We start from the raw sequence: 144,179 nt of genomic DNA, 5'->3' as shown, positions 1-144,179 counted from the left end.
ATCAGCCATGTTCCTATTGATTGGCAGAGCAGGCTCAAGGGACCGAACAGCCTGATTTGATTAGATTTGATTTGATTTCATTTGATTTGATTTATTGTCATGTGTACCTAAGTACAGTGGAAAGCTTTGTTTGTGAGCATTACAGGCAGATCATAGTAAGTCAGGACATACAGATCACAGGTGAAGAATCTTGGACAGAGTGAGGCAAACAGGTTACACCAGACAGGATGTATGCAACGCAAGAATAACATTAACAAGATCAGCATTATTTGAAGCTAGAGAGGTTCATTCATCTGTCTAAGAATGGCAGGGAAGAAGCTGTTTTTGAACCTGCTGGCACATGTGTTCAAGCTTCTGTATCTTCTGCCTGACAGAAAGGATTTGGGAGAGCATTACTGGGGTGGTGTGGGTCTTTGATGATGTTGGCAGCCTTTCCACGGCATAGAGATTTGCAGATGGAGTCCATGGATGGAAGGTTGGCTTCCGTGGTGGTCTGTGCTGTGCACATTACCTTCTGTGGTTTATTACGGTCATGGGCAGAGCAGTTGCTGTACCAGGCCATTACACGCCCATACTTCCAATGCTGCATCTGTAAAAGTTGGTGAGGGTCTTTATGGACATGCTCAATTTCCTGAGCCACCTGAGGAAGAAGAGGTGTTGTTTGCCTTCTTGACCATCGCATTCTACATGGCAAGTCCAGGACAGATTGTTGGTTATCGTCACTCCTAGCTACTTGATGCTGTCAACCCTCTCAACGGCACAGTGGCTCAGTGGTTAGCACTACTACCTCACAGCACCAGGGTCCCAAGTTCAGTTCCAGCCTCGGTTAACTGTCTGTGGAGTTTGCACATTCTCCCTGTGTCTGCATGGGTTTCCTCCCACAGTCCAAAGATGTGCAGGTCAGGTAAATTGGCCATGCTAAATTGCCCATAGTGTTAGGTGCAGTAGTCAGAGGGAAATGAGTCTGGGTGGGTTACTCTTCAGAGGGTCGGTGTGGACTGGTTGGGCCGAAGGGCCTGATTCCACACTGTAGGGAATCTAAAAAGAAGCCTCCACTCCGTCGATGTGAATGGAGGCACATTCTCCTCCTTTCCTTATGAAGTCAACGATCAGTTCTTTAGTTTTCAGCTATTGAGAGAAAGGTTGTTAACACTGCACCATGTCACCAAGCCCTCTATCTCCTTTCGGTATTCTGGCTCACAGTCCTATCACAATGGTGTCATCAGCAAACATGTCCTGTTTCCATTTCTTATTGTCTTACCATCAATATGGATGTGTAAAACCAGCTCTTAAGGTAAATTAAAAAATTGGAGAGGAATCCCTAAATTTCTTAAGCTAGATTGATATCAAAAAGCAAGCAGTGATCAAATCTGAGGATATCACGCATTAACGTCCATGTCAGACTGTTAAAAAAGAGAACTAGCAGCTTTTGCACTAGTTGTATTCATGGAGAGATAATGCAAAGTGTGATTCAGCTGTTGTTTGGACCTTGGAAAACTGTGTGAAATTGATATAAGCATCATCAAATAGTTTTGCAAACAAAAACATGAATACACAAACAAACCTTTGAAAGTGATTTACAGGAGAAAAGCCAGAAGCAATTCAACAATGTTAATGTAGAATTAACTCCCCTATCTTCTGAAGCAGAAGACTTGATCATTTTAAGTATCAGTTTCTACTGCTGGCTATGGTGGTTAAACATCTTCATTTATGTCTTAATGTAATAAAAGCAATTATTTCAAAAATATTGTTTCTCACCTGTCATATGCTAAATAGTGAAAGTTAAATGCTCTTATAAAAGGTATTATTTCTTAGCAATAAAAACGCAGCAGGCTACCAATAATAGCTTCTAAATGGAACACATTTCATTCATCAAGCCAGTGTTCTCTCAAAAGTTTAAAAAACATCACATTTCAGATATTTAAAAAATGGTAGCTGTGGGAGTCAGTGGATTTGTAGTAGATGTCCGTGGTCAGTTGGTCGCCATAGATGGAGGTGGAGAGGTCCAGGAAGGGGAGGGAGGTGCCTGAGATGGTCCAGGTGAATTTGAGGTTGGGGTAAAAGGTGTTAGTGAAGTTGATGAACTGTTCAACCTCCTCATGGAAGCACGAGGTAGCGCCAACACAGTCATTGATGTAGCGGAGGAAAAGGTAGGGGATAATGCCGGCATAGCTGTGGACATCTCCCTCCGCTTCCTGGACCTCTCCATCTCCATCTCCGGTGACCAACTACAGACATCTACTACAAACCCATCAACTCCCACCACTACCTGGTCTAAACCTCCTCCCAACCTGCCTCCTGTAAAAACGCCATCCCTCATTCCCAATTCCTCAGTCTCTGCCGCATTTATTCCCAGAATGAATAATTTCGCCATAGATCATCCAAGATGACCTCCTTCTTCAAAGACCGCAATTTCACATCCCACATAATCAATGATGCCCTCCAACGCATTTCCTCTACTTCCCACACCTCTGCCCTTGAACCCCACTCCTTCCAATGCAATAAGGACAGAAACTCCCTGGTCCTCATCTTCCACCCCATCAACCTTGGGACACATCTCATCATCCTCCATCCCTTTCCACCACCTACAAACAGATCCAACCACTAGGGATATATTTTCCTCCCAGCCCCTATCAGCATTTCGGAGAGACCATTCCCTTGCGAATCTTTTGTCAGATTCATGCCTCCCACCCCCCCACCAGCCCACACCCCACTTCTGGCACTTTCCCCAGCCACAGCAGGAAGTGGAAAACCTGCACCCACAACCCCCCCACCTCCATCCAAGGCCCCAAAGGATCCTTCCACATCTGACAGAAATTTATAAGTACTTGCACAAATGTCATCTACTGTATCCGTTGCACCCAATGTAGTCTCCTCTACATCGGGGAGATAGACACAGACTTGCAGCTCATTTCAGAGAACATCTCTGGGACACTCACACCAATCAACCCCACTGCCCATGGTTGAACACTTCAACTCCCCCCCCCAATCCTCCAAGGACATGTAAGTCCTGGAACTCCTCCATTGCCAAATTCTAACCACCTGACTCCTGGAAGGAGAATACCTCATCTTCTGCCTTGGGACACTGCAACCACATGGGATTAATGTGGATTTCACCATTTCCCTTCCCCCCACCTTATCCCAGTTCCAACCTTCTAACGCGGCACCGTCCTTCTGACCTGTCCATTGTCTTTCCCATCTATCTGCTCCACCCTCTTCTCCAACCTATCACCTTCCCCCCCACCTTCATCTCCCTATCACACTCTCAACTACCTTCCCCCAGCTTCACCCCCCTTCCATTTATCTCTCAGGCCCCCAGCCCACAAGCCTCATTCCTGATGAAGGGCTTATGCCCAAAACGTTGATTCTCCTGCTCTTCGGATGCTGCCTGAACTCTGTGCTTTTCCAGCACCACACTCACGACTCTGACCTCCAGCATTTGCAGTCCTTATTTTCTCCTGGCTGTGGTCGTGTCTGATCATGGAACTGCTAGCAGTTACCATGATACAATAATGAAGAGAGAGAAGATTTAGACAGAACAAAAATTGATTCAGTACAATTATAGACTGCCAGTAAGCCATAGTGACATACAACTAATAACAGACAGAAACAGAATTTCTCAAGGGCCATTGACAACTAATGTTGCTGGAAATGGGCTAGTTGGTAGCAGCAAATAAATATTGAGAAAGATAATGCTAGTATCTGCTGCTGATTCCTGACTCTCTAGATACACATTCAGAGGACCTTTCTTATTAACAAAGCACTATACATCATGGCAACCATTATTTTTCAACTTGTTAGTTTCATTGACTGGCAATCCTCCTGTACTGTCTAGTTATATTGATGGATGTACCTATCAAATCAGGAACATTAGAAGTGAATTGCTATCCTGGGTCCACTGAATGTTAATAATTTTCATTTAAGCTACATTGAATGGTTACAGCAGTTGCTTCAGAAAAGCGACATTATGAAAATCTGAACAAGGTAATCACATTGCAGTGGCATTCGGAAGGATAGTGTTTTCTCTTTGGGGAAGTTATACTGAATAAATCCAATCTGGGAATCACAAAAATAGAAAGAGTAACTTGGCCGCATATGTGGACAGAGAAACAAAGTTAACATTTTAAGTCCATTTTGCCACTTCTTTGGAACTGAAAAGAGGTGCAAAAGTGATGAATTTTTGAAAAACGTGGAAAAGACCAACTGCTGCAGAAGGGAAGTTAAGAGATGAGTGTTACAGCATAAAATTCAAAGTAAGTGATACTGCTTGCACACAAGAAACATAGATCTATACTTGATGTGAAGATGATGTGTTGAAAGTGAGAATATGAGAAGTGAGATTAAACTCATTTAATTTGTTTACAATATAAGTTTATATTAAAAAATTACGGATGGTACAGTCACCATTGGTAGTAAGCAAGGAACGTGGATGCATAAAATAATAAGGTTGAAGAAATTTTTTGCAGAGAAATGTAGGAATAATAGAGTTTTTACAGTTGGGGAAGGATGCAATCATCAAGTAATTTAAACACAAAGGGTCATCATAGGTAGATAACTTCAAAGATAGACATCAGAAATGTGGGAACAGGATAGGGTATTTAGCCCTTTGAAATGGATGTCCATGCAATATTATCAAGGATTTTCTAGGTCAGTTACACCTAAACACACAATACAGTATCTCTTGATTCATACCGAATGCAAAAATATTATTAATCTTGGGCATAAATATATTAATTGACTGAGTATGTATTAGATCTCTCAAGTCGAGAATTCCTACGGTTCATAACACTTTGAGTGAAGAATTTCCTCCTTATCTCAAATGGTCAATTCCTTATTCTGAGGTTGTGACATTGTGCACTAGATTTCCAGGGGAAGCAATCTCTCAACTTCAACATCATCAAGGTCTTTAATAATAGGTTTCATTGAGATCACCAAGCATTCTGCTAAGCTATAGGGAGTATAGAATCTAATTAATCTCTCTTCATAGAACAAACCTCAATTCAAGAATCAGTCTGGTAAAGTTAAACTGTACGCTATCTAAAGCAAATATATTCTCCCTTAGGTACACAAACCAGATCTGAACAGAATACTTCAAGTTTTGACTGAACAATGTCTTACATAAATGCAGTGAGATTTCTTAATTCTTAAACTTAAATGCTTTTGTAATAAAAGTTAATGTAACATTTGTTATTTGATTGCTGTATCTGGAAGTTAACTTCCTGTGATTATGTCCAAAGCCACTTAGATTTCTCTGTTAAAAATCACACAACACCAGGTTATAGTCCAACAGGTTTAATTGGAAGCACACTAGCTTTCGGAGTGACGCTCGTTCATCAGGTGATCAGATGACAATCACCTGATGAAGGAGCGTCGCTCCGAAAGCTAGTGTGCTTCCAATTAAACCTGTTGGACTATAACCTGGTGTTGTGTGATTTTTAACTTTGTACACCCCAGTCCAACACCGGCATCTCCGAATCTAGATTTCTCTGAATAGCAACATTTTCCTTATTTGAAAAAGTGTTCTTTTCCAACTTTTTGTTACAAAATTAATGGTAAGAAATGTGGCAGAATCACATGAGAAGTCTCGCAAGGCCTGTTCTGGTGTCAGGAACGACTCACTGCATCTTTTCACCAACCCTCAGCTATCGCGACAAGATTTTCACTAGGCAGCAGTATGTTGCCAGTAAAGTGGGACTATTGCTTGACAATGTCCTTATTTAACTGCACATCCTGCTTCATGAAAAAACATGCAACTTTCTGTCCTACCACTGGTCACAATTCTCAATGTTAAAGTTCAAATAGGTACCTGACAAGTTCAGCTGTCCACTTGCTTTCCCAAATGACCTCTATGTTGGACACCAGATACAAATAACTTGGGACAAATGCAATGGGCATTGGTCACATGTACCTCATTCCATAGTCATTGGTATCTGACATGTGCCAGACTCTAATAAACCTAATGTCACATCTCTGATCCAAAACGTTGCCAGTGCACCCCAAGCTGCAGCATTAAAATGTAGAAATGTGCTATTATTGGAATGCAACAACAAGTACACTTTGCATACAGGGATAGGCACTCAGCTCATGGACTGGACTAGGCTGCATCTCTGGTCTAATCATTAGTTTTTATGCTCACAACATTCCTGTCTTGCATTTCTTTCTTGTGCTCTGTCCATCAGCCAGAGATTAAAAGCCCACATTGAATTGCTTTGCAATTTCGTACAGACTCAAAGGCAGGAAGCTCATCATTATTGTGAGCAGTCCTCAGTCAGGGCAAGGGTGATAGCCTTTTCTCGGGGAACTCAGCACAGTAAGTCAAGAGCAATCTCTGATACCAATGCATGGGCTTGGAAATTTTCAGTCAGCCACTTGGCCTGGTCAGGATGAGAACCCTCTCCTCATTCACAGTGAGGAGAAAAGGTCAAGCAGCCCTCCACTCGTCCTCATTCTTTCTGCCTTATTATGAGCTTTTCTTCATCTGGAGTGAGAGAGGCAGTGAATGGGCAGTGCAGAGGGTTCATGGTATCAGAGGTTGGGGTGGGTAAGGGCAGGGGAGGGAAGATATTACATGCAATGGTATAAGTGATAAAGCACAAGCCTTGGTGAGATGTGGGCACTTTAGCAAAGATCGAGTGAGTGTGAGATAAAAGAAAGAAGATGTCAGTATTTTTGTTGGAGGAGTGGAGAAGATCATTGATTTTCTTTGTGCATTGCTGCTTGCACTCACCCAAGTGATCTGATTCCATGGCCTCCCCTTCTGACCCTGGTCCTGGGGGAAGAACCAGTTGAATCTCTGCACTATCCGTCCACTATGACCTCAAGCACACTGACCTCAAAGTGGGGCACCTAATTTCCCTTGTCTAAATGTGCCATGAGCTTCAACGTTTAGGAAAAGGAATTTCAGGGAGGTAAATGTGTGGGTTAGTTATGGTGTAGAAGGGAGGGGTTTAGGTTTGTCAGATATTGAGATTGTTTTTGGGAAAGGAGGAAGCTGTTCAAAAGAAGTGAACTTGAACAGTAAAGGAACTAATCTCCCAGTTGAAAGAGTGAATTGTGTAGTAGGAGTGACTTTAAACTTGTAAAGAAGGGGTATGGGCTGACTAATGGGCCTAGTTTTGGAAGTAGCAGAGAGTGCAAAAGAGAAAAGATGAGGAACAGAAAAAATGCAGTGAAGGAAGGTTGAGTGTTGACAATTAATAAAATCATTTGGATTGGTCATTCTTATATCCAAATGATCCCTTTATAAATGATGCAACTTAAACGTATTTCTTTTCAAATAATCATTCCTAAAATCACAATTAACAATTCCACAGACCTTGTGATATTGCATTTTCTCACTCAGTCCACTAAGCTTCTTTTTACTTCCTAATTTATTGTACATACATGGATCACACACAATGCCAGGCACTAAACTCTAAAAAAAGTCTCATTTTGGATGATACAATAACACTTATTTTTTGAAAGCACTTAGCCAAACAACAGGACCCAGTCTGCATGTGCATTCAGCTTGCATTACATTGCACTGGCCAATCTTCTGAGTAAGTTACCTTTATTGTTATATAGGGGAAAAATGAGTAAAATAATTTAAAAACAAAACAGTATTATTGCCTCGACAATTGCTTAAGAAATGTGCAATGTTCTGAACTTTTGACAACTAATGCTAAAAAATTAGAAACAGATTTTAGGAGTCAGATGAAAACAGGCTATGATTCAAAAATTATGAAGTTACTTTCCATAAATAATACATGTAAAATACTTAGTTGGGTGCTTTTGAAATTAGAAACATTCATTTTGTGGAAGTACTATGTATACAGAATCAGAACCAACAAATGTCTACTCAACAGCACTGTAAGTTGAGCTTCTGAAAAATAAATTCAGCCAATTAAACCCTCAAGGCTTTTTCTGGTTGGCCTGCCCCAACTTTAAGTCAGTAAAACATTTCTCCTATTACAGTTGAAATGTAAACACTGTAGAAATATAAACCAAAAAGTGAAATACATTTAAGGAACAATTTATGCAGCATATGTGAATTTTGAACAATGATTTAAGTGCACCATGTGTCATGCCTGAAAACATTCACCAAGAGTAGAACACATTTTTGATTCCAATCACAGTATTCTAGGTTGCCTCTTCGAAAAGGTCAACCTAGTACCAATTGTGTTGAATAATGGCTGTGCTTTGCAGATCATTACTGCCTCTGAAAGGCAAAGAAGCTGTCCAAGCTCATTTCAGTTATTCAATTTTTAGGTTCCCATTTTGAAAGGGCCTTATCATTTTCCTTTTGCCTATTTCTAATACAATGAGCAACATGTTCCTTCATTGCAGCAACTGTTTATGTTGCAGCATTGTGCTTAGCTTAACACTAACTCAACATTAATTCAAATGCTATGATACATAAAATTTATTCCAATATGCTCTTTGCACACCAGACAATTTGCACAAAGTGCTTCATTATTTTTGCAGATCAGCACATTAATAAATAAAAATCTTTGTTCATATAACATCTTTCATGATTTCAAGCTATGTCAAAGCATTTTATACCCGCGAGGTACTTTAATAAAAAAGTTATTGTCTCTATACAATGTGGATAATACAATAATCAGTTTTCTTTTTGTTTTGATTACAAGAGGGCAATCGATGAACTAAAGTTATCATCTGTTGTAAAAAAATCATTTGTTTAACTTAACAATGCAACTTTACAAAGTGTGGATTCATATAGAGTTCTTCCACAAATATTCAATGAAATTTCAAAGCGTAGGTTCCTCTACCTATGGCAATGAAATTGATCTTGAAATCTTCTAATAAAATAGAGGAGTCTTGCCAGGTAAAAGCCAATGTGTCATACATCACAGCATGAGTGAGATTACAAGTTCAGGATTCTGACATCATCATGTTGCTGCTGAATTAGACAGTTATCTTCAAATGTATCATGTTCCCATTATGCCACTCATGAACAATGCACATAATCCATGTAATGCAGCTATGTGAATGCTAACACCTAGAAAATTTTTATATTTTAACAAAGCCTCATTCAGTACCATGCATATGTAAACAGTCTGCAATGTTACCTACGAAATATCCACTTAAATACACTCACAAGATAAGTCTCAAGGCAAAGTTGGAATGTTTTAGGATTTGTTGGAAGACAGGCTCCTTGTAATTTTGCATCTCTACTCTAGCCCAAGCTCCTGAAGTCACACTTCAACCTCAAATCTGAGGACAGGGAAGGTTTCCACTCGAAGCCCTATTTAACAGATACTTGTAGTTTAGAAGTAAGCTTTCAAACAACCAGATAAAAGCAAAATTCTACAGATGCTTAATGTCTGACATAAAAATAGAAGATGCTGGAGAAACTCAGAGGGTCTGGCAGCATCAGTGGGAAGAGAGAAAGCAACGTGAACATTTCAAGTCCAGTATGACTCTTCTTTGAAACTTCCCAACTTTTATCCTCCTTATACCAAATTCCTCGAAATCATCCCACTTACTCACACTTTCGCAATATCTCTGAAAATTATTTCCTTTCACTATGTAGCCAAGTCCCTTTTGAATGCTGTTATTGAGTCTCTGTCCATCTCCTTTCATACAGTCATTCCAAACTCAAATGGCTCATTTTATAAGATGGTATTCCCTCATGCTGATTTTGTTATCTTGTCAATCATCTTAATTTGTAACATCTAGTTAAGAGGCTTTAACATAGCTCACAAAGCTGCTCATTTTCAAAACTTCCCTTTCTCTTGTTTAATGTTGCTGGACCTGTGCAAGTGTAGAATTTGGCAGACAGAGAGATAAAAAGCCAAGTCAATGGCTAAAAGCAGACGAAAAACAGATGATGCAATGAAAGCTTCACTTAAAAACAATCATGATGGCAAATAAATTGTTAAAGAGAAAAAGACGAAAAGTTGATGCAGAACAACTTGCAAAGATAAAAGTAGAGCATGGACAATGAACATTCATTGGAAATTTTTCAAGAATATGTTTTAAGATTTTTCTCAGTATGTGGTTTGATGGCACACTATGTATTTGAGTATTTTACAAAATAGTTGAAGAGAAGCATAGTTAAGGACTTGAGGACTATCTTCAGTTTAGGAACTTCAAGTCGCACTATTTATTATACATTAGACTAAACCCTATAATACATAGTAATAATAGATTTGTCACGCTCTGACTTACAGCTACATTTGCAAGGGATTAATCTATCTTCTTCCATACCTATGTTCGTATTTATGTAGTTTGAGGTTTTTTTCCAGAGACCAAAGTTGTAGCAGCTAATGTAGTCAGGTCACGTGTTCTTTCACAGTGTTCTGACTCTAACAAACTGTGGTGTTTATGTACAGTGATGTGAACTCCATGATGCCATAACAAGTGTACTCCAGTGTATTGATGTCCTTGCACAATTCATGTGAAGGAGAAATGTGCAAATGAATATTGACAGAATATGTTTGGACATTGACAAATAGTACTGAAACAGAAATGGTTGAAGACGTCAACTCTGATTTTTTTTAAGATTGTCGTCACGTGATCTCTGCCTTGGATGCACACAGACACAGGAGGCTGTTATTTTTCAAACATATCAATAAAACACTTTAGACATAAGCCTGTGGAATGTTGAGCACATAAAATGGTATCTGAGTGATGCTGACATTGAGTATTGAAGATTGGTACAGAAACAAAGGTATTGACAGAGACACAGGAATATTCAGAATTGTGAAATCTACCAAAGAAAGAAAGAGAATGCAAGGAAGCAAGTCACAGCTGAAACACTGCATAAGACAATGGCTATAATCTTTCTTCTCTCAGTGCTGGTCAGAATGGAAGTTGATATGAAGCAGCACTGATCATTTTTCCACTGTGTGTGGGAAAGCTATGAATTTTTGACCAATCTAACAAACCAGCAGTAGCTACACTCTTATCACAGTCAAAGTGTATTTCACCCTAAATCTCTGAAAGAAAACAGCAGAAATTTTGAAAGCCTTAAACACATGCTTCAAACTGCAAATCTTGAATGGTGCATAGTCAGAATTCAAACTCAGCTTAAAATAATAATCCACATTAGACTTTTAATTGTATCAAAACACTCACAGAAACCTGTGAATTTGGGTCCATGAAAAATGATCTTATCAAAGATGAATCAACTTTGGCAGAATACATCCTACTATGACTGCACCGCTGCTAAGAGAAGAGAACCTGATTCTCAAATAATTTATAACAATGTACAAAACCTCTGAATCCACTAAAATCAACAACTACATCATATATAAGGGAAGTGCATCCAGATTGGTGCACCATTTTGACAAGGAACTTAATCAGATCTGTCAACTATGTTGATAAGCAGTCTAGACTTTTCAACTAAATAATGTGAATAGAAGCAACAAGTATCCACAGAAAAATAAAGGCCAAAGGACAACTTGTTAACATTGCAGAGGTTATCATATAAAACAAAAGAAAGAATTTCCAATGTGGGGAAAGCAATGTATCAACAGCAAAAAGCTATATCACTTTGCACACAGGTGTGCAGCTAAGAATCAGACAAACAAGCTTATATGGACTATAGAGATGATTGCTCCAGAGATATCAGAACTGATTTGGACAAATTAAGCATATTTATTTGGACAAATTAAACTACAGAAAGTTAGTTGAAGGTTCGGATGATTAATCTACACCTTAGACTTGATGTTGTCAACCTTCTATGGAGAAAAAAATGGTTTGTAATTACTAAAATGAAGATGGCAAAACAAGAGCATCTAGTGAATATGAAGTGACAGATAGACAGTGGTGCTTTGTGAATCATTATGAGCTTTTCAATACTGTGTAAAGTAACAGCAAGCAGCCAAAGAGTGAATAACACAAAAAGTAAAGTTGAGGGTCTGATAAAACAAGCCTCACCATGATTGGACAAGTTAGCTTGAGAACCCAATGTTTTGGCAATACTGAAGATCTGGAATTCTAGACTAGACATGAATCTAACAACATTCATCTTCGAAGCAGCATGGTGAAAGATTGGACGAGTGACCCTAAAGTATGCCAGAAGAGATTTACAGTATTTCTCAGGCCACATTGACTGATGAGTAGATAACTAGAGTGAGACGGACACTAAAGGAAAGAGGTATCCAAAACAACACTGGAAATCAGCAATCAGATAAAATAATTTTGAAACTAAACCAGAGAGCACATCAGTCCAACCGGACCAGCAGGCTTTGAAGAAAAAGCCAACAACTTGCATGTGTACAATCACAAGAGCCAATCATATAAAAGATCATGTGTGCTTTGCTAATAAAAAAAAAGGCAAGAGAATATTCAGCTGTAATATCAAATAGTTGTTAATGCATGAGAACCATTGATTGCAGTGCACAACTTGAGAAACTCAGTTACAAAGAATGCATAAAAATTTGTTTTGGAGATGCCAGTGTTGGACTGGGGTGTACAAAGTTAAAAATCAAGTTAAAACTCAAAGTTAAACAAAGTTATAGTCCAACAGGTTTAATTGGAAACACTAGCTTTCGGAGCAATGCTCCTTCATCAGGTGGTTGTGGAGTACACAATTGTAAGACACAGAATTTATAGCAAAAGTTTACAGCATGATGTAACTGAAATTATACATTGAAAAATACCTTGATTGTTTGTTGAGTCTCTCATCTGTTAGAATGACCATGATAGTTTCACTTCTTTCATATGTAAATCACAGAACCTTTTTTTAAAAAATTACATTCTCAGGTTAACTGTAACAATTGGTGTCAGCCAGATAATATGTTGAAGGTGTTAGCCCCCTGTGTTCCTGTCTGTGTCATAATGTTTAGACTGATTCTAATCTAAAAAGTGGGGAGTTGACAGAGTTCTGTGAACAGAGTTCAAAGAAAGTAATCTATTTCAATCAGAAACAGAAATTGCTAGGGAAACTCAGCAGATCGAGCAGCTTTCTGCTTTCTCTCCACAGATGCTGCTATACCTGTAGAGTTTCTCCAGCAATTGCTGTTTCTGTTCAGATTTTCAGCATTCACAATTCTTTCTATTATTAAATCAATATTTATTAAATGAGAAGTGAGTACAGATATTTCCTACATTGAGCTGACATTATACACTCACTTCAGAAGTATTAACAATGTAACATGAGTTAATTATATAATTAAAAATAACTAACTAACCGGTTCTTCTCTTCATTTACAAAACTTTCTCCATTATCCCTAATGCCATTAACCCAGATCCCAGAGAGCATCATATAGATTTCTGACAGGAAAGACTGTGTGTTGACAAGATATTTTATCCATGACAAGTTGTAAAAAAAGTGCCAGCAATTTCCAATTCAACATTTCATCAACCTTATTGATTTTAAGTCTGCATTTAGATCCTGTACAAAGACAGACTTCTGGAAAAGCTTAGTTATTTTTAAAAATGTTTTTATCAGTGGACATTCATATGAACCATCCTGGCGTTGAGTAAACTATGATGTTAAGCTGTCACATTGATTCAGCATCAATACAGTTATTTTGTGGTGATGTGTGCAATTACTGCCATAGTGTGGAACCTTGATGGATTGACTTCAGTAAGAGTAGTAAATAGCCACAGCAATGGTCTCATTCAAGTCCTTCAATTTAAAACAAAATATGAGGAAAGTGAAAAGTCAAACTATTTTTGCATTAATAGTAGATACCATAAGAAACTCTACATGCTATTAATTTGTCAAACTAACACTAAAAGTCAATGATCCACTGATGACTCAAAGTTTACAAAAGTACAAAAAAGGAGAAGCTTTCCATTCAGTACTTTGACCATGCTCTGCTATTCAACAAGATCATGGCTGTTCTCATTGTAACCTCAAATATAAATTCCAACCTAGTCCTGACAACCTTTCAAAACCTTGCTTAATATGAACCTATCAACCTCTGTTTTAAAAGTGTTCAAGGACTCTGCCTACAACACCTTTCCAAGAAGAGAATTCTGAACATTCACTTATCCTCTGGCAGAAGGGTGACACAGTGGCTCAGTAGTTAGCACTGCTGCTTCACAGCCTCAGGGACCTAGGTTTGCTTCCAGCCCTGGGTGACCATCTACGTGGAGATTGCATGTTATCCCTGCATCTGCATGAGTTCCTGCCAGGTGCTCCAGTTTCTTCCTACAGTTCAAATATGCGCAGGTTAGGTGGATTGTTTGTGTTATAAATTGCCTAGTGTCAAGGGATGTGCAGGTTAGCTGGATTAGCTCTTGTAAAATGTGGGGTTAAGTGGAATAGGGTGGGAGTCTGGGTGGGAGACTTTTCAGAGGATCAATGCAGATGAGATAGGCCAATGGTCTCTTTACCTACTAAAGAGGTTCCATGATTCTCTGTTTAAATGTACACCCACTGATTTTAAATAGTAACCCATAGGTATTAATTCTCCTATAAGAAGATAATCATTTCCACATCCAACCTGTCAAGACCACTCTGGATTCTTTATATTTCAAGTTCTCTTACTCTTCAAAACTCCAGCAGATATAATCCTAACCTATCCAACCTTTCTTCATAAGACAATTCACCCTTTCCAGGTATTTACCTGGTAAACCTTCTCTGATTGCCTCCAATACATTTTTGTCCTTCTTTAATTAATCACTATTTTGATTGAGTATGTTAAAGAATTGATGAAGAAGTTTGATGAAGGCAGAGCAGTGGACATTATCTGTATGGACTTGAGCAAGGCATTCAGCAAGGTTCCACATGATAGACTGGTTAGCAAAGTTAGATCACATGGAATCCTGGGGGAGTTATCCAATTGGATACAAAATTGGCTTGAAGGTAGGAAACAGAGGATGGTTTTAGAGGGTTGTTTTTCAAACTGGAGGCCTATAACTAGTGGTGTGCTGCAGGATTAGTACTGGGTGCACTGCTTTTCATCATTTACATAAATGATTTGGATGTAAACATCAGAGGTATAGTTAGTAAGTTTGCAGATGACACCAAAGTTGCTGATATGGTGTACAGTGAAGAAGGTTATCTCACAGTACAATGGGACCTTGATTAGGTGTGCCTAATCAGAGGGAGGGGCTGAATAGGCTGGGGTTAGTTTCCCAATCAGAGATTGAGGGGCAACCTTACAGAAGTATATAAAATCATGAGGTGCATGGCTATGGTGAGTAGCCAAGGTCTTTTTCCAAAGGTAGGGGAATCCAAAACTAGAAGGCATAGGTTTAAGGTGAGAATGGAAAGATTTTAAAGGGACCTGAGGGGCAATGTTTTCACACAGAGGGTTGTGTGTGTATGTAATGGGCTGCCAGAGAAAGTGGTGAAGGCAGATACAATTATGACATTTAAAAGGCATCTGGATGGGTATATGAATAGGAAGGGTTCAAGAGATTTGGGCCAAATGCTGGCAAATGAGAATAGATTATTTTAGGATATCTGGTCAGCATGGACAAGTTGGACTGAAGGGTCTGTTTCTGTGCTCTACAGCTCTATGATCTTATGACGATAACAATATTGTGCATGCTACTCCAGCTGTGGTTTTACCAATGCCTGTATAGGTGAAGCATAACCATCCTACCTTCATATTCAGTTCCTCTCACAATAAATTATAGCATTCTAATGGTTTTCCTAATTACTTGTTGCACTTATATTCGAGCATTTTGTGATATATGCACAAGGACACCTAGATACCTTTGCATCGCAGAGCTATAATTTCACATAATTACACATTATGCACCATTTGCCAGATCTAAATTCCCTCACTTAACCTATATATATATATATATATATATATATATGTTGCCTATATTTCAATTTCCTACCTAACTTTGTGTCATCAGTAAATTTGACGCCATACTTTTTGTCCTTCCGTAAAAATCATTTTTATAAAATGGTAGAAGTTGAGGTCCATCACAAAACCTTGTGGCACATTACTCATTATATCCTGCCACCCCAAAAAAGATTAATTCTTTACTTCTTGTTAGTTGGCCTCTTTTCTATCCATGCTTCATTCTACACCACGAGCTTTAATATTCCAGAATAATGTTTAATGTGGCACTCTATTAAATGTTTCAAACTATGGTCATAGCTGAGGACCATTAATGAAAAGAGATAAAATAAAGTATTTTAAGGGTCTGTTGTAGAATTCACGATTACAGCAACCTCACTGATGAAAAAAAGAGTTACAGTGATGGAGCAGAGAAGACCTTGGGAGAGGGGGAAAGAAGTGATAGGATATTTATCTCCTCCAACATATATCAATTTGAATAAAGAGGAGATCTGCTCATGATTTGTATTAGTTTTATCCTGTCTCTTCACCCTCAGCCCAAACTTCTTCCAATTAACCAGTTTTGGTACTTACTTCCCCTGTCCCAGATAACAGTTTTGATTCCTTATCCAAGGGTCCTCCTTGTTAGCAGAATTCGAGAGAAGACTATCAATGATGCATAGTCATATACTCCAAAATTCAAAGGATTTGATCTAAGAAAAGGATAAATTTTTTATAAGAAGCCTCATGCCTGGGTATATGGCATCTGTTGCAATGAAAGTTGAAAACTGCACACATTTAAAACCAAAATATTTTTAAAAACCTAATGCACCTTTCTAGAAGGTAAATAGCACAGTACATATTATGGACACCGGATGTATTATCTGAATTTAAGTGTCTGTTGTTAATTTTAGATAAATCATTCATTGGTTACATAGGTGAGCAGTAGGTTATAAACTAACATTTAGCATCGGTTTTGCAGAGGATATTTTCTGCAATAAAAATAAAAGCTATTAGTAAATTACACATAATTTTGCAGAAAGCCAAGACATTTCTCCCAGGATTTGTATCAGCTAAATCAGAATTTAAGTAGTTGGTCATTTAAGTACTTGACATCAGGGGAGGCTATGGCTTAAAGGTATTATGAGATTACAAATCCAGAAACACTGCAAGTGTTCTGGAGACCCAGATTCAAATCCAACTATCGCAGATAGTGGAATTTGAATTCAGTATCTGGAATTATAAGGCGAAAGTGAGAACTGCAGATGCTGGAGATTAGAGTCGAGAGTATGGTGCTAGAAAAGTAAAGTCATACAGGCAGCATCCAAGGAACCGGAAAATCAATGTTTCGGGCAAAAGCCCTTCATCAGGAATGAGGCTGGGAGCCTCAGGAGAATTATGAGTCTAATGATTATCATGATACCACCTCCATTTGTCTGGAAAACCATTTGTTCACTAATTTGTTCACTGCCTACCAGCCAGTGACATCCATGTCCCACAACTGAATTTAAACAGATCAACCACTAATGATGTGTGATAAAATAACATTTCCTTATTGTGCATTGTCGTACCTGTGCTAAACAATCCTGTAATTAAAAAAAAAGCAAGTTGTAACTCTCAAGCTTGCTAAATAGAAAGCTTATTTCTATGGAACAACTGAAGGAATACTTTTCCCTCAATCTAGTGTGTGTGTGCTAAGGATCTCAGATGGGTTAAGTGCAAGTAAATGCTGGTCTATTTTCCCCCACTGCTTATGAAAACACCAACTCATTTCTTCACAACATGCATTAAGGGCACTTAAATCCTGTTGTTTGAATCTTGTGATAGATAGATTTGGGCAGGTTATGAAGCTAAAAATGGAAATATGATGGCATGTAATTTCTCAACTGGCTGGTAGCTTGCTGCTGAATCTTTCAGCTGAAGGAGTAAATTATTTTTGCCTACCTCACATTCCTAATCTGCAGATATGGGTTTATTTCATGAAGAAATTGGAGCAGAAGGCATTTCTTTCAAGTCGACTCCCATTTTTCTACACTTCCTCATGAACCAGAAGTGAGTTCTCATTGGCTTTCATTTGACATGAGTAGTTGAGGCCAGAGCAGTTCCTAGTTTCCTGGGTTTGTACTTTAAATGTACTCCTGAGTTAAAGTGAGATATATGAGATGCAACAGCTGCCAAAATCAGATTTTAAAGTTCAAAAGTCATAACATTTTATTGAATGATTTCTCAACCATGTGAAAGCTATTAAGCAACCTTTTTCTCCATTTGTTTATTTTCTGAGGACCTACATCTAACAGGGTAAGACCACAGGAATATTCTTAAATATTCCACCCTTGTGCATAATATCCATGGAAAAGATATGTATTTTCCTGTGAACAAACTATTCCCTAGCAGAGCAGGGCAAGTTATACAGAACGGAGCAAACCTAAATCAAGCAACATTTAAGTTGCATACAGAGCACCAGGCCATCTAAGGTCCAATGTACCATAGGTCACAACAGAATTTCTGAAGAGATCTGCATAAGAAGAATATGCTTCACCAAGGAGATAAGAGGACACCTCTGTGGCCTGCTAAATGAAGGTCTCAAAACATACAAATCTATACATGCACCATGAAGCTGAGTCATGACTTCAGCTTTTGCCCCTCTAATAATTTCATTTCACACAGCTGTATAAATTAGAGGGTAGTACTGTCAAGCAATTGTCAGAATACTGATTTCATTGAATCCCTCAAGTGTGGAAAAAGGCCACTCAGCCCATCAAATCTTCATCAATTCTCCAAACAGAATTCCATCCAGACCCAACACCACTCACTCTGTCCTCATAACTCCACATTAACCATGGCTAATCCACCTAAACTGAACATCAATGGACACCTTGAGGCAATTTAGCATGGCCAATCCACCTAACCTGCTCATCTTTGGACTGTGGAGGAAACCAGAGCACCCAGTGTAAATACATGCAGAATGTGCAAAGTCCACAAGACCGTGACTCAAGGCTGGAACTGAACCTGGGTCCACGGCATTGTGAGGCAGCACCAATAAGCCTCTGTGCTACCCCTTCTATTTCTTTCTATAGAATTAGAATTAATTCGCACAGAACAAAGACATTCAGTTTATCAAATTGTACCTGCACTTTCAAAGAGCAATCCAGTTAGACTCACTTCTTCATTTCCCCTTTTTCTTGCAATATATTCACCTTCAAATATTTATCCAATTCATAGCCTTTTGAATTATAGAAAGGGAAATAACAAAATAGTTTCATTGATTATAAATCTGAGGAAACTATCTATTTAGCTGTGCAAATGGGAATGGACTTCATTCTCTCATTATAACTGATAGGGAATGACAACAAGAGGATACTCTGTGTAAATGAATATTCTACATGAAGTTTCCTTGACCCCTTCACTCTTACTCATTTAACCCATCCTACCTTCTTCAAAAAATTAAACAGATCCATAGATGACTTCTGGATATCACCTTTTCTCATGACTCACGATCTTCAACTGAAGTGTCCCAAATAATATAAAAGGGTAGCTACAATGAGGCATATGTAGATTCTCGACCAAAAAGCAAGAAAGCCAGAGGTGTGGGAAGTAAGCTGTTTCTGCCTGGAAAAATTGAAACAAGATATGCAGTTGCTGCTGATTAAAATGTCTGGAATAATAATAACTTGTTGTGCTTCTATGAGCACATAGTTTGATACCAGACTACAGGGATTCACGACATTGGAAGATAGGAGTAGGCCATTTAGCCCTTGCGTCTGCTGCACCACTCAATGAGACCATTGCTGATTGGTAGTCTTTGCAACTATCCTTTAATATATTTGCTTAACAAAATTTTAGCTATCTCATATTTAAACTCAATAACTGATCCAGTATCAACTGCCATTTGTGGAAGAGAGTGCCAAAGGTCTACCAGCATGTAGACATGTTTCCTAATCTCCCTCTTGAACAGTCTGCCCCTAATTTTCAGACTATGTCTCCAAATTCACAAATCTCCAAACATGTCTTTTTTTGTTAATAGCTTAAAACTTTGATCAAATCACTCCTCATCTTTCTAAGTTCTGATAAAAACTGGCCTAATTTGTATAATCTCTCTTCATAACTTAATTCAAATATTATTCTTATATACCTATGTTATATTCCTTCCAAGGTCAATATATCTATCATAAGGTATGGTGCCCCTGATCTGCTCACAATACTCCAAGTGGGGTCTAATCAGGTTAGGAGAAGACAAAAGTCAGGAATTGTCTTCAGGTTAAGACTTCAAAATAACAATATTGATAATACATTTACACTTAATACTGAATACTGCTATACCCAGTAATCAAAAATACATCAAGATCTGACTTATAATTACATTATTTCAGGACCAGTCAGCCTTCTTTCTGTGTTCATGTCCATGTGCTGTCAAAATTCTCTCATTCTAAACAGCAGTGTTGCAGTCTTCCTCGAGAATGTTCTAACTCCAAATGTTCTGTGTAATTGGCACTCGTTTGCATATAACATAACATCATAGTAAGGTTGCTCCAGGGTCCTGATGCTTTCATACAACAGTGTCTTTCACAACTCTGTTCTTTAGGAAGGACTGTTGGGACATACAATTAGAATGATATGCGCCTCGAGCTATAGACTGCTGTAAGAGGAATTAAAGCACAAACAGGCTTGAAAAGGTTGTCCTCTGTCTAACAGCTTTCACCGAGCTTATATCAATTCTGAAGAAGGATCACAGGACTCCAAACATGAACTCAGCTTTCTCTCTCCACAGATGCTGACAGACATGCTGAGTTTTTCCAGCAATTTCTGTTTTTGTATATCTCTGTCCTGCGCTCCAGGACCTGAGCTATTTTTTGTCCACTTGCCAGCAGAAGAGTCATTCTTTCAATCCTTTAACCATTTGATCACACAGAGCATCAGGATTCTTATCCTGACAAGACCATGCTAGTGATCACCATCTAAGTGAAGAGGCCAGCACCAAATTAGCATGCCATTTCCTGTGACCGTCTTCTCTACGAATAAGAAAGTATGGTCGCAGTGTGCAGTCTATTTAGAACAATAACAAAAGACAGTTACCATTGTTCTGTTGCCTGTTTTTCTCCCTGCAGAATCCTTGGAAAAGCTGCACAAAAATGTCCAAATAATACAGCTGCTTACATCTGTTTTGCACAGTTTTGCACTAATAACCACACCATTAGGGATGTCAATGAGCAATCACAGGAAAGTCATGAATAATTCTCTTTGCAGACCACCAGCTGCTACAATTCTTCTGTCTCTCTCTAAAGGGGTAATAGTGCTGGAGGTCATTTACAGAAAATTTGAGGTCATGATACTTTCTCCGAGCAGACCATCTTCTATGTAAGACACTAACACTAGGGATGGAATTTCTACCCTACCACTGAGACTTTGCCAGAAGTCTATTTTCTGTCACATTCCCAGTGGAGTTTTAATGCAAAGGCGGAGTAGATCCCTGGGCAGTTTAAGCTCTGAGGAAATTCTGAGCCATCAGGTTTGCTTAGCTGACCTTTTTTTCTGGGACAAACCTAAAATTTTGACCAAAATTCTACTGCTAATCTTCTGTTACTGCTGACATCCTTCTGTCAGTTTCAATAAATATCCAACAAAAACAGAGACTAATACACAGACTATGCAATCATATGCAAAATGCTTGAATGAACAATGTTAACAATTCCATGAAATTACACATTTTGAGTTCAGTCCCATAGCTGTGAAAATGTCTGAAATGTGCTGTACATATCTGCAGACATAACAGCCAATCAGGAGTTTTAAAGCTGTGCATTAATTATTAAGTGCCAAGATTATGAAAGTAGTTTAAAGACTGCCTAAAAAGGTTCTACAATTGTAGAACAAAGTGAGCCATCATTCATAGAAGAAACACTTTTATTGATCACGTTGCTGTCCAGGTGACTTGGTATTCTCGAATGCCAAAGGGGCAAGCGATCTTATATTTGGCTTATTATGTACATGCAGCATCTCTTAATAGGTTGCAGAGATTTAATAGTTTGTAAATGTATACAAACCCAGGGTGGTGGAAGTGGTGATGGGAGCATGATGGGTAATGGGGAATGTGGATGGAGAAAACAGAAAAAAAAGTCAAAAAGATATGATAGAAGGAAAGAGTGGCTGAATAAAAAAAAACAAGAGAGTGCAACACAAAAAGTCAATGGAATTGGGACAGTAAAATTGTAAAATATGGGAAGATTAGTAGAAAATGGAAAGGACAGAATCATTTAAGAGAAAGTTGGAATGGTTTTGAAGATCTAAAATTGTTGAACACAGTGTGAAGTCCAGAGAGTCTAATAAGATGAGACTCTGTTCCTCTGTAAAGCTTTTGAACTTTACTGAACTGTGGGAGTCCAGGAACTGAGACATGAGACTAGGAGTGCACTGGAAATTTCCACTTCCAAGTCACCTAAACTGTTGTTACATGAGGACTGAGTGGAAGTGTTCAGCAAAGACATGGAGGATTAAACCAGGCATTGTGAGATAAATGTCCTTTTGGAATACCGAAAGGGGAGCGAATGAAAATGTGCTTGATGGTGACATTGTAGTGCAGGTCGTAATGGTGAAGAAGTATCAATTGAATGTGCATACTGGTCCAGTGTAACGTGTGAACAAGGACTTCCTGTCATAACTTTGAGAGTGATTGAAATGGGTGAGGGCAGAAGTGCAGGAATTGGGATAGGCACGATTGAGATCCTTGGCTGTCACATACAGAGGAATGGATTCTTCAGTTGAGGAAAGAAAAACAATACAGTAGCACAATGCGGAATTTTTTTTCAGGACAGATGTGATGGAGGGGGAGAAACTGGGCGAATATGACAGCACCTTTACAGAATTTTATGTGGAAGAAAGTCTCATCAAGGTATAATATAGTTGGCCTATTGCAGATACAGATGGACAAACTAAATTGAGAAATAGTGATAGAGAAGTCTAAAATGACCAGAAGAAATTTAGAGATGTACCATCAGAAAGTTAGAAATCACACAACATCAGCTTATAGTCCAACAGGTTGATTTGGAAGCACTAGCTTTCAGAGCGCTGCTTCTTCATCAGGGAGACAATCACCTTATGAAGGAGCAGTGCTTCGAAAGCTAGTGCTTCCAAATAAACCTGTTGGACTATGACCTGGTGTTGTGCGATTTGTTTTTTAATTTTGTACACCCCAGTCCAACACTGGCACCTCCAAATCATGACTTCCATCAGAAAGTGAGAGAGAGGTGGATATTAAAACAATGAAATCTTCCAAATCTTGTGAGCACCACAATGCGGTAAATGATATTCCAAAAGTAAAATGTGGTGAGGGAAAGGACTTGAACAGAAAGGGAACAAAAAATATTCCATGTATCTAGGAAAGGCAGGCATATGTAGGCAGTCAATAAACTGAAATGAGATGCAGGATGTCAGGCAGTATCTGTGTGGAGAGAAAGAGTTAGCATGATGTGTGAATGACCTTTCATCAGAACGAGGCAAAAAAATGATGCACGTGTGATTTTAAGCAAGCAGAAGAGCAGTAAAAGATGGAGTTTAACAAAGTACAAAAAGGAAGGGATAGGTTGGAAATCAGGAGTAATTAAATGAAAAAAAAATGTTGAGGGACAGAAAGGATGCAACAGGGAGATGAAAAGCAAGAAAAAGGGATCTCAAAGAGCTAAAACTGACAAAATGCGCAACCATTACCAGCATTTGCTAAGTGTAAAAATGATTAATAGCCTGAAATTAAAGATGGTTGAGGAACAACAGCAGACATTTAATAAACTAGTTTATGACTTACAGCCAAGATGTACTCCAGAAAGGAAGGATGATAAACTAATCATGGTTAACTAAAACAAATTTCTGGAGAAATTCAGCAGGTCCAGTGACATCTGTGGAGAGAAAGCAAAGGTTACATTTCAAGTCCAGTTACCCAACTTCAGAACGGTTAGCAGCTTTAGGGAACATCTCCGAGACACCCGCACCAATCAACCACACCGCCCCGTGGCCCAATATTTCAACTCCCCCTACCACTCTGCCAAGGACATGGAGGTCCTGGGCCTCCTTCACCGTCGCTCCCTCACCACCAGACGCCTGGAGGAAGAATGCCTCATCTTCCGCCTCGGAACACTTCAACCCCAGGGCATCAATGTGGACTTTAACAGCTTCCTCATTTCCCCTTCCCTCACCTCATCCTAGTTTCAAACTTCCAGCTCAGCACTGTCCCCATGATTTGTCCGGACTTGTCTGACCTGCCTAGCTCCTTTTTTACCTATCCACTCCACCCTCTCCTCCCTGACCAATCACCTTCATCTCCTTTCCCACTCACCCATTGTACTCTATGCTACTCTCTCCCCACCCCCACCCTCCTCTAGCTTATCTCTCCACACTTCAGGCTCACTGCCTTTATTCCTGATGAAGGGCTTTTGCCCGAAATGTCGATTTCGAAGCTCCTTGGATGCTGCCTGAACTGCTGTACTCTTCCAGCACCACTAATCCAGAAGCTGGTTTATATGCTGAAGGAAGAAAGGAGGAAGGTGACTGGTGGAGGTGGAGCAGGGAAAGAGAGAGAGAGAGAAGCTGATAATGGGGGCCATAAGTAGGTATACATGGATTGGCTATGCTGAAAGCAGCCTCTGCCATGACAGGGCCTGAGGTGTGGTGTGTGGAGGGGGATATGGTAAAGAACATGGAATGAAGTATTCCGGAAGGAATCAATATCAAGTTCAGTGATTTTAGAACCTGGACACCTCATTGGAGGAGAAGGGGGAGAGACCCACTAATGTTCAAAGTGGATGCACAATCATTAAAATTAGCAACACTACTCACCCAAAACTCAGGGCATCAGGGAATCCTCATCCCCTTTGGAATTTAGAATTAACATCAACAGCTTTATCTCATTATAGAATCCCTACAGTGTGGAAACAGACCCTTCAGCCCAACAAGTTCCCCACCGACCATCTGAAGAGAAACCCACCCAGACCCATTCCTCTACTATTCTACATTTACCCCAGACTAATGCACCTAACCTACACATCGATGAACATTATGGGGCAATTTAGCATGGTCAAATCACCTAACCTACACATCTTTGGATTGCCGGAGAAAACCGAAGCACCCAGGGGAAACCTACGCAGACACGGGGAGAATGTGCAAAGTCCACGCAGATAGTTGCCCGAGGTGGGAAATAAACCCAGGTCCCTAGCAGCAGTGCTAACCACTAAGCTACTGTGCGCCCCAATTACTTGTGGTCAAGCAGAAACTGCCTGGCTTCCAAGCTGAACTGGTTGAAAACATCGGGCCAGAGGAAATGACAATTCTAGTCATGTTTATTAGATTAGATTAGATTCCCTACAGTGTGAAAACAGGCCCTTCGACCCAACAAGTCCACACAGACCGTCTGAAGAGTAACCCATCCAGACCCATCTCCCTCTGCCTAATGTGCCTAACACTATGGGCAACTTCACATGGCCAATTCACCTGACCTGCACATCATTGGACTGTGGGAGGAAACCCATGCAGACACAGGGAGAATGTGAAAAATTCATCACAGACAGTCACCCAAGGCTGGAATTGAACCTGGGACCCAGGTGGTGTGAGGGCAGCAGTGCTACCCACTGAGCCACCGTGCCACTCAATTATTCTTGCCACTTTTCAAGGATGGGATTGAAGGAGAATGAAGAAACAAAACTGGGACTTTCAAAAGCAAGAAGTTGTAGCTAACAGTAGATCTGTGTGACAAGTAAATAAAATGCAAACTCAAAATCCTCCTGTATGCAGTTGAGAATGCACATTAAGTGCTGATCTTGCATGCAATAATTTGGCGTTCGAAGAGTATCTCATGGACAAGGCTTTCATGAGCACTTGCATTATTCAAGCCAAGGTATGAATGCCTGCGAGTTTATAAAATCTGAAAATTCCTTTCGTCTGCAACTCTTCACAAGGGAAGCCAATAAATATATTTTTAAAGAAAATGCTTACCTTTGAAGGTTCATTTTGTTTTGTTCACTTGTACTGGTGAGAGGTGAGGAATGCCGATTGAATAATAATAAAAAAAATTACTCATCCTGAATGAAAGGCAATCAGTTGATCAATTTACACCGAGACTGTAACTCTTAATTACTGAAGGATGGTTCACCACAGTTCCAAAACAATTAACTCAGGACCAGTCTTCACACAGTAAACATAAACACCCAGCTTTTTTTCAAAATGCACTACAGTCTGGCTGTTACTTTGCCATTGTGATTTGCTGCGGCTTAATGTAGTTAACTAGTCAATTCTTCACTGAAACTGCAAAAAGCTTTAAAAGCGATACCTTCATTGTCACTCGTAGTTCATATTTCTTGGATAAACAACATTCTGCAGCTTCTTTTTATTCATCACCATTCGTCTGAAGAATAAAAATGGCAAAAGTAATTTCACATCACTCAGCTCTAATGTACCAATTAAAATAACTAGGAGAAGGTGAGGACTACAGATGCTGGAGATCAGATTCAAAGAGCGTGGTGCTGGAAGGGCACAGTCGGTCAGGCAAATTCCGAGGAGCAGGAGAGCCGACATTTTGGATGTAAGCTCTTCATCAAGGATGGGGGGGGACTCAAGGGGGCTGAGAGATAAATGGGATCTTGGGGGGAGGTACCTGGGAATGTGATAGGTAGATAAAGGTGGGGGGTGATATATCTGACCTATCACCATCTGCCCCCCCCCACCTTCATCGAGCTATCGCATTTTCAACTACCCTCACCTCCAGCCCCAGCCGCCTCCCATTTATCTCTCAGCTCCCTCAGGGCCCCTCCGCCTCATTCCTGATGAAGATCTTATGCTTGAAACGTTGACTCTCCTGCTCCTCGATGCTTCCTGACTGGCTGTGCTTTTCCAGCACCACACTTTTCGACAATTAAAATAACTTCTCATTCAGTAGATTTTCTCCTTTTTGTGATGTATCAATCTGGCATTTCAGTATTTCACAAATGTATTTTCAGTCCCAAGTTGGATGCACAGTCAGGAAAAATACTGACTTTGCAAAAGCTACCCAGAGGAAACTTCCTGAATGATTAGTTTTTTCTTACTCCAGTTGGGGCAAGAAGCCAGGGCTAATTGGACCCAAACCTATCAACTCTGTTACTAACGGAGTCAGTCTCAGTATAGATTGAGTGACTGAGTTGGGGTTTAAAAGATGTATGAGTAACAGTCCCTGGTGTGACTGGAGACGTGGATGAAAGTGTTGCTGTCATCTGGAGGAGACATCAAATCAACTGTCAGTTGAGCACCAACACTTATTGTGCAAAATGACTGCTGACACTGGAACAGATGGCACATCATAGGTTTTCCATAGTAAGAATAGTCATCACTGCTGACTATTGCAATGAAAGAGAATGCGTCACAATGTTAACACTAGAAAAGCTTCACCTGACATACTCATGGATTTGACAGCAACTCGGCATTGTAAGCTCTTAATGATATTCTGCACTGACTCAATGTAATGTATATAGTGCCTTAGGACAGCACAAACTCCTGTCTTTCTGCCAAGTATCTCCTCATATATCTCTTAGGGTGTGGCTATGTAATTGAGTCTTCACCAGGACCCTCAGAACTGCACACTGTTATGGCACAGCAGTATGATTCTGAGGGAGCATGTCATCTTGAAGTGACAGGAAAATATCAGGCTATTCCTTCACCCTTAACATTAGGCATTGATCACGCACACACACACACATGATTAATTTCCTGTCTACTGAAGTATGAGATTGATGAGTTAGTGAGCTTGTGGCAATGTAACTGATAGGGTCCTAGACTTGAGGAAAGCCATTAATTCTACAAGTTGTCTGGATGTGGCATCAGGAAGTTTATGTGCTGCCCACATGGCCAAAGAGGACACCCGTCACTGCTCTGATTTGGCTGACCATGAGAAGACACACAGCCCGGGAAAGAACTCGTAGCTTAAAAATTCAGCACCACAGTAATCCTGAGAGCCAACGCAAGACATGCAAATTGACAGGTCACTAATCAATTGCCAGGCTGAGCCTCCCTGATTTTCAATCTTTTTCAGCTCCGACCTCCGCAGTTCCTTACCTCAGGGTAAAGCCTGGCTGTCATCCTCCTCCTCCTCCTGCCTATTGCACATTGCGTTACCTCAAAACCCTGTCCTTATTCCCTCCCTCTAGCCTCACTTCAACAATCTCTATGGTGGGAAGGTGTGAAGATACCATTTCCATTTTACACCATCCATTTTCCCAACAAACTCTTATTCCTGCCAACTGGGATCTTGAGTCAAGAGGAGCCAAAATCTGCTCTTCTATTCCCACAGGTTCCAAACTCTAATACCCTATTGGCTGTTAGCCATATTGCTGAAAATAAATTGTGGAAGTTCTGTGGTACCTGCTTAAACATTCTGTATCTTTCCAAAAGGGTGCCAATCCATCCAAAGAACTGCAGTATGGAGAAACTTTTTTCAGAAATCTGAGCAAAAATTGTTTTTAACTGAATATAGCTACATGATTGCCACTGCTTCTGAGATATGCAAAACCAAAATACATTCTGCATCTGTGTCAACCAATTCCCGTCCACACAAGAAAATGGTGGGCCCTGGGTTGAAAGGTGAGATGCCCAGAACTGGGACTTGGGCTCTGTTTTGACCAAGACTCAGATATTTCCAGTCTCTGCAAAACTTTGGAGAGGTCCACTTATTCGGTTTTGAAACTCAAGCTGCAACTTAAACAAAAGAAATGCAGTTATATCACACCTTTCAAGACCACGCATGAAAGCTCTTTCCAGCCAATAAAGTACTTACATCATTAATTAAAATAGTAATTAAAGATCAAAGAGGCCATTTTTTTATCTTCCATTGCTTGTAGCCCACATAGGTATTCATGCAAGAAAAAGCAAGATTTTATTTAATAAATATACAGAATGGTCAAGAGGACTGATGTTAAGAACCTTCTTGTGGCATAGTGGTAGTCTCCCTAACTCTCGACTGAGAGGCCCAGTTCAAGTCCCACCTGCTCCAGAGGTGTATAATAACATCTCTGAACAGGATGCTTAGGGAAAAAAGATATAGCAGTCATATTGGCTTACCAAGCCAGGGAGAAAATCTGTAGATTTATCTTACTGATGTATTTGGAGGAAATTTTTAAAACTATTTGAAATAATGCTGGGGAAAATGTAAAATACAGTGACATTCAGCATTTCAGAAGTTAAATATCTGTTCCACCTTTCTGGAGATATTCTCCATAATGTGTCAGCCACATCGAGGAATTTTTAACCTTGTAAGGTAATCACTAATTGTGAGTTTCTCAAAGGATTGCCCTTTTTGAATTTGTGTTTTGATTTTGTTCCTTGAAAATGGTTAAATGCTTATTTGTAAGCAAGAGGAAGAAGAAAGTATTTCATGTTGATGTCAAATGCTCACAGTAGCTGCTTTTATGCAACAACTTGTTGGCTAATGTACTAATATTACAGAAGCCAATGGGAGTGTTAAAGGTGAATGTTTTATTAATTCATTCATGGAATAAGATTGTCACTGGCTAGGTCAACATTCCCTTGACCATCCTTAATTGCCCAGAGAGCAGTTGAAGCCAACCACATTACTGTCAGTATGGAGGTCAATCTAGGTAAGGGTGGCAGTTTCCTTCCTTAAAGGACATTAGTTAAACAAATGGGTTTTTCCCCAACAATCAGTAATGGATTCATGGTGACCAGTAGACTCTTAATTCTAGATTTTTTTATTGGATTCAAATTTCACAAAAGGAGTGACTTAAGAATGCTGTCAATTTTAGACGTGACAAAGCTACTTGAGAAAGCAAATAACCACTTGTTTAACAGACAAACAGATATTGACCATCTTTAATAGATGCAGTGGCATTTTTATTAGCTAAGAAAGAGTCAAATTAAACATTTTTTAAACCTCTTTTAAAAGAATTCCTTGTAGTACTCAGTGACAGATGACAGATAATTTATGACTGTGTGCAATCAGACCAGATAAATATTTGCAATTTTCATTTAAACATAGCTGTTGTGAGTTTGCCTCCAGCTGGGTATCTTATCTGATGTAGCAAAGCTTATATTTTGTCCCAGAATGTAAGAAATTAGGCTTGGTTATTACTGTATTGATCATAACTACTGATTATACACAAATAGTACATTCCCCAGACATCCAAGTTTCTGGCCTAATATCAACCTGCTATGTTAAAACTGAGGAGCAAATTTCTAATAGAACCTTACACTTCAAAGTGAGGTCAATGTGAGGAGAGACCTCTATACCTTCAGGTCACATGCTATGATGCAGTGATTATGTTATGAGGTATAATGACCATGAGCCATAACACAAATGAAAATACAATATTCAGAACCCAAGAGTAAATTTTGTTCATGGCAACCACCCAGAAAACAACGGAAGAGGAATTTGAAATTGCTACTGCAATTCAAACTCCTATGATCAGCTTTCAATTTTCTCCTGCTGTTTGGAGCAATTGGGGATGACACATCCCCAGGAGAGAGTGTATGGTCCTTTCTTAAAAATGAAGATCAGGTTCAAATAATGTAATTAAGACCTTACTGCAATTTTAACCCAAGGTCTGCACTAGGTAGCCATTATGAGCTCTGCCAAACCAATCTGTTGACATAATGTGCCAGGTTCAGAAGAAATTTGAAAAGTAATAATTTTGCTTCCACATTGTCTAGGATGAACAATAGTTGTATTTTTGCCTTCCTGTCCCCTATTTCAACCCCTTGAGTGCAGGAGTCCAGTCAATCCCCAACGATGGTGCCATAAATCCCACTCTGGCTCAACAATCAGTTAGCTGTGTTTGGGCAAAAATTCCCAGGAGTAAACAGTTTATTATCCACTGATCTTCCCGCTAAGCTGTGCACTTGTGGGGCTTTGTTGCAACCTGTTGTGAGTTAACCGCTACAAGCATAGCACATTGGAAAAACTGGTCACGCACAACTAAATTTTACATGGCTCATTGCCATCCACTTTGACCCCAACAACCCAATGCTTGCCAGAGACTGAATTAATGACTAAAATGTTATCATCACTGCACAAGCCTAAATAAAATTGTTTCTATTATTTTACAACTGGAAAGGGACAACAGAACAAAAACATTTTAAATATAATAACATTTTCATTGTTATTTTGCAGCAGCTACCAGTTCAAGAAAACTAGGTTTGTTTGGTATCAATTTAAAGATCTTCTAGAGATCATGAGGACAATTTGTACATAATTGCATGAAGCATTATAACATAACGAAGAGGTGATGTGCATATTCATTTTAGCAAGGTTTAATATGCCAGTTTCTCCATAGGCATAAAAGCAGGAAAATTTCCTTTCAAATAAGCAATGGAAATTAACCTTCATGAGCACTTCTGACAGCAATCAAAGCAAAAATCTATTTAGATGTCAAATGAAGTACTTCAATATGCAGCTGCAGAGAAAGAAATTGGCAATGAGACAAATCTATGTAAGCTTTATCATCATACTCATAAATTGCATTGTATTATTTGCTGGTAATATGTTTTAATGCCATTTTTAGAACTGTGTAATCATTCCACTCCCAACCAGCTGACATAAAAGAAGAAGTTGTTATTTTCATCCAGTTGTTTTCCCACACTTAACGGCACTGTAGGAATCTTTATTTCTAAGATCAAATCACAAAGAAATGTTGCTTGGAATTTACAGACAGAGGACATATTTGATTGCATGGTCAAGCAGTAGAGTTTTAGGGGCCTATCTTAACCTCCAGCATGAGTGGGTTGAGGCATTTGGCAAACTATCCAGCACTCCACAGCTGTATTGGCCTAGTCAGTCTCTCATTCAAATTCAATGGGAAAAATTATTTATCCTGTGGGTGGGAGGCAGACATTGAGCTGCAGGAATCTAGCACCTGGAGCCCAAAATAAATCTGCATCACTTGGGCAAATGATCAGGATGGGATTTAGAAGGAAAAGAGGAAGAAAGAAGCTCAAAGCAGGGGAGGTGTGAAATAATAGAAGGAAGTGCAGATGAAGAACCTGGCAAATATAATGAAGTAAACAGCTCTTTTATGGCCCATCTTGACATAATGGCAGTACCACTTATTGTTCTGGCAACATTGTGCTCAGAGAAGGCAGAATTAAGATACAGCTTTCCTCATAAATCTCTGAACTCCTTTGCCAGGGGATCTGCAGAAGAAGCCACATTATCTGAGGATGAAGTGTAGGCTTTTATTTCTAACTACCCTGGTCCATCGGGTTTACTCTGGATATCAATAATCCAAGACAGTCCCAACAATAGAGTATAATATTTTTTTACTGGAGCAAGTACAATTTTGTCATTTTGTATTAATGACAAAATACTCCATTAATGGTAATATATCACAACCTTACGCATATGATGCTTACGATCACAGGTGGCTTATTGACACAGACTTGTCTGAAGAACAGACTGAAACAGGCAGTCAGCTTGTCCCATCCCAACCATCAGACAATGATCAGATGAATCATGTTCCTGAGCTGGTTAACTATTGCCCTGCAGCATGTTCTCTTACACTCCTTTCTAATAATGCAGCCTACATGATCAATCTTCGGCACTATTCCAGTCTTCAGCAATTGATGGGCTGAACACCAGCAAACATCCCAAGTATGTTACATCAGAACAGTCTGTTGACCTTTCATGCGTCTGGACAGCTGACTGCCTTCCTTGGAAGGAGGCTTATCTCTTGCTTTTAGCGAAGTTTGGACCAGGCCAAAATGTCCACAGCTACTCATATAGACTATATATGCTTGAAGCTTTTGTGTTATTTAATCAGCCATTTGACATCTACACAATGCAACACTGTGGTCAGCTGCACTTCATTTTGCTGACAAATGGTCAGCAGTTCAATCCATCTCCTGCTGAGTTTGTAACACTTAATTTAAACATATATATCTTCACAAAACATAGAAAATACTTAAGGTGGCCATCCAACCAACTGACCTTTAACAAGCCATTCTTTGAAACTTAGAAACATATAAGATAGGAGCAGGAGTAGGCCATTTTGCCCTTTGAGCATGCTTTACTATTCATTCTGATCATGTCATCCAACTCAATACCCTGTTTCTGCATTTTCTCCATACCCTTTTATATCTTTACCCCTAAGGACTACATCTATCTCCTTCTCAAAAACACTCAATGTTTTGGCTTCAACTGTTTTCTGTGGCTGAGAATTCCATAGGCTGACTACTCACTGGGTGGAGACATTTCTCCTCATCCTAGCCCAAATTGGCCCAACTTGGATCTTTAAAATTTGACCCATGGTTCTAGACTCCTGGTTATCAGGAACATCCTTCCTGTGTTCACCCTGTTTAGTCCTGTTAGAATTGTTTATAGTTTCTAAACATTTGTGAATGTAATTATAATTGATCTAATCTCATTTCATCCATTAGTCTGCTGTCCCTTTCCAGGTGTTAGATGTATTTCCTCATTTTAGCTGATCCAATAAATTTAGGGTTACTACTTAAACCAACTCAATGAGCGTTTCCCAGCTGCAGTTGTGGGGTTGCTCAACCTGATACTGTATTGTCTGCTTTTGCACTTGGACCAGTAATTCAAATGGTTTGATACTGGGCCTACAAGGGTAGTAACTCTGTAATGTGCTACTTTAATGATGAATCAGAAATGGTGGAGCATCTGTTCTGTTCCCAGCTCCTATCTGAGACTTGTAATGCCATTTACCTTGCTAACTATGATTACGCCAAGGTACGTGCAGCTTTGTGGCAGAAAAAATTCCAAAGCTTGCCTTCCACAGACCTCAGTTTTATTTGCAGTCAGGCCCAATAATGCCAATGGAGTTCAATCTGCTTATTTAAAGGAAGATCTACATGCTGTTTTTGTCCCTCTTATATGCTGAAAATACAGTTTATAATTGCAGCCTATAGGAAGACAGCAGGATCAGAGAGCAGAAGTTATTGCAGCTATTTTGATTGTTTGCAATGCTAAAATCAGCTCCAGAAAAAAAAATCGAACTTGTCAGAGACCAAGAAATCTTGCACTGCTGGTTTAATGACATGACTGCTCCTTTTATCATCAATGCTGATGGTGCTTTCTGGATCCAGCCACAGAAGATATCAGTATCAATCAGCTTACAATATACAGAGTACTTCTTCATGCCATCACTACATCCCTCACAACATCAGATTATATCAGTTTCCAAACACTCCTAAATTGAAAATGGACAGCTTCTCTGAACGTTCTGCCTTTACCACCACAATGTACGTTTTTGCACCTGCTGATAATTCTATTATCTGCCAACTCAATATGTTAACTTTTTTGAGCGTAGTGCAACACAGTTTGTTTTTCATTGTGTGTCATAAATTTATTATGTTCTATTGTTAAAAGAATATTTGCAGCCTAACGTGAATATATACAGTGACTGACCTTCACAGTAACATAAAGAAATGTGAAACTATGGTCTATCAAGCCAGGTGTCCAGTTTTATCATCAGGTGGGATCATAACAAGCAGGAAATAGCACCATCCGAAGAATTCACCTCAATAATTCATTGTCTTTCAGTGATGACTGAGATAGATAGAAATATCCAATTTACAAAGCTAACAGCTGGCTGGTCAACTCAGATAGTAACTTGTGGATATTTTGTATTTAATTGTGCATCTGCTCTATCTTTAATGATGTGCGACCATTTGTACATATGTAGCTGTGTACACTATCAGCTTGGTCATTATTTCTCAGAAAGACCTGAACAATTATGGTAGGCTTGGGAAATCCATTCCTTCAACTCACAATGTTTTGTCTTCAGCAGAGGATTTTGTCAATGGTATGTAACTTTAATAGACGATAATTTTCAGTCCCACTGCAAGATGTTATTACCACAAAAGCTATTCTGAATACATTCTATAGTTTCTTGAAAAATGGCTAGTTCGGCAATTCATTTTCAGTCATCTTTTATACAGCATTACTTTTATGTGGTTTAAACTAGATAGAACACAGTAAATATGCTTAAATACTAATATAATGAATATAAATATAAAGAGCACTTAAGCAAAGACCTCTTCAGATTGTCGCTGTAAAAGAAAGCTCAGATAATTGTATGATACTTAGATGTATGTCCTGACATAGAATAGCTATCTGAAGAGAATGTATGTTTAGATTAGTTTTTCAAGAAAAAAAACTCACTTAGACTTTGAAATCCATTCCTTCCACATATATACTCAATATGCTACTCTGTGGCTTCTGCATAAGCCATTTAATCTGCTGAAGGAAGATTCTACAATGTTTCCTATATTTTTCCCTCCTCAAAGGAATATTTAAGAGCAACTTTTGAACAGTATTCAAACCACACATCTCTTGTAAATTGTTGTTCAGCGGCTACTTTCCTTGACAGTTGCATGGTTCCTGTTTTGTTTTTCATACATCGTTTCTTCATGTCTTCTGTCCATTAATTCAATCACTGGTCAAATAATCAACCAATTCTATTTGTTTTATAATAGATGGTAATTAATGAAGTATTAACAATGTTAGAAAAAATGTACCGTCTAGGCAGAGCAGAGAGACAGGAACTGCTCTCATTGACATAACAAGAGAACAGATGTTTAAGGAAATTGACAAAAGAACAAATGGTGATGTGTTTTTTTCTATTATGCAGTGAGTGGTTCAGATCTGAATGAACTTACTGACAGTTTGGTCGACACAGATTCCATCATTGCTTTCTAAAAGGAACTAGATGAAAAACTGCAAAAGAAATATTGCAGAGCTACAGAGAAAAGGGGAGGAAATTAGTTTAGTTTACTTTCAGAGAACTTACATAAATATAACAGGCTGACTTTCTGTGCTCTAACCATTCTATGTATGATTCTATGGGATAATGTATTCTGATGGTGTTGTTTGAGAAATAACTGTTGGCTGGGACAGTGAAGGAACACCCGCTTGTTCTTTGAATAATATGTCAGGATCTTTTACTTCCACCTGTGAAAACAGGTGGAATCTCAGCAAGACCTGATACAGAAGACCATGTTTTTAACAATGCAGCACTCTCTCAGGACCACTCTGTGGAATAAACTGAGTTTATACAATGAGTTTCAAACCCACGATGCTTTGGGCAGGATTTTACTGTCAGCTTCTGGAGCCTGAATATGGGGGGAGAAGAATTGAGCTTCAAGTTCACATTTGTCAACAACCTGACTAACTGAAATATTTTACCAGAAGCAGCCTTCTAATTTGCTATCTTTGGGCTTACCATTCATCTAAGGGCAAATAGGAGAAAGTGAGGACTGCAGATGTTGGAGAGTCAATCAAAAAGACTGGTGCTGGAAAAGCACAATCATTTCTTGATGAAGGGCTTATGGTCAAAACATCAATTCTCCTGCTCCTCAGATGTTCCCTGACCTGCTGTGCTTTTGAAGCACTGCTCCTTCATCAGGTGGTTGTGGAGTATAAGATCGTAAGACACAGAATTTACAGCAAAAGTTTACAGTGTGATGTAACTGAAGTTATATATTGAAAAAGACCTGGATTGTTTGTTAAATCTCTCCTCTTTTATAGTGACCATGTTTCAGTTCTTTCATATGTAAATCGCAATTTTTTTTTGAAAAACTAACATGAAGAAATTAAGTTAAAAATTACACAGCCTGTACATATGAATACTTTCTATGGTATTATTTAAGATTACCAACTGTAGGGGTAGACACATTCCTGAAGATTTTCTTGTAAAGTTTCTTATTTTTAGCCACTGAAATAGCGTTATTTCCCGTCCCCAATATTTTCATAATTATTAAAGCATCGCATTAAAAAAACAAAAACAAATAACATTTCTTTCATTGAGTCATACAGTCCCACAACGTGGAAACAGACCCTTCACCTCAACACGTCCATGCTGACCAATTTTCCCAAACTAAACTAGTCCTATTTACTTGAGTTTTGCCCACGTCCCACTAAACTTTTCTTCTTTATGTACCTGACCAAATGTCTATTAATTGTTGTATTTGTACCTGAATCAATCACTTCCTAGTGCAGTTCATTCCATATATGAACCACCCTCTGTGTGAAAAAGTTGTCACTCTGGTGTTTTTAAATCTTTCTCTTCTCACCTTAAAATTATACCCTCCAGGGCTGCTTTCAACAATCCATGAGGTAAGTTTTATTTTTTGGAAATCTAACACAATTTGGAGCACTGGAAACTCTGGTATTCTAAGGAAAATTCTTTGTTCGTCATTTATACTTGAGCAGCTGGGAACCGCCAAAAAAATCCCTGCAGGATTATAATGTTGCTGCTTTCCAGACACAATTGTACTCTCTGTTTCTCATCACCTTCTGCCTTATGCTGATAAACCAGTTAAGCTGCCAGTTTAAGCAGTTCTTGTGCACCATTCTGACTTCAGGATTTGTCAAAAAAGGTTACAGCCAATTTCACTCATTGTGAAATGTATAGTCATTCTTGTAATGTGGAAGGCTGTGCAGTCAGTACGTGCACAGTGAGGTTCCATCAACTCCAATGAAATTAATGACTGGATCATCTGTTTAAGGTTTTGGTTGAAGGATAATTATTGGCTTAGATACCTGGAACCTCCATGACCTTACTCAAATAGAGCCAAGAGATCTTTTACAACCAGATGAATGTGAAGTTGGGGGCCTTAGTTTAACATCTAATATGAAAGGCAACACCACTAACAGTATCAGATTCAATGTTCAAGTTGCTGGAGTTAGTTAATTGATTGCCTCATATTTGCACATTCCGTAATAGTTTTCTTTAGGATTTTTTTGATGCAAATCCTTAAAAAAAAAGCAGAACAACATTTTGGCATAACTAGGCCTCAAATGCATTGGTACAGGCAGTTCGTCTATAATGTATTGGTTGTATTCTTGTGCAATCCCGCATTGTAGAATAATCACGCTTTAGAAACAGCACTTAAAGTGTTGGCAATGTAATTGTGTTACAGCTAACACATGTTTTAAAAGTTGGCAGTTTAGAAACAGTATCCTTAATTTGTCAATTGTGTTACAGCAAATTCACATCAACAAAACGCACATTATAGCAGAATGACCTGTATGTCACAACAGCACTAAAAGATTTTAAACAAAATAGGAATAAGTTCTGCTGAATAATAAGGTAATACCTAATTATTTGTGTTATTTTATGATTAAAATTCATATGACTAATTTAAAAGTAATGGCAAACAACATGAGAACAAAATAACACATTAAGTAAGACTCTGAGTGATGGTCAGCCACTTGCCTCTCCTGGAAAGATCTAGGGCCCAATTTTCGCCATTAAGCTGGGAAGATTGAGTCAGGAAACTTCTCAACTTGGTAGACCCCTCTCTTTAAAAAGAGCCCTGACTTGCCATAGGTTCATTCTGTGAGGTAGGGATGGGATGGAGATCAGTCCATTGCCTCCAATAGCCTCCTGCATCCTCCATGGCCGCTCACCCAATATGTATTATAGATCCAGTCAGAAATGAAATAACAACAATAAACTTTGAAATCCACTTTAAAGAATCCCATTCAGAAAGCAGTCAATCAGGTGGAACTATTATTATGTTCATAACAAAAGCTTTATTTCACTTCTCCCATTTAACTCTTTCTAAATAAACAAACAAATAAACTTTGAAAGCAAAACTTCAAAGAAAAAATAAGCTATTGTAATCTCAATACATTGTAAATCCATCGAAGCAAACATGCCACATACACCTGTGAAAATAGATCGCTTGCTAAGTTAATCCTTTAATGAATCTTGGCGATCAAGCGGCCATAATTAACAAGGCCAGCTGGAGACAAGTTTTGACAAATGTATTGGGTCCCACCTAGTACCAGTTTTCTTGAAATTGTGTTTTATTTTATGTAGTAATATTTATGTTATCTCCCGTAACATTAGAAACTATGTGTAGATATCGTGCTATTGAAAAATATAACAGACATCTATTACAATTAACTATTATGTAAAAGATTACACACACCAGCCACATCAGTGTCTAAGCTAGTATTAGGTTACAACAGGGCTACATGCTTCAAATGATCCATTGTAATATGGAATAAGAGATCTTCATACTTGCAGGCAAAATCCTAAGAGGACATGGTGATAGCATAAGAAAGCCTCTTAAAGATATCCTGACATACTCACAATGAGAAAAAAACACATCATACCCCTTTTTCAAGAAATAAACCACGATCCCACATTCATATTGTATATGATGTCAATCGGATAATTATAGAAACAGATAAAAAAGATTTTACAAAACTAACATTTCAAACTTCAGCATAATATTTGCCAACTTGACCTGATGTGGTCATCATGCACCCATCTGGGGACATACAAATTGTTTCCTGTTGAACCTGTTTGGCAACATAGTCATACCTGCAATCAACATTGGTAGAGTGTTCTTCCTCACTCACTGCATGCACCATTAGAGTGACATACATTAGGTCTGTGCTGGCTTTTGCTCCTACATACAATGTAGCACAATGGTCAGTAATGATGTGATATGGTCTGTACTGGTTTCATATCAAAAAGATTTTGCTGCTATCCAAATAGTTGGATTTGGATATCTAACTCACACTGGCCCATACGCTGTTGGTAGTTCTCTACCTGAAGAATTTCCTGTGTCACAGAATGGTTAGATAATTGGTTGCTGGGCAAAGTCTTTTTTACTTGCCTTCCAAGCGTAGGTTATGCTGGGATGGTGATCCCTTCTCCATTAGCTGTGCACCAAAAAGCATAAAAGCAATGTGAAAATATTGCTTTGTACTCAGTATTTAATGATCAATATTTGATAGCACATAGCATTTTTTCAGCTAGATCATTTGAGGCATGAATGTGGTATCGACACTTATAATGTGGTAATATGGTATCCACACTTAGTAGACATGTTTTATAATGGTTTTCCAGGGTATTGCTGTCTACTGTCAGACATATCTAGTCCAGGAAATCAAATTCATATGTTATCCATTTTGTGCATTTAATACCCATGTTCCCCTGATGAAACATGAATGTGATATCTTGGTGTGATACTTTTGGTATTAGGACTGTTTGTTCTTGAAAATGAACTATTTCACACACTAAGTTTGTCTCCACATGAACAAAATGAATTAATCTACTTAATTACTTCTTTCCTAATGTCAGGATCTCGGTTGAGAATAATTTTTTGGAACTCTTATAGTTACTCACCTTGCCAGATCTGACTCTAACTGCCTAAACTACCCTTGGCCAAAGTGTCATCAATAAATCTTGAAAGGGTTTCAGATTGATTCTCTCGACCATCAACAAAGTGCAAATCATGAGGAATATAATGGTCATTTGGCAGATTGTTTTGCAAATAGGTTTGTCATCTTGCAAAAGACAAGTGCCTAGTCCCTTTTACAATGCATCCACTTCAGGAACCATGATTTTTCTTGGGTTGTAGCATTAGTGTAGTCAAGGCTTAGCTTACAGAACACATTTGAGAAAATCAAAGACATATTGATATATTCGAATATATGGTGTATGAACTCTTTGAGAAAATCATCGAGGCAGAGATAACTTGTCCGTGAAGTTGGAAATCTTTGATGAGTTGAAATCAAACATCACTGTCCAAATAGAATTCTTCTGCTAAATGGTCAGTGCAGCAGTCAAAGGAGCCATGTAGTGCATCTGATTTGGAAAAGAATCTTGCTGCGGATTAATGATTGAATTCTTCTAATGTGTTATTTCATGTAGACATATTTTCAGTGAAAGGTTGAAGTGCCTTGGATCTAGGAATACTCTTATAATTTATCTTTCTAAAGCACATATGACTATGGGCTAGTTCTAGTTTTTATCATCCATTTACTCTGGGTATCATCAACTTAATCTATCCAAATTTACTCACATAAGCAAATTTATTGATATTTAGAAGTGCTAATACATCAAGCATTATACTCATGTATTCACTTGTTGTTTGCTTGAATGTCCATCAGTTGGATTGGTGTAGATGATCAGTCTACTGCTCATCCAGCTTCAAAGTAGCTGATCAGGCAGCTTCTTCCATGAGAGTGCCAGCCAATTCACTGGGGCATCTTCTCTTACTCCGTCAGTTTATATATGCAGTCTGTATGATCAGTCCCTGATAAGTCAATTTTATTGCCTTGTTCTCATTGATTGAACATTTGATCATTGGTGGGCATCACAAATGTGTTATGTCCTTCATGACCAGTTGAACCTTCACCAAATACAACATCTACTTGCTTGAGAGGGTTTCACCTCTCAATTTCAACTGCATTCGATAGCTAGTTTCTTTGTCTTCTATCTTTCAGGAAGGCAACTAGAAAACAAAGACAATATCTCCCCCTCTACAGTCCCTCAGGCTCCAATCAACCAACAAAATCTGAACCCAAATTATATCATTAGTCACTCTGAGGAAATATGGCCCTACATTTCACTGTGAAATTTGAGACACATGGTTGAATTTATTTAAAATAAAACAAAAGAACTGCAGGTACTAGAAATCTGAACCACAACAGAAATTGTGAGAGAAACTTGACACATCTGGCAGCATCTGTGGAGAGAAAGCAGAGTTAACATTTCAAATCCAGTTACCTTTCATCAATTCTGCTTCCAGACCTGCTGAGTTTCTCAAGCAATTTCTGTTTCTGCTTTATTCATTCATTGAGATAAACTAAAATTACATTGTCTAAAATTGTGATGGTGAAAGTGACAAAAAATTCAGAAATGTTATTATCCCATGAATTTCAATTTCTGGCATAACCTCCCGACGACAGCACATATTTAAAAAAATATTAAGGCAAATGTCTTTAAACTTTTTTTTATCATGATTAATCCAATCTCCACTAACATTTAAACTTAAAACTAGAAAATGTGTTACAATGTCCGTAATGCATGAACTACCAATTTTTCATTGTTTCATCTTCAATATTCTATTGACAGTAAAGACTTATTAATGCCTCCCTTCCCCCTATGTCTCTAACTTTATCTGCATGACTATATTATTTGGAAAGTCATTAAACAAGCTATTTCATGCAAATTGCCCTTTAAATTCCTGAACAGTTCAGGCCATGATTGCAACAACTGAAGCATAAACTGTATAATCATCATCACACAGTCAGCCCTTGATTTTATGCACATCTTTCATATAACCACACGGTCTGAAACATGGTGCATTTAGCAGCATTTCCACAAAAGATTGGGAACTTTACATAATATTCCTGGAGAAAAGGAAAGAGAAAACAACATTATAAAATTATAATTCAAAACAAGTTGATCATTTTGACGCATGGAGTGAATATTTTCCATCCAGAGCACTAGAAAGCCGAATTCGCGCTCTGATGCTGCAATTACATTGGATTACTGTGTCACCCAGAAGCAGTGAAGTTAGATATTAGTTTGGTAGAACATCATTCCATTGATTGCAGCATCTCTGGGTGACCTTACCTCTCATGTTAACATATAAACATCAGAGAAATGAGCATCTGGGACCAGTTTGATCTGGCTGCAGGAGCCAAAGCAAATTGTTGTAAAGGTGAGGTCATGTGCTTTGAAGAAACAGTAAAACCTGGAAGGAATGGAACTGATTCAATCTTATCTAATATACCTTAATATGAAACTGCTGGATATGAAACTCCAATTTTGACTAATACTGACATTTCCAAGTTTTACCGGTTTCTACTAATTTCCCTTGATATTTTCTGTTCCTTTAGTATCAGTCAGACTACCTGAAAGTGCTTCTGGAATGGTTCGGGGGGTGGGTGTCAGGAGCCTTGGGAGCACTGCTCCTTCTTTATTGCAGATAAAATCCTGGTCATCACTTGTTAGACCAACTCACTGTTATACATAATGCAGAGCTCCACACCACTCCTGTGCTGTGACAATACCCAATCACCTTCCAGTTTGCATGGAGATCAAAAATGTCTGTGTCCACAGAAACACAATGTACATGTTGTTGTACAGCATAATGATTCTGAAAAAGAAATCATTTCAGGGACTGCATTAAGTTCCACCTAATCTGACAATGTTGTACAGGCAGTAATGGAGATAAGGCAGAATATTTTGGGATCTTGTGGAGTGGAAACAAGTCTCCTCATAGTCTTTGTAATGGTGTTAAGCTTTCCAGTCTAACTTATACGATAACTAGCCATTTGGATACAGAACTGGCTCAAAGGTAGAAGACAGAGGGTGGTGGTGGAGGGTTGTTTTTCAGAGTGGAGGCCTGTGACCAGTGAAGTGCCACAAGGATCGGTGCTGGGTCCTCTACTTTTTTACATTTACATAAATGATTTGGATGCGGGCATAAGAGGTACAGTTAGTAAGTTTTCAGATGACACCAAAATTGGAGGTGTAGTGAACAGCGAAGAGGGTTACCTCAGATTACAACAGGATCTGGACCAGATGGGCCAATGGGCTGAGAAGTGGCAGATGGAGTTTAATTCAGATAAATGCGAGGTGCTGCATTTTAGGAAAGCAAATCTTAGCAGGACTTATACACTTAATGGTAAGGTCCTAGGGAGTGTTGCTGAACAAAGAGACCTTGGAGTATAGGTTCATAGCTCCTTTAAAGTGGAGTCGCAGGTAAATAGGATAGTGAAGAAGGTGTTTGGTATGCTTTCCTTTATTGGTCAGAGTATTGAGTACAGGAGTTGGGAGGTCATGTTGCGGCTGTACAGGACATTGGTTCAGCTACTGTTGGAATATTGCATGCAATTCTGGTCTCCTTTCTATCGGAAAGATGTTGTGAAACTTGAAAGGGTTCAGAAAAGATTTCCAAGGATGTTGCCAGGGTTGGAGGATCCGAGCTATAGGGAGAGGCTGAACAGGCTGGGGCTGTTTCCCTGGAGCATCGGAGGCTGAGGGGTGACCTTATAGAAGTTTACAAAATTATGAGGGGCATGAATAGGATAAATAGACAAAGTCTTTTCCCTGGGGCCGGGGAGTCCAGAACTAGAGGACATAGGTTTAGGGTGAGAGGGGAAAGATATCAAAGAGACCTAAGGGGCAACTTTTTCATGCAGAGGGTGTTACATGTATTGAATGAGCTGCCAGAGGATGTGGTGGAGGCTGGTACAATTGCAACATTTAAGAGGCATTTGGATGGGTATATGAATAGGAAGGGTTTGGAGAGATATGGGCTGGGTGCTAGCAGGTGGAACTAGATTGGGGTGGGATATTTGGTCGGCATGGACAGGTTGGACCGAAGGTTGTACATCTCTCTGACTCTTTGATTCTAGTCTTCCTGCATCAATTTGGTGTGGCCCAATCTCTGTTTTTGCCTCTCATTTGTTTCTTATGTATTGAAAGGAACTTTTACTATCATTTCTAATATTATTGGCCAGCTTGCCTTCATATTTGATCCTCTCTTTCCTTATTTCTCTCTGTTATCCTTGATTTGTTTTTGTAGTCTTCCCAATCTTCTGATTTCCCAGTGCTCTTGGCCACTTTATAAGCTCTAGCTTTTTCTGTGATATATTTCTTGAGTTCCTTTATCAGCTATGGTTGTCTAATTCGCCCCTGGGTAATCTTTCTTTTCTTTGGGATGAACCTCTGTACTGTGTCCTCAATTACACCCAGAAACTCATGCCATTATTACTCCACAGTCTTCCCTGCTAGGCTCTGCTTCCAGTTAATTTTCATCAGTTCCTCTCCATGTCTCTGTAGTTCGTTTTATTTAACTGTAACACCATTATATCCAATTTTGCCTTCTCTCTCTCAAACTGCAGACTGAACTCTACCATATTATGATCACTGCCTCATAAGTGTTCTCTGACTTTAAGATCTTTTATAAAATCTGGCTAATTACATAGCATTAAGTGCAGATTAGCCTGCTTTCTTGTGCAAGCTGTTCCAAAAAGCCATCCTGTAAGCATTCCATGAATTCCCTTTCGTTGGATCCACCGGCAACATTATTCACCCAGTTCATTTGCATATTGAAGACCCTATGATCACCGAGACCTTACCTTTCTGACATGCCCTATCTATTTCCTGGAACATCTTGTGTCCCTGGTCCTGACCACTGCTGGGAGGTCTGTACATAAGTCCCATTATAGTTTTTTTTGTCTTTGTGGTTCCTCAACTCCACCCACACAGACTGCACATCATCTGACCCTGTATCATTTAATGCCATAGATTTAATTTCATTCTTAACTAACAAGGCAACTCCTTCCACTCTGCCCATCTCCCTGTCTTTCTGATAAGTTGTAAATCCTTGGATGTTTAACTGCCAGTCCTGAACCCCCTGCAATCACGTCTGTGTGATGCCTACCACATCATGAATATGAAGTGTCATGACCATATGAAATTTCTCATTCTTGTATTTGTTCTGATGAGTGGAAGGTGACAGCTTTTGAAACATATCTATCATGCTGCAACATATCATTTCTGGAATATTCAGACCATTGTAACACTAACACCAAGTGTGACAGCATGCTGACATTAAACCTTTCCCAAGTGTTGAAAAGGACGGCTCCATTCAATCTGACTATCCCATACCATCTATCACTTATGGAGAGTTTTTATGTAGAAACGTCGTTGATCACAAGTCCATGAGACAATGGTCCATATATAAAGTTCTGTGGTTTTCTGAGCAGACTGCCAAAGTCTATTTGGCAGATTGCTTCATGGTCTGTTGGCCATAGCTGAGGATGTCTTGAGACTTCTCACAGAAAATTTTCAAGGAGAAAGTGAGGGCTGCAGATGCTGGAGATCAGAGCTGAAAATGTGTTGCTGGAAAAGCGCAGCAAGTCAGGCAGCATCCAGGAACAGGAGAATCGACATTTCGGGCATAAGCTCCTGAAGAAGGGCTTATGCCCGAAACGTCGATTCTCCTGTTCCTTGGATGCTGCCTGACCTGCTGTGCTTTTCCAGCAACACATTTTCAGTTCTCACAGAAAATTGCCAATGTTAGAGTGCAATATGTGACATGAAGGAATGGGTGGTCTTTCTATCCTGGCAGCTGTCAAGGGTACAGATGCACTAAACGTTTCATGCAACTAGCTGCTTTCAAGTATCCACTAGGGACTTGTGAGAGATCTCACAACCTTCGGCTCCCAAAAGTAGAAAGAATTTTCCAAATGTAATTGGTGCTGATAAAATTGCTTCATCTTGCTTCTCCATGACAAGTTCAGTGCTGCAGCCCATACAGTATGCTTTGCAAAAGGTTGCTGACTTCCCTCAGGTTCAGGGCAGGATAGACTGTACACACTTTGCATTGAGTTCACCATATCTTAACACAGTTGACTACATCAATAGAAATGATTTCATTTCATTAATTTATGAGTCATCTGTGGTCATCGATAGATGTCTGTGACAGGTATCCTGGGAGCTAGCATGATGCCTGCATCCTTGAGAACTAGCTATTTGAATACAAAACTGGCTCGAAGGTAGAAGACAGAGGGTGGTGGTGGAGGGTTGCTTTTCAGACTGGATGCCTCTGACCAGTGGTGTGCCATAAGGATTGGTGCTGGGTCCACTACTTTTCGTCATTGATATAAATGATGTTCAGTTGGGTCACTTGGCCTAGGAGTTGCTGATGGAGTTTACATAAATGTGAGGTGCGCATTTTGGAAAGGCAAATCAGGGCAGGATTTATACGCTTAATGTCCTGGGGAGTGCTGCTGAACAAAGAGATCTTTGAATGCAGGTTCATAATTCCTTGAAAGTGAAGTCTCAGGTAGATAGGATAGTGAAGAAGGCATTTAGCATGCTTTCCTTTATTGGTCAGAACATTGAGTATAGGAGATAGGAGGTCATGTTGCGGCTGTACAGGACATTGGTTCGGCCATTTTTAGAATATTGTGTGCAATTCTGGTCTCCCTGCTTTAGAAAGGATGTTGTGAAATTTGAAAGGGTTCAGAAAGGATTTACAAGAATGTTGCCAGGATTGGAGGATTTGAGCTAGAGGGAGAGTCTGAATAAACTGGGGCTGTTTCCCCTGAAGTGTCGGTGGCTGATGGGTGACCTTATAGAGTTTTATAAAATCATGAAGGGCATGGATAAGTTAAATACACAATGCCTTATTTTCCTTGGGTTGTGGGAGTCCAGACCTAGAGGGCAAAGGTTTAGGGTGAGAGGGGAAAGACATAAAAACGAGCTAAGGGGCAACTTTTTCACATAAAGGCTGGTGTGTGTGTGGAATGAGCTGCCAGAGGAACTGGTGGAGGCTGGTACAATTGTGACATTTAAAATGCATCTGGGTGTGTATAACTATAAGAAGGGCTTAGAGGGATATAGGCCAAGTGCTGGAAAATGGGAATAGATTAATTTAGGATATCTGGTCAGCACGGATGAGTTAGACCGAAACGTCTGTTTCCGTGCTGTATATCTCTATGACTCAATAACGCTCATGCTCCTGCATAATTTCAAAGGCTGGACATCTTACAAGGAATATTATTGGGAGACAAGTGCCACTATCCTCTATTGATTCCACTGCACAAACAATGAGGCTGAGATTAGGCACACTGTTGCCCATTCTTCCACTAGAGTCATCAAGGAGATCGCACTAGGTCTGCTGAAGATGATATTCCACTATCGGATCCGTCTGAGGGAGCCTTGCTGTATACATTCCAGACAAAGTATGCCATATGATCCTACCTTGTGATCTGTACAACTGCAGCAGACAAAGAGGGACACTGAAGAGCTGCAAAGTTCTCCTTTGAAGAAGATGGGGACATTGAGCAGGGGGAACATCATCATCTGCATGATAGGACACTACAATTTGAGGTGCAACAAGTCTCACACAATTCCATTTACACTCCGTTCTAGAAGATATGAGCTGCGCACAGTGACTCTCATTTAACTATAACTTTGTCACTGCTCAAATGGGATGTGGTCTCTATTTATTCCAAGAGGCACCTGCAGTATTTTTGTTTGTCTTCTCTTTGCTTTTTCTGTTGTTAAATGTAAGTTGATATTTTCAACTATTTGAAGACTTTGCAACATGCGATGCTTTCATATTGGACAAGGATAACATTTTACACTTTCTACGGTTTTAGGGAAAATGTAGCACACCCTTGGACAGGATTCCAAGATGCATTGACAATAAATAGGCATATCCTTTGCAGGTGATTGTTGTAGCCGCACTTACAATGACAGTCAATCAGACAGACAATGATGTAAAATGACAATACATTTACATATATGAGATTATACTTGCAGTGCCCCACGTGCCATGTATATGCCCTCAGAAGCTTTTCTTTTTTTTCATTTTTCTCCTATTACATAAAAGGATAGTCATGGGTGGCAGCCACTAATGATGTGAGCACCACAAAAATGTGTGAGATAACAGGCTAGAGCTCAAGGAAAGAACCTCTGTAAGACTCTCCACAATTGGCGCTGAACTGATTTTTTTGGCAAAATTTAGTCCCTTGTCTCCACTTCCAGACCATGTGTGACATCAGTAACGTGTCTGGAGATAATGTAACACAAACATTAAGCTGCTTCAGAAGCATTACCTTGTACAAGACCAATTCCTCATTCTCTGACCTTTTAAAGCTAAAGAGGAGACAAATTATTTTATTGTTTGAAAGCTTAAAATGCTCTGACTTGAGGAAATGTATATTTGTTTTTTTAACGGTTTACCAGACAAATGGTCACCTATTCCTGCCCAATAAATAGGATAAATGTATTCATTCTAGCTACCATAACACATAATACAAGCAATAGACTAGTTGGACTGAATTATAACGTCATGTTTTAATAATTCAGTCATTGCCAAGGTAAGGGATTTAAAAATTACTTGTTGGTATTTGCATGAGCATTGGCATTATTTATAAGATTTGCTTGTACCCTCTTGTTTGAGAAGCTCTAAATTCAAAAATTGCTTAGTGAACTGCACCGACATTTATCTCAAAGTTATGTTTCAGTGCAATAATGTAGAGTGCTAGTTGTTCAAACTAACAGCATCTGTGGGAAGAGAAACAGAGTTATCATTTTGAAACGATTATGACTCTTCCTCTGAAAAGCTGTGTTGGGAAAAAGAGTCATTTTAACTCAGAAGATTAATTTGGTTTCTTTCTATACAGGTGTCGACTGACCAGCTGCATTTTTCCAACACTTTCTGCTTGTATTTCAGATTTTCAGTGTAACTATATTTAACCTTGCTTTTTACAAGCTGCCATAGCTGTGTCATGTGACAATGCAAATAAGCTTTGCATATTTCATAATATATTTAGTGCATGCTTTCAAAAATAGTGAAGGTTTTAATATAATTAAAATCTCAGCAAATAATCAATCTGGTTATAATTAATCACATCCTGATTATAATATTTGTAATTATGAGCATCTGCATTTCATTGATCAGTCAATAAGGAACATACAATGAATAAGCCATTCAGTTACAATTCTGAAGGGTCCATTTCAGTTCATCCACAATAAGCAATTCTCAGGATTATAATCCATTCTGTAAAGGGAACGGTTGGTTTTATCACAGTAACCTTAACCATTCACGGAAGAACTGTGAGGATTTGGAAATGCTTGTTAAAATAATGTTAAGGCTTCAGTAATTTTAAATTCTGTTGAAACGACTTAAAAGTACATTCACTACTTTTTTGTTTTAGTACCACATTTATGAGCCATATTCCCATAAATGAACCTTCTGGCTTTGAGAAAATGATTGTGGCCATTCGTGAATGACTTTTGAATGAAGATTGAAGCAGCTAAGCCAGAACAAAATGAGAGAATTTATACAATTAAAAGTAGGGCCTTGAGTGGTGTTATAGAACAGAGAGACCTGGGAGTTCAGGTATGTAATTCTTTGAAGTTTGCGTCACATATACATAGGGTGGTTAAGAAGGCATTCAGCATTCTTGCCTTTGTTGCTCAGACCTTTGGGATATAATGTTGAGGTTGTACAAGACGTTAGTGAGTCTTCTTCTTGAGTATTGTGTCTTGGTTGCCTTGATGTAGGAAGAATATTATCAGGCTGGAGAGGGTTCAGAAAAGATTCAACCAGGATGTATCCAGGAATGGAGGGTTTGTGTTATGAGGACAGGCTAGATAGGCTGGGACGTTTTTTGAGTGAAACATAGGAGGTTGAGGCGTGACCTTATAGAGGTATCTAAAATCATGAGGGGTATAGATAAGGCGAATGGCAGATGTATTTTCCCTAGTGTGGAGAATTTCAAGAGTGGGGATTATATTTTTTAAGATGAGAGGAGAAAGAATTAAAAAAGACATGAGGGTAAATCCTTTTACATGGAGAGTGGTTCGCATGTGGAATGAACTTCCAGAAAATGTGATGAATACAGATTGAGTTACAGGATATAAAAGTCATTTAGATAAGTATGTGAATAGGAAATATTTGGAGGGAAATGGGCCAAGCACAGGCAGGTGGGACCAGTTTAGTTTGGGATTATGATTGACATGGACTGGTTAGACCAAAGGGATTGTTTCCGTGCTGTAAGACTCTATTACTCTATGAGAGAAGATTTTCAGGCAGAAAATAATCTGTCTAAGCAGGGTGTATAATGATCACTATATTGATTGAATACCAGCAGCAGTGGGATAAAGTCTTTGAATGGACGTTGAGTGGATATTTAAGATCTCTTTCTTGAATGGCTGTGTGCAATAAAAAGAAATTGGGCAGTCAAAGATTGTTTCTAACTTTCCATGTTTTTCACAACTGTCTGCAATATTGGTGCCTTTCGCCTGCAATGTTTCTACTTAAAGCCATTGTTTTTCCCTCCAGTGCCACAAACTAAGTTCACCCAATATGTCTTGTCAGTTGTTTTACTGCATGCTTAAAAGAAGCATTTAAGATATGTCGTGGGTACTTTTGCCTTTATGTGATGATATAAAATGAATATATTTGAATGAGCTGCTCATTGTACATTATGTCTGGCCTCAGTGGAAATTCAAGTCAGGAGTGGCATTTGTAGGCTTACTTTACACTATCTAAAGCAAAGTTAGAAGATTACTCAAAATTAAAGAGTACTAAATTAAAAATGGAGGCACCATTTTATGAGGTACAACCTGCTATGTAGACAGCTGTAGACAAAATATTGTTGATTTTATATCCCAGTAGGAGACTGGCTCAAAAGCAGTTGCCAGTGTGATAAATTACTCAGAGTGCTCAGCTGGATACATAATATTGAGCTATACGGTGTTAAAGGTGTCACAGCAGGAGTAGGAGGTATACAACTTTATTACACAAGTTAATTTGGAACACAAAGTGGTTTGATATTTGGCCTTTGCTTCACCCAGTAGGGTTTGGAGACTTGTATAAGTACTTTTTTTCTCAGGAATAAGCACTGTTCTCTGATTACATACTAATCTGCTGGGCTGTCCTATGGGATTAATTCCTTTTTTTTTGCATGTGATGAGACATTGGAGTATTCTATGGCAGAGAAAGGACTTCAGTTGAAAAGAAGAAAGAAAAAAGATGAGATAATTCAGGACAGGTGGACTTTGTTTAGTTTCCTTGAAATAAGTCACTTGTCAACTCTGTTATTTGGTGAACGTGTGCTGCAGTCAAAGAAAATAATAAATTAATATCCGGGGTAATGAGAACAGAAGAACAACAGAACATCTTCTCAATGTTTTTACGGATGGAGCTCAGTAAAGTTTGAACCTTTAGCCATCTTGTACACTTTTAATGCCAATCCTTCTAACAAATCAAATTGCTGATTCATGAACTCACGAGCTTCATCGACTGAATCTGAGATAAAGTTCAGCATTCCATGAACAGAATGAAACAAAAAGTGATGTTTATTAGTTAAAGACTATTTCTTTATAATGCATGCATCTGCAACATTTGAAACAATGAGTGGAGACTACAGCCTGCACTAGTGTAGCTATTTAGGCAAAGTGTAACCATTGCCTGAACAATTAGTTCAAATCATTTCATAACAAGTTTCATCCAGACTTTGTTTTGGTAAAAAAAACTTAACATTTCTCAACTGTTATATTAACCTCAGCTCAAGTTTTCTAACTGATATGTGGATTATTAGTTAACAGGCTTTGCTTTTGCATGGGCTGGCAACTGGATCAGAAGCATGCTACACTGAATATCGTTCAGGAATGTTCCTTATGAAAAATTAAATGTCTCTTAATTTACCTGTCTCTAGTTCTCTCATACTCTATTTTTGATCTTACATTCTCTGAGTTAATGGAAGTGCAATTTGTTGTCTTCCTGCTCGTATTCCATTTATCTTCCAGCCACATTCTATTTTTCCTTGCTTTCTCTATTTGTAATTATATGCAAAAGGGATCAATATGGATGGCAAGGGGAAAATGAATAAAGAAAAGAAATGGATAAGAGAGCATCAAAAGAGAATCGCAGCAAAGAAGAGGTCACAGGTAAAGTTAAAATTAATTCAGGGAAAGGAAAAGGGCAAAGGCTTAGATTATGAGGCTATGAGAAGGAATAGAGAAGAAATTGTACTTTGGGATGAGGGAGGAAGGAGAGAGATAGTGTTAACTGGGATAAATTCAAAAAGGGCTGGAAATGTGTTGCTGGAAAAGCACAGCAGGTCAGGCAGCATCCAGGGAACAGGAGAATCGACGTTTCGGGCATAAGCCCTTCTTCAGGAATTCAAAAAGAGAATGCCAGCAAGAAATAAAGGGAGCAAATGTGGGGTAAGGGGTAGTAATATAAGAGTAAGGAAAATTTGTAAATTGAGCAAGAAAGAGAGGAGTGTCAGCCTAACTAAGATGCAAGAGGAAAAGAACATTGTATTTAACGCATGAAGCAGAGAAGAATGTTATCAGGAACTGTAAGAGTTAAAGATAAGGATATCTTTGTGAATGCAGCCTTTATGAAGCGAGGCAGGTAGTTGAAACAATATAACTAATTGTTCAAAATCTAAAAATTTGTTTAGTTGCACTTGTACTGCAACTTATCGAGAAACTTGTTAATTTCTTCTGCTTTATTTAAATACATTAAGAAATATATTAGATTTAAAATAATGATGGAAAAAGATCGACCAGATCTAAAAGTTGAAGTTCTGAATTGGAGGAAGGCCAATTTTGATGGTATTAGGCAAGAACTTTCGAAAGCTAATTGGGGGCAGATGTTCGCAGGTAAAGAGGTGGCTGGAAAATGGGAAGCCTTCAGAACTGAGATAACGAGAATCCAGAGAAAGTATATTCCTGTTAGGATGAAAGGGAAGGCTGGTAGGTATAGGGAATGCTGGATGACTAAAGAAAAAGAAGGAAGCATATATAAGGTATAGACAGGATAGATCGAGTGAATCCTTAGATGAGTATAAAGGCAGTAGGAGTATACTCAAGAGGGAAACCAGGAGGGCAAAATGGGGACATGAGGTAGCTTTGGCAAACAGAATTAAGGAGAATCCAAAGGGTTTCTACAAATATATAAAGGATAAAAGGGTAACTAGGGAGAAGGTAGGGCCCCTCAAAGATCAGCAAGGCGGCCTTTGTGTGGAGCTGCAGAAAATAGGGGAGATACTAAATGAGTATTTTGCATCAGTATTTACTGTGGAAATGTTATGGAAGATAAAGACTGTAGGGAATAGATGGTGACATCTTGCAAAATGTCCATATTATAGAGGAGGAAGTGCTGGATGTCTTGAAACTGGTAAAGGTGGATGGATCCCCAGGACCTGATCAGGTGTACCCTAGAACTCTGTGGGAAGCTAGAGAAGTGATTGCTGGGCCTCTTGCTGAGATATTTGTATCCTCGATAGTCACAGGTGAGGTGCTGGAAGACTGGAGGTTGGCTAACGTGGTGTCACTGTTTAAGAAGGGCGGTAAGGACAAGCCAGGAAACTATAGACCAGTGAGCCTGACGTCAGTGGTGGGCAGGTTGTTGGAGGGAATCCTGAGGGACAGGATATACATGTATTTGGAAAGGCAAGGTCTGATTAGGGATAGTCAACATGGCTTTGTGCATGGAAAATCATGTCTCACAAACTTGATTGAGTTTTTTGAGGAAGTAACAAAGAGGATTGATGAGAGCAGAGCAGTAGATGTGATCTATATGGACTTCAGTAAGGCGTTCAATAAGGTTCCCCATGGGAGACTAATTAGCAAAGTTAGATCTCATGGAATACAGGGAGAACCAGCCATTTGGATACAGAACTGGCTCAAAGGTAGAAGACAGAGGGTGGTGGTGGAGGGTTGCTTTTCAGACTGGAGGCCTGTGACCAGTAGAGTGCCACAAAGATTGGTGCTGGGTCTTACTAGCAGGACTTATACACTTAATGGAAAGGTCCTAGGGAGTGTTGGTGAACAAAGAGACCTTGGAGGGCAGGTTCATAGCTCCTTGAAAGTGGAGTCGCAGGTAGATAGGATAGTGAAGAAGGTGTTTGGTATGCTTTCCTTTATTGGTCAGAGTATTGAGTACAGGAGTTGGGAGGTCATGTTGCGGCTGTACAGGACATTGGTTAGGCCACTGTTGGAATATTGCATGCAATTCTGGTCTCCTTCCTATCGGAAACATGTTGTGAAATTTGAAAGGGTTCAGAAAAGATTGACAAGGATGTTGTCAGGGTTGGAGGATTTGAGCTAAAGGGAGAGGCTGAACAGGCTGGGGCTGTTTTCCCTGGAGCGTCGGAGGCTGAGGGGTGACCTTATAGAAGTTTACAAAACTATGAGGGGTATGGATAGGGTAAATAGGCAAAATCATTCCCCTGGGGTCGGGGAGTCCAGAACTAGAGGGCATAGGTTAGGCTGCTGGCAGGTGGGACTAGATTGGGTTGGGATATCTGGTCGGCCTGGACGGGTTTGACTGAAGGGTCTGTTTCCATGCTGTACATCTCTATGACTCTATTCTTCTGGTGCTTCAAGGATGTTAGAAAGTATAGTTCTTATGATCTTTATATCAATGTTTCTAACTTGAAATGTTTTATTGTCATTGTCCTTTTCAATATTCTATGGCATTTAATATAAGTACTTCCAATCTGTACAAAATGAATGAAACAATAATCAGATATGCCATAGTAATTTATTTTGTTCCAAATGATGCATAATATAATTCAAAATCCTGAAAAATTAAAGTTAAAAATCTCAATTGCCTGCGCGTTGGATTTATACCCTAGTATTCTCCCTGATCACCCCTCCACCTGAATCCTGGATATAAATTTTATATCATGTCAGCTCATTTCCATCTGAGAAAAAAAACTATTCACTTCAATTGTTCCCTATATTACAACTGGTGGAATATTGAACATAGCTGTAGTTTGAGTCATGACAGGTCCCAGCAAGACTCCCATTGTAACCACTGTTTGTATGTCATATGTGAGGCAATTGAGTATCCATTTTCAAAGAAGAAAATGAATTTTGAAATGTGATCCCAACCTAGTAATAAAATGTTGAAATTTAATATTATATAAAAAATAGACTTATTCAGTCACCTTGAAGCAGCAACTTTGATCTTTGACTTTTACTCAGAGATGCTTACATATTCTATATTATCTTGTGAATTAGTTTGATATCGTTGGAACTACATATTTTATTTTGCAATTTATCAGGTTTTGTCAGTTTAACAATATGATTTAATCAATTTGTTTCACATTCATACTTTAGTAAAGAACTATAATAAGTCTCTACTGACGTCCAAAAATTTATGACTGCAATTACTAGAGTGTTAGAGGATTTCCTGTGGTTACAATTGCAACAAGGGATTTTTAGTCCTTCAACAATAACCTCTAAATGATTCAGGCTTGAGGATTGTATGAAACAACAAGCTTTCACATACATTGACTAGTTTTTAGCATGTATGTGAATTGTAGAACATAAATTCTCCAGAGCACATGTAATTCTTATTTCCTTTCCATGTGGTTATCATTCAACATTTATCATCACACCCATATATCCCCAATATTGTTCAGGTTGGAATCATCCCAATGCCTGAAGGAATTTTATTTTGAATCCTAAGCTTTTCATTTTTAATCCTTAGCTCAACCCCACTAATGGATGAGAATGTTAGCAGTTTTCTGGTAACTACACTCACAATGAAGTGTTGTTAGTAAAGCAATACTAACTTCCACATAATTCAAGCCTCAGTGGTTTTAAACTGCAAGTGTTAGCATAAATTATTCAATTCTCTTAAACTGTTGAATAAGAATAATGAACTTCAAGGGTGAGGTGAGACAGACTGCTTAACATCAAGGCAGCATTTGATTGGATATGATATCAAGAATTTCTAGAAACCCTGGCATCAATGGAGACTGGTGGAAAACCCTCGACTGGTTAGAATCATACTTTGCACAAAGGATGGTTGTGGTGGGTTAAAGTCAATCATCTCAACCCCAGGATATCAGTGCAGGAGATCCTCAAGGTAGTGTCCTCAGTCCAGCCATCTATAGCTCCTTCATCAACAAACTTCCCAAAGTTAGAGGTGAGGATGTTTGCTAATGAATACATAATATTCAGCACCATTCATGACAACTCAGAAGCTGAAATGGTCCATGTCCATATGAAGCAAGACATGGACAACATCCAAGGTTGGATAAGTGGGAAATGGTCTTCATGTCACACAAATATAAGACATTGTATAAGATATAGGTGAGATCACAACTGGAATATTGTGTGAAGTTCTGGTCATCAGATTACAAGAAAGACGTAATTGCTCTGCAGAAAGTGCTGAGACGATTTACTAGAATGTTGCCAATGCTGGAGAACTGTAGCTACAAGAAGAGATTGGAGAGTTTAGGTTGTTTTCCTTTGAATAGAGAATGCTGAGGAGTAATACAATTGTGATTTAAAATATTGTGAATGGTAGAGATAGATTAGACAGGAGGAACTTGTTTCCCTCGGAAGCGTTCAAAAACCAGGGGCCATATGATCAGGCTTGGAGGGGACATGAGGATTTTTTTTTCTGTAGAGATTGGTGAGTGTCTGGAATTCCCTGCCTGAGTTGATGGTAGAGGCAGAGATCCTAATCTCTTTTAAAAGTTACCTGGATCTGCACCTTAAGTACTGTAAGTTGCAGAGTAATGTGCTATGTGCAGGTAGATGGGACTAGAAAGAGCATCTGGGTGTCTTTGGATCAGCATGGTCAAGATGGGACAAATGGGCCGCTTCTGTGCTGTGTTATTTCTATGGATCTATGATTCAAATAGTAGACATTGACCAATTCAAGAAGAGACAATCTAAGCATCATCCCTTGATATTCAATGGCATTACCATTCAAATCATCTTGGATGTTACCATTGTCTGGAACTAAACTGAACTAACCATCTATATCCTGCAGCTACAAAAACAAGCCAGATGCCAGGAATTGAGTGGCAAATAACTAACTACCTATCTGCACAATATCTGTCCACCATCTACAATGCACAAGCCAGGACAGTGATGAAATACTCTGTGAATGGGTACAGCTTCAACAACACTCAACAAAGAAATGAAACTGAACAGACCACCTGGTATCGATCTCGGCACCAAAAAATACAACAGAAACAGCTTTGTCAATGCTGAAAGGTGTTCCTTACTAACCTCTGGGAGCTAGTGCCAAAATTCGGAGAGCTGTCTCACAGACTAGTCAAGCAACAGCCTAACATAGTCATATTCATGGAATCATACTACATAGACAATATCCCATACACCACCATCAACAACCCTGGATATGACCTGTCCCATCAGCAGGACAGACCCAGCAGAGGTGGCAGCACAATGGTGTACAATCAGATGGGAATTGCCCTGGGAGTCCTCAGAATTGATCCTGGACCCCATAATGTCTCATGGCTTCAGATTAAACATGGGCAAGGAAAGCTCCTGCTGATTACTACATTCAATCCTCCTTTGACTGATGAATTGGACATGTTGACAATGTGTTGATGTTGACAACACTTGAAGGAAGGACTGATGGTGGCAAGGGCATTAAATACTCTGTAGGTGGAGGATTTAAGCAACACAATTGATCGAACTGTTTGGGTCCTAAAGAATACATCTGCTAGGCTGAGTCTGCAGCAGGTAGTGAGGGTAACAACATGAAGGAAAAGCACACTTGACCTCATCCGCACTAGCTGCAGATGTATCTGGTCATGATGGTTATTGATAGAAGTGACAAGGCACAGTCCTTGTGGAGATGCAGTTCCACCTTCACTATGAGATTACCCTCCATCATGTTGTGTGGCACAATCACTATGTTAAACGGGACAGATTTCAAACAGATCTAGCAACTCAAGACTGGGCATCCATGAGGCACTGTGGGGAATCAGCAGCAGCAGAATTATACTCCAGAACAACCTACAACTCCATGGTAGTGTTGGAGAACAAGGAGACCTAGGGACTCAGTTACTTAATCTTTTGATATTTGCATCACAGATAGACAGGGTGGTTAGGAAGGCATTTAGCACACTTGCCTTCATTGCTCAGACCTTTGAGTATAAGAGTTGGGACACCATGTTGGATGTTATATAGTACATTAGCGAGACCTCTTCTGAAATACTTTGTGCAGTTCTGGTTGCTCTGTTAGAAGAAGGATATTATTAAATTGAAGAGGGTCCAGAAAAGATTTACCAGTATGTTTCCAGGAATGGAGGCTTTGAGATATAAAAATAGACTGGAAAGACTGGGACTTTTTTCAGTGGAGGGTAGGAAGTTGAGGGGCGATCTTATTGAGGTTTATAAAATCATGAGGAGTATGGATAAGGTGAATGACTAGGGTCTTTTCCTGAGGTAGGGGAGTTCAATACTGGGAGACATATTTTTAAGGTGAGAGGTGTTTGATAAAAACATAAGGGGTGACTGTTTTACATAGGGAGTGGTTTGAATGTGGGATGAACTGCCTGAAAAATTGGATGCAGGTACAGTTACAATGTTTAAAAAACATTTGGATAAATTCATGAATAGGAAAAGTTTGGAGGAGTATGGGCCAAGCATAGGCAGGTGGGGCTAGTTTAGTTTGGGAACATTGCAGCATGGACTGGTTGGACTGAAGGGGCTGTTTCCACACTCTAAGACTCCATAACTCTAAGACTTTATTCCACTCTTAACCGCTTACACCAAGCCAAAAGCTCGATCCTGGTTCAATAGACAGTGCAGGACGGCATGCCAGGGGCAGCACCGAGCATAATTAAAAATGAGGTGTCATCCTGGTGAAGCTACCAAACAGTACTACTTGCGTGCTAAACTGCAAAAGCAGCAAGTGATCCAGCTAAGTGATCTGTAAGCTAACTCTGTAGTCCTGCCACATCCAGTTGTGAATAATGTGGACATTTGAGCAACTCCCTGGAGGAGGAGACTCCAAAATATATTCATTGTCAATGCAAAAGACAAGGCTGAAGCTTTCACAGCAATCTGCAGCCAGAAGCACAGAATGGATGACCCATCTTGGCCTTCTCCAGTGGTCCCCAGCATTACAGATAGTAGTCTTCAGCCAATTCAATTCACACCATGTGTTAAAAAGAAATGGTTAGTGGTGTTGGATATTACAAAGGCTATGTGGCCTGACAACATTCTGACAATAGTACCGAAAACTTGTGCTCCAGAACTTGCCGCTCCCCTAGCCAAGCCGTTCCAGTACAGTCACAACACTGGCATGTATCCGGCAATGTTGAAAATTGCCCAGGTATATCCTGTACAAAGCAAGCAGGACAAGTCTAACCTGGCCAATTACCACCCCATCAGCCTACTTTCGATCATCAGTATTGTGATGGAAGGTGTCATTTACAGTGCTGTCATGCAGCACCTGCTCAGCAAGAACTTGCTCAGTGATGTCCAGTTTGGGTTTTGCCAGGTTCATTCAGCTCGTGACCATTACAGCCTTGGTTCAAACATGGACAAAAGTGCTGAATGCCAGAGGTGAGGTGAGAGTGGCAGCCCTTGATATCAAGGCTGCATTTGGCTGAGTGTGGCATTAAATAGCCCAAGTAAAACTGGAATCAATAAGCAACAGAATGCAAACTCTCCAGTGGTTGGAGTCATACTTAGCGAATAGGAAGATCTTGCAGTAGTTGGATGTCAGTCATATCAGCTCTAGGACATCTCTGCAGGAGCTCCTCAGGGTAGTGTCCTAAGCCCAAGCATATTCAGCTGCTTCATCAATGATCTTCCCTCCATCATAAGGTCAGAAGTAGGGATGTTCTTCGATGATTGCATAATGTTTAGAACCAGGGGTCACATGTAAGAAATCAAGGTAGGCCATTTAGGACTGAGATGAGGAGAAATTTCTTCACCCAGGAAATGGTATGCCTATGGAATTCTCTGCCACAGTAAATGGATAAGCTTATAACATTGAATATTTTCAAGAAATATATAGTTCTTTGGGCTAAAGGGATGAACGGGTGTAGGGAGAAAATGGGATGAGGATACTGAGTCAGATGAATGGCAGAAAATTTTGGAGGGGCTGAATAGCCAACTTCTGCTCCTACTTTTTCTATTTCTATGTGATAAAAGGGTCGCACTTCATCTTCCGCCTGGGCAGTCTACAGCCCGGAGGATTCAACATTGAGTTCTCCAATTTCTCCCTTCCCATTCCCTGACTCCCTTCCCAGCCCCTCTCCCTCCCTTCTACTCCTCCTTGCCACCAACCGGATTCATTCCTCCCATTGACCAACCAGGTCATACCCTCTGCCTGTCTTCACTTATCCCCACTTCACCACCCTGCCCTCGCCAACCCCTTTATCTGCAGCTCCCCCTACACCCACCCCCAGTCCTGAAGAAGGGTTACACCTGAAACGTCAACTTCTCCATCCACTGATGCTGTCTGGCTTGCTGTGTTCTTCCAGCCTCATGCCTGTCTACTTTGGATTCCAGCACCTTCAGTTTTTTTTTGTCTCTGAAGAAATTAGTTGTGTCAGCAGAAACAGGTTCAGGATAAACACCAGGTTCAGGATAAACACACACACACACACACACACACACACACACACACACACACACACACACACACACACACACACACACACACACACACACACACACACACACACACACACACCTCTGCAAATTGTAAACTAAGTAACTATCAGTAAAGATGAAATGAGATCTTGAGGACCAATATGGAGCATTCGACCTGAGTAGTGGTCCCATGTTTGCAAATTGTCACATAATGGAGAAAAGAGAGGCAGAGCATGCCCCGATCACATAGCCTTGTGATACTGAGACCCTAAGTTGGTTACATGAGAAAGGGAGATGGCTTGAGTAACTGTGAATAAACTGTTTTGTTTTGGTTCAGTGAAGAAGTATCTCGACTGCCAGAAGCTTGCTCCCTGCCACTGAAATAACGACAAACTCTCAAGATCAATAGTGAATCGCGGGTGTAGAGTGAAAGATTTAGCATTCCACCCGATTGATAGCTACAGAAATGCTTGCTATCAATTTTTATGATTCCAGCTTGCCTTCTCTCAAATATTGAATTATTTGTTCTGAATAACTGTTTAGTCTTTCACTACTGTTTGTTGCATACTGAACAGATATCTGACCTGCCACTCACCATTGTTTCATTACTACTGGGTCAAAATCATTGACTTGAAGACAGTAAGGACGACAGATACTGGAAGGAAGAGTCAATAGCTGTGAAACTGAAAATGCACAGCGGGTCAGATAACATGCAAGGAGCAGGAAAGTCAACATTTCAGGCTGAAACCCTTCATCAGTGCTGTCTGACCTGCTGCACTTTTCCAGCTCCACATCTATTGACTGAAAACCATCTAAATCATTTTCTGATCGCGTTATGGATGTCCTGACAACACAAAGACTGTGGCAGCTCAGGAAGGTACTTCTTCAGCTCAGTTACAGATGGGCAATAAGTACTCAATTTGTCAGTGATTCCCACATCATATGGATGAATGAAAACTGCAAATTAAACTAGGAGCAGGAGTAGACAATTCAGACCTTTGAGCAAGCTCCACCGTTTGATATCATCCTAGCTGATCTCAATTCTGCCTCAACACCACTTTTTTGCCCACTCTCCATAATCCTGTAATCCATTGCTAATTAAATATCTGGGCATAACTTCCTTAGATTGACTTAATGTCCCAGCATCTATAATACTCTGGGGTAGTGAATTCCACAAATTCACGACCTTTTCAGACAAGAAACCTCTCCTTATCTCTGTTTTAAATCTGCTATGGTTTAACCTAAAACAATTACCTAACATTAGTGATTGTCCCACCTGAAGAAGCAATCTTTGTATGTCTACTTTGTCAATCCTTGTTAGCATCTTAAGACCATAAGACCATAAGGCATAGGAGTGGAAGTAAGGCCATTCGGCCCATCGATTTCACTCCACCATTCAATCATGGCTGATGGGCATTTCAACTCCACTTACCCGCATTCTCCCCATAGCCCTTAATTCCTTGTGACATCAAGAATTTATCAATCTCTGCCTTGAAGACATTTAGCGTCCCGGCCTCCACTGCACTCCGCGGCAATGAATTCCACAGGCCCACCACTCTATGGCTGAAGAAATGGCTCCGCATTTCTGTTCTGAATTTACCCCCTCTAATTCTAAGGCTGTGTCCACAGGTCCTAGTCTCCTCGCCTAACGGAAACAATTTCCTAGCGTCCACTCTTTCCAAGCCATGTATTATCTTGTAAGTTTCTATTAGATCTCCCCTTAATCTTCTAAACTCCAATGAATACAATCCCAGGATCCTCAGCCGTTCCTCGTATGTTAGACCTACCATTCCAGGGATCATCCATGTGAATCTCCGCTGGACACGCTCCAGTGCCAATATGTCCTTCCTGGGGTGTGGGGACCAAAACTGGACACAGTACTCCAAATGGGGCCTAACCAGAGCTTTATAAAGTCTCAGTAGCACAACGGTGCTTTTATATTCCAACCCTCTTGAGATAAATGACAACATTGCATTCGCTTTCTTAATCACGGACTCAACCTGCATGTTTACCTTTAGAGAATCCTGGACTAGCACTCCCAGATCCCTTTGTACTTTGGCTTTATGAATTTTCTCACCGTTTAGAAAATAGTCCATGCTTGTATTCTTTTTTCCAAAGTGCAAGACCTCGCATTTGCTCACATTGAATTCCATCAGCCATTTCCTGAACCACTCTCCCAAACTGTCTAGATCCTTCTGCAGCCTCCCCACTTCCTCAGTACTACCTGCCTGTCCACCTAACTTTGTATCATTGGCAAACTTCGCTAGAATGCCCCCAGTCCCTTCAGCCAGATCATTAATATATAACGTGAACAGCTGCGGCCCCAACACTGAACCCTACGGGACACCACTTGTCACCGGCTGCCATTCCAAAAAAGAACCTTTTATCCCAACTCTCTGCCATCTGTCAGACAGCCAATCCTCAATCCATACTAGTAGCTCACCTCGAACACCATGGGCCCTCACCTTACTCAGCAGCCTCCCGTGTGGCACCTTATCAAAGGCCTTTTGGAAGTCTAGATAGACCACATCCACTGGGTTTCCCTGGTCCACTGGGTTTTCCTGATCTTAAATGCATCTTGTTAGCAGATAACAGTTATATGCTGGATATTGTTACATATTTATTTAGCGGATATTTAACCTGGACCAAATATTAGTTTCACTCCTTTAAAACTTTCTTAGCTGTTCTGCTCACCAGTCCATTTGATATCATCACAGTGGGACACTATTATGGCACACTCTTCTGTAATAGCCCTTTCAGATACATACAGAAAATAAGACACCAGTGAAACAGCAATGTTCTTGAATTAAAATGTTATGCCTCAAGGAGACTCTAGGACTTTAAACTACGCACTCCTTTACTTTCCTTTGTACTGGATACTACTCCCTTTTAACTTTGTGCATATGTGTCAGAGGATTCCACAGAGCCATAGAGTTAAAAAGCATATAAACATATCCTTCAGTCCAACCAATCCATGCCAACCAAGTTTCCCAAACTAAACTAGACCTGCATTTGGTCCATATCGTTCAAAACCTTTCCTATTCATGTACTTATCCAAATGTACCTGCATGTACCTGCATCCACCACTTCCCTTGGCAGTTCATGCCACAGACAAATCACCCTCTATGTGAAAAAGTTGCCCCTCAGGTCCATTTTAAACCTTCCTCTTCCCACATTAAATTATGTCCCCTACTTTTGAACTCCCTACCCAAGGGAAAAGACATTTGCTATTCACCTTATTGATGCCCCTCATGATTTTACAAAACTCTGTAAGGTCACCCTACCACCTCCTATGGTCCAGTGTGAAAAGTCCCAGTCAAATTATAACTCAAACCCTCCAATCTTGCCACATCCCTGGTATGTGATGAAACAGAGGTCATATGTCTTATGTGATGTATATAATTTTTCAGGATTAGCAGGTAATAAAATTTCGTTTTTTGTTCGCTCAAATAAATTTCTAATTGACTTCTTATTGTTCTGGGGAAAACAGTTAACTATATTTCATTTGGAGCATGGTGTAGCAATGTCTCACAAAAAAACCCTTAAATTCCAGTCAATTAAGGAGCTTGAAAAGTGTGGAGCTGATTCACACCTCCCCACTTAGTCATTATACTTGTAACTTGTTTGACTTGCAGCAATTATTGTGTAAACAAAACTAACATTTTGTCTTGCTTAAGGCATAAAGTTGTACTGCTAGTTATTTTTAAATTGAAATTCTTGATAATAAGACACCTACATAAAAGCTTATACAATTTTTTAGATTTGGAGATGCCAGTGTTGGACTGGGGTGTACAAAGTTAAAAATCACACAACAACAGGTTATAGTCCAACAGGTTTAATTGGAAGCACTAGGTTTCAGAGCACTGCTCCTTCATCAGGTGGTCATGGAGGACACAATTGTAAGACACAGAATTTATAGCAAACGTTGACAGTGTGATGTAACTGAAATTATACATTGAAAATAAATGATTGACTTTACTTTTCGGTCCCAACTATGGGAATGCCTCATAATATGTTATTTTAACATTAGAGAGAAAACATTTTTGATTGTGGTTGACTATTATTCAAAGGTTAAATACCGTACTACTGAAGTGATTATTGTATTGTTGAGAGAGATTTTCAATCACATACAGTCATTTCAGTCAATGGACTAACAAATACTAAAAGGAATTCATTGAATCTCAGATGGTTGTGAATCTATGGAGTTTTTAACAGCAGAGACCTATAGAGATTAGATTATTAAATATATTAAATGCTGAGATAGGCAGGTTTTTAATTAGTAAGAAAATCAATAGTTGTGGGGAAAAGGCAGGCAAGTGGAGTTGAGGGCTATCAGATTAACTTAATCCCATTGAATTGTGGAGAAGACTCAATCAACCAAATGGCTTACCTCAATTCTTACAACTTGTGGTCTTACAGTAATGTCGGAATTTCGCGATTGCTACTTACAACCTCTAATGCAATGACTAAGGGATAAATATTGGTTGGGATACTAGGAAAAAAAATCATCTGCTCTTTGGGGTGGCACGGGGCTCAGTGGTTAGCACTGCTGACTCATAGCACCAGGGACCTGAGTTTGATTCCAGCCTTGGGCGACTGTCTGTGTGGAATTTGCACGTTCTTCCTGTATCTGCATGGGTTTCCTCTGGGTGCTCTGGTTTCCTCCCATAGTGAAAAGATATGCAGGATAGGAGAATTGGCCATGCTAAATTGTCCGTAGTGTTCAGGGATGTATAGGTTAGGTGCATTAGTCTGAGGAAATGTAGGGTAGTGGGTCTAGGTGGGAAACTCTTCGAAGAGGCGATGTATACTTGTTGGGCTGAAGGGCCTATTTCCACATTATAGGATTTCTAATTATAATCCTTCTTAGTGTGGGATCTTGTGGTGTAGGCTGGGATATTAGGATTCAACCATGACAGTTGTCTGAAGTATACTGTCTGAAGCAATCTAGCACCAATCAGTTTGAAAGCATCTGAAAATATTTAAATATAGAGAAATACTCAGCTCAATGCTTGTCGGGAATGTGTTTTTCCAGTTTGACTAATAAAACCATAGATGCAAATATAACCAAGCAAAAGTTATATTAAAACAAAATACTGCAGATTTTGGAAATCTGAAAAAATAAACAAAGTGCTGGAGAAACTCAGCAGGTCCAGCAACACTTTATTTTTCTCCATCTCCAGATACTGCCAGACCTGGAGAATTTCTCTAGCACTTTCTGTTTTCAATTCAGGTAAATGTAAACCTTGGTTACCTTACAAACATGCAGTTTTATCAATGCATATGTATTGGAAATTACTTTTGGAGGGCAGAAAAGTTTGATTGAGCGATTGGCTCATTTTCCTTTACCATGACTGTGTTATTGGAAATAACACATTCAGCCAGATTAGAAGTGGTCTTCTTCCTTCCACGGCTAAAATAGTCAACCTATGAACCACTGAAACCATGCTGTAAGCATGCTCTTTGAAAAATAGAATTCGAACAAATAAATAAGATCGACGTGTAAAAATAATTATATTGCAATTTTTTCCAAAGTAGTAACTGGAGACAATCAAAAGAATCCACATTTATTCATTAAAAAATGTATATCACATAATTTATTTCTCCTGTCAGGCAAAATATTGTTATTCAATAGTGTTAGAGTTCCTGGTGAAGAATAGAGTTACAATACATGGTTTTATATATCTCAGTCTGAAATATATTGGACAAAGGTGCCCTAAAAATTACCCTAGATCATCTATAGCCTGGTGCTTCAGGCACCACCTTCTTTGGCAGAAAGAAGGCTACTTCTAACATGCAATTCGTGACTTGTAATCTACTGATTGCGTGCAACTCAAATCAGTGCAGTAAACTCCTAATCTTACTTCAACTGTTATGGCAAAGCTGAAAATGAACTCCATCTCCACATATCAGAAAAAAATAAATGTAACTAAATATCACACTCATTCAACTTTACCAACCTGTTATAACTAGCCATGACTCAAGGGTATCATTGCACTGCCCATCCCTTTCCTTCTTTGGCAATCTTGTGGAGTACACAGGACATAAAAAGAAACCAAGAGATAGCTACATATATAAGAACAAAGTCAAAAAAAATGCTACAGGCTGGGAAAATAACTTTTGAATTTTAGTTTCTTATTGTTTACATAAAGAAATTGTATATGTTAAAATCAGTTATTGCACCATATAGTGTATACATTTTTGTTGCCTCTGAATCAGTCTTTGTTGTGGACTAGTTTAAAAATATTGATCATAAAGTACCTGGGAATGAAGATCTTGCATGTGGTCAGCTATAATACAGGATCATGAAGCCAAGAGCTATGACTGAAGTGATTAATTCATCTATGCATGGAACAAAACTTCATACAGGATTCTAAAACCGCCAAATGCATATTATCCTTGTAGAAAATACACTATTCTATATGTCCTGATATTGTCTGTTCATTTATTTGTGTGAAGACTAAACAAAGTCATTTAAGCTTTTAAAAGCAATTCTATAATCAGTGGATGAATTTTCTTTTAAAAATAGCTGCATAGGAAGCATTAGTAGTTCAGTGGGCGAGAACATTTGTTTTTCATCCATTGAATCTGGATTTGAATCCACTTTGGAGATGGAATATAATTGTTAAGGGTACTAATTAGGATGAGCTTATCCATTTGCACTTGAGATCCTAATGGATGAGTGCTCTGCACTTAATTTGACATTACTATGATAATCCCACTGAGAGAAGTCATAAGGATGATGGTTGTAAGAGCCTTACAATATTCCAAATACTACACAGAAAGCAAAGTACAATTGAAGTATGGACTGCAATCTGCCTCAATTTAAGCAGGGTGAACTGCAACCAATATGGTGAATGTGTTGAGCTTAATCAGAACGTAAGACAGGATATAGTAAATGAGTTAAACAACAAAACTCGATGACCATGACCATGTCTCAGTCAAACAAGATATTTGGCAAATGCAAACAGATATTCCCTTTTTCTCTTTTCCTCTTATACCTCAAAAATTTCAATTGCTCAAATCACACAACAAATATCTAACTGCACTGAGGCCACCCAAAGTGATTTTATGAACACTATTTCTTCAGAAATGGACCTGTATGAATTAATGTCAGAGTCAACATTTCTGTAAAGCTTTACTTTATTAATGGCATGGTGGCTCAGTAGTTAGCACTGCTGCCTCACAGCACCAGGGGCCCAGGTTCAATTCCAGCCTTGGGTGACTGTCTGTGTGGAGTTTGCATATTCTCCCTGTGTCTGCGTGGGTTTGCTCTGGTTTCCTCCCATAGTCACAGAGATGTGCAGGTCAGGTGAATTGGCCATGGTAAATTGCCCATAGTGTTAGGTACATTAGTCAGAGGGAAAATGGGTCTGGGTGGGTTACTCTTCAGAGGGTCAGTGTGGACTGGTTGGGCTGAAGGGTCTGTTTCCACACTGTAGGGAATCTAATCTTAACAAAATGCTCCAAAATATTCATGGCTTTTTTCTAAACCTCGGGGTAAATGCCCACCTTATTTTTTTCTGCTCAGTGAAGCTCTAGAGGTTTGGTCATACCATCTATCTTTGATCAACCAGGCCCTTCTATGACTATTACTCCTAAAAAAATGCTATTTTCAGCCTTCAAACTTTCAGAAGTTTCATTATTAATATTTATTTATTATCAAATTTAAAAATTTCACAACACCCAGTTATAGTCCAACAGATTATTTGGAAGCACTAGCTTTCGAAGCACTGCTCAGTCATCAGGTGGTTGTGGTGCATAAGATCGTAAAGCATAGAGTTTATAGCAAAAATTTACAGTGTAATGTAACCGAAATTACATATTGAAAAAGACCTGGATTGCTTGTTAAGTCTCTCATCCTTTCAAATGACCATGTTGGTTTCAGTTCTTTCATATATAAATTCCAGAACTTTCTTAAAGTTACATTCTCAAGTGAACTTTAACAATAGATGCCATGTTGGCCCAGATAATACACTAAAGGTGTGAGGTGCCCTGTGTGAGGCTGTCTGCGCCCCAATGGTCAGACTGATTCTAATCTAAAAAAGAGATTTACAGAATCTTACATGGATTCATGCAGTTTTTGAGCAAAATCAAATGTAATTCTGCAAGGACAAATTCACCCCACAAACTTATATGGGTGTGTTTGTTTGCATGTGGGTGTGCGGAGAGTATGACCATTTGTGAGAGAGTGTGTGTATGTGAGTGTGGGTGAGTGTGAATGTAAAGGGGTATAAATCTGTGAGAGAGTGCAAGTGTGAATGTGGGTGTGTATGTGTGAGCATATGAGAGAGAGCTTGTGTTTGAGAGAGGGTCTGCGTGAGTGTGACCCTCTCTCATACACAAGCTCTCTCTCTCATACGCTCACATGTACATTCCCACACTCACATGCACACACACATCCTCTCACAGACTTATACCCCTTTACATTCACACTCACACATGTACGCATACACACGCTCTCTCACAAACAGTCATACTCCTCACGCACGCGCACACACATGTATACACACACACACAACACACAAGTTTGTGAGATGAATTTGTACTTGCAGAATTACACTTTATTTTGCTCAAAAACTGCATGAATCCATGGAAGATTCTGTAAATCCTTTTTTTAGATTAGAACCAGTCTGAACATTGGTGCACAGACAGCCTCACACAGGGCACCTCACCCCTTCAATGCATTATCTGGGCCAACACGACACCTATTGCTAAAGTTCACTTGAGAATGTAACATATGAAATTTACATATGAAAGAACTGAAACCAACATGCCCATTCTAAAAGATGAGAAATTTAACAAACAATCCAGGTCTTTTTCAATATGTAATTTCAGTTACGTCACACTGCAAACTTTTGCTATAAATTGTGTGTCCTACAATATTATACTCCAAAACCATCTGATGAAGGAGCAGCACTCCGAAAGCTAGTGCTTCCAAGTATGCCTGTTGGACTATAACATGGTATTCTTGATTAGTGGTGCTGGAAGAGCACAGCAGTTCAGGCAGCATCCGAGGAGCAGTAACATGGTATTGTGTGAGTTTTAACTTTACACACCTCAGTCCAACACCAGCACCTCCAAATCATACTAATTATCAGTTATTTGTTTGCAAAGTTGTCCATGAAGTCTGTTAACCAGCTGTTCATAATAGATAATCTGCCCAACCATCTGTATTTCTTATCAGACCTTATGTTGAACCATAAGTCTATTCATTAAAGCAACTTCTATTTCTGCACACTAATTAACTTTCACATCACAGCAAGCACTTTAATTAAATAAGGTAACACGAAAAGCCTAAAGCATCATTGCAGTATAGTTACCTATATAAGCACTTACCTAGCTCCCTTGTCAGCTAGCTGCAACTATTCCTCTATTAAAGATATTTACACCAATTAATTGTTTGTAGAGAAGCAAAATCTTTGGTTTAGGTAAAAAAGAACTTACATCATTAATCTTCTCCCACACATCCACTACCACCAACACACCGCACCCCACCCCCATCCCCACTCCACCCAGTACTTCCTAATATTTTTCACATTGTGACCCCATTTCAAGACTTGAAAATTGATACAGTGAGAACTGAGAGTAGGGGACTGTTAGAGCAGGAGTACAGATACTAAAACTATCTCCCAAGTTGCACAGTGGTCATTGCTGTCTCTGAACGTGCAAAGCCAAAATTTTAGCTTGCATTTAAGAAATTCTGCCCTACCTACTTCAAGCTTGCTAAGCACAAAGGCACCGTTTGAATATCAGAAAAACAGCAGCCTAATTACAAACAGCAAGCTCCCCGAGCAGCAATGTGATCATGACCAGATAGTCTGGTCTTATGTTTTTGAGCAGTATTGCCAGGATACCTTGACATCTATCCCCTCCTCTTCTATGAATTAGTGTCATAAGATTTCTTACATCCATGTTAGAGGACAACTAAATATTTCATCTGTAAGATGGCAACTCCAACTTTGCAACTCTCCTTCAGTAGACATTATCAACACAGGCTTTTGCACCTAAGTTTCTGGAGAGGGATTTGGGTTAACAACCATTAAACTCAACAGGTACAGAAGCCTGAACATATGCACCAGCCTGTTTCTACCCTGCTGTTGTTAGAATACTGAATGGACTCACAAACTCTGAATATTTGCCTGTACCTGTGTTTTTGTTTTTGCCACTGTTTACCTATTAACTAATTATCTACGCTGCTTAACTCTGTGATCTGCTTGTATTGCTCACAAGACAAAGCTTTTCACTGTGCCTCAGTACACGTGACAATAAATTCAACTCAATTCAATTCAGTGAGAATTCTAACAACTGAGGTTAGCACAATAAATAAATGTAGATTCATAGAAAATAGTTGCTCCTGCAAAGACATAAAGAAAATGTAGTTTCCTATAAGTTACTGCAGGAGTTCTAATATTATTGCCATTTTTAAAGCTGTATGAACTGAAAAGGGGAAGGGAAGAGTGTAGGAATATAATTTTCATTAAAAAATGACGTAATAAAATTATGAAGAACACGTGCACTTCGATTGCATGTAGCACGTATTTGGAATCTTTTCCTCTTCCACCTCCTTTCGGTGTTGAGTACCCCAACATGTTTTTTTCTGGTATAATCCAATCTTTAATTGTTGGGGAGTCAGAGACAACAGACTCATAGGATCCAGACTAGTCTTTTTGTACAATGTGACAGACTAGGAAAGAAAAGTCACATCCTCGCCATTGCTGTCAATTCAGCTGACGTTTTCTAAATGTCTTGAGTGAATCATTAAATGAGGGAAACACAGAATGGATTCTGAAATATAGTTAATGAAGGAATGAAAGTGTAATCCCAGAGTATCTATTGGCAGCTGACATATTTGGGACATTGTCTGCATCTGCAAGGATCACAAGATAATTATGCACCATGTTCCATCTAAATTCATACAATGAGAAATATCCAAAATAATCATAATTGGTTCCTAGAGTTCCCAGAGTTTGTTTTTACTGCTCCATCTGAAAGATGATGCCATATATTAATCACTCTGCACGTGAAGAAACATTTTCAGATTACAGGACTACAATATACACTTACTTAATAAAACTCTGTGTTCCTTTATCCTACCATTGTAATGCTGTTTTATAGTAACATTTCAGGTATTTCTTTCTCAGCTGCCTTGGAGATTTTATATCTGTCTACAAATTCAATTCTCAGAACCATTTGGGGGCAATTTTCAATGGCCACGTACTTGTTTCTTGGTGGAAGAATGAATGTTGAACTCTAAGGATATCAACAAACATGGAGCATCTTGGTATCTCCCCACTGAGATCCAGGAGTCACCTTCTTCATTTTACTGACAGCCTGAAAGTGGCTGAGTTAGTTTGTCCAATAATTTGCACTTGCAAGAGCATGTTGCAAGAATTATTCAACATGGGAAGACCAAGGTCTGTCAAGTTTGCCTTCCTTCATCCTGATAGTTCAATCATTCAAACAAAAATTGAGTTATTGGTTTATGGCAATCAATCCCTATTAGTTAATCAGTAAGCCATACATGATGTCAGGAAACCCGCCTGTTAAGAAATGGCTTGTAACTGTAGCTCACAATTGGCTGCTGCCACCAAGTGCACTAAACTAAATGTCATGTCTCAAATATTTTAACCCAGGAATTTAGTCCTTTGTTGGAGGAGACGACCAAGGAATGTCCCCATGCCTTGTGCAAAGACCACCAGGAACATGAGGGTGACCAGGCTATTCATTACACTGCCACTGGATGGTCAATGTCTCTGATTGTTTTGGTCTGTCTGCCCAGTCCTAGCTCAGTTAAAAAAAAGCTGAAAATGTGTTGCTGGAAAAGCGCAGCAGGTCAGGCAGCATCCAAGGAACAGGAGAATCGACGTTTCGGGCATGAGCCCTTCTTCAGGAATGAGGAGAGTGTGTCCAGCAGGCTAAGATAAAAGGTAGAGAGGAGGGACTTGGGGGAGGGGCGTTGGAAATGCGATAAGTGGAAGGAGGTTAAGGTGAGGGTGATAGGCTGGAGTGGGGGTGGGGGCGGAAAGGTCAGGAAGAAGATTGCAGGTTAGGAAGGTGGTGCTGAGTTCGAGGGTTGGGCCTGAGACAAGGTGGGGGGTGGGGAAATGAGGAAACTGGAGAAGTTTGAGTTCATCCCTTGTGGTTGGAGGGTTCCTAGGCAGAAGATGAGGCGCTCTTCCTCCAGCCGTTGTGTTGCTATGGTCTGGCGATGGAGGAGTCCAAGGACCTGCATGTCCTTGGTGGAGTGGGAGGGGGAGTTGAAGTGTTGAGCCACAGGGTGGTTGGGTTGGTTGGTCCGGGTGTCCCAGAGGTGTTCTCTGAAACGTTCCGCAAGTAGGTGGCCTGTCTCCCCAACATAGAGGAGGCCACATCGGGTGCAGCAGATGCAATAAATGATATGTGTGGAGGTGCAGGTGAATTTGTGGCGGATATGGAAGGATCCCTTGGGGCCTTGGAGGGAAGTAAGGGGGGAGGTGTGGGCGCAAGTTTTGTATTTCTTGCGGTTGCAGGGGAAGGTGCCGGGAGTGGAGGTTGGGTTGGTGGGGGGTGTGGACCTGACAAGGGAGTCACGGAGCGAGTGGTCTTTTCGGAATGCTGATAGGGGAGGGGAGGGAAATATATTCCTGGTGGTGGGGTCCGTTTGGAGGTGGCGGAAATGACGACGGATGATATGATGTATATGGAGATTGGTGGGGTGGTAGGTGAGGACCAGTGGGGTTCTGTCCTGGCGGCAATTGGAGGGGCGGAGCTCAAGGGCGGAGGAGCAGGAAGTGGAGGAGATCCATGCATCCGCTACACCCGATGTGGCCTCCTCTATGTTGGGGAGACAGGCCGCCTACTTGCGGAACATATCAGAGAACACCTCTGGGACACCCGGACCAACCAACGCAACCAATCCATGGCTCAACACTTCAACTCCCCCTCCCACTCCACCAAGGACATGCAGGTCCTTGGACTCCTCCGTCGCCAGACCATAGCAACATGATGCCTGGAGGAAGAGTGCCTCATCTTCCGCCTAGCAAAACTCCAACCACAAGGGATGAACTCAGATTTCTCCAGTTTCCTCATTTCCCCCCCCCCACCTTGTCTCAGTCCCAACCCTCGAACTCAGCACCACCTTCCTAACCTGCAATCTTCTTCCTGACCTCTCCGCCCCCACTCCCACTCCGGCCTATCACCCTCACCTTAACCTCCTTCCATCTGTGTGGAGTTTGCACGTTCTCCCCGTGTCTGCATGGGTTTCCTCCGGGTGCTCCGGTTTCCTCCCACAGTCCAAAGATGTGCAGGGCTAGGTGAATTGGCCATACTAAATTGCCCGTAGTGTTAGGTAAGGGGTAAATGTAGGGGTATGGGTGGGTTCGCTTCGGCGGGTCGGTGTGGACTTGTTGGGCCGAAGGGCCTGTTTCCACACTGTAATGTAATCTAATGTAATCTAATCTAATCTATGCATTCCCAACGCCCCTCCCCCAAGTCCCTCCTCCCTACCTTTTATCTTAGCCTGCTTGGCACACTCTCCTCATTCCTGAAGAAGGGCTCATGCCCAAAATGTCGATTCTCCTGCTCCTTGGATGCTGCCTGACCTGCTGCGCTTTTCCAGCAACACATTTTCAGTTCTGATCTCCAGCATCTGCAGTCCTCGCTTTCTCCTCAGTTAAAAAAAACCCTTGTTCCCATCAAGTAAATTATTTTCTGCGCAGTCTGTATCACACTTAAATTGAAATGTTGCACTGATGAAAATTAATGTGTCAATTACAAGCCTGCTTGAGTAAAAATAGAGAAATGTTATTACTTACTTACTTCCAAACCCCTGGACTCTACCACCTAGTAGGACAAGGGCTGCATGTACAAGGACACATTATTACCTGCATGTTTCCCTCCCAAGCATATACCATCCTAACTTGGAACAATGAGCTGAATTTTCCCATGTATGGTTAGGTTTCAATTCTGAGAGGTTTCATGGAGAGTTTCATTACGTGAACCCTGGAGACTTTTTCACACGCTGGTCATCTCATTAAATGTTGATTTCTCTCCATAGCACTGTTCTCGTTAAATCTAACACTCATCAGTTGCATAAGAGCTCACCAGTGTCAGGACCTTACAAAATCCATACTTAAACTGCAGCTACACCACTTTGAATGCTGCCAGCCTGTTCCAAAATAGCCATCCAGGTTAATACAATGTCAACAGTTTGGATGAGCTACAAGAAGGTTGATGAGCTTCTATGTTTGGAAAAGCTGGGTGCTATCATGTTCTCTCACCTCCCTCACATTCACTCAAACTCTGCCTTTGCAACCATCTCCCACCAAGGCTCAAACTCTATCATGCTCAATATTGTGACTATCACACATCTAAGCCACCATACAAGTAACTCTTCCTGCTTTCTGTACTCTGTTCACTCAATATGGTTACCTCACTATTTTTTTCCTGAGTGAGTACAGAACAGTCCCTTCACTGACCATAGTTTCCCTTGACGAGACTGAGGACATTCTTTCCCTAGACCTTTAAACACGGCCATTTGGTACCTGGGTTTTTGTGTTTTTCCTTTCCATCAGGATCAAAAGTAAAACGTTAAAAAAGCAATAATAGTCTGTGCGTGTGAGTGGAATAGGTACTAAAGAACTGAGATATTCACATGAATGAGCATGGGTTGTAGCACTAGTGTACTGTGATGGTCACAGTCAAGAGCCACCCACTGGTCTACCCTATCATATGGGTAAGACTCTGAGCATCTGTTCCCTAGAGACCAGCTGGCTAACATGCCAGTCTGAAGAAAACAGGACTGTGCCCTTCTCACGCTGAGTGCTGCTAGCAAAACATTGTCAAAAAGAAACAAGACAAAATTATTTTACCAGCTGTAAAACTCAGAATCCCAAAATCAACTGTTCAGCTATCAATCTTCCACTATCTACTCTTCAGGAACCATTAGGAGACTGATGCATATTTACCTTTTCTCCTATTTTAGATTTACTTCTTATTCCTAAATTTCTGGGAATGAATATTGCATTATTGAATTGTTTCACTAAATCTGATATGGGATGTGTGACAATATATTGTTACAATTTATTTTTAAGATTGGACTTCTGAATTTTGAACCAGTAACATATGGAGTTTTCTATGAGTTTGAAGGGTTTAATGATTAACTGGAAATCATTTCTGCAGCTGGTGATTTTTTTCCAAATCACTTCTTCGAGAGGTAGCCTGCAGGACAATAGTTACTTGTTCTCATTGGGAGAGTTTGCAACTGAGCAAGGTGAACAATTACGCATCAATGTTCCAAAGCTTGAAAACAATATTTTTCTAGTTACAGTTTGTGGCCATTTCGCATAAATCTTGGATCAAATATATGTGTAAAACAGTGATCTTCAGAAAGGGAGAAGGTAGAAAAAAATTTATTACCTTAGTCTAAAGTGTTTAGTAAATAGTTCCAGACCAGGATTATTAGGATAAAAATGTGAAAAGATTACTTCAAGCCAAAAATGTTTACGCTCAGGTGTATGAAAGTTCCAGAAAGAGGCTATCAGATTTTGCAGACTGTAAGTGGAAATCACAACTAAATTAATCCTATAAAACAGAAAGTGATTTTTTCCTGCTGTAAGGACTGTTTGAGCAGTGCTTTTGGGAACTGTACTGGGGTGTTTTTGAAATCAGCAAAAGGAGTATTTTGGGAATTAATGATATTATATGTAACCGTGTGTTTTAAAATCTTTACATTTGTGTAATATGTAATAATCTGGATTATTCTATTTTAATTTCATTTCTTTTGCTTAATAAATTTGTATTTTATTCTTAAAACCAAATCCACAACACTGCATGATTGTTTTTCAGTAAGAGACCACCTTGTTAAAACAAAATCAAACAAATGATCTATCAATCCCTATTTTAGTCTGAGATCTGACTTGTCCAATAAAAAGTCACCTGGAATCAAAATAATTGTGGGATTTTTTTAATTCATTGGATTTAAGCAGGCTCTCTGGCTTTCTTGTCCAAAGTAACCACTTTGGAGTGCTTCCAGACCTAATGATTCTGGAAGGCTTCCAGCAGATTGGAAGACTGTTAATGTTACACCCCTGTTCAAAAAGGGAGGGAGACAAAGCAGAATTAGCCAGCATCTGCAGCTGGGAAAATGCTCGAGTCAATTATTAAGGGAAATTAGTAATATATTCAGAAAAGTTAAACATTATCAAACAGAGTAAACATGGTTTTGTGAAAGGCAAATCACATTGAAGACATTTTCTATAAAGTTCTTTGAGGACATGACAAACAGAATTGATAAAGGAGAACAATAAATGTAGTCTTTTTGGATTTCCAGAATGCGTTCAATCATGTGCCACATGAAAGGTCATTGCGCAAGATACAGGCTCACAATATTGAGGATAATTAGCACAGATTGAGGATTGAAAGACAGAGTCAGAACTAGTTGGTCTTTTTCAGGTTGGAAAAACATAACTAGTGGACTACAATGAAGGATCAGTGTTAGGGCTTCAATTATTTACAATCTATATGAATGACTTTGAGAAGAGGACAGAGTGTAATGTGTCTAATTTACTGAAAATATAGAAATTAGTTGGCAGACATATTATGATGAGGACATAAGAAATCTGAGGAGGTATAGTTAGGTTAAGTGGATGGCAAAAATCCAGCAGATAGCGTTTAATGTAGGAAAGTGTACGATCATGCACTTTGGGAAGAAGAACCAAAAGACAGATCATTATGTAAATGGGAGAGAAATTCCAACAAAGTACAACAGAGAGGGAAATGTGTATGTTCTTGTGCATGAAACAGAAAATGTTAGCATGCGGCTACAGCAAGTAATTAAGATGGCAAACGGAACTTTGGACTTTACTGCTGGGGCTGGAGTTTAAACATGAAGAATTACTATTAAAACTATTCAGGATGTTGATGTGGCCATACGTGAAGTATTGGGTACAGTTTTGGCCTCTATATTTTAAAAAAAGGGTGTGCTGGCATTGGAGGACATTCAAAAGAGATTCACTGGGCGAACTCCTGGGAAAATGGTACTGAATTATCAATAACAGCTAAACAAGTTAAGCCTTTATTCATTAGCATTTAGAAGAACGAAGAATGATTTTATTGAAGATTCTGAGGAGGCTTGACACAGTGAATTTTGAGAAGATGCTTCCAAGAGTGGGACATTCTCAAACTAGGGGGGAATGGTTACAGAATAAGCACATACTCATTTAAAACTGAGATGAGAAGGAATTTCTTCTCTCAGCAGCTTGTGTATGATTGGAATTCTTTACCACAAATTTTGGAAAGTTAAAAATCACACAACACCAGGTTATAGTCCAACAAGTTTAATTGGAAACACACTAGCTTTCGGAGCGCCTGATGAAGGAGCGGTTTTCCAACTAAACCTGTTGGACTATAACCTGGTGTTGTGTGATTTTTAACTTGTACACCCCAGTCCAACACCAGCACCTCCAAATCATGACAAATTGTGGAGGCTACTTCACTGAATGTATTCAAAGAGGAGGTAGATAGGTTTCGAAATATTGGAAGTTGAGGTCTATGAGGTGCGAGCACAAATTAGTAATTGAGGCCTGCGACAGAACAGCTATGATCTTATCGAATGGTGGGGCAGGCTTGGGGAGCCAAACTGCATTTTCCTGCTCCTGTTTGTGGTATTCTGATATGTTTTCAAAATGGTTGTTTGTGTTATATTTAAATTATCTGGCTAAATCCATATTATCTTCATTTTGTTTTTGCTCAATGAACTTCTGATTTGTTGTTGACACCAAATCTGCAGCATTGTATGCTTGTGTTTCAGTGAGACACCACAACATTAAAATCAAAGCAAGACAAAATATTATCGATCAAGCCAGTCTGGGACCTGAAATAACACCAGCTAATGTATACACTCTTTTCATTAACTCAAGAACATCTAGGTGGATTGGCTCCTTTTCAAACACAAATTAATTTGGGTTGGGGAGAAATGTATCCACAAAAAATAGAATCCTTTTTAAATTAACCTTGTTGCAACCAATTGAGGGGGTGGGTGAATAAACAAGGGGAACCTGTTTATTTCTCCTCACCCTGGAACGTAACAATTTGTGATATCTGTCTGGAACAATAATAACTGGTTGTGGATCTGGTCATAACACACAGTATCACATACTGAAAGAGATGGCAAATATAACAAAATACCAGGAATGGTCATCCATGCGATTACCCCTATTGCTGGCATGTGACATTTATAGATGCATTCACTATTCATTTGATGACACAGAATTTCTTATGATATTCATGTCTTAACATCTGTGAAAACGGATTTCTGACCTTAAGCTTTGTGACACACACTTCCAGTTAGATGCTTTCTCACCTCTGTCATAGAAATATAGAAACATGGAAACATAGAAAATAGGTACAGGAGTAGGCCATTCAGTCCTTTGAGCCTGCACCATGATTCAATATGATCATAGCTGATCATGCAACCTCAGTGTCTCATTCCCACCCTCTCCCCATACCTCTTGATCCCTTTAGCCGCAGGGGCCATGTCCAGTTCCCTCTTGAATATATTTAATGAACTGGCCCCAACAACTTCCTCTGGGACAGAATTCCTCAGGTTTACAACACTTTGAATGAAGAAATTCTTCCTCATCTCAGTCCTGAATGGTTTACCCCTTATTCTAAGACTGTGACCCCAAGTTCTGGACTTGCCCAACATTGGGAAAATTCCCGCATCTAGCCGATCTAGTTCCATCAGGATTTTATGTTTCTGTGAGATTCCCCCCTCATTCTTCTAATTCCAGCAAATTCAAGCCCAATCAATCCAGTCTTTCTTCATATGTCAGTCCTGCCATCCGAGGAATCAGATTCTAGATTAGAGTGGTGCTGGAAAAGCACAGCAGTTCAGGCAGCATCCGAGGGGCATGAAAATTGACATTTCGGGCAAAAGCCCTTCATCAGGAATAGAGGCAGAGTGCCTGCAGGGTGGAGAGATAAATGAGAGGAGGGTGGGGGTGGGAGAAAGTAGCACAGAGTACAATAGGTGAGTGGGGGTGGGGATGAAGGTGATAGGTCAGAGAGGAGGGTGGAGTGGATAGGTAGAAGGGAAGATAGGCAGGTAGGACAAGTCATGAGGACAGTGCTGAGCTGGAAGTTTAGAGCTGGGGTGAGGTGGAGGAAGGGGAAATGAGGAAACTGGTGAAGTCCACATTGAAGCCCTGGGGTTGAAGTGTTCCGAGGTGGAAGATGAGGCATTCTTCCTCCAGGCGTCGGGTGGTGAGGGAGCGGCGGTGAAGGAGGCCCAGCACCTCCATGTCCTCGGCAGAGTGGGAGGGGTAGTTGAAATGTTGGGCCACAGGGCGGTGTGGTTGATTGGTGCGGTGTCCCAGTTCCTTAAAGTCAATTTTCCTGCTCCTCAGATGCTGCCTGAACTGCTGTGCTTTTCCAGCACCACTCTAATCTAGACTCTGGTTTCCTGCATCTGCAGCCCTTGTTTTTGCCATCCGGGGAATCAGTCTAGTGAACCTTCACGAGACTCCCTCAATAGAAGGAATGTCCTTCCTCAGACTAGGAGATCAAAAATGCACACAATACTCAAGGTGTGCCCTCACCAAGCCCCTGTATAACTGCAGCAAGATATCCCTACTCTGATACTCAAATCCTCTTGCTGTGAGTGAGAGCTTTCTTCACTGCCTACAGCCCCTGTATGCCAACCTTAAGCAACTGTTCTGCCATGACAATCTGGTCTCATTGCACTTCTTCTAAACTGCCACCTTTCAGATAATAATCTACCTTCCTATTTTGTGGCCAAAGTGGATAACTTCACATTTATCCACAGTACACTGCATTTGCCAAGTATCTGCCCATTCAGCTAATCTGTCCAAGTCACCCTGTTGCCTCTTATCAACCTTCCTCATGGCACACACTGCCAATTACACTTCAAATTTGGAATTAAAAATCACACAGCAGCAAGTTATAGTACAACAGGTTTATTTGGAAGCACTAGCTTTTGGAGCACTGCTCCTTCATCAGGTAGTTGTAGAGTATAAGATCATAAGACACAGGATTTATAGCAAAAGTTTACAGTGTGATGTAACTGAAATTATATATTGAAAAAGACCTAGATTGTTTGTTAAGTCTCTCACCTTTTAGAATTATCATGTTGGTTTCAGTTCTTTCATACATAAATCACAGAATATTTAAACATTACTTACTCAAGTGAACTTTAACAATTGGTGTCATGTTGGCCCAGATATTTCACTCAATGCCTTCATCCAAATCATTAATCTATGTTATGAACAACTGAGATCCCAACACAGTACCCCATTCATCATTGATGGCCACTCAGAAAAGGGTATATTTATTCCAACTCTCTGCTTCCTGCCAATCAGTTCTCTATCCATGTCAATACACTGCCTCCAATACCATGAGCTTTAATTTTCCTTGTGTGGAACCTTGTCAAAAGCCTTTTGGAAGTCCATCTACTGATTCACCATTGTCTATTCTACTGGTCACATCCTCCAAAAATTCCAAAAGATTTGTCAAGGATGATTTCCCTTTAATGAATGCATGTTGACTTGGACTGAATCTGTCTCTGCTTTCTAAATGCTCAGTTATTACATCCTTAAGGGTTGACTCCAGCATTTGCCCATCCCCAACGTCAGACTAACTGACCTGTAATCCCCATTTTCTCTCTCCCTCCATTTTTAAAGAGTGGAGTTGCATTAGCTACCCTCTAATCCATTAGAACTCCTCCGAAGTCTACAGAATGCTGGAAAATGATCTGTCAGTTCAGGATATTTCCCCTAATTTGCAACTCCACCACCAAGGCCTCTACATGCTGCGCATAAGCCTTGGAAATCATTCCATCCCAAATTGTTCCATTTTCTCATGTTTTCCTGGTCAGATGCACTTTCTGTATAGGTGCTAGAACCTGGTGCAACCTCACTGCTTGTGTAGGCTTGTTTGAACAATGCAGGCTTGCTTTAAACAGTGCTAGCTATTTACAATATTGGCACCCAAATCAGACATGCAGCCAATTAACAGTTCAGTCACTCCTGCACTAAAATTACTGAGATGTTATGCCCCCACATTGAAACCATTTCAAGCAGCAGGCAGCATCAAGTTGATGTATCCTCAGACGTTGCAGTCAAAGGGTGTGGTCAATAGCACATCATGATGTTTGCACCCATTTTCAAGGATTACGAAATTTATTCCTTATTGTTTTGTTATCTCATTTGCAATTTTTAGATTGTCCCCTTATTTCCAAAGTACCTTTTAGTTTAGTTTAATTTACATATTTGATCATTTGTTACTTAATCTGGCACTGTATCGCTTTGCTTGTATCCTTGTCAGACTTTGCATAAAATATATCAGAGGTGAAATTTATCTTTGACTGGAGTCAAAGCAGGGACCCCTGCAAATCAGTCTATAAAAGGGAAATTTGGGCAGGTTATAGAGGAATCGATTTGCTACTGCCCTCTTTGTTGAATTTCTCCTCCAGTTCATTTTTATTAACCAAAGCTGACTGTGACGAAGGAGACCTTTCCACTTGTTTTCTTAGAATCACTTCAGAACTGTTTTAATTATTGGTTATTTTAAACAAAGGATTTTTACAAGGTTGTGTTATGTTTGCCAGAATATATTAAATATTGCTTTGGAAATCTCTACTATTATTTTTGTAAGACTTACTTTACACAAGTTTGAAATATGTACAACCAGAAACCCAAGACCGAGGATAATATTTCTAAAAAACATTAACAGGGCCTTTGGCTGTTTATACTTACTGGAAGGATAAGTAAACTGGGATGGAATAATGATTCCTCTCCTGTGTTATTTAATATGATCTCAACAAACCCAAACTTGGCCCAACCAAATAAAACTTTAATCCCTTGCTTGACTTGATGACAATAGAAAAACGTGACTCAGTGCCTATAAGAGATTAAACTGGCACTGATTTGCAACTTCCTTTCCATAAGCACACCCAGAAGACCAAGTTACCTCTTCCCATCCCATGCCTACCATAAAAAGATTGACCTAGTAATATTAAAAGACACAATGCTAATGAAATAATGGGTTTCAAACCATCAATTTGTGCTGTCAAACGATCAGATTTATTGCCAAGCTAACCTGTTACAGGATAAATGTTGCTTTCCTGTGTTTCCACATTTTCAATAAACAATATAACTCTCTCCAGACTCCAGTTTCCGATCAACTCGGTTCCACCAGTTAGCTTAGATTTGGGAGGAGAAAAAAGTTTGTTCTGTCTGAGTGCTTGTACTCTGTAAAGCTAGTTCACATTTTCCTGTTGGAACCTGCTACAGGGAAGAAATCATTTTGTATTTTGAGTCTCTACTGCCATCTATTGAAAGTTAAATGCTTCTGTGTTTTAATTCATTTTTTTGAAGGCAAGCTCTCACCATTTTAAAAACAGCTGTAGCAGTGAGAAATTTCTGTATTTAGATAGAAATGTGCATAATTCCTCAGCAATTTAATTCTGCAATGTCAAAACTTTTCATTTTGGCTCAAAACCTGAAAAGCTATTACTCGCAGAAAAATATTTCTGTTCATGTTTAATCAAAAACCTTTACTTAGATTTTATTATCTTTTTAAAATTTTTAAAATCTTTTCTTATGTAAATAAATTCAGAATGTTATCCATTCTTTTGGAAAGGTGTATTCTTTTGCACTTACTATACAGGTGTTAATATAAACAAAGGGGACCTTGTTATAGCATTGGAGAATTGAAGGTGGACTCTGTACAAAGAATAGCTGCTTCAAAAACTCCAATATCAAATGTACTGTAACATCATCACATTGGCGACGTTTCAATGCTACAAATTTTCACAATGTGGTCTCCATGTGTTTATCAAATCTTTATAATGTTGGCTGAGAACAGCAACATGATAGCGTTCTTGCATCATCAACTGCACCTTTGTGGTCTCTTGTGTAGTAATGGTGAGGTGAGTTTACTATAGCAAATGCAAATGTGTAACTTGTTCTAATGTTACAATGAAATGCATATGTTTTCTAATAGTTTAATATTGACTACTGGAGCATAAAAAAATGAAGAAATAGCAGTATTAACTTTCTCATTTAAATATGGATACAATTAGCAAACCAAACAGTGGTCTAAACATAGACTAATAAAGTGCAACTATACAACGTTTCAATCCTTTAAGCATTATTGATTATGTTTGGTCTATGACTATGATCTACACCTATATATCTAGGTCTCAGAATGATTTAATATTTAAATTGTTCAGCCTTGTGGCACGAGATGTTTTTAAATTTTGTTTTTTAACTGAGCTACTATCTGGGCTACTCTCCTGAACAGGAACAAACTAAAAGCCCACAAGCAATTTACTGTGAAGCATCATTGACAACAATCATAAAGGAATTCAAAATACATCCATCTAGTCCCTTAGGTTACAATTCATATTTTTTAGGATTTATGCAAAATCTGCAAATTTGAAAATAAATGTGAATTATTTGAAATATATTTCACGTCTCCCTTGTAAATTGTGAAAGCACAACTATACATTTGCCCTGTGAATTTTCATCTTCTGGAAACTACATTGAGACTGCTCCAACTTACTTTACTAAGTGCTCTTAGCAGCTGTCAGGAAGAGAAATGGGACATTTTCTCCATTTGTCTGGCCTGGATTCAAATACAGGTCCTCAAGGTGAAAGGACAGTACTTTTACCCACTACTTCACATTCAGCTCTCTTTAAAAATTCAATGTAGGCTTTTGTAAAATGAAACAAAAGCAAATCAAAGCAATTCTGTTGATTCAAAATAAATAATTTTAGTGCAGTCAATGGTGAATATGTAAATAATTTGTTAGATCCTGTTTTGCAGGCACCGTTCTTCCCAGAAAAAAGTACAAAATGGTGCAAGGCAGTTAAGTCTGGACAGCATAATTATAAGTTTGTTTTTAGCTGCATTAGATCTCTCATGACTAAATACAGGTGGCAAATGAAGCTCTGAAAAACATTGACTTAGTTCATAATGAAATTCCTTCCTTAAATGCATCTACTATTGTTCATGAAATTGAAGAGTAAATAATTGCAGAACTATTGAGTACCAGTGCATAAAAACCAAATTGTTGATTATTAATCTGATCCAGCTCTGTAAGATTCCTCATTACACCAGAAGGTGAATGTACCAGCTCTGCACTTCAATAGCACAGGAGGGAGTTGAGAGAAGACATTGCACAAGCTACTGGAACAATTTCAGATTAAGCATTTATGGGGGTTATTAAGAAAACTGAAAGCACATCGATCGTCCAGATTGGTTTGTTTTCATTGAGAAGAAACATGAAAACAACTACATCTATTCTCCCTTTTCCTATAATGCATTTGGGATCCAACAGATGTCCTTGAGAGCAGTAAAGGTTGCAGACATTTACAGTGAAAGTACAGCATTGTGCAAATATTGTAAAGTTTGTACCAAACTGCTTGTGATTATTCCAATAATTCCAATAAAATCTGCTGTTAAGTTATATTCTGTGATTAAGTCAGAATTGTAAGCTGCCATACATTTAATGAAACTGAACTCAGGACCCAACATGCTGTTCCAGCACTGAGATAAATAGACGTACGAGTAAGGCTGGGAAAAGAGATTTTAAAAAGAGCAAAGCGAGAGGAAATCAACAGGGGACCAATCACAGAAAAGGGTTGATATGCCAGATGAGATAGCAATAGGGGTGTACATCAATTCTGAGTGAGCAGTGCAACTTCTGCCTTTAAAATGATATCAGAAAACTCAGCTGCTCTCCTCCTGGCAGTTAATCTTGAGCACTGCTGATTCAAAGGATAACATTTATACATACATTTTCTGGGAAATCAGCCTACTGCATTTAATTGAGGTCCACGAGTTAAAATCTTCAAGGAGTCTTTTATTCCCAACTGAGTCCTTGAGTCTTGAACTAGCCTTTGGTGAAATATGGGACAAGGCATTTCTTTGTTGTTTATTTACTTACTGAGATCTTGAGACAGTTATGGACTGGACTGTGTGAACCATCAAGGAATCTCCTTATTCTCTATCTGAGAAGTTGATTGCCTGAATTCTCAGGAGGTGCCTTCTCCTGGTCTCTGAGGAAATCCTTCCTGAAAACCAATGTAGCTTCTGACCAAACCATGGAATTATGGACATGATTTTCATTGCTCAATGACTCCAAGAGAAATGCCAGGGACAACACCAACCACTCTACATGGCCTTCAACGAAATGACTAAGGGTTGTTAGCCAGTCAATTGGAAAGTGCTATGGAAGACCCCATCAAAGGTCAGCTATCCAGTGAAATTTATCACCATCCTCCATCTCCTCCATGACAAGATTTTGACAACAGTCCTCACTGACGATAACATGATAGAATTCTTTGAGGTCAAGACAAGGATTAAGTAAGGATATGTCATAGAGTCATAGAGATGTACAGCAGGGAAACAGACCCTTGGATCCAACAATCCATGCCAACCAGATATCCTAACCTTATCGAGTCCCATTTGCCAGCACTTGACCCATATCCCTCCAAACCCTTCCTATTAATAGAACCACCCAGATGCCTTTTAAATGCTGTAATTGTACCAGCCTCCATCACTTCCTCTGGCAGCTCATTCCATACATACACCACCCACTGTTTGAAGAAGTTGCTCCTTAGGTCCCTTTTATACCTTTCCCCTCTCACCCTAAGCCTATGTCCTCTAGTTCTGGACTCTCCCACCCCAGGGAAAAGACCTTGTCTGTTTATCCTATCCATGCCCCTTATGATTTTATAAACCTCTATATCCCTGAGCCTCTGACACTCCAGGGAAAACAGCCCCAGCCTATTCAGTCTCTCCCTTTAGCTCATATCCTCCAACCCTGGAACAGTCTTGGAAATCATTTCTGAACCCATGCCCCAAACATTTCTCCATCTCCATCGGCACCGTACTTCAGCATGTCATGGACAAGCTTCTAATAGTGTGGATATTGTTTACAGGACGTACGGAAATGTTTCCACCTCAACCAGCTAAAATCTAAAAAGAACATGCCATTGATCTCCCTCGAGGAACTTCAGTATGTGGATAACAATATCATTTCCACTCTCTCGGAAGTCTCTCTTAATGCCTTCACGGAAGGATAGTGGAGAATTGCTCTCAGCCTCAACCTCAAGAAGAATATTATCCTTCACCAACTTGTCCCAGGCCAAGTTCTGATCTATCCTTCTATTAAGTTCAATGGAGAAATTTCCCAAACGTGGAACATTTCCCTTACCTGGGAAGCTAGCTCTCATCGAAGGATGACATGGATGCAGCAATTCAATATCACATCCATTGCCTTTAAACGCTTAAGGATAAGAGTCTTTGATGGCTATGACATCTAATACATGATACCAAGATCCTTGTGAATAACTCAATTGTCCTTTCGACTCTCCTAATTGGCTCTGAAACTTGAATTATATATAGATGCCACCTCAAGGCCCTTGAGAAGTAACATCAATGCTGATTGAGACAGATTCTCCACATTATCTGGGAGGACAGGCATACTAACATCAGCATCCTTGAAGCAGCCAACAGCACCGCACTTTGAGAATTATGATCATTTGAAACCAATTATGCTGGGTCAGCCACATGCTTAGGATTCATGAGTTCCAACTATTGAGGCAAATCATCTTTGCCAGCACAAGGATGATATTTGAACAAAAGGAGACAAACCAAATTTTTTAAGAACTCCCTGAAGGCTTCCCTCAAGGAATGCAAAATAGATGTCAACACATGGAAGACCCTCATTCAGAAGAATTTGACTCCAGACAATCCCTTGGATGAAAGGACATAATTCTTTGAGGACATCTATCAACAAGAGGCAGTATGGAAAAGGAACCAGAGAAGGAATGCCAGCGGTTTCATGGACAAGGACCAATTCCACTTCCCGGAAACACCTGCCAAATGTGTGGTCAGAGATGTGGCACTCGGATCAGGTTCAGCAGCCGCACAAGGACCCATAGATCCCATGGCCAGCGACACAACATTTCCTGGATGGACAGTTATACTCATTAGCAAATGATTGCCAGTAATAACCAATGAGTACCATCACTTGTGTATAATTTTGTGAACAGAATTCAGACCTGGATGATTGGAAGGGATTTTCTAATTAGCATGCAGCACAATTTTTGGCTGCTATTTTCAAATTTTAGTTATTTTTATTCTTTGTTAGGATGTGAACATTGGTGGCAAGGCCCATATTTGTTACCTCTCCCAAACTGTATTTGAGGAGATGTTAGTGAATCACCTTCATTGACTGCCACGGTTCACATACACACAGTATTAGTGAGAGAGATTTTCACTTTTTGATGCAGCAATACTGCAAGCACTTCATCTGCTGCTCTTCTCTTTCTAGAAGTCGTGGGTTTCGGAGCAGTTCATGGAGCTTTGTTAAGTTGCTGCAAAGCATCTTGCAGTTGCAATACATTGCTGTCACTGTGCACCGGAGATTAAAAGTGTGAATGTTTAAAGTGATGAATGAGGTGTCAATCAAATGAACTTTTTTTTTCTGGATGGTGTTCAGCTTCCTGAGGGTATTGAATATGTACTCTTCAGTAAAGTGGAGAATATTTTATCACAATCATGATGTGTTTTGTAGATGTTGCAAAAGTTTTGGTGAATCAAGATGTGAATTCCAACTTGCTTGTCACCACAGTATTTATATACCTGGACAGTTAACTTTTTGATCAATACTATGCCCTGGAATGTTGCCCATGAGTGAGTCAGTGGCAATGCCATCGAATGTCAGTAGAAGATGGTTGGATGCTTTTTTGTAGGAGCTTGTAGAGTGCCTCTTGCCAACCTATGTTTGATTGTTGTTCATGACTTACTGCATGTGGGCATGGACTGTTCCAGTATCTGAGAAGTGCTGAACAGTGCAATCAATAGAAGTCATCTCCACTCTGACCTCTTAAGGATATTTTAACACCTAGATTTCTTACTGGAATTTATTTCTCCATTTTGTAACTGGAATGAAGAGTATTATTTGCAGGTGGAAACAAGGATGGAGACACCAAAGGAATCTAGGACAATAAAATGTTAAAAGGGTCTCCAATTATAGACATTCATAAAACTATCTCACTAATAACAAATCCTAACCACTCAAAAGGGGAAAGCACTTTAAAAATAGATTTAATTCAGTTTTTTTGTACTGCTGCTTTTAATAATTATCATTGTACTAAGGTTTCCATCAGTGAATTAAAAATAAATCTCAATAATCATTCATCCACACCAAATGATATTTCCATCAATCTGTCCATTATCAATGAACATTCTCTTCTCGTCAGAAATCTGGTGATGCCACTAAAACAGATATGCTAAAAATACCCACATTAAGCTTTCCTTCCAAGAGCTGAAGTATAATCTCACCAAATTCAGTTTTGCAGACATCAAAAGAGAATTAATAAGACTGTTGATTGTGGTGATGTAAGATGTTGGCCATGTTCAGAGTAGCTCAAGAACTTTTATTCCTACTTCATATGGTCCTTCGGGTTTAATCTGGATATCAATAACTCATTGTCATTCCAGAAGGGGTATACCTAATTGTACTTTTTTGAAGCAAGGTACATCAGAAACAACACTGCAACAATAGTTTCACATCACAAGCTTATCCACACTATCGCAAGTGAGCAGATGTGTGTAGACTTATCAGAGGATCAGAGCAAAACATGTGGTCAATCAACTCCATCTCAGCTCCAATCACTGTTCAGTTGACTCCAGTCCCTGAGCTAGCTAATGATCTCTCTGAGGCACACCCTTAAATTCCTGTCAAGTCTTTGGTGGTTTGATCAGGTTGATGACTGGCAAACATCACAAATATGTCATTTACAGTGATTTTTCATTCATTAGAACATCTGCTTAATTTCTCTGGAAGGAGAATTATCTCTCAGTTTTAACAAACCTTGACCTCAAGCCAGCCTGCTCAGGTTGCTCCGAGAAGCTAATTCCTAACAGCATTTCTATCATCCAAACAACCACATGATATTTACACAGCACAACCCTGTGATCAACTACATTTTGTTTCAATGACAAATGTTTTATTACATTTAGACCTGGCATTCACATTTTAACAGAACTTCAACCTGTCACACAGTATAGCCAGTTCAGTTCATCATCTACTGAGTTGGAACAAATCATGCAAACACATATTTCCCTTTAGTCACTATCTGTCCAATTAACCTTCCTCATATGTTTTTCTCATTACAGCTGATCCAGCAACTTTAGGGTTACTACCTACAGAGCTAAGCTTCATACTCCAACCTATAATTTTGTACACGAGAAGACTTGCAAAATTATACTTTTGAAATATAAACAGCTTGTGAGATAACTTTAAAAAAGAAGCCCAAATTTTCAGTTGAGAATCAATAGAAATTGCTGTTTGGGCTTCATCCAAATAATTGTATTGAATTACCAACACTTGTTCTACCTTCACAAGCAGACCGATCTTCCACTGTCGATATAGGGCTGTGATGAATCACAGATAAATCCTGGCAGCGGAACAGGGACAGAACAATTTTGGAATGGTCTATAGTAGCCTAGGGGTGGATCAAATTCCCTATAATTTGGAGGTGCCAGTATTGGACTGGGGTGTACAAAGTTAAGAATCACACAACACCAGGTTATAGTCCAACCAGGTTATTTGGAAACACTAGCTTTCAGAGCGCTGCTCCTTCATCTGGTGGTTGTGGAGTATGGATCTTATACTACACATCCACCTGATGAAGGAGCAGCTCTCCAAAAGCTAGTGTCTACAAATAAACCTTGGACTATAACCTGGTGTTGTGTGATTTTTAATTTAAATTCCCTATAAGCATCATTCCTGCTCTTCCTTACTCTACACAAAGACTTATTGCATAAACTGTATTTTTAAATCTTTTCCTTGGTTTGTAGCTATGTATGCTGCTCCACTCATTGGTCACTGATTTTTGAAAGGGACACTTTCAGAGAGATGGCCAGCGATCTAAGTATTGAAACAGATTAATGTCTGTTTATTAGTCAGGCATGCAGGTTCTTGAGGAAAATGATCCCACAAAGTTGGATGTGTGATTAACATCAGTGTATCTTATCAGATTATCCCACTGCTAAATTAATGGTCCAAATCTTCTGATCACTATTGAAATTGCACCAATTAATGTTCCAAAATAATTCTGCTGTCCTTACTTCTCGGAATTTCATCTGTGTTTTCATGCAGTTTCTTTTAACTTTATCAGGGAATCAGAGAGGAGATATTTTCACATGACACTTTAAAAATGTTGATGGTAGTTGGTTGACGATTAGAATGATATATTTGAAAAGCTTTTAGGTTTTGGCAGGCCTGACGTTGTGTCCAGTTGGCTCAAAACTGTCTCCCACTTTATGTCCTCTTTTCTCAAATGGCCAAAATTCCAGGTGAGGACAATAAAATAGTTTCAATGACACTCTAAAGCTTTTCTTCAAGGAAGGTACCGTTAACAATATCGACAGGTATTGCTACAAATCATTCAAAATGGTGACAATTTATTCATCAAATAAATCACATTTGATGTCCAATGTCTTAGTGATGAAGCAGAGCAGTAACAGAGAAAGAAAGTAAAAGAAGAAAACCCAGCATTCTGGATTGTATTATTGAGTAGGAAGTCCAGCCTCATCTGTTCAATGATATGCAATTTGAAAGTTGACCTGTTCATTCACATATGAGGACCCACACTGAAACTTTTGATACTGAGTAGACATCATGGTCAAGGTGAGGGACAGCTGTCAACAATGTTTAAGAAGCATTGTTTTGGACACGTGGGTAAACTGTTTCCTTCTGTAGCTGATTCTGTTATGTTGGCTGGGTTACTTTATCCACGTGCCTAACAGCAAGACTTACACAACAAGCCTTCCACTCTAAACTTTGACACAGGAAGTGGTTACCAGGAGAGGAAAGGAAATGGTTCAAGGATGTCCTAAAGCCTCCCTCAAAATGTGCAATAAGCCAATAGACTCATAGAGAATCTGTCCCCCAAGACCATCTGCAGTGGAGAGGGAGGAACCTCAAGGATGCCAACAACTTTCAGAGTCTTTGACTAGCACAGTGTAATGCCTAAGTGCAAACAGTACAAGTAGAGCATGAAGCGTCCCACTTACCCTTCTCTTCCAACACAACCTGCCTTCACCATCAGCAGGGTGTTCAGATCCATTATTAAATTGTTTAGTCACCCCAAGGTCCACAACACTAGAGTGGAAATAGGCATCTTCAGAACTAAGAGATTGCTAGAAGAGCAAATGTATCTTCTAAAATGCTGTCTCAATTTCTAACAAAAGACAGACATACCCAGAAAGAAACAAGGAAACTATAACAAAGAATGCAATGATACAACATCACTCGTTCTAACAAAGCTCGTTGCTGGCAATGGACTATGCCCTATGTGTAATATTATGGATTTTCCCAAAATAAATTAACTATGTTAATTAATTTATGCAATGCTTTGAAGAGGTTACTGAATGTGAAAGAAGTCTGTGTCTTCAGATATTTCAATTCATTCCAATCTTATCCAGAAATGGCTAATCTCACTTGATATAGCAAAAGGCTAGGGTCCTTGATAATGTTGCAGTTAGAGAGCTGGAGAACTATGATCCAGACCAACGCTTACATGTAGCCAAGCTGTTTCAACACAGCTACAGCAGACATTTATTCCCCAAAATATGGATATTCACACATGCAAACAAATCCACAGAAATCAGAGTAAATCCAGTCTGACCATTTAGCGCCTTGACAGTCCAATCCCAACCAATGGTGGTGCAATGTGGTTTTAACAGTTATGCAAATGGCACTTTCTCACCAACAATGGATACTCACCAATGCTCAGTTCGGATGCACACACCTTCACAGTCTAGATTTTATTCCAGTGAGTGAATGCTATAGACAGATGGGGCGGAGATGGCCTAGTAGTATTATTGCTAAACTATTAATCTAGAAATTCAGATAATGTTCTGGGGCCTGGATATGAATTTACCACGGCAGATTATAGATCTTGAATTCAATAATAAACAAATCTGGAATTAAGAGTCTAATGATGACCATGAAACCATGGCTGATTGTCAGTGGTCATGGGTAAGATCCTGGAATCATTGTGAATGATGAGATTTCTGAATACTTGGAAGTGTACGGTTTCATCAAGGGGAGATCTTGTCTGGCAAATCTCCTAGAATTCTTCGAGGAAGTAATGAATAGTTTAGACCAAGGAGAGCCAATGAACCTGGACATCAAGGTGACATTTGACAAGATGTCGCACAGGTGGCTACTGAGTAAGATAGGATTCACTGATGTCCTTTCAGGAAGGAAATGCCATCCTTACTTGGTCTGGCCCACATGTGACTCCAGACCAACAACTATGGGCAATTAGGGATGGGCAATAAACATTGGCCTAGCCAGTGATGCCCTCATCCCATGAGTGAGTAAAAATAAATGTAAGAATTGCAGAAACATGTCTATTTTCTTGTCCATTCCAGTTCCATGGCCACATAAAGATTTAACGTCTGTCTCGGGAGGAAGTCTTGTTTCCAAGATCTGCTGAGCAATCAGTTAACGGTAGTTGCATAGCAGGGAGATTTTGATGAAGTTATATGGGATACAGCTTAGACCACAACTTAGACCACAAAGTGTACACTTTGGTGAGCCACACTATAGGAATGACATGAATAGGATTGGACAGAGTGCAGAACAGGTTTATGAGAATGGTTGTAGGGAAAAACTTCTCAGCTATCAGGAAAAATTGGAGAAATTGGTACTGTTTTTCTTCAAGATAAACAGGCCAAGAGGATATTTGGTAGAAGTTTTCAAAATCATGAATGGTCTAGGCAGAATGGAAAGGGAGAAACTGTCACTTGTGAAAATGTCAAAACTGGAGTGCATGTTTCTAAAATGTTTTGCAAAAGAAGCAAATGTGAGGTGAGAGAAACAATTTTTCACTCATTGAGTGATTTGGATATGGAATGCAGTGCATGTCTTATGGTCTTATAGAGATAGATATGTTCTTGATTTTGCCAAGGGGATCAAGGGTGTGGGGATGAAGTTGGAGAATGGTGTTGTGAAATTTATTAGCCTATCATTGAATGGCAGAGCAGACTCAATGGGCTGAATGGCCTAATTTCTGCACCGATGTCTTATGGTCTTACAGAGAAATGTGGTGGAGACATGTTCAGCTGAGACAGTCAAGAGGCCATTGGATGGCTATTTAAATAGAGATGATGTCCAAGAATGGAAAAAGGTTGACTCCAAGTTAAAATGCTCAAAGAGCAAGTGAAGATATAGCGTATCACAATTCTGTGATTCTGTAATTCAATCCTATTAATTCCACTGAGAGTGATGGCCACCGCTGGAACTACACCTAATCCCCAATAATGTTCATCCCTGGAGCCAGTAAGAGGAGATTAGGCTAACCGCGGTCATGGATAAGATCCTGGAATCATTGTGAAGGATGAGATTTCTGAATACTTGGATGTGTATGGTTTCATTAATCTGCTAGAATTCTTTGAGGAAGTAATGAATAGTTTAGACCAAGGAGAGCCAATGAATGTTATCATTGTGAAGGATGAGATTTCTGAATACTTGGAAGTGTATGGTTTCATCAATCTGCTAGAATTCTTTGAGGAAGTAATGAATAGTTTAGACCAAGGAGAGCCAGTGAATGTTATCCACCTGGACTTCAAGGTGGCATTTGACAAGATGCCACACAGGAGACTACTGAGTAAGATAAGGGCCCATGGTATTAGAGGCAAGGTGCTAGCATGGATAGACGCTTGGCTGTCTAGCAGAAAGCAAAGAGTGGGGATAAACGTTTCCTTCTTAGGATGGCAGCAAGTGGTGTTTCGCAAGGCTCAGTTTTGGGACCACAACTTTTCACTTTATACATTAACACTCCAGATGAAGGAACTGAGGGCATTCTGGCTATGCTTGCAGATGATACAAAGATAGGTAGAGGGGCAGGTAGCATTGAGGAGGCAGGAGGCTGCAGAAGGATTTGGACAGATTAGGAGAGTGGGCAAAGAAGTGACAGGTGGGTTACAATGTGGGTAAGTGTGAGGTCATGTACTTTGCTAGGAAGAATAAAGGCATGGACTATTTTCTAAATGGGGAGAAAGAAGTCTGAAGTGCAAAGAGATTGGGAGTTCTAGTCCAAGATTCTCTTAAGGCAAACTTGCAGGTTGAGTCAGTATTTAGGAAGGCAAATGCAGTGATGACATTTATTTTGAGAGGGCTTCAATATAAAAGTAGCAATGTACTTCTGAGGCTCTATAAAGCTCTGGTGAGACCACATTTGGATTATTGTGTACAGTTTTGGGTCCCATATCTCAGGAAGAATGTACTGACCCAGGAGTGTGTTCAGAGGATGTTCACGAGAATTGTCCCAAGAATTAAAAGCTGAACATATGAGGAATGTTTGAGAACTCTAAGTTTATACTTGGTGTTTAGAAGGATGAGTGGGAACCTACTTGAAACAAATAACATACTGAATGGCCTGTTCAGAGTGGATGTTGAGATGATGTTTCCATTGGTAAGAGAGACTAGGATTAAGGGCATAGCCTTCGAGTAAATGGAAGACCTTTTAGAATGGAGATAAGCAGAAACTTCTTCAATGAGAGAGTGGTGAATCCATGGAATTCATTGACTCAGGAGGCTTTGGAGGCGAGGTCATTGAATATATTTGAGACCGAGATAGATACTTTCGTGATTTTCAAGGGGACCAAGGGTTATGGGGAGAAAGTAGCAGAATGGGGTTGAGAAACCTATCAGCCATAATTAAATGGTGGTGCAGACTCGATGGGTTGAATGGCCTAATTTCTGCTCCTATGTTTTATGATCTTATGGTGTTATGGCATAAGGGAAGGCAATATTGCCAGGCCAGTCTGACCAACCACTGCAGTGCTAAATCTTGCCTAGCTGCATTCCACAGATTACTCTTACGTGATCTTAGCATCAAATGGACTTGTTGTGTCGCCTTAGTCTTAACAGACCATAGGGACTGTTTTCTCATTAGAGTGAGGCGACTGGTGGTGATTTAACCTGAGGGCCACCAGAAAAGGTTGAGAAGGAGAGTCCTTCATGGTAACCTCAAACTGGTGATGGAAACTGCTCTGCAAACCAACAATCCAGCCAACTGAGCTAAAATCAAATGGACTATCATGTTCTATAGTGCGTTTAATTATCTGACCTCACTTTTTACAATCATTAATTCTATATTGTTTTTTTCTTAATGTTCTCTTCCACCAAACGTGGTGACTCATGCTGGAGGACTGCACATCAGGTTCCTGACCTCTACAGAAAATAGTTCTCGTGACTCTTCACGTGCATGCCTAACAGCTTGTTTTTTTTTTCAAATGTATTCGATCCATGCTGGGCTACAGCACTAACCCTGAATCTGTCCTCACCATATGTTCACAGTCTGGGTGGAGTCAATGAAGTGCCAGCAAACTCTTCCCAAGCTTAGAAATTTAAGATCAGCTGATAGCTGACTCCCTGATATCAGATAAATTGGCATGGAGCTGGAATGATTCTGATCTATATGATTTATCACTAAACCATTCAAGAGGTTGTTATTGATTTCAGTATTCATTTCGAGGTGAGTTTATGGGACACATTATTTGAAACTGAGAATCTTGTTCTTGTGTGAAAAGTGCTGCAAGGAAAATAATTTATATTTGTTAATTTTATGTTTGAATCCTCTTGCTCTATGTTCCAATCAAGTTTTAATAACTTGTGAACTGAGCAGATTTTGCAATCCTTGGAAAGGTGCTTACCATATGTCTGGATAGAAAGCTAAACAGAGTGGTCGAGCAACATTTTTCTATTGCAAGAAAGTAACATTTCACAGTGTAATTAATCTATAATGGCTTACTTGAGATTCTCAGTACCAAACTGTGTCGGTATCATTAGTCTATAGTGTAATATAGTCATTGTCACTTGTATTTATAAAAATACAGTGAGAAGTGTACAAATCTCCATGATCCAGTGCCATTTTAAATACCAAAGTTATAAGAAGAAATAATTTAGACAAAGTTAAGACTTTGAGAAATAATTTTGTCTTCTCCAAGCCATCCAATGTTGTTTTCTATCTTCCTGGCACATTTATTCCTAACTCCATTTCTTTCAAATGTGATTGAACATTGTATCTTTTGTAAATAATTTCATTTGGTAGTAACGGTGGATCCCCATACTTCAAGATGTTAAACTATAATCATGTAATTCTTTAAACTGGCAAATGTCATAGTTAGTTTTTTTTCCCTTTATCTCTGCAGTTGGAACACAGGCATTTTCTGTCTTGGCCCACTTAGTTTAATTTTTCCAGCTGTGTCGATGGTATCTGCTCACTATGGTGCCAATGCTACAGCAGGACTGTAGCTATTATAAATTACTGCCCTTCGAACCTGAATTACATTGTTGTTTCAGTTTCTTCCTTTGATACAACAGATTTTACGCCTTGGCTCACACAATTCTCAACATCTGGTCTGATCACCGACTCGACTCAGACTCCTTTCAGCATTCTTAGACCACTGCCTCATGAAGGAGCCTGAACCATTGCTTTGTAACTGCAGATTTGCTTCTGTCTCTGTGTGTCATTTGTCAGGGCTGCAGTGCTTTCTGAGTTGTTGTTTGAAATATCCTTCTCTGTTGACTGTTGCTTTCAAGGTTTGTGGGATTCATTGTCTACAGCAGCAGCAGTAACTGCTTCTCTCGAAGCCTTCTAGATCATCAACATATCTTTTTTCCTCTTGTTTTCTTCTTTGAAGCCCTTAATTCAAATATACATTAGTTTGCACCATTTAGAAATAGTACTGGTCGTCACTGGTAACTATGTGGTGGCAGGGTTGCCATTATGTTTTGTGTCAGTTCCTTCCTGTAATCTAGCTTACTACATTCAACTGAATAAATTTCAGCCCCATAAAGAATGTTGCGTGCCGTGTAAATATTAACCTTTTCATAATTCTTTAATATGTATTTGAATCTACTACTTACAGGTAGTGTATTATCGAAGTTAATGGAATTAAAAATAAGAGATAATAAAATAAATTGCTGTCTTACTATCATTCATCTTATGTAATCACACAAGGTCATCATCAACACCAATAACTTTACTTCAATAGAATGCTCTCAATCACTTTCTTATCTGAGACAGGTATTCAAGCAAGACACAAGAGCATTCAATTTAAATATATGTTTCATTTGTATTCCTTTTGGAGTTTAATCAACAACTATTTAAATCAGCATGGCACTAGCTATTTTTTGAAACAGATTTCTTGGCAGCCTGTCGATATTAAAATGCTGAAATGAAGTTTTTGGAGAAAGATAGTCATACTAGACAGCTCCTGTAGATAAGTATGAGATACAAAAAATGTCCTGTCAAATAAAAATATTACTGTATTTCTAGTAATGTTAAAATGAGCAGGCTCACATCATTGTTGATTTGGCATAAAATCAACAGCAAAGCATCTCTACTGTTCATTTCTTAGCACATTGCAGTGGAAGGTCATTCTGCTCCTTTCCAAAGTCAAGAAAGGAAGTGTGACAAAACTAGTAAAACTAATAAGAAAGTTAAGATAATTTTCAATAAAATTCCTAGATACTGTAAATTTACAAAGTCATAGCAAGCAAGAAAATAGCTGGTTCACTAAACCTAGTCAACACACGTGTAATATCACAGTATTGCCAAAGAGATGGCTTTCTACCCCTACGGGGCATGATGCTTCCTGGTTGAGGTTTACAAAACAGAGAAAAATACAAAACCAGTAAGTACAAAAAAAAGTGCTTTGTAAATTTATCTCCATCTTAATTTGGTGATCATAAGCAGTCCAAAGAATCCTATGGTGTGCAATCTATGTAGCTGCTTGTAATTTCTGAAGCTACTTACTTCCTTTATGATGAAACCTCTGTCCCGGATCAGAACCAGTCAAGTTCCTTCATAAAGGAAGACAGAGGATCAGCAACAACTGCAATTCAGAGGCACAATGTTTTCCTAGAAAGAAGAATCATCTTACAATCTATCTCTTGAGTAATACTGCTCATGTTCCCTGGATCCTCCCTAATCTGTCAAACTGGTATAATCTGCCAAAACGCCTCTGTCACTCCAGCCTTTCCATTATTTTATAGATCTATCATGTTGAGATTGTGTCTGCTCTGGTCTCTAACTACATTACATGATGCTCACAATCAGGAGTGAGAAGGACACAAATGGATGCAGCTCAACTAACCAGGTGGGAAAGGTGTGCCTGCATGTTAAAAGACCATGGAGGAGAGAATGGAGTTATGGAACGGCAATTGCAGAGGCCGTGTTGAGCAGTGGGCTGACTCTATTGAACTTGATTATATCCTCACAACTATTTCTTCTCAAATCCCATTCTACACTCATCTTCTTTTATTGTTGGCTTGATTACTGTATCTAAGCATGTAGGCTTGAGCCAGACTGGTCTAGAAGAAGGCAAGATCAAGTTCTGTCTTCTTTATAATGCTACTTATTACACATTAAGACTGAAGGTTAGAATACTTGGTATTCAGAGATATACTGTAATGTCTTGAAGAGCTATTCTGTCCATGTGGTTCTCTATTTATCCCTTTCTTTTAACTCTCCCCACATTGTGCTATTTATGACCATATGATCTCTGCTCATTCTCCTTGTCATATCAGCTCAAAGGACTACAAGTGTGTACATGTCTGGTAGTAATTGGTTTCAACAGAAGCCTTGAAAGCAACCAAAAGCCTGCCACACCTTGTAGACTTTTGATACTTCAAACAATTCCAGAAAGTGCCAAAACCATGTAAGGTTGAAACAACAACCAGCATGCAACCAATTTGAAAGCGGTTGATGACCTCTGTAGGAAGGTGAGTTATGGTGTCTCCATCTTAAGGTGCTCTCTCAAATAATTGATGGTCTGAGCTGCCAGACTGCCTCTGTGGAGGGGAAAATAGCCCCACCAGCAGGCCACTAATCCCTGGTCTCACACCCAGGACCCAGGCACGGTTTCTGAATGTGTTACAGTTCTGAAAAGGATATCCCAAATCATTAAAATCCCAAATGAGGAGAGATTAATTGATACCCCCTCTTTATTCACCCTCTACTACAAATAGTCATAACCAGGTTGATTTAAAAAGGATCCTTTCCCTCATGGCTACCTTTCTCCCAAATACAAAAGAACTTACATTTTAAAAGGAGCAGATACGGTGGTGTTCCAGTTATTGAGTTATAATGGTTGCATTGACATTGACAAAATTGAGCAGTCAATTTTGAGATGCTTGATTTTATATGCTGATTAGAGTTTCTTTGTCCTGATTCCTTTTTTAATTAGTTTGCAGCTCTCAGATTGAGAGAAGATCTTCCTTTACCTGCAGTCCAAGGTATTTACTGGCTGTTCTCATGCTGTGACTTTGATAATATACTTGATACACTCTAGTCCACAACAGGTTCATAAAAACATCTAGAGTAGAGCTGAATTTCTAGTTTAACCCCATTCTGGTATATCCTGGAAGTAGAAACCATGAGAATGTCTGCAAAATGTGGCCTGTCACCCAAAAGGTTAGAGTTGTTGTGGAAGGGGTGTGATATAATCAGCTCCTTCATTATCTGAAGTTGCTCTTTCTCTGTTTCAATTTTTTATGGTACTTTTAGAGGTTACATTCCACTAATCCCACACAGAAATGTTGCCAGGGAGCCACTGAATTAACTTGTGCAGTATGTTTGTTAGCAGTCTTTTTTTAGAAAACACATTAAAACACTGGTGGGACATCCCTTCCACTGCTTATTAGCTATTCAGCTATGTGAGGGTAAGTGACAGTGGACCTAAAGGTGAAGTTTAAATCTGACAACATTGACATTCAAACATTATTGCATGCAAATTGGTGCCAAGTTTGGCCTTCTGTGATTCTTATTGGATATATTAGATCCATTCAAGGTAACCCCTTTACTAGGCATGCTTTGCATCAGAAATATATGCACATGCACTACAAATGCCATTTTGGAGTCTTAAACTCATTCACAGTTTGAAATCTCCAAGTGCCACCAAGTTGGCCTTGACTTTTGAGGGAAGGTCGGACAGATGGGTGCAGGGTAGGTCTCCCATTAGCTGACTTTGTTTCAGGCAGGAGCAAAGTGACAAAAATTATCTGCCGAGCAGCAAGGGTAGTCAAATTTGACTGAGGACACTTCCTATGCATGTCCCCTTACCAGAGCTGCAGGGACTTGTGGAAAAAGGCTGGTTTTCTTTCTCTGGTGACAGGCCTGGGAGGTGTAGCTACTCTTCACTTTAGAGAGTGCATTAAGGTGGAGGTGCTCTCAAAGCACCCTTCCTACAGTGGCCATGCAGTTTCCAATGCAGTGTATTGCAGTTTCCATCCAACATTCATTTAGAACATAGAACATAGAACAATACAGTGCAGAATAGGCCCTTCATCCCTTGATGTTGCACCAACCTGTGAACTAATCTAAGCCCATTCTCCCACACCACCCCATCATCATCCATGTGCTTATCCAAGGATTGTTTAAATCTCCCTAATGTGGCTGAGTTAACTACATTGGCAGGCAGAACATTCCATGCTCTTACCACTCTCCGATTAAAACTCTGCCTCTGACATCTGTCTTAAACATATGCCCCCTCGTACAAGCTGATGTCATCATCCTGGGAAAAAGACTTTCACTGTCTAACCTATCTAATCCTCTGATTATCTTGTATGTCTATCAAATCCCCTCTTAGCCTTCTTCTCTCCAACGGGAACAGATCCAAATCTCTCAGCCTTTCCTCACAAGACCTTCCCTCCAGACCAGGCAGCATCCTGGTAAATCTCCTCTGCACCTTTTCCAATGCTTCCACATCCTTCCTGTAATGAGGCGACCAGAACGGTACACAATATTTCAAGTGTGGCCGCACTAGTGTTTTATTTAATTGCAGCATGACATTACGGCTCCGGAAATTAATCCCTCTAGTATTGAAACCTAACACACCTCATGCCTTCTTAACAGCACTATCAACCTGGGTGGCAACTTTCAGGGATCGATGTACATGGACTCCAAGATCCCTCTGCACGTCCACACTACCAATAATCTTCCCATTGACCCAGTATGCTGCTTTCCTGTTATTCTTCCCAAAGTGTATCACCTCACATTTATCTGCATTGAACTCCATTTGCCACCTCTCAGCCCAATTCTGCAATTTATCCAAGTACCCTGCAACCTGCAACATTCTTCCAAACTGTCCACTACTCCACCGACTTCAGTGTCATCTGCAAACTTACGAACCCATCCACCTATGCCTGCATCTAAGTCATTTCTAAAAATGACAAACAGCAGTGGTACCAAACCAGATCCTTGTGGCACACCACTAGTAACCAGACTCCAGGCTGAATATTTCCCATCAACCACCACTTGCTGCCTTCTTACAGAAAGCCAGTTTCTAATCCAAACTGCTAAATCACCCTCAATACCACGCCTCTGCATTTTCCCCAACAGCCTACCATGTGGAACCTTCTCAAAGACTGTACTGAAGTCTATGTACACCACATCAACTGTCCTACCCTCATCCACATGCTTGGTCACCTTCTCAAAAAACTCAGTGAGGTTTGTGAGACATGCCCTGCCCTTGACGAAACCATGTTGATTATCAGCAATCAAATTGTTGCTTGCTAGATGATTATAAATCCTATCACTTCTAATCCTTTCCAAAACTTTTTCTACAACAGACGTAATGCTCACTGGTCTATAATTACCTGGATCACCTCTACTGCCTTTCTTGAACAAGGGCACAACATTTGCAATCCTCCAGTCCTGTGGTACTAAACCTGTAGACAATGATGACTCAAAGATCAAGGTCAAAGACTCCAAATCTCCTCCATAGCTTCCCAGAGATTACTCGGATAAATCCCATCCAACCCAGGGGACTTGTCTACTTTCACTCCATCTAGAATTGATAATACCTCCTCTTTACTAACCTCAAGCCTTTCTAGTCTAATATCCCATATCTCATTCTTCTCCTCTACAATATTGTCATTTTCCTGAGTGAAAACAGATGAGAAGGATTTGTTTAGCACCTCTCCAATCTCCACAGGGTACACACACAAATATAAGCCTGAAACAATTCCAACTGTAAATTCTTGAAGTGGCAAAAAAGTGGCAGAATAAACAGATAGAAAAGATATTCATGATAGTTATTTAATCCAACAAAATGTTACTTAATTTTTTTAATCTAGGCAATGCGCATTTCAATCTAACAGGAAATGTGGAAGTATGTTCAAATTCACTTGTTTCATCCTTTTCACTCCCCTCTTCAAACCGCCTGATGGCAGTTTCTTCCCAAGAAGTGAAACATATTTGGAATGAAGCCATGTCTCCCCTGCTTTTGGGTTTAACAGAGTTTCTGTCTCATTCATTATTATCATTACATTTGAAATGTTACATTTCAGAATAAGAAACAGCACATCATAAACATAAAACATAAATTGGATCAAATTGAAATGTGAGTAATGCAACTGAAATAATTTCATGAAAATTTGTCACGTCTTCTTATATCCTATCTTGAGGATATGGTTTTCACTTTAAACTAGAACTTGAACTATAACAGACATAATTATAAAACTAGCATTAATGACACAACTAGAAATCAATAGTCAAGATTCTGCAAAGGTGATATACAGCTCTGAACTAATGTTTACAATTGTAATATATTAAATACTTTGATTAATAAATGCTGTTCAGTAGAAATATTAAGCTTATGAAAATGTTCATAAATTTTCCAGTTATTTTTATTTCCCATAAGCAGCAACTAACAAGACATCCACAAAGCAATATATTAAGTTGGGTGAAAAACTGAGAATAATATTGGCTGTGCACCAATAACTCCTACCCAAACCTGTAGGTATTTTCTAACCAACCTGCTCAAAGATATTATTACACACCTCTGGATCTGGTGTGACGTCTGCCTTAGGGTTGGGGACACTAATGCACCCCAAGCACCTTTCAACCAACCCTGTAATCAGGAGAACAAAATGGTTTTCAGCATTGGACTTTATTTAAGCTTTAGGATATAATTAGTGCAGTAGATAAGGGAGAACCATTGAATGTAGTGTAATTGGATTTGAAGAATGCTTCTGAATAAGGTTGACATATGAGGCTAGTTCACAAAATGAAAGAACAGAGGGTAATACAATGGCAAAACATTGGTTGACAGACCAGAAACAGAGTGGGAATAATTTTTGTTTCAGGTGGCAGGCAATGACTAGTGGGCAGTGTCTCCTCATCGCAGTCCAAAATGGCTTAACCTATAAACTGAGAAACAGAAACAGAAATTGCTGCAAAAGCTCACCAAGTCTGGCAGCATCTGCAGAGAGAAATCAGAGTTAACTTTTTGGGTCCAGTGATCATTCCTCAGAACTTGGAACCATATACTGAGAGTGTGATCTCTGACTCCTCTCCCCCGCCAAAAAAAAGGGAAATATCCTCCTTGCATGTCGTCTGGTACATACAAAATTCTAATATGACAAGACAATCAGATCCCTGCTCGTTCCTCTAAACTCTAGTGAGGTTAGATGTTTGTTCTGTTGCTGGATGTGTTCTATCGAAGCGCAGGACTGTTCTTACTGCTCAATTTTCCTCAGCAATTCTCTCATTGCAAGCTCTAACTATTGACTGACTGCAGAGAGTGGTCAATTTTCTGATGTACAAAACCTTAAATGTTTTGTGGAATCTGTAAAAACTCTGTAAATACAATATTTAGGAGCAGGAGTGAATCATCCAGTCCTTCGAGTTTTCTGTACCATTCAATATGATCATGACTGATCTCCTGTCCCAAAGCCATATCCCTTGATGTCTTTAAAAATCTAACAATATCTTTATTGAATATCAATGACCCAACATCCACAGTCTTCTGTGGTAGAAAATTCCAGATTGACTGCTCTTTGAGTGAAGAAATGAATCCTAAATGGTCTACTCCATGTACGGAATCTGGGATCTCTGGTTCTAGTCTCTCCAACCAGAAGAAACATTCTCCCAGCATCTAGTCTGTCTTGTTATGTTAGAATGTTATATGTTACAATCAGATCCCTGCTCACTCTTCTAAACTCTAGTGAATACAAGCCCAGTTGAACCAATCTCTCCTCATGTGATAGTCCTGCTATCTCCTTTATGAGCCCAGTGAATCTTACTTGTAGCTGAAAATGTGTTGCTGGAAAAGCGCAGCAGGTCAGGCAGCATCTAGGGAACAGGAGAATTGACGTTTCGGGCATTAGCCCTTCTTCAGTTATATCAATTCTCCTGTTCCCTAGATGCTGCCTGACCTGCTGCGCTTTTCCAGCAACACATTTTCAGCTCTGATCTCCAGCATCTGCAGACCTCACTTTCTCCTCGAATCTTATTTGTACTCAATCAGTGGCAAGTATATCCTCCTCAATAATCCAGGAGTGGTCTTACCAGGAAAACCTGTCTCTTCTAAACATGCAGCAATCACTTTCCATGTTAATACTGCCAAATGCTTAGGAAAAATGGGGTAGGTGTGCAATTTCATTGTGCTTTATTTATTTTTACACTAAAATCACATTTGGCAGATAACAGGAATGTTAACCTCTGTAGCTCATTCTGCAACAGGGACAAGACGTCAAATAAACGTCTCTTTCTTTTCTGCAAAGTGCCCCAAGGCCTGCCTAAGTATTGAATCAGATCGATTAAGATCCACAACAGATATTTTTCTTTGCCAATTTCAGATATGAAATAAACAGAAGGCATTTGGTTGAAAATCCACATTCCCCCATGGAGTATTATGAAATAATAAAGAAACTATAATCATCAGAATCTAAACCCATTTGTATCTCTAAAATGACTGTGTTACAAAATTAGAGGTAAATATAAATTTCACTGAAATGCTCAAAATATTTTTGAAAATTTTTTTACATGAATAACAAGTACCCAAATTTATGATATAAAGTATGTAGTGGTGGTGATGTGTTACAATTCACTCCAGGTGTCTGAGTTACTGTGGCAATGTAAAGGTTTAAACGCATCTTGTAGACTGGAGCCATGGATATTGATGGTAGAAAATCCAACATTCCTTCCATCACATGGCTGACAAGGAATCTCTAAAGTATGTTGCGACAATGAACATATTTCATTCGATATTATTATAAATGTTTGAGGAGCAGATCCAGGGCATAAAACGGTCTCTTATGTTTAAGAGTCTAGCCCTGAGAGTCTACAATGATAAGAATAACATATGTTAGAGTGTTAGATTTATTGCAGTATAAATTTCCCAACACATATTTTATGACATAACAGAAGGTCTTTTCATGCCCAAACAATTAAGTTATAAAAAACATTTTCTCTGTGATCATGTAGTATTTTCAAGAAATCTACACAATATTTGTAAACAATATTGGAATAATCAGATCTTTTCTTATAGCAGCCTTTGAACAAACTTTAAAAATAGCATGCACTTTCTATTTTGCTATTGAATATTAATGAGTTAATGATTTCTGATGTGTTTCAAACTACTAGAGTAATATTCTTCTTTCATCAACTTTCGATGTGGTCACTGAAAAATAACAAGTGAATTTCACAGCAGCATATTGAGTCTCACAAGTTTCACTTCTTGAAACCTAATAGGGTTTTCTGCTAGGGTTCAAATCAGACAAAGTTGATGCTCAATAATCCCCTGTGTGTTTAACAAATGTTACCTCTGCTGGAATGATTTGGAGAAATTCAACAAACTGTACTCAATGTAAATGAACTATCTGGAACATTTTGATTTCTTGATGGAAACATTCACTTTAAATACAAGTATTCGGCATTGACAAACACATGAGAAAAATGATAACCATGAGATCTTGAGTTCTATTGAATATAGGTGTTAGAAACAATATATTTTCTACTGTGAACTCTAATTGAGTTGCAACTGGAACATGACAGGTGATTCCAATCCTTGCAATACAGATCAGAAATTTGACATGACAAACACCAGACAAAAAAATTATACTATTTGATGAATAAATTTGTTTTTCCTTTTCCAAAGCCTTCAAATTCTAGTTATTTGTATTACAAAATTATCTTGCTCAACTGAATTTGTTGAATTTGTTCAAGTTCTTTTAAAAAAACTGTTAGAATAAATGTTCTTAGAATAAATGTTTTATCCCTCCCTGACAATTGATTTGTGGTTCTTACTGATGCTGTCTTAAATGTAATATAGCTGAGGAGGGCTTTATTCACTGTCAAAACTCCAGCAATTGAAACATGTGGAGTCTGACTATTTCCAACACAAAGTCATCTTTGAAGAACCTTATAAAATCTTCATTGAATTAGATGCTAATATCAGTTCCTGACACAAATAAAACCTATTCTGAACATCTTTGAAGAACCTTATAAAATCTTCATTGAATTAGATGCTAATATCAGTTCCTGACACAAATAAAACCTATTCTGAACATTAAACAGTTACCTCAGAATTTTATTCCGTGAATTTAAAAAGTATAAAACTCTGAGAAAATATCAGGTGAAAATATTCTTTTCCAGTTTCGAACTGGGTGAAATGGTGGGTGCAGCACTCACAGAAACATTCCTTTGGCAGGGACATCTACAGTTCTTCATCAACTGAGAGCAACTTTGATGTATCCATGAATGGCCTTGGTAGTACTGTAGAACAGAGGGATCTGTGAGTTCAGGTACATAATTATTTGAAGTTTGCGTCACATATAGACAGGGTGATTAAAAAAAACCTTTAGCATGGTTGCCTTCATTGTTCAATTCTTTGAGTGTAGGAGTTGAAAGGTAGATAGGATAGTGAAGATTTCGTTTGGTATGCTTTCTTTTATTGGTCAGAGTATTGAGTACAGGAGTTGGGAGGTCATGTTGCGGCTGTACAGAACATTGGTTAGGCCACTGTTGGAATATTGCGTGAAATTCTGGCCTCCTTCCTATCGGAAAGATGTTGTGAAACTTGAAAGGGTTCAAAAAAGATTTACAAGGATGTTGCCAGGGTTGGAGGATTTGAGCTACAGGGAGAGGCTGAACAGGCTGGGGCTGTTTTCCCTGGAACGTCGGAGGCTGAGGGGTGACCTTATAGAGGTTTACAAAATTATGAGGGGCATGGATAGGATAAATAGAAAAAGTCTTTTTTCCCTGGGATCGGGGAGTCCAGAGCTAGAGGGCATAGGTTTAGGGTAAGAGGGGAAAGATATAAAAGAGACCTAAGGGACAACTTTTTCACGCAGAGGGTGGTATGTGTATGGAATGAGCTACTAGAGGATGTGGTGGAGACTGGCACAATTGCAACATTTAAGAGGCATTTGGATGGATATATGAATAAGAAGGGTTTGGAGGGATAATAGCCAGATGCAGGCAGGTGGGACTAGATTGGGTTGGGATATCTGGTCAGTGTGGACAGGTTGGACTGAAGGGTATGTTTCCATGCTGTACGTCTCTATGACTCTATGACTCTAAGTCACGTTGAGGTTGTCCATGACATTGGTGAGGCCTCTTCTGGAATACTGTGTCCAGTTCTGGTCACCCAGTTATATGGAGGATATTATTAAGCTGGGGGGGGGGGGGGGGGGTTCAGAAGAGATTTACCAGAATGTTGCTGGTATGGAAGGTTTGAGTTATAAAGAAAGGATAGCTAGGCTGGGACTTTTTTCACTGGAGCATCGAAAGTTAAGAGGTGACCTTATAGAAGTTTATAAAACCATAAGAGCCAGAGATGGGGTTAATGGTAGGTGACTTTTCCCTAGGATTGGGGATTTCAAGATTCGGTGGCATATTTTGAAGGTTAGAAAGGAGAGATTTAAAGATGACATGAGGGGCAAATTCTTTATGCAGAGGGTGGTTCGCATGTGGAATGAACTTCCTGAGGAAGTGGTGGATGTCGGTACAATTACAGCATTTAAGACATCTGGATAAGTACATAATTGAAAAGGTTTTGAGGGATATGGGCCAGGAGCAGGCAAATGGGACTAGTTTAGTTGGGATTATATTCAGCGTGGACTGGTTGGACTGAAGGGTCTGTTTCCATGCTGTAAGACTCTATGACTCTCTAACAGCAAAAATGAAAATAATCTGGGTTTTAAAGGCAAACAAACTATCAAAGTGGCATGTTCAATTAATGTTCCTGGAGAGAGGTAGATTTATTTTCTTTTTTAGCTCGAGGAAATAAATCATCATTTCTTTACTGGCACCTTCAGATAATTTGTGATATATTTGGAACACAAATATTCCAAAATCTATGACTTACAAGTTTATAAGCTTCAAGTACATGTAAAAGGTACTGCTGTATGTAATTGAGCTTATGAGACTGTTCAATGTCTGAGGAGGCAGCACGACGCTAGGTGTCGGTCTAAGCTGTCTTGAAGGAGTTTGTGAGAAGAGAGCACTGTTATATCAAACTTGGCCAAAGAGAATGACAGCACAAAAATAGGAAGCACACTCTGGTTTGACAGTGAGGCTTCTCCCTATCCGCCAGGTGGCAATGAAGTAGATGAAAGGCTATTGAAGAGGAATAACAGATGTTAATGATGCCTCTGCCTGTATAATACTGTATAAATGTCATTGAATCAAACATGGGCTTTCAAGTCCCCATCTGAACAGCCTGTGTTCTTGCTGACTAGATTGTTGGGGACATGATGATTTTGGGATGTGAGGAAAGAATGTGGTGAATCTTCAAATCAAACTTTATAAAATTCTTCCTATCAGAACACTGCAAATTGCTGTCAAATCTACAATGGAAATCACAAGACTTTTTGTACAAGACACAACATTGAAATAAAGAAAGACTTAGTGCTTTCAAAAATGGAAATCATGATGGTGAAGGTAAACCAACTTAAGGCTTGAAGTAAGTGCTACAGAGAAGGTCTATGTGGCACAAGCAGTCAGAAAATGAGCCAAAAGTCAGAAATCCCTATGCTTTCAATAAATAGAGGTTGACTCCACAAAACAAAGTTATCACTTCTGACATGGTTATACCATCCTCCCACACCTCCAAAGACACTCATTATCAAAGGTTTTAGTTTCTTTATACTCTCTATCCTCTAAACACCTAAAGCTGAAAACATTTACCTAAATGCACATTCATAACTTTACGTGATAAAGTCAGGTTTACTTTACAACATTCACTAGGACCCTAATCATCAACCTCTCTCCTTACCTGCCATCATCTTTAACTGCCTGTGTTCTTACTGATTAGATTGAAAGAGCAAGGATTTGGATGGTCAAATTAAATCCAATGTTATTGCTATATTGCAAGTTGCTGAAAGTTGCTGGTAAATTCATTTCTCAACATTTGAAATTTTTCATTGTTATTAGTTTGGCTTGTTCACCAAAAAAAAAAGATTTTGTAGGAGTTTTTAAATAGTAATTCATGAATTGGAGAGAGAGTTTTTTTTAATCCTATCAATATTTTTTATAATTATCCAAATTACAATTATGTTTCTTCCAACTGATATGAAACTATATTAGATCAAGTGTTTCTGTTGAGTTGGATTGCAAATTTTAGTCGAAAAATGTGGCACTGGAAAAAGCACAGCAGATCAGGCAGCATTCAAGGAGCAGGAGACATTACATTTTGGGCATAAGCCCTTCATCAGGAATGCAGATTTTAGTCAAAATCAACAAAGCCAGTGCAAAAGGTTGCAAAATTTCAAGCACAAACTGTGTTCAGTGTAAATCCAGTTTCAGCGGTTTTTTGCTCTGGCTAAAGTAGCATTGCGCAGGAAGCCAACCCTGCCAACAAACCTGGCTTCACACTTAAGGTGAGTGAATCACTTCACAACCCTGACCATGAAGCATGGTTACTACTGTAATGTAGAAAATATGAGAGCCGGTTCATGCTCAGCAAGATTCCACAAAGACAGAAATTTCAAGGGCAACCTCTTTTCTGAAAAAATGCCAAAGAAACTTTTACGAAATGAAATACTGCTTCTAAGGTAAGTTCCTTTAAAACAAAGAAATTATGAGCAACTACTTACCACAATGTTGTCATGCTTTGTTGAAATTTTGTTTGAGGTGTAGACTACAGTTCACAGGTCTGTTTGCTGACAATTAGGCACCACAAACATGCTGCAGCAGGTTAGGCATAAAGAAAACATGTCATCAACAGCACTCAAATTGCTGTTTCTGAATGAGGCTTGGAGATTTTTAAATGTGTAAAGACATTTAAAAAAACTTTCAAGGGAAGTAATCTCTGGTTAATTACTCAACATATCATCATACACAAAAATCAGCTCCAGACAAAGCAATGTACTCACAGACTTTTCTGTTTTCCAACCCACTAGTACCACTAAGTATAGCGAAATGTTTCACAGCATAATAAACTTATCTGGTTTCTCCTGTTTTTCTCTTTCTTCAAGAGTTCTTTTGACAAAATCCCCAGTAAATGATTTTTGTGAACATTCTTTTTATCATTAGAAAATTTCCAGTGCTGTTGCTTCCATGTAGTTTGGAGTTTTAAGCATGGATAAATGAATGTGCTCTGAACCAGGAGCTTAATTTTTTCATGTTTGTCCCTTTAAAATCACTCCTCAGGTATTCGTTTTGGAGAAGTGGCCTCAATACTCAATCCAGGATTTAGAATTGCTTGTAAATTAGGTCTAAAGAATTCAATATGACTGTCGATCTTTAAGATTACTTTGTTATTTGAAGTCTGTCATCTGTAGCAGGTCATTTAGAACCGGACAAGTGTGAATTAGACACAAGATATGTAACAAGTATATATGTTATTTAACCAATTACATGGCAATTTTAGGCTGACATTGTAAGTACAGCTATACTGCCTGTAATTAAAGCGAGACTGTTTTGTTTCACTTGCTGTTCAGTGCTTTCCTGAGGTCACTGGTTATACTGAAAACAAAGGAAGCACAATTAAAACATACAGGTGGAAGAGGAGTGAAAAAAACCATAGATTTGCTTACAAAGATGTATGAATTATTTAAAACTCTGAAATTTCCCCACAGTTTGAAGACTCCATATGTTTCAATAATCTACTACTTTATAGTGCCATTGACAATAATTTTATGTATTTTCTACAACATATATATTACTTCATTTTGTGCATTTTTAAATGGTATATTGACAGATATCATCTAACAATATAAAGGAATGCCACATCCCAGACAGATTTTTTTTATATGACAGAAGGAATCAAAGTTTTTCTTTAAATTTCACTTTTCTAACATTATGCATTCATTCAGCGTTTCAGTGAAATCTAGTAATCTTATGCAGTGCTGTTCGTAGTCCAAAGTCTATCATCTTTTCTCTGTATCTTTGCAAGCCATTCTCCTTCCATTGAGCAATAGTTCATTGTCTGTTTGCATAAGCTAATTTAATTCCTGTGCAAACGTATGAATTTACATCTGTAGGGGAACAGGGAGTGTGTTCTATGTTGATTTCTAAGTAATGAACTGCTGTCATTTTTATGTAGGGAGCCTTGGGAACAGTGCTTAAAAATGTGTTGCTGGAAAAGCGCAGCAAGTCAGGCAGCATCAAAGGAACAGGAAAATCGACGTTTCGGGCATAAGCCCTTCTTTGATGCTGCCTGGCCTGCTGCGCTTTTCCAGCAATACTTTTTTAAGCACTGATTTCCAGCATCTGCAGTCCTCACTTTCTCCACCTTGGGAACAGTGAATAGTAATCCCAGACCATGTGGCTATCTTAAAAATAAATGAAGTCATATCTGGAGTTCTGCCTATTGAAGTAATATTATCATGACTTTGTTTTCCTTACCAAACTTCAATATGGAGGATTGCAGCCACTGACAACACAATTTCACAAAATTGCCTTCCTAATAGAGCATTCTGTTCACCAAATGCGTATTTTGAGAACATAAACATACTCTTTGCAGAAATATTTGTTGATTCATTATTTAAATGATTGAAAATTATGGACAGCAAATATCTCAATATCCTTTTTTGGGTAACATTACCCTGTAAAGTTCTCAGTTTGTGGAAAGGATTACTGCTTATTTTAAAACAGATTGCCCAAGATTCAATGGAAGTGCTGTTTGCTGTAAGCAATGGGGCAGGTCCAGTTGCAGGCAGGCTAGAGATAGAGGAATGCGTATAAACGGAAATTCAGCTGGCAACATTTTGATTGGTTGGGGAAATGATGACTCGGTGTCAATGACAAAGACTTCTGCCTGCCAAAAACTGTGATTATGTCATGTGGCTGAGGGGATGGTGGGTCTGAATGTCTGGGTGAGAAGATATCGGATGTCAGGAAAGGGAGGAGCTCTCCTTCTCTTTGCAGTATAAAAAGAACATCTAAACCCTGAATATCACCTATTTATCCTCCTCATTTGTGATGGTAAACTATGGCTCTTAACCAGTAAGTCAGAGACAATAAAATTGTGAACCAGCTTCTCCGTGCCTCCAGCAAGCAAGTGAAAGTACCTTGAAGATGGAATATCAACAAGCAGCAAATCATAACAAATAAACTCTGTGAACAGGAACATTTGAAATGCCTTCCAGTCTTTCCCTCTATCTATGAAACTTGTTTTATTGTGTCTGTCTGTGTGTATATACAGGGAATTTTTACAAGGTGGTTAGAGGTTTAAATACGAGAGCGACATGTCAGTGGTTCATAGTTGTTTACCTGTAGTTAGAATGTATTTATTTGAAACATATAGTAATCATTGTTAATTATAGATAATTATTTCATGCTTTTTGTCAATCTTGGTCTAATGAAGCTAGGAAATGTTTGCATTCTTTTTATAAAAGCTTCCACTTTTGTGACAATTTCCGTCACTACCCTACTGAGGCATAACAATCCCCATCGCGTTGTGCAAATCAAAAGTTGGCATGTCTGACCATTTTGTTTTAATTACTCGCTACACATCTATATTGTTGATAAGAGCAGCATTTAATATCCTACTAATTTGATGTTGAAAAGATATTAATAAATCATCTTCCTGAATCAAGAAGTGTGGCTTCTCCACATCATGATGCTGCCTGGCTTGCTGTGTTCTTCCAACCTCCTGCTCATCTACCATCCATTTCAGAGCGCAGTTAAGAGTCAACCACATTGCTGTGGATCAGGGGTTTCTTGTGGTTGTGATTAGATAGATCCCCTAAAGGGCACTACTGAACTAGATGGCTTTTTACATCAATCCAATTTGATGTTACTCGTACTGATATTAGTTTTTTCAATTCTGGATTTATTTAATTTGTTGTATTAAATTCACTATGTGTTATCATGGGATATGAATTTAAGCCTCCATTTTGTTAATTGAGGCTTCTGAATTATTAATCCAGTAACAAAACATTATCCCAGCAAATGGCATGTGCACTTGTTCAGAAAACCATTTAAAGAAAATACTTCAGGAGCCTGATTTTTTTTAAAATTGAAACTGGTGGATTGACAAAAAGTGGAATGGACAATAACTTGAGCAACTCACCAAGGTTCCTCTCACAGTGCTTTCAATATGATGACATCTACCACCTAAATTCCCCTTCAAGTCACACACTATCCTCAGTAGGAACTGTATCACTGCTCATTCACTGGTATAAGATCAAAATCCATGAAACTGCCTTCATAATTATGTTCAAGGCATACATGCTCTCCACTGACTACAATGATTCCAGAGGCAGCTCACCACCACCTTCTCAAGAGCCATTTGGGATGGGCAATATTTGCTGGCCTAACCAGAGATACCGGTTTCCATTGGATGCAAAAAAATAATTTCTACAACTGTCATGGTTCAGCACTTAGACCCTGACAGGAGTGACCACAGAGATGTTTCATAGTACTGTTGGCAACACTGTGGTACAATGGTTAACACTGTTGCCTCACAGTGCTAGAAACATGGGTTCAATTCCAGCATCAGGCAACTGTCTGTGTGGTGTTTGCACATTATTGCCATGTCTGTGTGGGTTTCTGCCAGGTGCTCTGGTTTCCTCTCACACTCCAAAATGTGCAGATTAGGTGGATTGGCCATGCTGTATTTCCCCACAGTGTCCAGGGATGTGCAGGCTAAGTAGATTAGCCATGGGTAAAGCAGGGTTACAGGGATAGGGTAGGGGGTTGGTCTGATTGGGATGTTCTTCAGGGGGTCAGTGTGCACTCGATGAGTCGAATGGCCGGCTCCCACACTGTAGGGATTCTATGATTCTAACCATGTCCTGGGCATTTCAGGGATGAGGCCAGCAGAATGGTCCACAAGTGATGGGGATCCAAAAAAGGGTATTTCAAGACCATTTAAGGCCTATTGGATTTGGCCTCTGGTCCTCCAGGACTAGGTTAGCTACCACGAGGCTATGGTGGCAGGGGCTAGAGTACAAAGCAGGCTCTCAGGCCAAATTACCTACCTGTGAAAGTTGCATTGCAGACCAGCCAGTGAAAGAGCCCTTCACAACAGTGCTCTTCACAACAGTGGGGTCAGCTTCCAATTCCACACTTGTTTTGATCTGAAAAGTTAGGAGGCTGAAGATGGCGGTGTCATTTTTCTCTTTCACCTCAAAATGCAGGATACTGTTTCTTATATGCTCCAATCCTTGAGGTCTCCCCTGCCATTATTAATTAGATAATGAACTGACTATACTAATTGGCAATTTCAGTGAATATCACTTCTAAGTATCTTTTCCCTACACAGTATGGGAATGTGATCCCAATTTGATACCATTTGTCTATAGTTTCAACCTCAGTCAGGAGTCAAAAACAGGCCATGAGATGACCACAATTCTTCAATTCAGATCTTAATAAATTAGCTGTTAGAAAGGAGAAAAGTTTGTCCAGAAAAGAAAGAACACTGATATTATTAATAAATAAATTTAAACCTTATTTCGTTCTTTGTCACTGTTGTAAAAGATATGCCTTATAAAATAAAATGACTTTATGAATAAGCTGACTGAAAATCACTGATTGGATTGTTTTGAACAAAAACTGAAACAACTTTCCAATAACTTCAAACTGCAGCTAATGAGCTAACTAAGTATTTACATCACTGAATGGGATAAATTTCACAACCATTAAGTTAGTCTAACCAGTGTAGAAAACTCCAGTAGAGACAATTACCTCAAAGGAGCGTGAATAGGATCATCTCCGACTCCATTCATTGGACATCCAGAAAATCCCCTGGTTGGGGGCAGCATATTAAAATGTAATCATCTCAAACAACGAACTCTGACTGAGAAATGAATCTAATCACGTCAAAGCTATCTGCCTAGAATACAGTAATCATGAATATATTTGAGCCACTTTCCAGATGAAGGGAGAGGATCATGTGATAAACCAGTTAATACTTTTTGTGTTTATGAGCTTCCTCCAGATTGGAGATAGAAGCAGAAAAGATGTCATAGTGACAAGACTAGTATGAGCCTCTTTCCCCTCTTTTTACATCCATCTTCTAAACTTGAACCTTGCTTGCGGCACATTGAGAGTCATTTTAAAAAGCTCAATCCAACAACTGTTCTCCAGAAGAAATATAAATTGGTTATTTTAAAATGCCTCAACATTGAAACTAAAAGGACCACCAAACTGAATGGTCATCAGGTCATCAACTTACGACAACTGTATATTTTAATCTTTATTCAACTTTAAAGTATTACTCAATCTATCCTGCCAATATATGGATGCATAAAAGTTGGAGTGTTTTGATTATTTTCACTTAGAATATTATATACAATCTCTCTTCTTTTCAAGGAAAATCCACGAAAGCCTCTCTGTTTATGTATTTTCCAGTTGCAGCACAGAAACAATTAATACTCAACTGGCAAATTGTTAAAAAAAAACCTGTTGTGGTCAAAGGAATTGGGAAAGAACCAAAGACCAGAAGACGTAAGAGCAGAATTAGGCCATTCGGTCCATCGAGTCTGCTCCACTATTCAATTATGACTGATATTTTTCAATCACATTCTCCTGCCTTCTTCCCCATAACCCTTGATTCCCCTACCAGTCAAGAAGCTATCTATCTTTGTCTTAAATACACTCAGTAGCATGACCTCCGTAGCTTACTCTGGCTATGAGTTCTACAGATTAACCACCCTATGGCTGAATGAAGTCCTCCCCATCTCAGCTAAAAAAGGTTGTCCCTTCACTCTGAGGCTGTGCCTTCAGGCCCTTGTCTCTCCTACTCATGGGGATATCTTCTCCACATTCATTCTATCCAGCCCTCTGAATATTCTGCAAGCTTCAATCAGAGATCCCTCATTCTTCTAAACTCCATCAAGTACAAACTCAGAGTCCTCAGCCACCCCTCATATGAAAAGTTCTTTATCCCTAGGATCATTCTTGTAAACCTCCTCTGGAACCTCTGCAACACAACACATCCTTCCTTAGATGCAGGACCCAAAACTGCTCACAATATTCCAAATGCAGAGCCTTTGCAGTAAATCTCTGCCCTTGTATTCTAGCTCTCTTGAAATGAATGCCAGCATTGCATTTGCCTTCCTAACTATCAACCAAACCTATATGTTAAGATTAAGAAAACCCTGAACCAGTCCCTTGTGCTTCAAATTTCCAAAGTCTTTCCCTGTTTAGAAAATGAAGGATTACTCTCGAAATGTTGACTTCTCCACCTCCTGATGCTGCTTGATTTGTTGTGTTCTTCCATCCTCCTGCTTGTCTGACTTGTTTAGAAAATAGCTTGCTTTTCTATATTTTCTACCAAAGTGCAAAACCTCATTCTTTCCCCACATTGTATACTATCTGCCAATTCTTTGCCAACTCTTCTAGCCCCTCCAAGTCCTTCTGCAGCCTTCCCACTTCCTCAGTACTACCTCTATCTCTGCCTAACTTTGTGTCAACTTCAAACCTAGCAACAATGCCCTCAGTTCATTCATCCAGGTTATTAATGTATATCCGATAATGTTTATCCCTACTCTCTGCTTTCTGCCAGTCAGCCAATCCTCTCTCCATGCCTGTATCTTGCCCCTAACACATGGGCTGTTATTTTAGCTAACAGCCTCCTATGCGGCATCTAGTCAAAAGCCTTCTGGAAGTCCAAATAGATCACATCCACTATGTGATCTCTCCATTGTCTAACTCGCTTGTTACATCCTCAAAGAATCCTAACAGATTTGTCAGGCGTGAAGCTTTGATGAAGCCATGCTGACTCAGCCCTAATTTACGATGTACTTCCAAGTACTTTCCAACCTCATTCATAAAAATTTAACCAATGACTGAAGTCAGGCTAATCGGCCTATACTTTCCTGTCTTCTGCCTCCCTCCCTTCTTGAACAGTGTTACATTCGCAATTTTTCAGTCTTCTGGCACCCTCCTGGACTCCTGACTGATTACCACCAATTTCTCCTTCAGAATGCTGGAGTGTAGTCTGTCTGGTCCAAAGATTTATTTATTCATCTTCATACCTTTCAGCTTCCCCAGCACCTTATCTTAATGATGACCACAGCACTCACCTCTGTCCCTGACTCTTTTGAAGTTCTGGTATAATTCTGGTGTTTATCACTATGAATCTTGATGCAAAGTACCTATTCAGTTTCTCTGCCATTTCTTTGTTCCCCATTAGTATTTCTCCATCCTTAGTTTTCTGTGGTTCATGTCCACTCTTGCCTCTCTCTTACCTTCTAGATCTCTAAAAAGGTCTCTTGCAATCTTCTTTTATATTACTCTCATATTTCATCTTCTCTCCCTTTATTTTGTTTTCAGTTTTCTGCTGTTTTTTAAGGCTTCTCAATCCTCTGGCTTCCCATTAATTTTCACCACATTGTATGATTTTTCTTTCATTTTTATGCTGCCCCTGTTTTTCCTAGTCACTCATGGTTGCCTCGTCCTCCCCTTTCTATGCTTCTCCTTGAATTCTGCTATGGATTTCTGCTGTGTCTCCCAAATTAACCCCAGAAGCTCCATTTTTATCTGATCATAATATTATGTTTCTGCAAGAAAGGTTTACAGAAGAAAGTACAAAACAATGGTGATGATTGAAAACCCAAACTTTAAATAATAATCATATAGGGAATATACAGCAAGCACAACTCTTAACAGCTGGGTGAGATATGAATTAGTTTTATTATTTTCATTTTTTTCTGTGAAGTAAAATTGGATGAGCCAGACCAGTAATCTGGTCTTTGCTGACTGTCCAATCTGGCAAACATTGAGTGGAAACTTGCGAAGGAAGGAATATGCTTGGGCTCATTCGCTATAGACAACCCCAGCATGCAATCTTCTACAGAAGGTGTGAGAAGGTACCCAGAAGTGTATGTAGTTTCAATCATGTTTGAGTGACAATCCTATCCTTTGCCTGGGACCAGGTATATATTCATTTCCTAAGTCAGTGTTCAGCTGAGTCTGAATCTAATACCTGAAGGTAATTCAGATAGCTAAGCATTTGTGTTCCCTACTGTTTAGGAAGAGAACAAAGAATATTTTTCTTTAAAGAACAACTGGGGTTAAAGTACATTTTGGACAGCAATGCAAACAATACCAGTTCCATTTAAGTCAACTCCTTGGTATCCAGGGAAAGGTCTGTGTTGTTGGATTATTTGTTTTCAAATTTAGCTTAGGAAATACTTCCATTTTGAATGTTAAAGATGACTAACATTTAATCAAGTCTCACGGTAACTCTCTTTTAGGGCAGTACACAGTTTTACCAAGTTTCCTTCACCACGTGTCGTGTAGCTGTTGAAATGGGCAAGAATTAAATTCCATCTATTGGGGCACTGTTGCCAAAAACGTAGTAAACTCCTTACTAGATTTCAAACCAACCAAGCGGTTTATCAGACTCGAAGGATTTCTCAAATTTCCATGTTGAACTTATTGTAAGTTCATAAACCATTTTTCTTTTGCATCCATATGTTTTCTTCAAAAGGCAAAAGCTGCAGGTGAAAAGTCACAGCTTAAAATTTCAAGTTACGTTAAATCAATCAACAGGAAATACCATCCTCACCAATAATACTTTGTGAACAATAAATGCCTGTGGTGCTCCAAGTACAATTTTCTGTTACATATCTGCTTCTGACATTCCACACCACATTTGCTAGATACTGCCATATCAATACCATAACATTGGGCAGTCATCTCAATTTCATGCTCACTTTAATTCCATAGTCACTAAGGGAGGAAGTTTCCCTTCTCTGATGTGGTGAGAATGATTGTTACTGACAATACTTAATCGGGCGAGAGTCCAAAATCAGCTTCACACCATCAAGAAATTCCTCAGGCCCCAAATGATGAGTTCAGCATCTTGGTATTTGGTTAACAAGAAGGGAGTTACATCTCATTTATATTCCAACTTGCCATATTAACAACATGCTTCTGAACATCATCTTCACAAATGATAAACACATTGGCAACAGATTTGACTGGTAAAAAAGAGTGGATGACTGATGACTCATCTCAGAAGCACACGTTGCAGCTCACAGCTTCTTTTTACGTAAGATATCTTATTTTACATAAAGTGCTTCCATGGCCAATTGGTCCGCTCTTCCTGGACCATTCAGCTGCACAACTCCACAACAATAAGAGATCAGCCTCATAGTTGTGGCCAAACTCAGTCACAAGTTCAGGGCTTTAAGCACATACTTTGCAAGTGAGGAGCAGTGAGGACTTGCATCTTCTGGTTGGTTAGTTTGTGCTGAAAGCCAGCCATGCATCTTATTTCTTTCTTTAGGATTTTTAGCACTGACATGGAACCAGCATCTTCTGTGCCTTGGGCTGCTTTGTAGCACCTAAAACCTTTAACTCTTAGTGAGCAGCAAGCAACCTCTGTGTCTTCACTTGCATTTAGTACATAAAGGTTTTAGTGCTGAGTTTCAGGCAGGCATCAAACATCTAACGTACAAGGCCCAACTATTCTAATCAGGGTTAGTACCCCATCTCTGACCTGACCATATCAAAAATTATCCATAATCTGGAAATGCCAGTGTTGAACTGGGGTGTACAAAATCATACAACACCAGCTTATAGTCAGCAGGTTTAATTGGAAGCACTAGCTTTCAGAGCACTGGTCCTTCATCAGGTGGTTGATGAAAAATTATCCAGTTATCTATAGATGAATTCAGTACTGGCATTTTCTGGATCACAGACCTTATCCAGGACTCCTACAGCAAGAATCACAACCTGTTTTGCAGCAACACATTTTTTAGCGTTTGTGACTTAAATGTTTGGCAACAGAGCTGGACAATTCGACAGCTCCTCTGAAAGGGAAGTAGCAGAGAGGCAAAATGTTGATGGGTTTGGGTGGGTGAGGCAGTTAGGGTTAGGATTAGAGCTAGGGTTACCAGCTAGGTAGTGTATTATTAGGGTAAGAAGCCAAGATGCTGTTTAAGTGCATAAATGCATAGCAAAGGTGTGAGGGTATGTATCTGGTTGGGGGTTGTTTTCATGAATCTGGGATGTGTAAAGGTTCAGAAGCAGTATTGGGGAGGGTCAGTTTAATAGTTACCCAGGAGATCTACTAATTTTTAATCCTCTGACTTTTCCCAGGTAAACATTACACTTAAGTGCATGGAACCCTTCAGATTCTTTGACTTTGATGAATGTTCTTGGTGGGTTCCAGACAGAGGGAAATTGCCCACTGGAAAATGCAATACGTCACAGAGTCTGCGACATCAGGGACTCTGCATGGTCCCAAAGTACATCTCTAGACTATGTTACTCCAATGAGAATCTCTCAGCAATCAGAATATCTGAACTAAGGTCTTTCGCGCTGCTTTAGAAGCACACTGCCACCTGTGCAGTAGCCTGCCCTTTAGTGCAGAAAGAGCCACAGGCAACTTGTGACCATGGGGAAGTACAGAAAATAGATCAGTCAGATAGGGTTGGACAGGTCACTGTGCAATACGATGTCACATCAACATCAGAGCTGAACCATGTGGAGCAGTTTACAAGACAAAGACACTGCTTGTGCCAAAATAATGGTGATGAGTGAAAGGAAAAAAAAGGGATGAGTGATTAGTTGGGATGAGGGTGGACTCTAGTCAGTCATGGACTATTTCCACAGTCAGTTTCATAGGATTGCTCTGAGACCAGTCCCAGGGTTGTACACAATCAGTAAGGCACTTGTGTGGCATTGAGGCTTAAGTATACCTTTAATAGGAGAAAGTGAGCACTGCAGATGCTGGAGATCAAAGCTGAAAAATGTGTTGCTGGAAAAGCACAGCAGGTCAGGCAGCATCCAAGGAGCAGGAGAATTGACATTTCGGGCATAAGCCCTTCTTCAGGAATGAGGAGGGTGTGCCAAGTAGGCTAAGATAAAAGGTAGGGAGGAGGGACTTGGGGGAGGGGTGTTGGGAATGCGATAGGTGGAAGGAGGTTAAGGTGAGGGTGATAGGCCGGAGAGGGGGTGGGGGCAACCAACTCCTACAGCTACCTAGATTACACCTCCTCCTACCCTGCCCCCTGTAAAAACGTCATCCCATATTCCTAATTTCTTCACCTCCGTCGCATCTGCTCCCAGGAGGACCAATTCCAATACCGAACAACCCAGATGGCCTCCTTTTTCAAAGACCGCAATTTCCCCTCAGACGTGGTTGACGATGCTCTCCACCACATTTCCTCCACTTCCCGCTCCTCCGCCCTTGAACCCCACCCCTCCAATCGCCACCAGGACAGAACCCCACTGGTCCTCACCTACCACCCCACCAACCTCCAGATACATCGCATCATCTTTCATCATTTCCACCACCTACAAACAGATCCCACCACCAAGGATATATTTCCCTCTCCTCCCCTATCAGCGTTCCAGAAAGACCACTCCCTCCGCGATTCCCTCGTCAGGTCCACACCCCACCAACCCAACCTCCACGCCCGGCACCTTCCCCTGCATCCACAAAAAATGCAAAACTTGCGCCCACACTTCCCCCCTCACTTCCCTCCAAGGCCCCAATGGATCCTTCCATATCCATCACAAGTTCACCTGCACCTCCACACACATCATTTACTGCATCCGTTGCATCCGATGTGGCCTCCTCTACATTGGGGAGACAGGCCGCCTACTTGTGGAATGTTTCAGAGAACACCTCTGGGACACCCACACCAACCAACCCAACCACCCGTGGCGGAACACTTTAACTCCCCCTCCCACTCTGCCAAGGACATGCAGGTCCTTGGCCTCCTCCATCGCCAGACCATGGCAACACGACGCCTGGAGGAAGAGCGCCTCATCTTCCGCCTAGGAACCCTCCAACCACAAGGGATGAATGCAGATTTCTCCAGCTTTCTCATTTACCCTCCCCCCACCTTATCTCAGTCCCAACCCTCAGATTCAGCACCGCCTTCTTGACCTGCAATCTTCTTCCTGACCTCTCCGCCCCCACCCCCTCTCTGGTCTATTACCCTCACATTAACCTCCTTCCACCTATCGCATTCCCAACGTCCCTCCCCCAAGTCCCTCCTCCCTACCTTTTATCTTAGCCTGCTTGGCACACCCTCCTCATTCCTGAAGAAGGGCTTATGCCCAAAACGTCAATTCTCCTATACCTTTAATAATATAGCATGATCTCTCTCCATTTCCCCCACAGATTATGTACCAGCAGAGCAAAGGTTACGCTGCTATTTGTAGAACATTGCTCCAATTGAGAACAAACCACAGGCAGCTTGTAACATTCCTGATGAAGGGCTTATGCCCAAAATGGTGACTCTCCTGCTCCTTGGATGCTGCCTGACCTGCTGTGCCTTTCCAGCACCACACCTTTCGACTCTTGCTCCGACTGAGAACTAACAGCAGAAAGTGTACATAAACATAGAACATAGAACATTAAGCGCAGTACAGGCCCTTTGGCCCTCAATGTTGCGCCGACCAGTCATACCAATCTGAAGCCCTAAAAGTTTCAGCAAACTCAGCAGGTAGAGCCATGTCTCTCCCCTGAGAGAGAAGCAGCTGAATAAGATTCATCAAGGAGACATGGAGTAACAGTAGGAATGATAGCTTTACACTCATGAGGATTGGATGTCAATCCCCTGCCATTGGTCATCAAAGTCAGAGTTATCTGATTTTTATTTTACGGTAATGGCCTGTTTCAGGCAGCAATTGAGGAACCCCATGGCACCTCACAGTCCTCCAGTCAAATGTGTGAACCAGATGCCACTAATGCCATTTTTGCAAGGGCCCACCTTTTCATTGACTTTAACCTTGATGAAGAAATCCAAACAGCTCGGGCGTTAAGATTCTTTGCCTTTGCTGGCAACTCCCAATCAAGGTTACTATTACTTATATCCATGTTGCTTTGAAAGTGCCCCGTCATCAACAAGCTATGTTTTCAAATTGGACAGGACTCCATTAATTTAATGTTCAACTAATTTGGGGCCATCAAAACCACATTCTGGAGATCTCACCTAGAAAGCCTGGGAGATTTGGCATGATTCATACAAATGGTAACACTGACAGCTACCTACTTCTTTCCAACCTTTTCAGTTCATACAGGGATGGCTGCTGGGAGACAATTGAAATCCCCTCCAAATTGGGCTCATAACCTGTGCAGGAAATACTGCTGCTCACCTTTCTGCCAATACCATTGTGGAACAGACAACAGGCTCCTCTCAGTGAGAGTTTGATGTCTGGACCACTTTGCAGCTCAGAAAGAGTGTCATCTGTCATTGTGGCACGCTATTTGCAATTTGCATACAGAAAGTGAGGTTGAGAGTTGAGGGAGGTGGAGTTTGATGTGAGTCAAATGAGGGAATGACACAAATGCTCTGAGGATGAAGATGAGATTGAGGATTAGGACATTAACCAGGAGACCATGCATTAGAGTAGGATACAGCAATGTTTCAGAGAACAAAGAGGCAAGAGAGATTTTCACTTGCAGCTGCTGCCAGGCTGATTGTGCTGGATTCAGTCTTCCACTGATTATTTGCACATCTCAGTTGCTGATTTGGCAGCCAGCCTGCTGTTAAGCATAAAGGTAATAGAACTTGTTGATTTGCTGTTTGTCTTTTTTTGTCTTGCAAATTAAATGTTAAATTGCCATTCACACATAAACATGGATAATATAAGTAGAAGCAAATTTAAGGTAGCTTTGCAGACCCTGCCCTATACACTGTTCAGTCATGATCAACAATGAGACAGTACATTTATATCACCACCACATTTATGTGGCTCTGAAACCGGCTGTGAGGATATGACGTTCTGATCATCTGTAACCTTTTCCTTTGAAAAACTTGAATGTCATCTATGACAATGCCCTTCTGAATGCATCTTTTCTCAGCGGATTGTTGGGATATGAGGATATATTGAATCTCTCTGTTTTTAATCTCATGCATTCCTTTGCAATGCTTATACAATGGTTAACATTTCCAACTGAGATGTGTGGAATCATCACTGATTCTGTGCTCTCACCCATAAAATGGAAGTATGTGTGGAAAGGTGTCTCTGCAAACCCTGGATCATTCCCTGGACATTATTATGAGGGTCAGTGTCCTCCAGATTGATATGAAACACCTTGGCTGCAGTTCTTAAAGTTAGGTTCAAGGATCCATAATGTATGAGGATATCTGCAGGCAAACTCAGTTGAGAGAGATGAGCAATGCTTGATGATTGCAAAGTCTTACAGGTTTGTGATGCATGAAGATCTTCCTCACTTTCATAGCAAAACTAAGAGTCCAGCTGATATTGTCACAGTACAATATCACAAAAGTGTTCGCAAAAGTGTGACTTATTTATAAATGATGTAGGTTGATTGTTGTCGTGGTTGCAGGGGTATCAAAGGGCAGCTCACCTCAATAATGTCCAGAAGAGAAGCTTCTAGCGTGCTTGTGTGTCATTCCTCCTCCTTCTGAGTGATTGCTTGCACCACCTTGTTTCCCACAGAGGTAAGTGCACTCAGTGGAGATCCCATGGTCCCTCATTCTCCCTCTCTGCTTGCCATCGATGCTGAGTATCCATGGCTAAAGTGATGCAGTGCAGATCCAAGCACATATCTGGCAGACACTAAGTTTCCCACTAGACCTTGGTCTCAAAATAGGGCTGCCACCCTACCCATGTACGTAAGAACATTAGAATTAGGAGCAGAAGTAGGCAATTCAGCTCAGCCTTTTAGTACAACTACAGCTGATCTCATCTCAGACTCAACTCACTTTTTTGCTGACTCCTTATAACTCTTTTAGCACATTATTGATTAAAAATTTGTCTATCTCTATGTAGAGAGCTATGTACTCCCATGCCAGAGCAACTACAGTAATGACAACATTGAATGACTTCTCCCTCTTTTGTTACAGCCAACTGCCTGTCTCTGGTACCCCTGCCTGATGTTCCTGTGCCTGGCTCTGCAGGTTGATCATGTCACTTATAGCTAAGAACAAGCTGGATTTCTTCTTCATGGGGTAGAGCTGGTGCCCGGTCTTTAGCAGTCCTCAAAGTGATAGAGACCCAGAGAATTTCTTCCTTGACCAGTACAGAGATGTATCAGTGATGTGCTGACCAGATTCTGTCCCCATGGCCAATCCACATAAAGTACCCGACAAGGGTACAGTCAGTGAGCTGGTGCACAGTACAGGTAAAAGCTGTCCCAGTACATCCTCTGAGTGTTTACAAGCTTCCTCCTCAGAGATAGAGATACCACTGAGGGGGTCAGGTTGTGGCCACTTCCGTTGTGGATGTTCCTCTTAGTGAAAACAGAATTACTTGGAAAAGCTGGACAAAAACGTTGCCATGATGTGGATGTGCCAGTGTGGGACTGGGCTGGACAAAGTCAGGAGTTACACAACACCAGGTTATAGTCCAACAGGTTTGTTTGAAATCACAAGGTGAAGGAACAGCGCTCTGAAAGCTTGTGATTTCAAATGAACCTGTCGGACTCTAACCTGGTATTGTCTGACTTTTGGCAAAAACTTTGCAGAAAATTAATGATTTAGTACTGGTCATAATGGAAAAGCAGCATAGCATATGGAGTTAATGAAATTGGTTGTCTAATGCTGTGTCCCCACCAGGACAAGGGAGTCCTGGTCTCTCCTGGCCAGCTCCACTACCTTCTCCTCCTAGGGCATAAGGAGTTTGACATCATCACCAACCAAACTATCTTAGACCATTTCTGTCCACTAAGGAGAGAAAGAGAACAATGGCAGTAAATGCAAGGATAGTTTGTGATGATACATGAGCAGGAGAGGTGGTGAGTACAAAGCAGAGAGGGAAGGTAAGGTTAGCAGCTGTTGAGATGGGATGAATCTGAGCCCTTGAGTGGACAAGATACATGTGTTGCTGATGGTTGTAGTCAAGTGACAGAGTTAGACTGAGTGATGGTCTTGAGAGTGTGAGGTAGTAGAAAGACTTACCACTTTGGAATGAAGTAGGTCATTGATTTTCTAGTGTCACTGCTAGATGTCCCTTTGATGGTGGAGACAGTGCTGACCTATGGTTCCATCCCTGCTCACGCTGTGCATACCTCTTGTTGGAGTCAGTTGTGAAGAGAACTCATCTTCTCTCCATAGCCCTTGTACCAAAGCCTCAAGATCTTTTTCCTTGAATGGGATGTAGATTTGATTTGCCATGTATTGTGACTTTACAGACTGGACCCATGGTGTGAGTCCAGGCCTTGATTTGCTGCATCTAAAGTGTTGTCCACTTTAGTTTAATATAACCCAAATCCTTAGAATGTCCTGACAGTGACAAGCACTTCCATCAGACTCACCACCCAATTCAGAATAACACTTGCAACATCTTGGTGAGAAGTGTTTGATGACCTGACATAACTCACTATAGGCATGGAAGGAATGATGCCATGAAACTTTTTTGCCACCATGCTAACTTTAAATGGGAAAATCCAAGCCAAATCTAGGAGCTTACAATTAGAACTGTGAAATGCATGTTGACAAAAGGTATAGCTTTTCCAGCTGAGAGCAGTGGAATACTTCCACTCACTTTGCCCATTGTATATTGCAGCCAGCGGATAAGTGAATTTGGGTATCTGAGTCATTCTCATCAATCCTTTGGTAAAGTTCACCTTCATTCACAACTGCTTGACTGCTACTGGCAAAAATCAACTCGGCAAAAGTGAGGACTGCAGATGCTGGAAACCAGAGTTTAGATCAGTGTGGTGCTGGAAAAGCACAGTAGGTCAGGCAGCATCCGAGAAGCAGGAAAACCCTTCAGGGCTTTTGTCCGAAACGTCGATTTTCCTGCTCCTCGGATGTTGCCTGGTCTGCTGTGCTTTTCCAGCACCACTCTGATCTAAAAACTGCTGCTGGCAAAAGATGATAAGAAGTTTAAATGTTGTGTCACTGCCTCCAGGTTCTGATCTTAAACAAAAAATAAAAGTGTTCATTTAGATAATATGCAAATGTTGCATCATTGTTATAGATTAGTTCTAATCAACCTGCTCCGAGATGCGTTTACACACCTCAGGAGTAAGTGAGATGTGATCTGGGGCTCCTAGCTCAGAGGTAGGGACATTAACACTGCTTTTTTTTAAAAGCCCTGCTTTCCACGGGATGATAACATGGTTCACATTGGCGAAACTGTTCAAACTTGACTATGTAAAACTGCAATACTATCTTGTAATTGTTTTCCTTTAATGTTCACCCTCAAATGTTGAGAATGGTCTCTACGCCTTCGACATGTAATGTTTTGTAACAATCATAAGGATGACCTGATTGTCCCTTGAATGCAGGCATATGAAATCCAAGACTCATAGCTTGAAAATAGGTTTATTTATCTTATTGAGTAGTTGACCTACAACAGCAAATCTATAAATGAACATAATCAACTTTTAATTCTAACCCAAGGAAACAAAAAGTCACACAAATGAATAAAATTCTACCTTTAGTTGCACATGAGAAAAAAAGAATTCTTATAACTAAAACATTCAGTGTGTACTTATCCTATGCATCTGTAAAAAAAGCAGTTCATGGATTGATTATAATTTCTGAGCAACATTCATTATGTAGAAACTGGACAGATGTTATCTGTTTGGGTATGTTGGAAGTCAAGTTTGAAACTGACCTTCTGGCAGAGGGAGGGCCATTACCACTGCACCACAAGACTATTAGATGGATACAATATTTGCTAATTACTGTACATGAATATTTGTTAATTGCAGTGACACCTTTGGATTGAATAGAACTGCTAATTAACCGAAATCAGTTGTGGCTGATTGAAACCAGACAGGTAATCACTGTGGGACAGACCACAGGCTAAGCCAATAGAAAACAATTTAGGAATATGCCAATCAACCAATAGCTGATCCTCTACAAAACTAACCAATCTACATCCAAAAATGGATTTTGCATGACTTTTTTCAAAAGCTGTATATAAGCCTCCAAAAAAAAATCTGCGCAGAATGGTTTGAGAAGGAAGACAGCAGACAAACACTAATGAGAGTTCTTAGACAAAGAATAAAGAAGCAACTTATCACTTGAAAAGTCCTAGGGAGCCAAATGTGAAGATTGCAATAAAAGGTCATATCTACATGACCCACATTTATTTCACATTGACTACCTTAGGGGTGACTTCATGATTGAAATTTAAGTAGTATACAATAAGTCATTGTTAAATATTTTGAGAAGTGTAACTTTAAATTAAATTATGAATCCATTTTTCCCATTATAGCCAACATAAAAGCTGTAATCAGGTTCACATCAGAGAATAAACTAAAAAGCTGAAATACTTTACATTTCTAAATACCTAATTAAATAAACTCAATGTAAGTATATAAATGAAATATACTAATTCTTCCTACTTACTTATTGCTTGCAAACTATCCAGTGTATTGGCTGTCTGGTTTGCCAGTCCCTCCAACTGCCACCTCTTTCATTCACTGAGATAGTGATTTCCTGAACATCCTGATCTTCCCAGGCCCTAAACAACATGGGATATAGCAAGAAATTTGGGGAATTGCATAAGTGTTGAACAAGCCCTTTCTCATCACATTTTTAAACCAAATCCCAGAAAACAAGAAAAGATTCTTGCTAGTACTTGCTCTGCTGCCTCACAGCGCCAGAGACCCGGGTTCAATTCCCGCCTAAGGCGACTGTCTGTATAGAGTTTGCACATTCTCCCTGTGTCTGCGTGGGTTTCCTCCAGGTGCGCCGGTTTCCTCCCACAGTCCAAAGATGTGCAGGTCAGGTGAATTGGCCATGCTAAATTGCCCGTAGTGTTAGGTAAGGGGTAAATGTAGGGGTATGGGTGGGTTGTGCTTCGGCGGGTCGGTGTGGACTTGTTGGGCCGAAGGGCCTGTTTCCACACTGTAAGTAATCTAATGAGTAATCTAATCTGAACAGTGAAAGGCCTATTAACAGAAATTATCTCATTATCAGCTTCATTGCTACGTAATCATACTTCATTAATATGCAGTCTCCCATTCTCCCACTAGCCAGATAGAAACTAGATGCAGAGAATTCCCTTCATGGAAGTCCAAGAGGGCATCCATCAATTCCAGTTCACCTGTTGCTCCAACATACTTCTATCTTGGAAAGTGAAGTAATCTTGCTGTGTTGACAAGGCTATTGACACTACTACAGATGTTGCACTCTTTTCAGAACAATTGAGACCAGACTGACCAGGGTGGTATCTTTAATCCAGACTAGAAATATCTGGTGTTGTGACCTCCTCTACCAGTCCTTCTGCACCATGCTATCCAACAGGACCTCCAGGTCTCTGCCCACAAAGCAGTGTGCCAATTACCCTTGCCTGGCATGTATTGGCAAATGTTATGAACTGTGCAGGGCATTTCCAGACTGATGTGGGTGCTTAATGGCCTTAAAAATGGCACCAAGGAGTACAGCGTGGAAACAGATCCTTAAGTCTAATTTGTCCATGCTGACCAGATATCCTAAATAAATCTAATCCCATTTGCCAGCATTTAGCCTACATCCCTCTAAACCCTTCCTATTCATATACTCATCCAGATGCTTCTTAATTGCTGTAATTGTAACACCAGCACCAGGGATCCTGGGATATCCCAGACTACAACAAGATGGAGAATCAGGCTGACATCAGATAAGAGGGATGCCATAAGGGCCATGGTTGTTAAAGAGGCAAGTTTAGGAGGATACTGTGAGAACATGTGGTGTGGCTCACAGGAGGAAATGTTTCATGATACTCAACAAAATGACACATCCAAAATCAGAGCAGATTCTTTACATCTTTTTAGGATTTTCCTGTTGGCAACATTAACAAACACTGCACAGATCATTAAAACTGGATTTTTCCAGACACAAAATTCCAGCATAAAACTCAAAATCGTTTGGTTTTATATGAGCTGAGTAGGATTCTATATCAATATTTTTTTTTGACAGTTAGGACATTTTTTTAAGAATCATTTATGGTATGTGGGTGTTGCTGACTAGGTAAGTACAATGATTGTGATGAGGTCAGCCAACTGGACCACATTAAATTTGAGTTCCCTGATTGGGCCTGTTAATCTACTCCAATCAGGGAATCCTGGCTGACAGATAAAAAGAGTGAGTGTCGGTGATACTGATGCTTTCATTCCTGACTCTGAATGAGGCAGTACTAAAGTCAAAGACTGTTCATGTCTAAATAAAAGGTGACCTGGTGATGGAATACTGCCCTCTGTAGAGTTACTTCAGCAAGCATTTGTCACCTATTCATCACCCACCCTGGAAAAGGGAATGATGAACTGTCTTCTTGACCTGCTACTCTCCTTAGCATGTAGAGACACTTTCAGTGCTGAGAGGAAAGGAGTTGCAGCAGCAATGAGGGAACATTAAAATAAATGTTTTGCCCACAAAGTGACCAATATCAAATAAAGACAAAAGCTCCTAAATCTTTTCAGGAACATGTTTATGGTATTTATGCAAATTAGTCAGTTGAATAGCATTTGAAATAATATCAATGAACTTTAACCATCAGTTCTTCTGTTGTAAAAATAGGGAAAGAAAAGCAATATGAACAAAATGCTAAAGGAAATTCATGACTCGTTTCCCTTCACCATTCAGACATCCTGCAAAATGCATCAATCATATTTACGTACAGACTATGGCTCTTTAGACATGATGCAGAACCACGGTAGATAATTTTTAAGATCAACAGCATCGTTACTTCAGAAAGAATATAATACAGAGTGTTCTGAAGGTACAATACAATGGAATTTCTAAAACCTAACATTCTAATCAAACAGTATATTTTGAAGAGGATATTTATAATGGTGCAGCGTTCATGATGAAAAGGTCAGCCCTAAACAATTGTCAACATAAAAGATACCCTGAATTTAACCTGTAGAGCAGTTGAATTCTAAGTCAAAATCCTTGCCAAAATAAGTATATGCAGCTTTAATACCCCTGAAATACTATATAGGAGACTCAAAGAAGTTTGTATGATTTGAAGCAAGCTTACATCTAAGGGGCTATTTTGGACAAGAGGTGTGTGCTAATAAGAAACGCCTATTTGAAAGTTCAGATTAATCATGCAATTTTCAGGTTAATTGATGATTATCATGATTTGAAAGTGTCTGCAGCTGCTAACCAGAAACCCATAGGTTGAGCACTCAAGTGCTGATTGCACACAGCTTTCGAGGAGCAGGTTGAAGAAAATGGTTCAATGTCATCTTCATAAAGGCATTAGTGTTGTCAATAAGTGTTGTTCACATCCCAAGTGTTAACAAATATATTAAAAAAAGGAGTATCCTGATACTTATTTGTTAACTAAAGTCCTCAGAGAATTTCTTGAAACAATGTTGTTTGACTATTTGTACTGACACAGAATGAAAAAAAAATCTAAAAAGTTGTCCCAATGGGTTTTTTAAAAGAGATTCACAGCTCCAGGTGCAATCATGGTGAATATCCTTGGAAGTGATGAGTATTCTCAAGCATTTGAAATCAAAATCAATGTCAAAATCGTCCTGTTGCAGCTGGTCAGTCGAAGTACTAACTACTCAAATGTCTTTTTAATGACTGCAAGTAGACATTTTATATTGTAATCGTTACCACCACCTTTGACACTTTTACCACAATAGTATTTTGCACTGGACTTGAACAAAACTGAGCATTCAGCTTAGAATCCCATCCTTGCTAACTTGTTAGCATTTTCTGTGAAAATTACATTTCCACTTAGCTCTCATGCATTTTTGCCCTTGACCCAATCCAATCTATTGCTGTTTTTATCTTTGGGTCTGATTATTTTTTTGATTAAAGGTATTCAAATTGCTATAGCAATTGTGTTTCTATTCAGTAAGTAATCAATTGTATAATTTCATGTTGTAAATTTCACAACTATATTGTTCTCAATGCCAAGTAGTGAACATGATTTCACCGTAAGATTGTAAAAACTTGATTGAAAACCAGCGGTCTGCTCTCGATTTCTGACACTGATGAATGTTCTTGTTTAGAGAAATGGAAAAGTCTTGCTACAATACCACAGATTATTTGTGATACTACATTTGAAGTTTGTGGAATGTTTGGATCGACTTAATGAAGGAGGTGTGGATATTTTTAATCACCTGTTCAAATATGTTATGACTCACCTTTGGAACAAATGGGACTGGAATCCAGGCCTTCTGACTGAGATGGAGATGCTACCACTGCACCATGAGAAACTTTAATCAAGGAGTTCAACCACAGATTTAAATGCTTACAATAATTAATTCAGTTGTATTGAAGAAGTAGTACCAAAACAACTTAATGAGCCTTGCTGTCTAAGATTGAATCTGATTAAGTGAAAATGCTATTCAAAAGAATATCTGCAAGATAAGAAGGATAACATCACAAGGAGAAGATCACTTCTTTCAGAAATGCAATTCCATGATATGATTGGGAAAACTGAAAGTCCTTCATGAAGGTAAGCTTTCAACAGCAATATTGATGATAAGACCATGTCCTCATCGAAAGGTATTTGGGAAATCAGATCCACCAGGGTTCTGTTAATTAAACTTAATACCGTATATTATGAGGTTTTGTCTTGAGTCAAAAAATCTGTTGAAGACTTTGATTACTATGTTATATATTGCAGTTTCTTCTGTTGCCTTGACTAGCAAGAATGGTGACAGTTTTGTACTTTATTGTTGTACAATGATCATGTACAACAATATACTAGCCATGTCTTTGTCTTTCTATTGAGGCCTGAAGCAGTACTGTATCTATAAACCATTGGCATATGTTTAGCCAATATACAACCCAGTCAGAACTCTCTGCGTGATCAAGAAAGTCTAATAAAAACAAGGTTTCTTCCATCATCAGTGTATGGATTATGCATCAAATGCTTCTTTCTTTCCTTCCTTTCTTCATGTTGGACACATTTCCACCTGAGGCCCACATAGGTCAAACTACAGGGCAGTCCCCCACCAAACCTCTGCCCTGCTTTTCCACCAGTCTCAGATTGAAGATGGTGCCAGAATCAACCTGTTTATTGGCCAATTAAGGCCTTCAACCTTTTGTTGATGGGAGCAACAATGCGGACACGTCAGAGTGGGTGTTGCAGAAGAGCCACAACCAGACCACTTGAGACGTTTTTCAAGCTTCTCCTGCTCCCCCCCACCAACCTGCAAACATCTGTGCAACATATTTGAAGTGTATAAAATTGCCAAGGGTGGTGAAAGTGTGTGGAAACTGAACACTTATTTCCCATAGCAGAGAGATCAATAATAAGAGGCCCCAGTTTTAAAACAAATGTCAGGCAAATTAATGGGGAGTTGGGGAGAAATATTCAAATACATGCAAAATACTGTAGATGCTGGAGACCTGGAATAAAGTTGAGATCTGAAGAAGAAACATTGGCCTCAAAATGTTAACTTTGTTTCTCTCTCTACAGATGTGCCTAGCTTGTTGAGTTTCCCCAGTATTTTATGTTTCTCTTCCATTTGGGAGAAATGTGGTTGATTTGAGAGTGGCCTGGAACCCACTTCCTGAAGTGGATAATGAAAATGGAAATACTTGTCACATTTAAAAATTGTTTGGATATTCATTTTAACTTCAGTAAACCACTGTAGAGATCTTGTAAGTGAGATTCAACAGAATAGCTATTTTCAGGGCAGCACAACTGAATGGGCAAAATGGCCTCCATTGTGCCAAGTATTTTCAATGTTTCTGGGTTTTTTTCTGTTACCTTAGAATATCAAAAAGAGCTTGGAGAATTCATTACAAGAACTGAGTATGAAAATTTCAATTGAATTGTGAAACAAATAAACTAATTTTAGATTAAGGATGCAGAAGGAAGTTAAAAAAAATCTATGAATTGGGTTTTAAATTTGATTGAATTGAGTTTGGAACAATTGTATCTTCTTTCTGTACTACTCAGAGTACCAATTGTTCGTTAGGAAATAGTTTACTGGCTTCTCAAGGGATCAAATAAGCATCCAACTTGTATTTAATATATTCTTATTTGTAGATTTCAAAACAGTCTCTTGATCAGATGGGCCAATGGGCTGAGAAGTGGCAGATGGAATTTAATTTAGATAAATATGAGGTGCTGCATTTTGGGAAAGCAAATCTTAGCAGGACTTATTCACTTCATGGTAAGATCCTAGGAAGTGTTGCTGAACAAAGAGACCTTGGAGTGCAGGTTCATAGCTCCTTGAAAGTGTAGTCATAGGTAGATAGGATAGTGAAGGTGGTGTTTGGTATGCTTTCCTTTATTGGTCAGAGTATTAACTACAAGAGTTGGGAGGTCATGTTGCGGCTGTACAGGACATTGGTTAGACTACTTTTGGAATATTATGTGCAATTCTGGTCTCCTTCCTATTGCAAGGATGTTGTGAAACTTGAAAGGGTTCAGAAAAGATTTACTAAGGTGTTGCCAGGGTTGGAGAATGTGAGCTATAGGGAGAGGTTGAATAGGCTGGGGCTGTTTTCCCTGGAGCATCAGAGGCTGAGGGGTGACCTTATAAAGGTTTATAAAATTATGAGGGGCATGGATAGAATAAATAGACAAGGTCTCTTCCCTGAGGGGTGGCAGTCCAGAACTAGAGGGCATAGGTTTAGGGTGAGAGCAGAAAGATATAAAAGAGACCTAAGGGGCAACATTTTCACGCAGAGGGTGGTACAGGTATGGAATGAGCTGCCAGAGGAAATGGTGGAAGCTACTACAATTGCAACATTTAAAAGGCATCTGGATGGGTATATAAATAGGAAGGGTTTGGAGGGATATGGGCTGGTGATGGCAGGTAGTACTAGATTGGGTTGGCATGGACAAGTTGAACCAAAGGGTCTGTTTCTGTGTTGTACGTCTCTATGTCTCTATGACTCTAATTGTGCAAATATAAAGCAACATTGTAAATAAATATGATTTAGAAATGCATGTAAAGATTTTTTTTATTAATTGACAGCTTGAAGGTGTCATTGGCCAGGATAATGTTTATTGCCTACTTCTAATTGACCAGAGGGCTGTTAAAAGTTAATCACATTTTATACAATTCTTTTTGATTGTGGATAGCAACACCCTATTTCCAATTGTAATTGTAAATTCAGCAAAAGTACAACGCAGGGGATTACATGGCATAATGCCATCATTTAGTAAACTAATTTTCCTATAGAACAAGTATTTTAGCTTTCGAGGATGTTTCTGTAAGCTTAATTGCAATCACAGCATAACTAGTGAATTTGTTCATGTATTTTTGATGGTCTAAATGTTAGAAATTAAAGGAAATGACTCAATTGTTCACTTCATAAATGGACATGACTATATTATTTTATATGAAAAACTTGCTGTATCTCATATTTATGTAGTGCCTTTAATACAGTGAAGGCAGTTTTCAGGAGCATTGTCAAGTGAGTTGTAACATCATACCAGATAAGGAGTCAGTAGGGCTGATGACCATTGCTTGGCCAAATGGGTAGATTTTAACTATTGCCTTAAAGGTGGAAAGAGAGATTATATAATTTATAAAGGGAATTGCAGAAGTTAGAACCATGGAATCTAAAGGCAGCAACAAATGGTGGGGTGATTAAAATTGGAGTGCTCAAGAGAGCAGAAATAGTTGATTACAGATCAACTAGGAGGATTTTAGGGCTGGAGGAGGTCACATAGATCAAGAGGAATTAGACCATGGAAGGCTTATAAAAAATGAGTATTTTAAAATTAATATATTGCTTGGCAGTTTGAAATGACAATCAAAAATGTTACTGAATCAACAAATATGAGTGCATGGCTTTGGAGCTTTATCATACTTGTCTACAAATTTGTTTGTTGTTTGAAGTGCATTTGGCATTCAAATAAAAGGACCTAAATTGGCATGTGTTGTATTCACATGACAATCATTGGTCAAATCTGTGTGTACTGATTAGAGCAGATGTTAGGTGTGTTTTGCTTAGCTCTTCCTGTCATGGATATGGACGTGACCATGACCAAAATGATGAAAAGGAAACAAACTGCTCATGGTTGATGTCTAATGAGCAAGAACACGTGTAGCCCTCCTGGCTCCTCAGTACTTTTGGAAGCAGTTGCCTGGAATTAGCAATCTCCATTCCAAACCTCAAGGTCTCTCTACTGTTACACATGTATGTAAGCTCACGTACACACTCACCTCAGTTCTTAGAGAGTTTCAGGCCTCCTAGTTAGAATGTGAACTGTCCATACTGCTGTTGTGTGAGAGGAAACATGCCTTAAGTAACTTTTACCTTATTGCCAACAAGGAAGAAATCTATCATGAAACCGAATATTGGGTGAGCAGCATAAAAATGTCAATTCCATTCCAGGCACTGCTTTGTACTGTGTTTATGCCAATCTTCTGTGTTTATGCCAATCATTATATCCATTGTATTGCTCATTATAAAATATCTTGGCCTGGAAATGCTCAGTTCAGGCATTTTATAATGGATGTCGCAGAATGAGTCACAAAGCAAAGCTAATTCACAGTATTTTGACAATAAAATATGATATGGATAATTTATTTGTGATTATGGTGACGCTGCTGCTGTCCTGGGTCCAAACTTTGACAAAAATATGATATTTTGTCACTTTCTTTCAGGAAACTGCTGAAAAATAAGTTATTTATTGGGTAATGAGAACAGTACTATGCAAACAAGAACGTTTGTTCCTTCTCATTAATACAAATTGGATCAGTTGGCTCAGCTTGAAATAAGTTAATGCTCTTCCAAGGTGGTGGATTCTGTTGACTCTGAGTGGGAACTCACTGTTCTTCCTGAGAGAACGATGACAGCATTTACCAGCCAAAATATGAGCTGGCGTCTGTCAGTTTGATTGCTTGGCATCAGCTGAGATGCTCAACCCCATTTTGTAGAAATGTTCAATGAGCTGATGCCTTTTTCTGTCATCTGTAGATGTTCTGAAAACAAACCACAACAAAAAGAAAGTCTAATACACCGACAATCTTCATTGCTCTTTATGGTACATTTAAGGCAGTATAACCTCAAGCAGCAAAATAATTCATTTGTTTTTATTTGGTCTGGATAGTAATTTGATAAACTGCTCAGTCCAGCAATACATTGAGGTTATGTGGTCCTGGTTTATGTGGCTTTAAGAAGGTCTCAATTTGAATCAAACTTGAATAGATTGTGAGTCACCTCAAGAATCTGACAACAACAATTTATTTCTAATTGATTTTAGAGGAGTGGAAAGTTAAACTGACTGTTGAGTCAGCTGCCTGCCAGTGATGTGTGATGTGCTTAGTTTGCATATATAGATTTTACTAATTCAGTGAAGACAGCTGTATACATTTTCATTGCAGTCAATGTTTTAAGCACAGAACAGAAATAGATGAACATCGGGTCAAGCAAGATCTGACTGATGCCCCTGAAGTTGAATAGTTTTCCAATTCTCATTGCCAGAAAGAATGGTGTAATAACGGTGACTTTAATTAGACACTAGGTGGGTTATATCTGTGAAATCATACTTCAGCATGGAGTCAGACCTTTCAACAAACAACAAGAGAAAAATTATCGGATAACAGTATTGCCATAAATCTTATGGCAGCCTGTACATTGATGAATACAGAGTACTGGTGTAATAAGAATAGTAGCAATAGAAATCATAGTTGTTGTGTCTGTGATGGCATTGATGATTCTTAGAAACATTTTCTTTGAAATTTATCATTTTGTTAAAATCTACATTGCATAGATAAGTTTTCATACAGTAGAAAGGTTTTACAAACACTTGTGTTCAAAAACAAAGACAAGCTGTTGTTGATCTTGATAAAGATTACTTTTAATGCTTTATTTCAAAATTCAAAGTTTTTTTAAGAGGTCATGGCATTTTCTGTATGTAAACCTCTTACATTGCTTTATTGTAACCAATCAAAGAGGTTGGTTATATTGCTCACAAAATTCTGACATGGGGACCAGATATTTAGAGATTAAATATATAGATAGTGTGTATGTACAGCCATGATTCAATTCTACTTTCTCTGTTCCCAAACTTCAACACTAAAATTTATTGTCCAGTAATGACCAATACACAACTAATTCATCAGTAAACACCAGGATTAACTTGTATCATTTGAATGTGAATGAGGAAACTGTCAGGAATAGAGCAGAAACACTTTATGTTTAACCCTCAATGTATTATGTTCTTGTGATATCTAATTGTAACACACATTAGGTCCATAGATTCCAATTACTTGAAGACATCTGGTGTGTTTATCATAGCTAAATGAGTATATAGTAAAATCTGGACCCATAATTTGCTTGAATTGTTACAGTACCGATGATACAGTACAGTCCATGGTCTCTGGTCATGGGGTAACATCCAGGTATCTGTTTCATTTACATTTTGATCTTCTTAAAGGGCATCATTTTTAAAGCAATAACATATCTTTTGTTACCAATGATAGCTCTCATATGCTATAAACAAAAATGCATGATTATTGAAGAATATCAATATTAGTTATATAAAGGTGGAAAACTTTACAATTTACAAATAGAAGTCTAAGACTTTAGTGGTTTGATAACTCTTCCAGATCTTGTTATGGTTTAACTTTTTGGAAGCATGGATTCCAAAATTTGCTGTTCTTGTTCTGCAGATGAGTCATCATTGTTTTGATGGTTGTCTCATTCTACAGCATTTTTTGAGGAATGAATCATGTATCTTGGAGAATTTGGATAGGTAGTGGGTTGATAAGTTCATTCTCACTTTCCTCTGAGCACAATTCCTGCTGACAATGTTAAACAAAGGTGTAGCTCTGAGATGTAACACGGCAACATGAAAATCTTGCTTTATTGCCCTAGAATTCATGATGATTGTATCATTGACCGAAGGGGCAACTTTTTCACACAGAGGGTGGTGCATGTACGGAATGAGCTGCCAGAGGAAGTGGTGGTGGCAACATTTAAAAGGTATTTGGATGGGCATGTGAATAGGAAGGGTTTGGAGGGATATGGGCCGGGTGCTGGCAGGTGAGACTAGATTGGGTCGGCATGGACGGGTTGGACCGAAGGGTCTATTTCCATGCTGTACATGTCTATGACTCTATATTTCCGAGTCAGGATGATGAATGGCTTGGAGGGCAACTTACTGATGGTGATATTCCCATACATCTGGCCTTCATATTCCAGAAGGTAGTGGGTGTGGGTTTGGAATGTGCTGTTTAAAGAGCTGCACAGTGCATCTTGTAGATGGTACACACTGCAGATACTGAGTGGTGAAAGTGAATGCTTGGGATGAGGTTCAAGAGTGTGTTGCTGGGAAAGCACAGCAGGTCAGGCAGCATCCGAGGAGCAGGAGCATCAATGTTTCGGGCATAAGCCCTTCATCAGGAATGAGGCTTGTGGCCGGGGCTGAGATAAATAGGAGGGGGATGGGGTGGGTAGCTGTGAAAGCAATATATGGATGAAGGTGAGGGAGAAGGTGATAGGTCAGAGGAGGGAATGATGGACAGGTCAGGAGGATGGTGCCGAGTTGGAGGCTTGGGACTGGGATAATGTGGAGGGAGGGGAAATGAAGAAGCTGTTGAAACCCACATTTATCTGTGTGGTTGCAGGGGGCCAAGGCGAAATATGAGGAGTTCTTCCTCCAGGCGTTGGGTGATAATGGTTTGGAGGAGGCCCAGGACCTGCATGTCCTTGACGGAATGGGAGGGGGAGTTGAAGTGTTCAACCACGCAGCAGTGGGGTTGGTGGGTGCAGGTGTTCCAGAGATGTTCTCAAAACGGTCTGCAAGAAGGCATCCTGTCTCCCCGATGTAGAGGAGACCACACTGGGTGCAATGGATGCAGTAGATGACATTGGTGGAGATACAGGTAAATTTCTGATGGATGTGGAATTATCTTTTAGGGTCTTGAATGGACATGGAATGGTGTGAGTGCAGGTTTTGCACTTCCTGTGGTGGCAAAGAAAGGTGCCAGGAGTCGGGTGTGAACTGGTGGGGGGCATGGACCTGATGCGGGAGTCCCGGACGGAATGGTCTCTCTGGAACATTGATAGGGGTAGGAAGGGAAATATATCTTTGGTGGTGGGGTCTGTTTGGAGGTGGCGGAAGTGACAGATGATGATGTGATGTATGCGGGGGTTGGTGGGGTGGAAGGTGAGGACCAAAGGGATTCTGTCCTTGTTGCATTGGGGGGATGGGTGGGGTTCAAGGGAGGTGGTGCGTGAAGTGGAGGAAATGTGCTGGAGTGCATCGTCAACTACACGGGAAGGGACGTTGCGATCATGGAAGAAAGAGAATATCTGAGATTTTTTGAGGTGGATTTGATCATCCTGGGAACAGATGCGGTGGAGGCAGAGGTATTAGGAATAAGGCACGGCATTCTTACAGGAGGTAGGGTGGGAGGAGATGTAGTCTAGGTAGCTGTGGTTAGTCGGTGGGCTTGTAGTAGATGCCTGTGGTTAGTCGGTCACTGAAAATGGTGATGGAGAGGTCCAGGATGGGAAAGTAGGTGTCCGAGATGGTCCAGGTGAATTCGAGTCGAGGTGGGAGGTGTTGGTAAAGTTGATGAACTGTTCAACATCCTCATGGGAGCACGAGGCGGTGCCAATACAGTCATCGATGTTACGGGGTGTGGTGCCAGTGTAACTGTGGAAGATGAACTGTTCCACACATCCGACAAACAGGCAGACAAAGCTGGGGCCCGTGCGGGTGCCCATGGCCATCCCTTTGGTTTGGAGGAAGTGGGAGAATTGGAAGGCAAAGTTGTTGAGGGTGATGTCCAGTTCAGCCAGGCAGATGAAGGGTACTGGTTGGGATGGTATGAGAGGAAGAAACGGAGGGCTTGGAGGCCTTTGTTGTGGCGGATCGATGAGTACAGGGACTGGATGTCCATGGTGAAGATGAGGTGTTGGGGGCTGGGGAAACGATAATCTTGGAGGAAGTAAAGGGTGTGGGTGATGTCACGAATATAGGTGGGGAATTCCTGGACTAAGGGGGAAAGGACTTTGGATGAGATGCTAATTAAGCTTCTTGAATATTGTTGGAGCTGTATTCATTCTTGCAAATTGGCAGTATTCAATAACATTTTTGACTAGCTCCTTTTAGATGGTGGAAAGGGAATTTAGTTGAGTTACTTGCTGCAGTAAATTCCTAGTCTCAGAAGTACTCTTATAGCCCCAGTATCCGTTTGGCTAGTCCAGTTCAATTTCTGTTAAATCAGCTGCATAGACTGGGTCAGCCACTTGTTTGTTGCATTGACAGATTAATAGTGCAATGTTGTTACAGTCATTAAATGTAGATACCACAAATATTTTATCTGATCTCCATGAATTAGCACTAGCAGAAATATTAGCGTGTATAGATCTCAACACTGGAGACTACCCATGAGACCACCAAGGCAGAATAGACATGAATACTCACATTGAGTCAGTCCAAGATTTAGAGCAATTGCATATGGACAGGCTCACAGTTATTCAAAGTTTCAAAGATGAAATTATATTTCACCTCAAAAGATGCAATTCAGTCAATCAACCAGAGAACTTTTAATGTCCATATGCAAGAAAAGCTTCAACGTGAACTGCATGACATAGAACATAACAGCATTACCCATCATATGCAAGGAACATACAGGCACCTCAGTTACACTGAACAGGTTACCAAATCCCAATAAAGGTGCAGACTTTCAACCTGATCTTCAAGGAAATACTTGGACATTGAGGTGAAAGTTGTGCTTGAAACCAATGTATTGCATTTTGGACATCAGGCGTATAATCAATTTGAATCAACAACAGCTGAATAACCCACAATTCAGTGAAGAACTTATCAATGAAAGGTAATGTAGCATGACAATTGAGGTTCCAGACATGCTGCCATGCTTTTGACAATGCAAAGGTGAGCTTCAAATCTCAAGTGGTAGTGTTATAGAGTCATAGAGATGTACAGCACAGAAGTAGTCTCTTCAGTCCAACTTGTCCATGCAGACCAGATATTTTAACCTCATCTAGTCTTGGCCCATATCTCTCTATGACCCTTCCTATTCATATACCCATCCAGATCCCTTTTAAATATCGCAACTGCAGCAGCCTCCACCACTTCCTCTGGCAGCTCATTCCATACATGCACCACCCTCGTGTGAGAAAGTTGCCTCTTCGGTTCCTTTTTTTTTACAACTATGGGCAATTTAGCATGGCCAATTCACCCGGCCTGCACATCCGTGGAATGTGGGAGGAAACCGGAGTACCCAGAGGAAACCCACGCAGAAACGGGAAGAATGTGCAAACTGCACTCAGACAGTCGCCCAAGGCTGGAATCGAACCTGGGACCCTTGTGCTGTGAGACAGCAGTGCTAGCCACTGAGCCACCATGCCACACTTGGCCCCTTTTAAATTTTTCCCCTCTCACCATAAACCTATGTCCTCTAGTTCTGGACTCCCCCACCCCAGGGAAAAGACTTTGTCTATTTACCCTATCCATGCCCCTCATGATTTTATAAATCTCAATAAGGTCACCCCTCAGCCTCTGACGCTCCAGGGAAAACAGCCCCAGCCTGTTCAGCCTCTCCCTATAGCTCAAATCCTCCAACCCTAGCAACATCCTTGTAAATCTTTTTTGACCCCTTTCAAGTTTCATAACATCTTTCCGATATGAAGGAGACCAGAATTGCACGCAATATTCCAACAGTGGCCTAACCAATGTCCTGTACAGCCAGAATATGACCTCCCAACTCCTGTACTCAATGCTCTGACCAATAAAAGAAAGCATACCAAACGCCTTCTTCACTATCCGATCTACCTGTGACTCCACTTTCAAGGAGCTATGAACCTGCACTCCAAGTTCTCTTTGTTCAGCAACACTCCCTAGGACCTTACCATGAAGTGTATAAGTCCTGCTAAGATTTGCCTTCCCAAAATGTAGCACCTCGCATTGATCTGAATTAAACTCCATCTGCCACTTCTCTGCCCATTGGCCCATCTGATCAAAATCCTGTTGTAATCTGAGGTAACCTTCTTCGCTGTCTGCTACACCTCCAATTTTGGTGTCATCTGCACACTTACTAACTGTACCTCTTATGCTCGCATCCAAATCATTTATATAAATGATAAAAAGTAGAGGACCCAGCACCGATCCTTGTGGCACTCCACTGGTCACAGGCCTCCGGTCTAAAAGCAACCCTCCACCACCACCCTCTGTCTTCTACCTTTGCGCCAGTTCTGTATCCAAATGGCTAGTTCTCCCTGTATTCTGTGAGATCTAGCCTTGCTAACCAGTCTCCCATGGGAAACCTTGTCAAACGGATTACTAAAGTCCATATAGATCATATCTACCACTCTGCCTTCATCAATCCTCTTTGTTACTTCTTCAAAAAACTCAATCAAGTTTGTGAGACATGATTTCCCGCGCACAAAGCCATGTTGACTATTCCTAATTCGTCCTTGCCTTTCCAAATACATGTACATCCTGTCCCTCAGGATTCCCTCCAACAACCTGCCCACCACTGACATCAGGCTCACTGGTCTATAGTTCCCTGGCTTGTCCTTACTACCCTTCTTAAAGAGTGGCGCCATGTTAGCCAACCTCCAGTCTTCTGGCATCTCACGTGTGACTATCGATGATATAAATTTCTCAGCAAGAGGCCCAGCAATCACTTCTCTAGCTTCCCATAGAGTTCTAGGGTGCACCTGATCAGGACCTGGGCATTTATCCACCTTTATGTGATTCAAGACATCCAACACTTCCTCCTCTGTAATATGGATATTTTGCAAGGTGTC

This window comes from Chiloscyllium plagiosum, unplaced genomic scaffold (assembly GCF_037043375.1).
Source record: "Chiloscyllium plagiosum isolate Xiang-an unplaced genomic scaffold, Cpla_swu_hap1 HiC_scaffold_13, whole genome shotgun sequence".
Lineage (NCBI taxonomy): Eukaryota > Metazoa > Chordata > Chondrichthyes > Orectolobiformes > Hemiscylliidae > Chiloscyllium > Chiloscyllium plagiosum.
The sequence above is the reverse complement of the archived record's forward strand: the minus strand, read 5'-3'. Positions refer to the sequence as shown.